Source organism: Moschus berezovskii, chromosome 18 (genome assembly GCF_049115385.1).
Source record: "Moschus berezovskii isolate FMDL1 chromosome 18, NW_MosBer_1.0, whole genome shotgun sequence".
Taxonomy (NCBI): Eukaryota; Metazoa; Chordata; class Mammalia; order Artiodactyla; family Moschidae; genus Moschus; species Moschus berezovskii.
In genome coordinates this window covers 69,086,202-69,208,097 of record NC_142477.1, presented here as the reverse complement: position 1 = coordinate 69,208,097, position 121,896 = coordinate 69,086,202, and the positions used below count along the sequence as shown (strand labels likewise).

Below are 121,896 nucleotides of genomic sequence, written 5' to 3'. Positions count from 1 at the left end.
GTACACTGAAACCAACCTACAAGTGTTCCCAATGGTCAAAGCGGAAAGAATTTGAGCAACAAAGTAATAACAGTATTAGATTATTATCCAAAGAATAAAACAAAAATCCATGAGTTTGTACTGATATAAATAATTAGATACATACATACATACTTTAAGGAGACGGGTCACATCTTCTTTAGAGAGGAATTCCAAATAACGCATGTAGGTACGTTCCCTTCAGGAGGTGAGGTTTAATTCCTTTCCTTTTTAGTGTGGGCTAGACTAATGACTCACTTCCAAAGAATGGAGTCTGGAAAGAGGAAATTAGTAATTTGACTACAGAGAAACTGGCTGATATCACTTTACCAGAGTGATCAAAGTTAACATTATTAGTGGTAAGTCATATTCATATCAAGTATCTGCTGATATGATGCAGTGAGAAGGACACTTTGTCTTTGTAGAAGTCTTCAAGAAAAACATTCACAACTCCAGTTCAGTAATGAGGAAACATTGGACAATTCAAAATTGAGAAGCATCAACTTCCTTTTCACTAGCTTCACAAATGAGATCAAATGGTTGCTGTGGAAGATTAGGAAAAATAAACAACGTAACAAAGCTAGTGGAGGTGATGAAATTCCAATTGAGCTATTTCAAATCCTGAAAGATGATGCTGTGAAAATGCTGCACTCAATATGCCAGCAAATTTGGAAAACTCAGCAGTGGCCACAGGACTGGAAAAGGTCAGTCTTCATTCCAATCCCAAAGAAAGGCAATGCCAAAGAATGCTCAAACTACCGCACAATCGCACTCATTTCACACGCTAGTAAAGTCATGCTCAAAATTCTCCAAGCCATGCTTCAGCAACATGTGAACCGTGAACTCCCAGTGTTCAAGCAGGTTTTAGAAAAGGCGGAGGCACCAGAGATCAAAATGCCAACATCCGATGGATCATGGAGAAAGCAAGAGAGTTACAGAAAACCATCTATTTCTGCTTCATTGACTATGCCAAAGCCTTTGACTGTGTGGATCACAATAAACTGTGGAACATTCTGAAAGAGATGGGAATACCAGACCACCTGACCTGCCTCTTGAGAAACCTGTATGCAGGTCAGGAAGCAAGAGTCAGAACTGTACATGGAACAACAGACTGGTTCTAAATAGGAAAAGGAGTACGTCAAGGTTGTATATTGTCACCCTTTTTATTTAACTTCTATGCAGAGGACATCATGAGGAACGCTGGGCTGGAAGAAGCACAAGCTGGAATCAAGATTGCCGGGAGAAATATCAATAACCTCAGATATGCAGATGACACTATCCTTATGGCAGAAAGTGAAGAGGAACTGAAGAGCCTCTTGATGAAAGTGAAAGAGGAGAGTGAAAAGGTTGGCTTGAAGCTCAACATTCAGAAAACTAAGATCATGGCATCTGGTCCCATCACTTCATGGGAAATAGATGGGGGCAGTGTCAGACTTTATTTTTTGGGGCTCCAAAATCACTGCAGATGCTGATTGCAGCCATGACATTAAAAGACGCTTGCTCCTTGGAAGGAAAGTTATGACCAACCTAGATAGCATATTAACAAGCAGAGACATTACTTTGCCAACCAAGGTCCATCTAGTCAAGGCTATGGTTTTTCCCGTGGTTATGTATGGATGTGAGAGTTGGACTGTGAAGAAAGCTGAGTGCCGAAGAATTGATGCTTTTGAGCTGTGGTGCTGGAGAAGACTCTTGAGAGTCCCTTGGACTGCAAGGAGATCCAACCAGTCCATTCTAGAGGAGATCAATCCTGGGTGTTCACTGGAAGGACTGATGCTAAAACTGAAGCTCCAATACTTTGGCCACCTCATGCGACAATTTGATTCACTGGAAAAGACTCTGATGCTGGGCGGGATTGGTGGCAGGAGGCGATGGGGACGACAGAGAATGAGATGGCTGGATGGCATCACCAGCTCGATGGACATGAGTTTGAGTGAACTCTGGGAGTTGGTGATGGACTGGGAGGGCTGGCGTGCTGTGGTTCATGGGGTCGCAAAGAGTCGGACACGACTGAGCGACTGAACTGAACTGGAAGTCACATTTTCTCACAATATGATGATCTAACTGGAACAGCCATTCCCATGGAGAAGCCAGTGCTGACCCAGTGCAGAAGCCTGGTGCAGCAAAAGGCCTGCGAGGTAGATGTTAATTTTTTCGTTGGGTGTGCCGGGGCACTTTAGGAGCTCCTGTCTTTATTGAGCTTCTGCAGTCTGGGATCATGAGAATCATTCTTTTGATTGAGGAAGCTATAAGACTTAACCAAATTAGATGATTGGGTACTGGCGGCATCCTGTTCCCTCATGAACCCTGAGTGATGGGCTGGCTGTCCCTATTTTGTTTCCTACCTCCACTCTATAGGCCAGGTTAGGAGAGAGGAGATGCTCTGCCCGCTGACAGTGTGTACATGTGGCTCCTGTCCCTGGGACTCTCTGTTGTGGCATAGCAAACCCTACCGTACATTAGGAACAAGTGACCATAAAGATAAATGACAACAGACCTTGGGACAATAAGTTTCTGAATCAGTCTTGGGACTATCTCTTTGTTAGTGACAGGGTCCCTAAAAATGAATGGCAGTATAGTGTTTTTGTTAAAAGCGTGGGCTCTGGAGCCAGAGGGACAAGTTCAAGTGTTTGAGTTTAAATCCTGGTTCCACTATGTATAACGTCAGTATTCTTCTCCGTGAACAGGAATAGCAAATCATCTGACTTTATAGACTGTCAAAAAAATGAAATAAGTTAATATACACAAAGCACTTAAACATTGTCCTCTTTCACTCAAATATTATTGAGCACCTACTTTTGTTTCAGCAATTGCTCAGGGCATTGCAGTCATTTGAGCAAACAAAATACACACGCAGAAGCCCCTGCTGTCTTGTGAACCTTACATGTTAACTAGTTAATTCTTGATGTCATAAGTTAACTTCAGGTTCCAAAGAATTCTCTAGGTCCTTTCTAACTCAAAGATCCCTAAACAAGCTGCACGTCATCACTAGGGAACCTGTGAGAAACGCACAACCTTAGGCCTCATCTAAACGTACTGACTCAGGGTCTTCATTTTAAAAGACTGTCAGGTGGTACGTATGCACTTTCACGTTTAAGATGCCTTTCTTAGATTGCAATCTCTGTACTTGGACTTAGGAAAACACTTCTTAAAGATTTTTTTTATACAAAAGGAAGAATTATTTTCATGTAAAAATGTCATGTTAATGGAGGTGAGCTTAAGGGCTGGAAATCTTACTTATACATACATGTTTTCTGTTCTTGGAAAATACTGTACCAATAGGTGAGTGTGTGCGTGCCCAGTCGTGTCCCTGGAATTTTCCAGGCAAGAATGCTGGAGTGGATTGTCACTTCCTACTCCAGTGGATCTTCCCCACCCAGGGATCGAACCCGTGTTTCTTGCATCTGCTGCATTGACAGGAGGGCTCAGTTGGTAAAGAATCCGCCTGCAATGCTGGAGACGTCCTGCAGCGCAGGAAACCCAGGTTCGATCCCTGAGTTGGGACCGTACCTGGAGAAGGAGATGGCAACCCACTCCAGTATTCTTGCCTGGGAAATTCCAGGGACAGAGAAGTCTGGTGGTCTACAGTCCATGGGGTCGCAGAGTCAGATAGGACTGAACAACTAAACAGCACCTGGGAAGCCAGGTTAATATAAGTCAAGGGCTCCACCTAGTGGTGCTTCTTTGAATTTATACATTGTTGGGTATTGTTTAGTGAAAGTGAAGTCGCTCAGTCGTGTCCGACTCTTTGCAACCCCATGGACTGTAGCCCACCAGGCTCCTCCCTACATGGGATTCTCCAAACAAGAGTACTGGAGTGGGTTGCCATTTCCTTCTCCAGGGGAATCTTCCCGATCCAGGGATCGAACCCGGGTCTCCCGCATTCCAGGCAGACGCTTTAACCTCGGATTTCAGGAAATAAAATTTGTTTTAAAAGAAGCTTAAAGAAAATGTGCATGCCTACAGTTGAAAAAAAGAATGAGGCTTAACTAAAACAGCAATGCTTGTAAAACCCTAGCAGACATGGAAGAAAAACCTGTGTACGTGCTAAGTCGCTTCAGTTGTGTCCAACTCTTTGAAGCCCTATGGACTGTAACCTGCCAGGCTCCTTTGTTTATGGGGATTCTCCAAGCAAGAGTACTGGAGTGGGTAGCCATGCCCTCCTCCAGGGGATCTTCCCAACCCAGAGATCAAACTTGCATCTTTTATTCTCCTGCATTGGCAGGCGGGTTCTTTACCACTAGCTCCACCTAGGTATAGATGCCTTCCTTTCCACCTATAAAGAGAGTGCCTTTAGGGAATTCCCTGGCTGTCAAGGGGTTAGGACTCTGCACTTTCACTGCTAAGGGCCCGATTTCAGTCCTTGATCAGGGAACTAAGATTCTGCAAGCCACGCAGCGTGGCCAAGAAAATAAAGAGTGCATCTTTGAACACAAGTTAAGTATTTCAAAGTCTAAGTTGTGATAAGGAAATACGTGTTAATCAGACATCTTATATAAACTTTTCTGTTTGGGAAAATGTAATGTCAAAATATAAAAACAAAGTATGTAGAGAAGTTTGTCAATAAAGATTCCAGATGGTAAATCTAGATATGTATAGACTAGGCCTTGTAGGAAGCATTGGATATCTTAGACATTTAACAACAAAAGCTCTCACGGAGATTTAGTCCCTAAGTATGTTGGACTAAAATGAACTTGAGCTAACACATCTATACCCTTACCATACACTTGTCTGATTTTATTATAAAAGATGAATTTTCTGAGAGTATGTAAGTAGGTAAGTCTTCTCTGGTACTATATAAAGTTATGTATTAAATACACATGAGTATACATTCATGTACCATTTAAAGAATAAAATGTCCCACTGCCCAATCTCTTCATGATTGCACCCTCAGTTCTTTTTTCAAGATGTAATCATCTTTATTTACACACTTAATTGCATCTCTATGTAGTTTTTAGTTTTGCCTTTTTCTGAATTTTATATTGATACAAATGGTTTTCTATAGATATTTTACTGCAACTGGCTTCTTTTGCTCAGAATTCTTTTAAGAACTCATCCATCCTGTGGGACATTTGAATTGTTCCTGTTTATTCTGTTATTACAATCCCAGTATAAAGAGTCTTGTGTTTTCTGACACACATATGAAGTTGTTTCAAGGTATACAGCTGGTAGTATAATGGCTTAGTCAAAATATACAAGTGCTCAACTTTATTGAGTAATGGCCAACCAGTTTCCAAAGTAGTTATGTTGCAGGAAAGGAGTCCCCTTCCAGGGCCGGAAACTGGGCTCTTGTCTAACACTCGGAAAAGAATTGTCTGAGGAGACACGTGCTGACAAAGCAAGAGATTTTATTGAGAAGGGCACCCGGGTGGACAGCAGTAGGGTAAGGGAACCCAGGAGAGCTGCTCTGACGCGTGGCTCGCAGTCTTGGGTTTTATGGTGATTGGATTAGTTTTCGGGTGGTCTTTGGCCAATCATTCTAATTCAGAGTCTTTCCTGGAGGTGCACGCATCGCTTAGCCAAGATGGATTCTAGCGAGAGGGATTCTGGGAAGTGGACGGACACACGGTGTCTCCTTTCGACCTTTCCCGAACTCTTCCGGTTGGTGGTGGCTTCTTAGTTCCCCTGTTCCTTATCAGGATCTCCTGTCATAAAACAACTCATGCAAATGGTTACTATGGTGCCTGGCCAGAGTGGGCGGTTTCAATCAGTGTGCTTCCCCTAACAAACAGTTATAGTAAATCAGCGTTTTAAGAGTTCCTGTTCCTCTATCATGCAACTTTATTAACAACTGGTATTTTCAATTTTTGTGAATTTAGTGGCTGTAATCTAGTTCATTTCCTTAGTTGGGAGTGTCCCTATAGACAGATGTCAGGAATATGTAGGGACCTTGTTTTATTCTTCGTTGTTTCATGAAATTTTTAAAAAAATTATAACAATATTACTGACAGAATCAAAAACTATATAAATGAATAAAAATAAATGAATGGCTAAAGATGGGTTAAATATTGTTCTTTACTTAAATGTGTAGTAAAGAAATATGACATTAATATGAATTAAAATGGATAACTGATGGATCAAGTGTATTATGCATTTTTGAGTAAGGACGGTATAGACATTGATAAGTAGTAGCCCATTATTGAGGAGAAGGCAATGGCAACCCACTCCAGTACTCTTGCCTGGACAATCACATGGACGGAGGAGCCTGGTGGGCTTCTGTCCATGGGGTTGCTAAGAGTCGGACATGACTGAGCGACTTCACTTTCACTTTTCACTTTCATGCATTGGAGAAGGAAATGGCAACCCACTCCAGTGTTCTTGCCTGGAGAATCCCAGGGACAGGGGAGCCTGGTGGGCTGCCGTCTATGGGGTTGCACAGAGTTGGACACAACTGAAGCGACTTAGCAGCAGCAAAGGATACCTAGTATCTTCATTTGTTTATGAGCTATCATATCAGTTAAGTATTTAGGGGATCATTTGTAGGTCAAAGAATGTATATATTTCTAATTTTGGTGTTTTTAAATTGTCCTTCATATTACACTGATTTACATTCCTGCTAGCAGAGTACATCATGCAAAATGCTGGGCTGGATGAAGCACAAGCTGGAATCAAGATTGCCAGGAAAAATATCAATAACCTCAGATATGCAGATGATACCGCCACCCTAACAGCAGAAAGTGAACTAAAGAGTCTCTTGATGAAAGTTAAAGAGGAGAGTGAAAAAGTTGGCTTAAAGCTCAACATTCAGAAAACAAAGATCATGGCATCTGGTCCCATCACTTAATGGCAAATAGATGGGGAAAGAATGGAAACAGTGATAGACTTTACTTTTTGGGCTCCAAAATCACTGCAAATGGTGACTGCAGCCATGAAATGAAAAGATGCTTGCTCCTTGGAAGAAAAGCTATGACCAACTTAGACAGCATATTGAAATGCAGAGACATTACTTTGCCAACAAAGGTCCGTCTAGTCAAAGCTATGGCTTTTCCAGTAGTCATGTAGGGATGTGAAAGTTGGACTATAAAGAAATCTGAGTGCCAAAGAATTGATGCTTTTGAACTGTGGTGTTGGAGAAGACTCCCGAGAGTCCCTTGGACTGCAAGGAGATCCAACCAGTCCATCCTAAAGGAAATCAGTCCTGAATATTCATTGGAAGGACTGATGCTGAAGCTGATACTCCAATACTTTGGCCACCTGATACAAAGAACTGACTCATTTGAAAAGAACCTGATGCTGGGAAAGGTTGAAGGTGGGATAAGAGGTCGACAGAGGATGAGATGGTTGGATGACATCACCGACTCAATCGACATGAGTTTAAGCAAGCTCTGGGAGTTGGTGATGGACAGGGAGACCTCGTGTGCTGCAATCCATGGGGTCGCAAAGTGTCGCAAAGAGTCAGACACGACTGAGCGACTGAACTGAACTGAGCAATGTATGAATTCCTGTTACCATGTTCCCTAGGTGTGTTGTAAGCCTTTCTGACTCTAGTCAATGTGAAAGCAATCTAAGGTTATATTTTCTGTGAACTCAATATTCTTTGCGTATTTTCTATTGTTTTCTGACTTGTAGGAACTCTTTAAGGAAATTAATCATTTTCTGTAAAAGGAGATGCATTTGGTGGCTTCCCTGGGGTGGCTCAGAGGTAAAGAATCCACCTGCCAGTGCAGGAGACCTGGGTTCACTCCCTGGGTCAGGAGGAGCCCCTGGAGAAGGAAATGGCAACCCACTCCAGTATTCTTGCCTGGGAAATTCCATGAACAGAGTGACTGAAGGGTTACAGTCCATGGGGTCGCAAAGAGTCAGACACAACTTAGTGACTAAAGAACAAGAACTTTTAGTATGAGGTTGAAGTAGGAATCTAACTTTTTTTAATGAATGCCTACCTGGTTTTCCAGCACTTGTCAAATAACCCTTCTTTTTCCACCCCCGTTACGTGCCATATCCTAGTTTCATGTGAAGCATTTAGGCATTTCTGGTCTTAGTTCTTTTAAGCCGCCTATACCTGAATCAGTTCGTTTTAATTCCTGTAGCCATAATTTAAAAAAAAAAACACACACACGTTTGGGACTGTCCCACCCTCATTACCTGTTTTTCACAATTTTTCTGCCTTCTCTTTTTCATATAAATTCTAAAATAACCTTGTCTAGTAACAAAAACTGTTGTTAGTCTTTGGGGATGTTTTAAATTTCAAATTTCAACACTACATGCTGGTAATCACTTAGGGGATCTATCAACTCTTGCCTGTTCACGCTTCAAAAGCTTCCACATTTCTTAAACGATCCAGATTTTAGAAAACAACAAAGCTATTTCACATGGCCTTGAGGAAAAAGGAAGCCTATGGTCTCTCAACCCTTCCAGAGGGAGGGAAGATAGCTCTCATTCTGATTCTTCTACAGCCATAAAAAAAATCTGCCAAAACAAATGACCTCCATGATGCTAAATCACATCAGAACATCAGGCTTCTATTGCTTTTTACTGAAGCCTTAAGACTTCATTGTTGGAGTTTCATGTTTAGTCCTTGCATCTTTCCTTTTTCCTGTTCTCAGATGACATTTATTCAATCTCATGGTTTAAAGCACATTTACACACTTTCAATTTTGTCTACAGCCAGGTTATCTCCCCTGAACTCAACTACCTACTCTTCTCTTTATAGATGGCTCAAACCAAATGTTAAGATAGTCCATATTTCAGTTAACATTTCCATCCCTCTAGCTGCTCAGGTCAAACCCAAAACCATAAGAGTCATCCTTAGTTTCTTTCCTCAAACCCATTTCTAGGATGTTTGCAAATCATGAATCCTTAGTCACTTAGCCGTATTCGACTCTTTGTGACCCTATGGACTATAGCCCTCTAGGCTCTTCTGTCCATGGGATTCTCCAGGCAAGAATACTGGAGTGGGTTGCCATTTCCTTCTCTAGGGGATCTTCCCGACCCAAGCATCAAACCTGGGTCTCCTGCATTACAGGCAGATTCTTTGGCATCTGAGCCACCAGGGAAGCCCATCTTTACCCTACAATGCTCCTTTAATTTTACTCAAGGGCAAAACCAACATACAAAACATTTTACTGTCTCAAGACATTTGTCCTTATTGTTACTTTTGTTAGGGGAAACACTTGACTGAAACCGCGCACCCTGGCCGGGCACCATAGTAACCATTTGCGTGAGTTATTTTACAACAGGAGGTGCTGGTAAGGAACACGGAACTAATAAGCCACAGAAGGAGATGCCACGTTCTTACCAACGTCCCACAATCCTTCTCGGCTGGGCAATGCACATGCCACTAGTTAGGACCCTGAGTCAGTGTGATTGGCCGGGCAAATCTGCAAACCATAAAACTATGAGCCACATGGCAGAGCAGTCCTCCTGGGTTCCCTTACCCTGCTGCTCTCCGCCCAAGTACCCCTTCCCAATAAAGTCTCTCTTACTTTGTCATGTCTCTCCAAAGACAATTCATTTCTGAATGTTAGATGTCTAAAAGCCCCCTTTTGGGCCCTGGAAGGGGTCCTACATCCTTCAGACTTTACCTGAGAGTTTACCCCAGACATCCATAGCTTTACTCCCAAGTTTTTGCTCAAATGACACCCCCTTCAGACCTTCCTCTGTTCACTCACCCCATTGAATTCTCCTCCACCATCACTTTCCATCTCACTGGCACCTGCCACCAGGCAACACGGACTCATTTGAAAAGACCCTGATGCTGGGAAAGATTGAAGGCGGGAGAAGGGGTTGACAGAAGATGAGATGGTTGGATGGCATCACCGACTGGACAGGAGTTTGAGTAGGCTCTGGGAGTTGGTGATGGACAGGGAGGCCTGGCGTGCTGCAGGTCAGTCGGACACGACTGAGCGACTGAAGTTACTTATTCACCTTGCTGTAATAGAACGTAAGCTCTGTAAGACTGTGTCTGTGACATAAGTCTCGGATATTTAGATATGTAATGTGAAAATGATCTTGTATATAAGATTTCCTAAAAACAAAATTATAAAATCATGCTATTTAAATCACAATTTACAGCACAGATGGTAACACTCACTGAAGTTGCTGAGTGTGAAAATTAGTAAAAGTTTCTATGAGAGAGACCTCCTTGTGACATGGAAATTCCGGAAAAGTTGCTGCAGATGTAAGCATTTAAGCATAGGGGCATTAATCTATCTCCAGGAGTGAAAAATGAGAAATAACTTCTGGAATGTCCAACAATAAGGTTGTGTAAATTATTTATAGAAGATGGTATAGCTATCATGCATATTCAGAGGCAAGTTCATTATTCATGTGTGCACACAAAGATCAAGTCATTGTATCACTGGGGAGTTGCATGAAATTCATTTAAAACTGTTCAGCTGTTTTTCTTAAAACTGTTTAATGAAGTTCTTCAAAAGGTCACATAAACTTGAAAAGGAATACTTTGTATAAAATTTCAATTGTCAGAACAAAATGGCTGTAATATGCATAGAAATGAATTACACTAATAACTGACACAAAATCTTAAAGGTTCTTAGTATAAGAATTTTCTGGTATTACTTTTCCCAATGATTTAGAAATTGGGTTGTATTTCTAAACTGTAATTTGCAAATTGTGTTGAACACTGGAGATCTATGAGGATGATTCAGCAGGTTCTTTTACATCAGGTCAGCACAAGACTGACGGCAGCTTCTGTGTTCACCAGAGCAGTAAGGAAGTCCAACCTCAGAGCTGTGAGGTTCACCTGCTACTTTCCCAATCATTCCTAAAGAATCCCATGTAATGCAAATGACTGGAATCAGGTTGATAACGAACTCATTAAAAGATAAAAAACACCCATCTGTAACAGTAAGTATAAAGTGAAAGCATCTTAAAAGTTGTACTTCAGTTTCATTACAATATTAAAGATTTACAAAAGATTTCTAGATTCAGGCACATTTTAAGATGTAGCAGCAAATCAGAATGATGAAAAACTTAAGGACTGGGCTGGTTTTATCTTCTTCCACAACCTCAGTCCTGGAATCTTTCCAGATGTTTTAGAACAGCTTGAGAGCCAGACGTCATTCCCTCCCCCTCTTCCCCAGCGTAAGTAAGGCATCTCAGTGTTTTCATTGACAGGTGACAGAAGGAAAAAAAAATCCCAAGTCTCATTTCTCTTAAGTTTTCTGGGTTGCACTAATCTAACCTCAGGCACTTTTGCTTGCTCTAAATCTTTAAAAAAAAAAAAAGCACTTGACAGTTATGTACACATTTCCTCTGAAATAATTATATTTTTAATTAATAACATGCAACTATAATAACGAGTCACAACCTTAGGAGGAAAACTACTGCTTTTGTAAACATTTCCAAAATTACAAGTCTTTTTCTGGAGGATGACCAGAAAGCATAAATAGGCCACACATTCATACACATTCATGCAATCTTTCCTTTTCAATGTTTTATTCATGACTTCACTGAGTTTTAATCTTTTTTATTTTTTTTGCAGAGCATCTTTTCTTCCTCCCCATTGGAAGCTGAACCTAGAATCAACTCTGTAGAAATACATCAATAATAGAAGTTAAATGTGGGGAAAATAGTTTTTTTTACTATACAACTAATACTCAATTTAAAAAAATAGATGGCGTCAAACAACAGTGTACTAAAGTGTAAGCTAAAAAAAGGCCCCTCAAAACAAAAAACAAGGAACACAAGACCTGTCTGGACCCAAAATGGGGGGGGGAAGTGGGGGAAGAAAGCTCATTTCCTGTCATTAAAAATCAGAGTGAAACATCTATAGTTAAACAACTTTATTAACATAGTCAAGCAGTGATTAACATTCACATCTATTATGTCACATCATACAAATGTAAATACAAAATTACTACAGTACAATATATATTCTCTGCATGATCCAAAATATTTGGTGGCCCCAAAAAACTCTCTTTAAAATTCAGCAGCTTATCAAAAATTAAAACCGTATTCTATTTAAAATGAAGATCTGTTAGCACAGAGTTTGACTTCAAGAAATATCAATTTAGTACAGTTTGAGAAGTTGCAGGAGGATATGTTTGAAGGACACATTCTAACATAGTGTGGCAGGTACAAGAAACATCAGATTTAAAGCTTTTAAGCATAACTCATACAACCTAAGTTGTCAGCAGAAAGATCCAGTTATTTATAACTAAAGCTATAACTACTAAATTATTGCACCCAATATTAACATGAATATTAAGTGTAAAACTGTTTTATAATATGAAGTCATTAACCACATTTAAACATCTTTCACAGATGATAATCTATTAAGTAAAATTACTTATACAGTATTGTCTTATTATTATCTCCAATCTTAATTTGGTTATATATCCACAGAGGAACAACAATGAGGCAATATGGGGAAAGAACAGCAGAACCCCTTTATGAGGCTGGTATTGGGAAGGAAATCAACACTGCCTTATAGGCTAACCATGTTATAGCAAGCTTTTAGGAAGATAATTGGACTTGCAAAATAGCTAATTGTGAAAAATACCAAGCCATCTTCAAGGGAATTCCATGGTAGATGAACAAAAATAGTAATAAAAGGGAAAAATCCTATTTTCCTAGTTAGTGATACAATGCTTGGCAAATAGTTTTGGTTTGACTTTAAAATGTACAAGAGGTGAAAAATACAATCACCACTTTAACTTCCCTCAAAATCATGCACACATTTAAAAAAAATAAAAACAATACATTCTGGGATATAAATCACAATAAACATGTATACCTTAAAATTAATAAGCATAATAATTAGGCATAAAGATAAAGAACCCCTCACATATACCAATGGGGGAAGATCTAAGTAAGACTGAAAAAATTAGTCACAAGTCACCTGCAAAGTGTACAAGTGAAAGAAAATTTTAAATAAAACTGAATTTTTAAGAGGCATTCGAAGTATCTCTATATTTAATACAGTATGACTAAGTACTAAGGAAGTATATAATGCATTTGCATGGTATTACTAGATAGTATTGTTAAACAGCTCTTTACTGATCTGACTTTTAGTCTAGATTTTAGGCCCTTAACCTGAAGACCATAGTTTGTGTCAAGATTTCAATGCCTGCATTGCAGTAACAGTACTAGTAGTGACAGTTAAGTTTTTCCCCCTTGTAATATTTGCAAAAATAATTCAATAAGCGAAGCTCCGTGTAGTTTAAAGGACTACTAAAGAAAAGATTTAAACTGCAGTTATGCATGATACACTCTTCTCTTGGGAAGAATGTTTTTGCACCGTTATCTGTTAATACATTCAATATGAATAATATAGATGAACTATATGGAGCAAAAAAACCTACTTTTTTCTTTATGGCAAAGGATTTAAGTTAAATTCAGACCAAAAGAATTAAGACATAATTAGTTTAGTTCTGGCATTTCAGCTATATGCAGGGTAATTTAATACACGACAGAAAATTTTCCACTCTACTATCTTAAAAAGAGTTTGGAGAAAAGGAGAACCAAACTGAATTCACTTTCAAGGTAAACCTGCATGTCAAAAGGGCTCGCCAGGAAGGACGTATACTGCCATGGTCTGCTAGACTAAGAATTAGAAAATCAGACTAAATGGAAAGATTCTTCATGAAATACACTAAAAAAAACAAAAACAAAGAATGTAAGTATGATGACCCTTTATAAGCATGTGTCACCAAAGAAAGAAGGATACAAGAGTATTCACCTGAGATAAAACTTGTATCTGAATATTTTATAACTGAGTAGACAAAGCATTTCAATAGAGGAAAGTCAGTTGAGATTATTTTAAAATATACATCTGATCCTATTTTACAATATATGCAATTTAAGCAATTCAGATCAATGAAAAAGTCTTAACAAAAAAAATCACAGTGTTTATCAATGTTAATTACAAAATGTATGCTACTTATTTTGTTTTTAAGATGTAATGGCTTGGTTAAGTGTTTTAAAATCTATTCTTCTGAAATCTAACTTGCGTCACAAAATCAAGTAGCAATAATGTAAAGCATCAGAACTGGCTCTTAAAGATTATTTACATGTTGATTATTTGGAAAATAACCAACCAAAAAATATAAAAAAGTGTGATTTTTTTTTACACAGTATGAAGTTATTAAAGAGATTAGACAATACAAAAGCAAAATTCTTTCCTGAATAAATGAATATCTGTGGCACTAAGTTCACTTACTAATGGACTGTAACATGAAACTGCCAAACATGCATTTAAACTATATTAAATACACTTTCTGTTTCCAACTTAGGTTGATCAGCAGCTTTTGTTCTGTTAGAATCCTTCAAAGAGAGAAGCTCAAACAGGAAAAAGAAGGCATATATAAAACAGTAAACACTGACCTCCTGAGGTTCCTACAACATAAAAATATTCAAGTAGAAAATCTACATCACTTAGCAGCGGCTATTTCTGTAGTTGAGCACACTAACAGCACTTTAGTGTGTAAGGAGCAGATGAAGTAAGCCGTGCTTGAAGCATGCCAAGAGGCAGAAACACTGGAATGTAACACAGACAAACTCACAATTTCATAGACATTCAGTCAACATTCAAAACTATTAAGACTACACCACAAGAATTAAGTTGCTTTATATATATATATTTATATATATCCCATGATGTATTAAGTTTTATCAGAATAAATGCTAAATCAGAGCTTACCTCAAAAGATAACTTAAACTTAAATGGCTTCTGCAAATTCCTATGTTATACTATGTATCTGAAATACAATTAGGAAGAAACTATAACCTCAAGGTGGGGGGGAAAAACCCCAAAGTCCAACCCCATCTCAGGTTGCAGTCTATGTATTTATATGTTGTATTTTTAAATTAAATTTCCTTTTAATTTAAAAACACACTGACTACAAAAAAGGGGCACGACTTGTTATATATCTAATTAGTAATTAATTTTTCCACTCAATAGGTAACAATAATGCGTTTCAGTCAATAATTGTCAATCACAGGTCCAGATAACTTTATTGAAGACTGTTTTTGTATGTTTTAAAAGAGTTCTTGAGAATTTTGTCTTTTCTCTCAATTTAAAATCTTTACTACTTATTCCTGAATATGAAAATATCTCCCATATTAAAAAGTTTTGGAGAACTACAGATCACTAGAAGTTGAGGATAAAACAGCTACCCTAATCAGGTTTTAAACACTAAATAGGAAGCACATCTTGAGCTCCCAATGAGGCAATGGTACTAAAAAGCAAAATGCTACATACCCTTTGGATCCAACTTATGATTAAAAACAACTGGACACTAAAAATACGATTTAATTTCAGGCTCTACAGACTGAAATTTGCAAAGCCAAAGTAGAGAAAAGAAGGTGAAAGAACATGTTAAAAAAAATACATACACACACACAACAAAAACCTTTCTGCATGCTACCATGCATTTGAATTTTTTTGAAACGGTATTTATAAATTCACACACATACAGCTCAAACTTCAGTGCAATGGCTGTATCATTCAACACCTTTAGAGGAATAGAACCATGCAAAGAGGAGCAACTGCTTACAAAAATGGTTATTCAGTATTTATTCTGCAATGCAAAGGTGACAAACTAAAATATAAAAAGGTTGTTATGGCTTAACATTTTTGTTGCAGATTAAATATGCAGCATTGAAAAATGGAAAGGTGTGGCTTCATCTCTGACCAGCAGAGTTAAAAAGAAAAATCTCTCCATTTTCCTTCATCATCATGGGATACACTGTTCAGGCAATCCAAATTAATAAAGACTTGCACTTCCATATGGACACAAGATCAAGTGTACCAGTTAGATTTTCACATTCACAGTATATAAGAAAATACACATGGAAGGAAAAGTAAAGGGTTAACTTAACAAGGATTTATTCACAGGAATACATGTAAGTAGAGAAAAATAACAGAAAAGCTAAACAAATGAAATGAAGAGGATCCAAACCAACTTTCACTCTGTAGCTTTTTACTTGCACCCCGTGTGCATGTTTCTAGGGCACAGAGGGCCACCAACATGCGCCAATACAGTGTAGGAACCCTGCATTACATCCATTAACTTAAACATATCTTTAAGATCATGCTTTGAACAAAAAAAAGAAAGCTTAGAAGGCAATATGTTGAGTGGGAATAAACATTGAAATATAGCAATCATGTCTTCAACTTCTACAATTGTCTTTATGTGCCAACTAACATTTATGCAGCCTCTTACAGATCTTTTACCATGTAATTTACGTTTTAGAGAAGTTTTGATAAAATCACTAGTAGTATATAACCATGCAGAAAGCACATCACACTGACAGCACAGAGGCAAAGATTTTGCACAGGTATATCAGCTTTCCACATTGTGCAGGTTACACACAATACAATACCAATCTTATTCCTAACAGGTCCTAAAAAGATTATTTCAAGGCCTAGCTGTAAACTACAGTACTTTATATCTATATTCTTAATAAAAATAAAATTCACAAATCTTAAAAAGGAATTTTAAATGCAGGGCTATATTGAATCGGTAAACTGCAACACAAACTGGCGCAACAGAGGTAACTGAATACCAATCTCACTCCATGTGATGCAAGCATGCTACTTCCCACTAATTTAAAGTACTTTCAATCACTATGAGCCAGAACGCATGCCTGAACCTTAAACTGCACTTTAAAAAGAACAATATCTTGGCCTAGAAATTAAATCTAATGATGTACAACCATCAAATTATATCCACTACGTTTATGTCTTAATGAAAAATCAAGATGCCAATCTTTAGTTCGATATGTCCAGCCCCATTTATTCCTCCCTCCCTGCCCACCCCACAAAGGTAAAAGGAGTGACTCATTTGGCATTTCACAGGGTGCTTCATTGTTTAAATTTGTTCTGTTTTATTTCCAACTTTTTGGGGTACCTTAAATTGTAACTTCCAAGAACCTGCTTCTACTATGGGTAGGCAAGCTGATTTTAACTCTATTAGCTTTCATTTGTGTAGTTCTTCATCAGCATGCAAAAAACAAGGCCCCATCATGTGGGAAATTTTATAAAACCTTTTAAATTAAAAAACCAAAAACAAAAAAAAGAACCCTTTACTGTTTCTAATCCCCATTCTTAGGTTTCCTTTATTGTGCGCTATAGAATTTTTCTTCTTTCTTATCCCTATGCATCATTTATATGGTTCTTGTTTTGGTACAATTCCCCATAATATTCCAGAATGTACTGTTTTGTGAGTAGATAGGTTTTTTTTTTTGCTTCTTCACATCCAGTGCAGAGTTGTAATTGGAGACAGATTTCCACCCACAAAGGCTCCAGATGTTAAAACGTTTCCCAACATCGACTTAATACAGTGACGGCAACACCTCCCTCCCGCCCCTCCCAGTAGGGTTGGGATTGTACTGTATTCCCTACTGGTTTACCCTTCCCCCCTGTAAAGGGTAACATTTTCCCTGGGTGCAGAGGCTCCCTCATAGTCTCCAAGACTGAAGGACCTGTAAGAAAACAAAACAATTTTATACTTAAAATTGTTTCTTTTGTAAGACCAGTGGAACATAAAATTAATCAAGTAACAATACATCTCTAAAGAACATGAAAAACTGGACAAATTGCCCAAGATCATGCTAGTCAGTAAAGCCATGTTGCTTCCTTCTCCTATGGCTCTCAACTGTCTCTTGCATCAGATACAGAAAGTGATCTGAGGCATAGAGAGGCGTGCAGCACTTTAAACAGACGAAATATGGCTTGTAGGATGATACGAGTCTGATTCTTAATCCCTATTTGTACAATGGATCTCAATGGAAGCTGTTATTTCTTGAATTAAAACATTATCACCCATATTTCTAATATTTATAAAAGAGCCAACTTAGTGTGTCAGGCAATATACTAAGTCCTGGCACCACATATAGCACAGTATTTAATCCTCAAAATAACCTAATGAGGGAACTAAGGCTAAAAATACCAGAATTGTTAGTTTGACTTAGGTCAGAAAAACTCAAAGAACAAGAGTCCAGGTGGATTTACCTCTTTACCACCCCAAATCAAAAATGAATCTTTCAATAAACAAACAAACAAAAACAGTGCTGGGCACAAGGTAGGGACTCAATAAAATATGAAGAATATTGAGTAAGTATTTTTACTGAGACCAAATTGAGTTCCAGTTCTACTTGGGTTTTCCCTAAAGCTCACAACACAGAAAGCTCTTGATATATAAAAGACTATATTTAAAACTAAAACCATCTCTACTCTGTCATTGAATGTTGGTGATCTCTTACAGGGCAAAAATTAAGAAAAGGGCAGGTTGAAATTTAACTTGCGTACCAACTTGGATTTCTTTCTAAGAGGATTCAAAGTGGAACCATGCATTTTATCTTGCTTTGCTGGTTCATAAATAAATAAATCTGTAGATGTCACGTAAGTCAATTTTAAGTCAAATGTAATATGAGACTCCTCTCAACCTCTGCGGAAAACAAACAGCTTTTATTTTATTCAGTAGTTCTAGATTGAAGTCCCAACTTAAGTTTTTCCATCCTGAAAAATCCCAAATTTCTTACAACTTACCCTAATTTTGGGACTGCAGCTTAAGTATATGAGATTAAACACCATAAAAAGCTGCAAGACGCTCTTTTAAGGGAAGCGGAAACTGGTCAGAGAAACGCCTCCAATTTTCATCTCCAACTTGATTTTTAAATCCATGAAGGATCTGCAAAAAGTAAATAGTCATTAAATAATCAGTAACAAAAGAGGAACTCATATCTGCATAGCTTCTGAAATCAAGCACTACTGATTATTCTAAAATTTTATTCTCAAACTTTGTTGAAATCTGTATCATTCCATGTTGTGCCCAAAAGCAGCTCATAGGATAGATATGCTGCACACTTTGCTTTGAGAAGGTTAGAATTCAGTTAAGTGTCCTAGAAAAAGAAGTACTAGTAACTCTGCCAAAATAGTAATGAAAAGCAAGCATAAAGGTATAGAATTCACCCAAGGGATTAAAATTTTTATGCTGTATTTTCAAATTGAAAATGTACAAAGCTTTGGGTTCATGGCTGCAACTACACAGTTCACTGCTGAGGGGTGACTAGAATTAACCCAAGCGGGCATTATGGAAACAGACAGCTTTAACCCTTGCTGTGGCCACTAAGCCTGGCTTTGCTCAACAGACCGTTTATCATACTCCAATCTTAGTCAGTCATTTTTGAAAATACGTGCTAGTTTGCATGGGCCTTCCTGGTGGCTCAGATGCTAAAGAATCTGCCTGCAATGCAAGAGACCAAGGTTTGATCCCTGGGTTGGGAAGATCCCCTGGAGAAGAGAATGGCAACCTACTCCAGTATTCCTGAAGAATTCCATGGACAGAGGAGCCTGGCAAGGCGACAGGTTGCAAAGGGTCGAACACAACCGGGCAACTAACAAACTACTTATTTAGTATAGTTGGGATAATGGGTCTACATGAATCAGTGGTACTGCTTGAGCAAACATTTTAAAAGTATGTGCTCTATTGATACAAAGTCACTATTGTATATCAAGAAAAGAAAGTCACCTTCTCTACCAAAACAAAGGTTACTTAGTCTACCAATACTGACTCAGAGAGTCTAAGTCTCATATGAAATAAAAACATAATTTACTTCCCAACTAGGACTGCGACAGTTATAAGATATGCATCATAAAGACTTTTTAGTTACCTTACAGAACATGTCTCTCAGATCATCTTTTGGATTAATCCATGATGCAACAGCATCACAAAAAAATATAAAATCCTGTAACAAGCAAGAAATACATCTTATATTGATACTATATTTGTCAAACACAACAAAAGACATATGTAAACCTCAGAATATATACCAAGAGAATCCTAGGTTAAAAAAAAAAATTAACAGCTATGATAAGGAATTGTAAGTGATTTATTAATGGTTGTCCTTAAGACTCCACCTTATCAAGGAATCTCTAACTCATACAGTTTATATTAGAATTTAGTGCCTTCCTGTATTTCATTTTAGATTACAGAACAAAACCCCAGTCTAGTAAATGTATAGCATCAGCAAAGACTGAAAGCATCAAATAAGCATCAGTTCAAAAAAACCTTCATTTATAGAATTAAAGAATTCTATAAATTCAGTAATTTTACAGTTTTGATTGGCTGAGAAATAATTTTAAGCTAATTAAATATACATCAAATAAATCCAATTTAAAGGATATGAAAATTAATAGGCCTAAGTTTCAACATCCATCTTCAGGCAGAAATGTAAATGAAATGACCATTAAGTTAGAACAAAAATTATGCAGTTAACAATAGCACCTAATCCAACTCAACTCAGACAAACAAAAAAACTCCCAATGCTCAGACAGTTATTTAAAAGACAATCAGGTTATTCTCACTAAAAGAACAAGATAAACCAAGATAACCCTTGAAATACTTAAGTACTTTTCAATCTCAACTATCTTACTGAAACAGTTCAACATACAAAATATTGCTGGTGGTGTGAGATATCGACTACTTCAAATTTTACTATTAAATTCAAAATATGCACATAAAACACATATTTAGGCAAATAAAATGCATGTGCCTAAAATCTATGGTTTATTCAAATTATGATTCCTATGTCTTCCCAGTATCGAAACCTGATGTTAAAAACTTAAATTATATAATCATGCAAAATTTGTAATTGGTAGTGATTTCATGACTATACACGTGTTACTTTCGTGTTCTTAAACGTTAATCCAAAAAGCAAAACAACAACCAAAAATCCCTATAGGAAAATGCTCCTTCTTAATATGGTATACACTACCTCTCAGATACCTCTAAAACATATTTAAAGCGACAGAAAGTTCCTAAGCTTTGGGAAAAAACCAAGAAACTCAAGGCCAGAAGGTTATTTCACTGCTAGTGAAATTAGCTAAAATATTTTATTTTCCAGTTCTACTTTGTGTACGTGGTTCAATGCCTATTTTCTACGCATCAATTAAAAAATGTTCAAAGGACCAATCTTTTAAAAGTGAAAGGTTTTCTTGAAAACCCTTCTTACACTTTCTTTTCCTTATTATTTGTATCTGCTGAGGAATACCTAAAGCCCACAGCCTGTATTTTGTTGATTTCATATATCTGGTGTCAATCAACAAGTTCCTTTACATTTTATGTGTAAGTTGAGAAACCTGTATACAGGTCAGGAAGCAACAGTTAGAACTGGACATGGAACAATCGACTGGTTCCAAATAGGAAAAGGAGTGCGTCAAGGCTGTATATTGTCACCTTGCTTATTTAACTTCTATGCAGAGTACATCATGAGGAACACTGGGCTGGAAGAAGCACAAGCTGGAATCAAGATTGCTGGGAGAAATATCAATAACCTCAGATATGCAGATGACACCACCCTTATGGCAGAAAGTGAAGAGGAACTCAAAAGCCTCTTGATGAAAGTGAAAGAGGAGAGTGAAAAGGTTGGCTTGAAGCTCAACATTCAGAAAACAAAGATCATGGCATCTGGTCCCATCACTTCATGGGAAATAGATGGAAAAACAGTGGAAACAGTGTCAGACTTTTATTTTTTTGGGCTCCAAAATCACTGCAGATGCTGATTGCAGCCAGGAAATTAAAAGACGCTTACTCCTTGGAAGGAAAGTTATGACCAACCTCGATAGTATATTAAAAAGCAGAGACATTACTTGGCCAACAAAGGTCCATCTAGTCAAGGCTATGGTTTTTCCTGTGGTCATGTATGGATGTGAGAGTTGGACTGTGAAGAAAGCTGATCGCCGAAAAATTGATGCTTTTGAACTGTGGTGTTGGAGAAGACTCTTGAGAGTCCCTTGTACCGCAAGGAGATCCAACCAGTCCATTCTAAGTGAGATCGATCCTGGGTGTTCATTGGAAGGACTGATGGCTAAAGCTGAAACTGCAATACTTTGGCCACCTCATGTTATGAGTTGACTCACTGGAAAAGACTCTGATGCTGGGAAAGGTTGGGGGCGGGAGGAGAAGGGGACGACAGAGAATGAGATGGCTGGATGGCATCACCGACTCTGTGGACATGAGTTTGAGTGAACTCCGGGAGTTGGTGATGGACAGGGAGGCCTGGCGTGCTGTGATTCATGGGGTCGCAGAGAGTCGGACACGACTGAGCGACTGAACTGAACTGAATCCAGAGGTTTGATCATATTCATGTTTGGTATTGTTGCCACATAATTCTTTAAATGCTAAAGATGTCTAAATATAATCTGAACTAGTATAGGAAACAAAGTAAGCATAATAAATCAAAGTTAAAGCAGTTATAATGGTTGACTCAGTACTCTATTTTATTTACTAAATAAGAGAAAGAGTATCCTACTATTTAATCATTCTCTTAAGTACAGAGAGCCTTAAACTCAGGAAATTTACATTCACTGCTTTAGGAAGCATTTGCAAAGTAAATAAATGAGATCTAAATGTGGATGAAAGAACCTTTGGCTTAATTCAAGTCAAGAATATAACTTTTATTCTTCTAATCTGTTATTATTATAAGCCACAACAGAAAAAAATTTAAAAAATAAAAATAGATATTATCAATTCAAGGTATTAGGAAATATACATTGAAAACACGTTTTCAGTATCTTCAGTAAAAATAGGTAATATTTTCATAATTATAGTTTAAAAATACCCCCCCTCCTTTAAAGTTTAATAATTCAGAACATTAAAAATTAAAACCTTATGAACATCTTACTTGGATTACTCCACTGGGATTCACACTGATCATGGTACAAATCCCACGAAATGCTGAATCCTTTTCCTCATTGTCCCTTATGTTTCTCAGAGAGGTGCACCTATTAAATTATAGAACTGAGTTTAGCATTTAAGTAAAAAGTAGGTTCAACTACAATTCTAATGGACAGTATTTAATGGAATAAGCACCAGAGTAGAGATAATGTTTATATTCAAAGAATTTTTATAAAGCTTAAGCTTCTCATACTATATTATGTTAGGCCCATCTAGTCTCAATACAGTGAAAACCTTCAAATTAACAATTCTTACCAACAGACTGCATCTAAGTAATAACAACTGATTTTAATCTCCCATTTACACTATTAATTAGCTTGAGCCAAGAGTAAATTATCAATTTTTAAAACTGTATTATTACTTGTATTCCATTAAACACTACTAAAAATGACTTGAATTGAAAGACTGTCAATTGAAAGAAGCAGAACATAGGATATACTGCCACAATAGAAACTATTACTATACAACTTATGGTGTAGATGTTTAATTTTTACATTAACAAGCAAATAAGATTTTTATACATAACAAATTTAAACATGTATTTCTTAATGCAATCCAAATTTTCAAATTAATTTTAAAAAGAAAACATAATGCAGAAACCTAAAATTTATAGAATTTGCATGCATCTTTATTTTACTGGTGGATATTTAAATGCTTTTTATGTATAATCAAGCTTTTTAACACAGCAAGCATGTGACAATCTTATCCCATGCATCAATTAGTCGTTAGCCACAACATAAAATAAATATACATGACGATGCTACCGAAAACCTCACAAACCCGATAGGACAAGATTAGTCACATGGTTGGCAATGATTAAGGATTGTGATTTTTGTAACCAACTGAAAATATATCTAAAAGTGAGATAGAAAGAGAAAGAAAGAGTGAAGAAAAATGAATTAAAAAAAAAAGATTGAATAATACACACCAGGGTCTTATAAACTGCTGTAGCATGGGGGCCACCTCTTGAGGACAAACGTAACCAAGACGACCAATTGTTATTGCTAAGGTAACGCAATCACGGTTATACACCACCAAACGCCAACCAAGACATGAGCAAATGAGGGGGAAGGAGAAAAAATAAAGAAAAAACAACAAATAACTCAGAAACAGAAACCAACAGAATTTGTGTATGATAATAAACATAAGATTTCACCAGTGCTGTTTATTACCACCCCCTATAATAAGGGGCAGCAACATATATGGCATACTCTTGGAAAAAGAAAAACAAAAGGAATTAAAAAAATTTTAAAGATTGAGAGAACACCAAAAACCATGATGAACTGCTTTTCTCGCTCAATCAAGTGTTTATTCTGTTAATAAAAATGATGAGCGGATTAGATAGATATAGATTCTTCCTTTAAAGTCAGTTAAAATTCCAGAGTTTAATAAGGAAATCTAGCCCCCCCTCCAAGAAATAATGGTAAATGTAAAATGATTACATTTCTGAATTGTCTGCTCAAACATATGTCTCAGAAGTTAAAACCTTTCTCACTTCTTCATACTACTTTTTTAAAAGTGATTTTTATTCTTTGCAATTATCTAGGAATTTAATCAAAATTTTGGTATATTTTTGGTTTGTTTGCCAACATTTCCAAAATAAGCCAGTGGACCATTTTTGGCCTGACATCAAAATCAACTATCAAATTTTAGGTGTTACGGTACATACTAAATAAATGGATTGGAAAATTGCTGTGCTATGGTAAAAATCCCATTCCAAAAAAACCTCTGATGGTAATAATAACAATTCTAATTTCAAGCCCTATTTGACAAAAAGAAAATTTAGTCCACTGTAATGGCATGTGATATGTGGACCAAAGGAACAAATATTTTGTCCTTGTTATGAAATGCACAGCACAAAATGATAGATAATAAAACACATGATTACATGCTGATATTTTATTTTAAAAAATCTGAAGTGGGAATCAATCAAATATAAATTCACCATCAAAATTCAGTTAAGTAGAGCTAAAACAAGTGCAACTCAGAACTGCATTCTGCAGTTCAAAGGTACATACATATAAATACATTTATACACAATGGGAAAAAAAATACAAACAGAAAACAAACCATGAGGTGCTTTAATGGTGTTCTCTCAAAAACTTACAGGTTAACCTTTCATAAAAAAAGGGTGGGGGGGGTAAAGAAAAATGTTTAAGGATTACTTGAAGCAAACTACACAGATAATACTAAAATCCAGCAGATTCATATGAAGCAAGAGAAAGAAAACCTATGTTCAAAAGACACAAACTATGCAACATTCTCATTAAACAGGCAAGTATGAACAATCCAATGAAACATGCGATAAAGCAGATGATGGTCCACTGAAAAAGTTCAGTGTAGGATATACTAATTAGAAAAAAAGCAAGTAACTGCAAACACTAAGGAATTGACTTTATGAAATATTAAGATAATGGTATTAATAATTAAGTTGCTAAATCTACAGATATTACCCACAGACAATTTTATTTTAATAATTAATCTCTCCTTTGGGTAAGGAATAAGAGAAACATTTTCTGCAGTCACTTGCGATAAGAGTAATCCAGTGAATCCCAAGTGTATTTCTTAATGGTACAAATTCAATCCATCAACTTGAAAGGCATTATCAACTACCTCTTGATTTACTTAGGGTAGATTCATACTTAGAATATGATCTTATAAATAAAGCCAATTTGTTCAAGGAACTATATAGCCAATCCACCAGCTGATATCCCACAAGAAACTTTAATATACATTACACTCAACATTTATTTGCAGTTATGCATTCACATTTAAAAATAACTAAGAAGTTTTTTAATGTTCAACAGTAATTTTATAATGGCAAGTGTTTCAAATCTGAATGTCATGTATAGGTACTGCATTCTAAAGAGATAAACACCTGACAAGATTTCATAACTATCCTACACATAGGTTTTTGTGCTTTTTAGCAGGAAAATCTAATTCACTTTAACATACAAACAGTACCCATACAGTCAAACAGCCATATAACTGTTTCATAATTAAAAGACTTCCTTCCATACCAATAATCACATTAGGATATAATAAACTTTCTACAATTAAAAACCATAAAATTAAAATACCTTTGAAGGTAAATTTATTTAGAAAAACTTATTTAAATCTTTGTCCAGTATTTTGGTAAGGCATTCATTGACTACGACTATACTGCTGGAACTGTCTTAGTATATGAAGAAAAAGACATGCCTGATTAAAAACAAAATTCATACTTTAAAAAATCATCAGCAAAAAGTCAGGCAGAACAAGAAGAAATCACCCTGCAATGTGTTCTATAGTATGGAAGGTATTCTTTAATATAAACATGCTCTCTATAAATGCAAAAGAGAAACAAGCCTTCTGAATAAAAATCCCACAAGATACTGCTCAAGTTCCCAATTTGAAGAAAAGTGTACAACAAAATACGTATGCCATTATTAACAGACTAACTATGACAATACAATCTATTTTGGGCTACGTCTTTACATATTAAAAAAAAATTCTCCCCAGCTAGCAGTTACTCTGAATTAATGAAAAATTCATACAGTTATCTGAGCTGGGGTCCATTTTAGGGAGTATTAAAACACTGTAGCAGAGGAAAAAGTGTTTTTTGGAAAGTTTCTGGAAACTGGCTATGGAATGAAGCTCAAACAGTTCATTTCATGACTGAGAATCCCAAACAGCCATTAATTAATAAGCTGGGTTTCTAAAGCTAGCTTTGCTTTGGTTTCTCTACGCATAACTTAAAATGACAAGGCAGACCGTTTTCTCTTCACCGTTAACAGTTCAGTCGTATGGTACCTGTGTTCTCTAACAACGTCTTTGGTGTGTTGGGTCTGTTAATGATTTCTACAAGCTGGTGCAACACCATAGGAATGTAAGGCTGCATCTCTATACCTAGATCATCCCCGAGAGAGAAAACAAAAAAAGAAACATTTCATTGTTAAAATATCAATGGAAAATATGTGGCCCCCTTTACTGAGATATGTTATATATTTATATAGGTAAAGTTCATTAGAAAAAGGCAATTACAAAAATATTAAGTTATCTAAAAATTTTTATGCTTGTAAACAGGGGTGGGGGGAATCTTACCCATTTGAATGGAGATCTCTCCAATTGCCCATGTGGCATTATTGCAGACTGAAATGAATTCGGGATTGAGGTTGGTTCCCAATATTGGCATGAAATCGGCTAGGAAAAAAAAAAAAAAAAAGCTCGTTTTGTGCTTTAAAGGGAATCTACCAGATGGAAACTGAAACCCAGGCAAAATATAACCTTTAAAAAAACAAAGTGTTGGCAATAAATATCTTAAGAAAATGTAGGAGGAAATATCTGGCCACTGAACTTTCATGTGAAATAGCCCCAGTTTGGTTTCATTTTAAGTATCATTAAAAAGAGTTGGTCAGAGTAATTTCTCTTGTTAAATATTTCACTTTAAAAGTGAAAATATGATACAACAGGACATTCTTTAAAGCTGTTTCTTCACACACAAAGAATTTTTTAAATCAATGATTTTGGCTTTTATAGTAACGTTTACTCTAATGTCAGATTGTGGTCTCTGAGTATCACCTTCCATTTAAAAGGAAAAACAGAATGTTAGGAGTTCATACTGACACTCAAATAACTAACACAAACACAAACTAAACTCTTGAAATATAATACAGGACTTGTGCAAGATGCTGGAAATCAATTCGTTCCTTTCAAAACAGGTAAACAAAGAGAAACAAACAAGTAATAATCCTGTCTCTTCTATATGATTTGTCAGTCAGTCACTCAGTCATGTTCAAATCTCTGTGACCCCATGGACTACAGCCTACCAGGCTCCTCTGTCCATAGGATTTTTAAGGCAAGAATGCTGGAGTGGATTGCCATTCCCTTCTCCAGAGGATCTTCCCCACACGAGGACTGAACCTGGGTCGCCTGCATTACAGGCAAATTCTTTACCATCTGAGCCACCTATGGGCAATGATTTATTGATATGTGAAATATCTCTACATATGTATTCTCTCTACTGAATGAAAAATTAGAATATCATTTTTTAATCCCTAATAAACCAGTTGATTTCACAATTTCTCAGTCTCAGCAATACTGATAATCTGGGTCAGATTATTCTATTATAGGGGGTTGTCTCATGTATTATAGGATATTTAGAAACATCCTTCGCCCCTACCCACCAGACACCAGTAACACCTCCCCTGTGTTACAGTGTCTCCAGATATTGCCAAACTGCTCTTGAGAAACACTAATCTAGAAAATAATCCACAGTTTGTAACACTAAAAACAGAGAACAACCAGACACTGTGTATCTCTTGAAGAAGGCACATGACCTATAAAGTCTTTAAAAAAAAAAAAAGAAAAAAGTCTTTTTGTACAAATTTAAACTCAAAAACTTCTACCAGGTGGAAAGTATCTGCAGAACAAGGTTTTCCATAAAACAATAATTAATCACAATTTCATTTAGAGTAGGGAGGCTTAAACTTGATGCCTTACTTTAATACATCATAATTAATGTTATTATTCAAGTTCAGAAACACATTACTGAAAAATACAACTGGCAATTGAGTGAAGGCCAAAAGATACAACCTTTTGGTTCTAAAAAAAGTTCGGTTCTGGGGGTTGTAGTATATCATAGTATGACTACAGTTAATAGTGTATATGTGTGTGTTCAGTCACGTCCAACTCTTCGTGACCCCGTGGACTGTAGGGCCACCAGGCTCCTCTGTCTATGAGATTTTCCTGGAAAGAATACTGGAGTGGGTTGCCATTTCCTTCTCCAGGGGATCTTCCCAACCCAGGGATAGAATCTATGTTTCCTACCTACATCCTCTGCATTGGCAAGTAAATTCCTTATCACTGAGCCACCTAGGAAGTTCACAGTTAACAATATTGTATTGTTTATTTGAAAGTTCCTAAGAAAGTAGATCTTAAAAGTTCTCATCCCACACACAAAAAAGTCTTGATATATGTCAATTACATCTTAAAAAAAACTGGAGGGGGGCCTCCGAAAGCACACTGTATCAAATGAAAAAAAAATTTAACATGAATATTTTTAAAAAAGATCAAATGATGGGATATAGAAATGAAGAAAATTAACCAAAACTTGATTTAATCTATGGTTCTGACAGCAATTCAGGTTACATTATTCAAGCAATTGTTTATTATCTTCACAAAAGGCTAAAACAAACACCATGCCACTAAAACAGGGGAAAAAAATTCATTTACTTCTAAGAAAATGGAAATTTCCTATAGTTTATGCTGGTTTATCATGAGAAAACTTGATTATTATTTCTGGGTACCTCTACCAAAAAAAGGCCATTCAAGAAGAATCTATGAACTAGCATACAGGACCAAGGTTCACAGGTGGGCATGTTCCTTACTCTAAAGCAACACTTTTCCAACTTTTCTTCAGCCACATGAACACCTAATGAGCCGCTGAAATGATGGTGAATTCAAGGAAACAAGAGAATAGGGGTTTCCAAACCACCTGCTTCAATCAGAGTAGATTTAACCAGTAAAATGTACATTAATACATGTCAGGATTTCATCAGACTTCAGTTTAATAATGAAAACCACAGCTGATGAAAAATAATGTTAAAAACCACATCACGGCAATAGAAAATATTCATACCTATACAAGGTTTAACATGCTGAAAGCAAGCTTTTGTCAGGTCACCTAGTAGGGCAAAGGAACTCTGTCGAACCTCTGGCATTTTATCCTGTGAGAAAGAAGCAGAAATTAATCCCAATGTGACACAGAGAACCAAAAGTTTCTATTCCTTTTAATTCAGTAAATCTCACCTGCATGCACTGATACATTAGTGTTAGAATGTTACTTCGTGCTACCAGCTGTTCAATGTTGCCTCCAAGTCCTTCAGCCAGGCCACTGAGTAAATCAAGGGCCACTATCATAAAATCTTTATCTGGAGCCTCATATTGATCTGGTTGAGCATTGTTCAGCTGAAATTACACACAATTTTTTGAAAACTTACTTTAAACCAATTACTGAGAAAGTTTATACATTATGCCTATCCTTAGAAAAATGTTTCTGATGCCAACAAGGGAGAGATATAAAAAACTTTTTTAAATACCATGGCTTGTGCAAGAGTCTTCTGCACTAGGTTTACACAACGCTGATATACAGGTTCACAGTACGGAAGGAAGCCAGACTGCAGAGCTGTGGCAACTGAAGACAGGCACTAGAAAGGATAAAGCAGATGTATGTAACATTTCCAGGTATAATTATGATTATGTTAAATGCTTGAAAGTGTACTCAATAAAATCCTGGGCATTTCTACTCTTCTGTAGTACAGCAGTTTTATCTTTTCAAACCTCTCTTTTGGATGCGGTTGTTGCTGCTAAGTTTACTAGCTGGTCAAGGAAGGTTTCCTCAGGAAAAAAACGTTAAGGTTTCTATAATGAACATTATCTTTCAGGAACAAATTTCAGTATTACGTATTCCTATTTTTTTCCCTCAAATATGAGAGATATACTTAACTTCCCATCTGGGTCAATAATGTGGGTAGATCTCAGAATGTGGGCACATTCTGAGCCTTGCCTGGAAGTAAATATATTTAGCTATAATTCTTATTCTGTTGGGCCCAGAATTACCCATTGCTCTTTGTCACAGAATTTTTTACTTTGCTGGGTAGGGACCATTCAAGCAGAAGTGGTGACCCCTGAAATAACAGGGGAGACTAGAATGACTGATCTGGCTCTATCAAAATCAATTCATCCAGATTTAAGTTACCACATTTGAGAGTGCGTTCAGCTATTTGAAAAGCATATAAACGGGGTGGGGAGCTGTTTTAAAAAAGTATTTAAATACATGAAAAACAAAACCTCAAACTATAGAGAAAAGGTATCAATGCTATTTCACATGTATATGAGTATGTATATGCATAAACAATCAGTTCAGTTCAGTCGCTCAGTCGTGTCCAACTCTTTGTGACCCCATGAATCACAGCACGCCAGGCCTCCCTGTCCATCACCAACTCCCGCAGTTCACTCAAATCCACCTCCATCGAGTTGGTGATGCCGTCCAGCCATCTCATCCTCCGTCGTCCCCTTCTTCTCCTGCCCCCAATCCCTCCCAGCATCAGAGTCTTTTCCAGTGAGTCAACTCGTCGCATGAGGTGGCCAAAGTATTGGAGCTTCAGCTTTAGCATCAGTCCTTCCAATGAACACCCAGGACTGATCTCCTATAGAATGGACTGGTTGGATCTCCTTGCAGTCCAAGGGACTCTCAAGAGTCTTCTCCAACACCACAGATCAAAAGCATCAATTCTTTGGCAATCGGCTTTCTTCACAGTCCAACTCTCACATCCATACGTGACCACTGGAAAAACCATAGCCTTGACTAGACGGACCTTGGTTGGCAAAGTAATGTCTCTGCTTTTTAATATGCTATCTAGGTTGGTCATAACTTTCCTTCCAAGGAGTAAGCGTCTTTTAATGTCATGGCTGCAATCACCATCCGAAGTGATTTTGGAGCCCCCAAAAATAAAGTCTGACACTGTTTCCACTGTTTCCCCATCTATTTCCCATGAAGTGATGGGACCAGATGCCATGATCTTTGTTTTCTGAATGTTGAGCTTCAACCCAACCTTTTCACTCTCCTCTTTCACTTTCATCAAGAGGCTTTTGAGTTCCTCTTCACTTTCTGCCATAAGGGTGGTGTCATCTGCATATCTGAGGTTATTTTCTCCCGGCAATCTTGATTCCAGCTTGTGCTTCTTCCAGCCCAGAGTAAGAATGTACATGATGTACTCTGCATGTAAGTTAAATAAGCAGGGTGACAACATACAACCTTGATGAACTCCTTTTCCTATTTGGAACCAGTCTGTTGTTCGATGTCCAGTTCTAACTGTTGCTTCCTGACCTGCATATAGGTTTCACAAGAGGCAGGTCAGGTGATCTGCCTATTCCCATCTCTTTCAGAATTTTCCACAGTTTGTTGTGATCCACACAGTCAAAGGCTTTGGCATAGTCAATGAAGCAGAAATAGATGTTTTTCTGGAACTCTCTTGCTTTCTCCATGATCCAGCAGATGTTGGTAATTCGATCTCTGGTTCCTCTGCCTTTTCTAAAACCAGCTTGAACATCTGGGAGTTCACGGTTCACATATTGCTGAAGCCTGGCTTGGAGAATTTTGAGCATGACTTTATTAGTGTGTGAGATGAGTGCAATTGTGCGGTAGTTTGAGCATTCTTTGGCATTGCCTTTCTTTGGGATTGGAATGAAGACTGACCTTTTCCAGTCCTGTGGCCACTGCTGAGTTTTCCAAATTTGCTGGCATATTGAGTGCAGCACTTTCACAGCACTTCAAATCTTTCAGGATTTGAAATAGCTCAACTGGAATTCCATTACTTCCACTAGCTTTGTTCGTAATGATGCTTTCTAAGGCCCACTTGACTTCACAATCCAAGATGTCTGGCTCTAGGTCAGTGATCACGCCATCGTGATCATCCTGGTCGTGAAGATCTTTTTTGTACAGTTCTTCTCTGTATTCTTGCCACCTCTTCTTAATATCCTCTGCTTCTGTTAGGTCCATACCATTTCTGTCCTTTATCGAGCCCATCTTTGCATGAAACATTCCTTTGGTATCTCTACTTTTCTTGAAGAGATTTCTAGTCTTTCCCACTCTATTGTTTTCCTCCATTTTTTTGCATTGATCGCTGAGGAAGGCTTTCTTATCTCTCCTTGCTCTTCTTTGGAACTCTGCATTCAGATGCTTATATCTTTCCTTTTCTCCTTTGCTTTTTGCTTCTCTTCTTTTCATAGCCATTTGTAAGGCATCCTCAGACAGCCATTTTGCTTTTTTGCATTTCTTTTCCATGGGGATGGTCTTGATCAAAGAATTAAGCTTATCAATTATGACATGGCTGTATGTCTACATAAAGAAATACAGTTAAGTAGAGACAGACATACACACACACACACACACCCTCACACACTTATATGGAAAGATCTCCAAAATAATTTACTATCAAGTACAACAGGTTAGAAAACATAAATTCAATAGTTTGTCACGGGCTTCCCTGGTGGCTCAGTGGTAAAGAATCCCCCTGCAATGCAAAGACAAGGTTCAATGCCTGGATCGGGAAGATCTCTTGGAGGAGGACATGGCAACCCACTCCAGTATTCTTGCCAGGAAAACCCCATACAGAAGTAAGAGGTACCTGGTGGGCTACCCTACAAGCGACTGCCAAATTGGACACGACGGAAGAGACTGAGCATACAGGTCAAGTTGCACGTCTATTCAGCATTTTAACAGAAACGGTTCAGAATGTAAATTAACACTTGAGAGTCCCTTGTACTGCAAGGAGATCCAACCAGTCTATTCTAAAGGAGATCAATCCTGGGTGTTCATTGGAAGGACTGATGCTAAAGTTGAAACTGCAATACTCTGGCCACCTCATGCGACGAGCTGACTCACTGGAAAAGACTCTGATGCTGGGAAAGGTTGGGGGTGGGAAGAGAAGGGGACGACCGAGAATGAGATGGCTGGATGGCATCACCGACTCTGCAGACATGAGTTTGAGTGAATTCCGGGAGTTGGTGATGGACAGGGAGGCCTGGCATGCTGTGATTCATGGGGTCGCGGAGAGTCGGACACGACTGAGCGACATAGTGATTATAGATCTGAACATGTGTTTTTTTGATGAAAAACAGGTTAACTAAATGTTGCCAGCTTAGTATACCTCTGGAGAAGGGGATGGCTACCCACTCTAGTATCCTTGCCTGGGGAATTTCATGGACAGAGGAGCCTGGCAGCCTACAGTCCATGGCGTTGCAGAGTCTGATGCAGCTGAGTGACTAACACACATACACACGGTCAATAGCATACCTCAAGTAAAGGGAAGAGATCTTTATCTTCATCCTTTAACATGTTCCATTTCTGGATCAGTGGAGGCATTAACATCTGGATATATTCCTAAATTACAATGATGAAAAACACAGAAAGCTCCACTATCATATGTAAACAAGTCCATACCGAGTCTATGAAAAATAGACTAAATTTAGAGTAAATGTATAAAATTTTTACAGAAAGAATTTTAAGACTTATTCTTTGAAGTTTTTAGTCCTATGACCTGTGATACGTAATATGACTTGCTGTTTAGGTTATAAATGACAGATAAATTTATTAAAGACATTTGTAGAAAAAGATTCATAATCATTTAAATGTTCTTACTAAGACTCCCTGCCATCAAATCAATAAACAGTCATCATGTAAACAGGAGCATACATTCCAAGTAGTCTAATCTAAGACATTAGGAAACCCCCTACCAAACAAAACCAAAACAACCATCAAAGCAAACCCAAAAACAAGTGTCCTGCACCAAGTGTTAAGCATAACCTATAAACACGGACTATTTCTTAAGATGTTTTACAGTGTAATCATAAACATGAAGTCTATTCTTTAGCAGGGAATTTCAAGCTATATTAAAATTCAAATATTACTTAAATCCCATTTAAACAAATCAGATTCATCCATTTCTTCTATTCTTAACTCTTAAACCCAGAGTATAAAACCTTTATCCCCTTTCCTTTTGTCACTCTAAAATGTGTTGGTATATTCATGTGATAAGCTGCTCTAATTTTCACACCTTGCATGTATTGTTTTTTTAAAAATATTATTTAATAGTAAGTACACTTGCTATCTTTTTCAGCCCTATATTCTTAAAGCAGCAAACACTAAGTGTTCACACGTTCCTAAACATTTTATTTTTCAAATATATGATACATTGAGTATAACTGTGCTTTATATTTGATTTTTCTCATAATGGTTCATCATAGATACTTACAGGTTTGTTTAAGTGATGTCCTACTGAGTCTGCTAAAGTTCCTATGGCATCATAAAGAATAAGCAAGTTCTTATGCTGGTATTTACTAAATGCAAAGACCAAGGTATCAAGTATATAAGCAAGGTAAGGAACAAGTTCTGTACAAGCCTCCTCTTCAAGGGTAGCAAAGGCACTATAATTTAAAAAGGGAGAGAGATTACTGTTGTGGAAAAGAAATAGTTCACAACAGAGACAAGAAATTAATTTCCTTCCCATTCCTTACCACTTATTTGAAAGAGACTGACACTTATGGGTATCTGCTTAACTACAATGGTAAAGTCGAAAACTGCTGGTTCATTCAACAATTTATTTGGTGTTTACTACTTATTTAGTGACTGAGGGCTGGGGACATAGCACCTAACAAAACAATGTCCCCTTTCTCAAGGAGTTTACATTTTACTGATGTTCCAGACTAATGACACCAGAATTAAGACTATTAAGACTTACATTACCATATGTAACATAGATAGCCAACGGGAATTCACTGTATGGTTCAGGAAACACAAATAGGGGCCCTGCATAAACCTAGACGGGTGGGATGGGGCAGGAGACGGGAAGGAGGTTCAAAAGGGAGGGGATATATGTATACCTATGGCTGATTCATGTTGAGGTTTGACGGAAAACAACAAAATTTTGTAAAGCAATTATCCTTCAATTAAAAAAAAAAACAAACCCAAAAAGACAACTCTCTAATCTTCATTTGCATACCAAGTGCCACAAAATGATAGAAGCATTTTTAACAGTGTGTTTGAGATGTCTGAGAACATAGCAGTATCATGGTCTCTCAAATGCTTCTCTTAGTGGGAGAAGGAATTAGGTGCTGGCAGCCACAAATTTTCAACTGAAGAATAAATTCCAATATATCTAATATACAGCATGGTGATGACAGTTAATACAGCATTGAGTACTTAGAAGTTGCTGAGTAGATCTTAAGCATTCTCACAAAAAAGAGTTACCTATGTCAATCCTGCTAAGTGTTCTACCATATTTACATGTATCAAATCAACATGTTGTATACTTTTAAGTATATGCAATTATGTTTGTCAATTTTTCCTCAGTAAAGTTTAAAATTTTTTCTCTAAGCCCTACACTATACATGAGAAAGAACAGTGCATTTGTTATTAGAAATTTGTTTACTTGTAGCTTATTTGTTAGGACAAATGCACAAGAAAGGAACAAACTCTAGGGTCTCAGGGCAATTACTTCAACTTATACCTAAATTCGTCTTGACTTTAAGGTGTATCTGGCCCTTCATTTGTAAAATTAAGGTTACAGTCTTCTGTCCTAGCCAGGCAGGAATTTCCTAAAATGATAGGCTTAAGTCATTTGTTAATTAAGTCTTGTTCATTAACAATGAACTGTATTTCTTTCATGGCACTTTTCACAAATTATATACCTTACTAGCCTATAAATTTTAAGATGGCAGAGACTGTACATGCAACATTTTATATATGTCTAACAATTAGTAAAAAACCTTGCTGAATGAAACACCTACCTACAAATATAATGTGTACCCTCCTTTCCCTTGAAAAAAAATTTGGTGCTATTAATCACCGAAGCTCCCTTGTTTAACTTTCTTTCATATCATTATGCATTAGAACTCTTTCAAATCTGGTAGAGTCTAACTACACTTAAACTTACTTTCCTCTCTTTCAGCAGCTATTTCTTCCTTATTAACAAAGTGAACAGTAGAAGCAATTCTACTTGAAAAATTAAGAACTATAATCATAATTGGCAAGCATTTTTAGAACATGAAGATTTATTCCAGAAAACTGAAATATTCATAGTAATGAAACTGCTGATCTGATGAACAGACAACCTCAAATGCAACTGACAAAAGTGGTTACTGGAGTTGAACCACTTGGGGCAGATGGGTGGTCACTGTGGGATTTCCTGAGGAATTATGGAGCTGACTGTAGACTAAAAAAGTCAATCCTGCTCAAACTTTTGTATTTCTCCAAGAATAGGACTCTTGCCACAACCACTGCAAATATCTGTGGGAATGAGGGTGAAAGATAACGCTAATGTTATAGTCAGTGAGGAAAAAAAAAATTTGAAGAAAATAGCAAATACAAATCTCTAGTTAAGAGTCTCACTTGGATTTGCAAAACCATCAGCTGGAAGATACGGATAACAAAAATCCCATTAATAATTTAATATCAACATTTCATCATAGGCTTGAAAATTTGTTTCTCCCTGAAATCCTCACACTCCTTCTCCCACCAAGAACAATTTGTTATGAATTTATCTTACCTGCAGGCAGCTTCTTGTACTCTCTTGTTGCTATCCAGGATACGTTTTAGCAGTTCTGTCATTAATGGCTTCAGGTACGTGTCTGGGGGCTGGCTGACTACCCAGTGTGCATAGCGGCTAAGAGTCCAGCACGTTATAGAACGCACAAGAGCCTTTTTATCAGAGAGGCACTGAATAAGGTGAGGAATGAGCTCAGGTAGGTATGGAATCATGCCTTGCATGCAACCTAGGGGAAAAAAACCCCAAATATTTCAGGAAGTGCTCAAATTTGGTTAAAATTATTTCAGTTGAATATTAAACTGATAGATGCATCAATGAAAAATATTCAATCATTTCTATTCTAATAAGTATATTTAATAATGTTTCAAAACTTTTAAATAGCTGAAATGAGAGCTAACTGCTCTTAAGTATCTTCTAGTAGGGTTTGTTGTTCAGTCACTCCCTCGTGTATGACTCTGTAACCCCATGGGCTGCAGCATGCCAGGCTTCCCTGTCTTCCTAGTAGGGATAGGAAAGCTCATTTTATTTCTGCTATAGAAATTATGCAAAATACTTCAATTTCTTACATATAGATATTTACAGCTAGGAAAGAATAATAATTCTTTCTAGGGTCAATGATACTTGATTTACGTTCTTTACACCTACATATGGAAGTTATTTTTCTAGCAACAGGGATGTTTCTGATATCAGAACCCTCTCATTCTGTTCTCTTGATTACAACAAAAGCACTTGCAAAATATCTGGTTGGGGTGGTAAGTCAGTCTATGGTTGTTTAATAATAATTAACTAGCTCAAAAGTAGAAACTCATTCTAAGATGGCTTTTAGACTCAAATATCCTTTTTAAGGTTAATGTGGATCACAGTCTTATCTTCCTCAACAGTCTTATCTTACTAGGAACACAAGTCAGTAAACAAAGTATGTGAATAGTTTCTGCTTAACTAGTCCTTAAAGTAGCCATGTCACATTAGCACCTATTGAGGACTTTACAGTTTTAAGTTTGACTTAGACTTACCTTCAGCAATTGCTCCTAAAACCAAGATGCCTGATTCTTTAACAACCCATTCATGATGAAAAAGTAATTCTTTCAAAAGGGGCAAAATATGTGGCAAAAGTTCATCACGATATACATTTGCAAGAACATCTAGGGCGGCTGCAGAACATTTTCCTAAGGAAATATTCAAAAAACGTTATATTAACTTCTACTATCAGTTATATATCTATAAATCGATCTATATGTAGATAAAATTTGTTGTAACACATTTTTACCTCTATAAAGTTTTAAAGAATTCAATTAAATAGGAGGTAATCACAAGAAAAAAAAACCTCTATTGACCAAAACACTTTATGACCAAGAATCAGAAAAATCATGAAAATATTTTATTTACATATGACTACCATTTTTAAAAAAAATAAAGCTGTTACACTGGCCAGAAATTACATTTTACTCATCAATAAGGATCTTAGTTAAACTGTATGGTAGTTCCACTCATATAAATATTACAGTGCCATAAAACAAAATGAAATCTTTAAGTACTAATAAAGAATGAGTTGCATGATGTGCAGAAGGAATCAGCAAAGTACACACAATCTGATTTCACTTCTGGAAAATCAGCTTCTCCAAAAAAGAAGATGCAGGCAGACCTCAGATCCTACAGGTTCAATTCTAGACCACTGCAATGAAGTGAGTCAAATCAAACTTTTTGTTTCCAAGTACATATAAAAGCTATGCTCAAGATATAGTGTTATTTATATAAACTGTGCAATAGTTTTATGTCTAAAAAAACCCACATATACACCTTAACTGATACACACTTTATAGCTAAAAAAATGCTAACCATTATCTGCAGTTTTAACATTGCTTCCTTGCTAAGCATAATCATTCCTAACTTTTTATTTAAAGGATGAGATATGCAACTCTTCCTTTCACTTAAACATTCAAGAGGACACTGCAAGGTTATTAACTGGTCTAATTTCAACAGTGTTGTGTCTCAGAGAACAGTGAGGCCCAAAGAGAGGGGGAAAGATGGAGAATGGCTTGTGGAGAGAGCAGTCAGAACACAGATAACATACATACAGTCCTCCAGCTTATGAGCATGGTTCATGGAGCCCCAAAACAATTATAACAGTTAACACCAAAGACCACTGATGATACACTGTCATAACAAATATAATAATAAAACAGTATGAAATATTCCAAGAATTACCAAAATGTGACAGAGACACAAAAGCAAGTAAATGCTATTGGAAAAATGGCACCAACAGACTTGATCAATGCAGGGTTGCTACAAGCTTCACTTTATAAAAAAATGCATTACCTATGAAGAATAAGAAAAACCATAGAAAATTCTTAAAGAGAAGGGAATACCAGACCACCTGACCTGCCTCCTGAGAAATCTGCATGCAGGTCAAGAAGCAACAGTTAGAACTGGACAGGAAACAACAGACTGGTTCCAAATTGGGAAAGGGGAATGTTAAGGCTGTATACTGTCACCCTGCTTATTTAACTTATATGCAGAGGATATCATGCAAAATGCTGGAATGGACGAAACACAAGCTGGAATCAAGATTGCTGGGAGAAATATCAATAACCTCAGATATGCAGACGACACCACCCTAACGGCAGAAAGCAAAAAAAGAACTAAAGAACCTTTTGATGAAAGTGAAAGAGGAGAGTGAAACATTCAGAAAACTAAGATCATGGTATCTGGTCCCATCACTTTATGGGAAATAGACGGGGAAACTGGAAACAATGACAAACTTTATTTTTGGGGGCTCCAAAATCACTGCAGATGGTGACTACAGCCATGATATGAAAAGATGCTTGCTCCTAGGAAGAAAAGTTATGACCAACCAAGATAGTATTAAAAAGGAGAGACATCACTTTGCTGACAAAGTCCATCTAGTCAAAGCTATGGTTTTTCCAGCAGTCATGTATGGATGTGCGAGCTGGACTATAAAGAAAGCTGAATGCTGAAGGATTGATGCTTTTGAACTGTGGTGTTGGAGAAGACTCTTGAGAGTCCCTTGGACTGCAAGGAGATCCAACTAGTCCATCCTAAAGGTGATCAGTCCTGAATATTCATTGGCAGGACTGATGCTGAAGCTGACACTCTTAATACTTTGGCCACCTGATGCCAAGAATTGACTCATTTGAAAAGACCCTGATGCTGGGAAAGACTGAAGGTGGGAGAAGGGGATGACAGGGGATGAGATGGTTACATGGCATTACTGACTCAATGGACATGAATTTTAGTCAACTCCAGGAGTTGGTGATGGACAGGGAAGCCTGGTGTGCTGCAGTCCATGGGGTCGCAGAGTCGGACACCAACTGAGCGACTGAACTGAACTGATGAAGTGTAAGAAAGCAAAATGTGCCAGACTAAGGTAAGCCCATACAGGTAAGCCTGTAGGTGTTTATGGAAAAACATACAGATGAATAAAAAAAGTGTCCCGCCTCCCTCCCCAATGCAACATACATTATTACTTTTGCAGTTACCTATATTAAATCTTGCGACGAGTTGACTCACTGGAAAAGACTCTGATGCTGGGAAAGGTTGGGAGCGGGAGGAGAAGGGGACGACAGAGAATGAGATGGCTGGATGGCATCACCAACTCTATGGAAATGAGTTTGAGTGAACTCTGCGAGTTGGTGATGGACAGGGAGGCCTGGAGTGCTGTGATTCATGGAGTCGCAGAGAGTAGGACACGACTGAGCGACTGAACTGACTGACTGACATTAAATCTTAATTCATCTTCCCCCTAACCTTACAATTGGTATACAACGGTAAATAATCTGTGATAGTAATGAAGACCCTGGGTTTTCTTGTTCTGTAACATATGGGTTCCAGAACTCCATGTGCCACCAGTACTAGCTATGCTAACCTTGGGCAAGTTTCTCTTTTTGCAGTATCTTTACCTTCCTAAGGCTATTGAAAAGATTAAACGTGATATGCATACAAAGCCCTTGGCCTAGGGCTGGGCACATTGGTCACTCTAAGGAACTGTTAGTTATAGGAAACTAAGTGGGAGTAATCAGCATTATTCCAAATGAATGACACAGTTCAGGACGATCATTCATGTCCTTAACCGTGCCATCAGTTATTAGAAATCTCAGTCTTCTGAATCACAGAGTGGTTCTTAACTGGTGGTGATTTTGTGTCCCAGGGACCATCTGGCAATATCTCAAGACGCTGCTGCTTACTGCAATCTTCTGTGTTCTCCCTCTAATCTGTGCTACTGCTATCTACTGGAGAGAGATCAGGGATTATGCTCAAAATCCTGTAATCTGGGAAATCCAAATTGTTGTGGGCAGGACAAGCCCACAACAAAGAATCAGTGGCCCAGAACATCCAATGTGCTGTGAACTACAGAAGATTTAAAAACCAGCACCCAAGCAAAACCGAAACACTGGTGTCAAGGTTCTCCCCAGAGTTATCTAATAAGGATGCAGCCCACAGCACAGGCTGAACAGATGATGTGGATTTGTAGCTAATGTTGAAAACAGAAATTTTAAAAAGCATATTTGGAAGTTTGGATGAGAAAGGGATTTACATTATCTTAAAAAAATGCATGATAATCAACCAATCCTCATGCAAATTATGACACACAAAAACAGGAAAAGCCATGGCCAATGTTCCTATTTCATATGTATTTTGTATCAAACACACACTTTGTATCCAACAAAAACATATACCCCTTTGAGATGTGGTACTGTGAGATTAAAGTCTTTTTAAGGAATATGATGACAAGCAAATGAAGAACAGACCCACGAGGAAGAAACAAAACAAATCTACAATAAGATCATTACTTCACATCCAGAAGAAGACACCCAAAAAGTACTGGCAAACATGTGGAGAACCTGTAGCCCTAAGACACTACTAGGGGGAAAGCAAACGGCAAAGTAACTGTGAAAAACAGTCTGGCAGTACCTCAAAATATTGACCATTGAAGTTTCCATGTGATCCAGTAATCCTATTCCTGGATATACACCCAAGAGAACTGAAAACTTAGGAGCACATATCAGACCTTACGTAACTGTCCATAGCATCACTGCTGACAGGAGCCAGAGGGGAAACAAAACGTCCGTCTGCCAATGAACAGACCCATCAGTCACAAAGACCGCTTCTTGTGTAATTCCACTTCTAGAAACTGTTCAGAACAGTTCAGAAAAAGGGAGTGACTATGAAGTATGTAGTTTCTCCTAGGGTGACAACAATGTTTTAAAATTTACTGAGGTGGTAGTGGCACAACTCTGTAAATACACTGAAAACTACTAAATTGTATTCTTTTGTATGGTTAAGTGAACTGTGTATGAGGGCATTTTAGGATGTGAGTTATTTCTCAACTGAACTGTTATCCAAGCAGGCGACTGTGCTTCTCTATGACTTACTTAGATTCCAGTCAGAAATCGTGTCATCATCATCAATTTCATCATCGTCGTCCTCCTCCTCTTCAATTCCATCTTCATCATGCTGCTGAGCCACTGTCCTTGATCGATGAAACCGTGGCCTTATATCTTGTTCACTATCAGGAATTGTTTCATCTTCTTCAACATCACCCTGTGTATTTTTTAAAAGGAAAATTCTGGTTATCTTCATATAAACTAATAGTATGTAATTGGGTAAAAGAATGAGAATATTCACAGATAGCATGACATGATTATGAAATATGGTTGATGCTTTAACAGTATGGGTTTGACCTGCAGGCCCACAGATAGCATGACATATGATTCTGAAATATGGCTGACGCTTGAACAGTATGGGCGTGAACTCCATGTCCAGTTCAAAGAGGATGCAGATTTCTCTCCAGTAAATGAAGTATTAGATGACTACATAATCTCTGGCTGGTTGAATTTGCAGATATGGAACCATGGACATGAAGGGCCAACTGTGATGTTATACAGGGATTTTTGATTGCACAGGAGGTCAGTGCTGCTAATATCCCATTGTTCAAGGGTCAGCTGTATACATCTTCTGCTTGCCCCTGACTAGAAAATAGCTCTTTGTGAAGGGGAGAAGAGGATATCACATAACCCATGCTAGATTATCAGGGATTCTGAACCACATAAGATGGTTTCTCAACATCTGGTATAATCTAGAGTATCTGAATCAAATTCAGAACATATTTAAGATTATTTTATAATGAACCCCAAACAGAATTAACAGGAAATTCTTGCTAACTCTACCAGGGTCACCATCTAGTTAGTTTCAATTAAGCTAGAATCTACTGCCAGTCAAATTCATTGTTTGCTTCTATCTTTGAACTCCATAGCATATTATATAACAGAAAGCCAAAATAGAGCCTACTCTAAATAAATGTCCTATTAGTCAAATTCAAAGATCTATAAGTCAGTGAAAATAAACATCCTTATTCATCAGGGAATAGTTTCCTTACCTTAAGTAGGATAATATCTATATCTGAATACTTCATGCCATTCACTAACACAGGGATCAACCTATAAAGATAGAAATTAATGAAACAAAGATCTAAAGATCTCAAGGTCTCAATAACCTCATGAATACTAATAATACCACCACTACTGTTGATACTGCCTTATACCATATTCTATGTCTGCCCTTCTCCAATGATGAGTACTCCCAATATGTATCTTAGGCCTTTTTTATATACTCATGCATAGAATCTACTGGATGGAATTTTAGAGTGGACAAGATAGCTTGTCAAGAGTGCTTAAAAATAAAAATAATTTTTTTTGGCAATTTCTCCCCTAAGAATTTATCCCGAATACATGAATGAACATTCCCAATTCTTAAAGACTGATATTCTGTGATGGAAGACTAAAAACAATGGAAACAATCTAAATGTTCATCACTAAAGGCATGGTTAAAAATAAATTACAACTGGGAATTTCCCAGCAGTCCAGTGGTTAGAACTCTGTACTTTCACTGTAGGGGCCGGGTTTTAATCCCTGGTTGGGGAACTAAGATCCTGTAAGGATCTTATTTTTGGATGCACACAGTCATAAACAAAGAAACAAATGATAGTGAAATTGGAAAAACAAAAAACCACAGGTACAAAATACATAAAAAGCTCATATCCATTTGTATTAAAAACAATGAGATTACTAGCCACAGCAATCAGATAAGAAAAAGAAATAAAGGATGCATTCCTATATACTAACAGCAAAAGATCAGAAAGAGAAATTAAGGAAATAATCCCATCTACCATTACATCAAAAAGAATAATACCCAAGAATACACCTACTCAAGGATGCAAAAGACCAGTACTCAGAAAACTATAAGATACTGATGAAAGAAATAAAAAAATGACACAGATGGAGAGTTATCCCATGTTCTCTGATTAGAAGAATCACTATTGTCAAAATGACTATACCACCTAAAGCTAACCACAGATTCACTGCAATCCCTATCAAATTACCAATTTTCCACAGAACTAAGAACAAATAATCTCACATTTGTATGAAAACGCAAAAAGACCCTGAAGAGCCAGAGCAATCTCGAGAAAGAAAACAAAGTTGGAGGAATCAGGCTCCCTGACTTCAGACTACACTACAATACTACAGTAATCAAATCAGTATGGTACTGGCACATAATTAGAAATATATTTCAGTCAGACAGGATAGTAAGTCCAGAGATAAACTCATGTATCTATGGTCACATAATCCATGACAAAGAAGATAAGAATATACAATGGAGAAAAGCATCTTCAATAAGTAGTGCCAGGAAAAGTGGACAGCTATGCACGTAAAAGAATGAAATTAAACACTTCCGAAAACCGTACACAAAAAGAAACTTAATATGGACTCAGTTCAGTTGCTCAGTCGTGTCCGACTCTTTGCGAAAGACCTAAATTTAAGACCAGACACTATAAAACTCATAGAGGAAAGCATAGGTAGAACACTCTGACATAAATTGCAGCATGATCTTTTTTGATCCACCTCCTAGAATAATGAAAATAACAAAAACAAACAAATGGGACCTAATTAAACTTCAAAATGCTTCTGTACAGCAAAGGAAACCATAAATAAAATGAAAAGACAACCCTCAGAATGGGAGAAAATATTTACAAACAAAGCACACAAGAAGGAATTAATGTCTAAAACACACAAATAGCTCGTGCAGCTCAAAGAAAAAAAAAAAAGACACAAACAACCCAATCCAAGTGGAAGATCTAAATAGACATTTCTCCAAAGACACACAGATGGCAAAAAGAAGCACACGAAAAGAAGCTCACCATAAAAAAACAACAAAAATAATGCCATTTGCAGCAACATGGACAGACCCAGAGATTGTCATACTGAGTGAAGTTAAGTCAGAGAGAGAGAAAGACAAACACATCGCTTATATGTGGGAAGAAAAAAAAAAAGGTACAAATGAACTGACAAAAGAGAAATAAAGTCACAGATGCAGAAAACAAACTATGGTCAAGGGTGGGGGCGGGGGGTGCTTGGTGTTGGGCAGGATAAATTGGGAGATTGGGATTGATTAAATAAATACAGTTTTATATAAAATGGGTTTCCCATGTGGCACAGTGGTAAAGAATTCACCAGCTAATTCAAGAGATACAAGAGATGTAGGTTTGATCCCTAAGTCAGAAACATCCCCTGGAGAAGGAAATGGCAACCAACTCTAGTATTCTTGTCTGGGAAATCCCACGGACAGAGGAGTCTGGTGGACTCCCTTCCCAGGGTCACAAAGAGTTGGATGAGACTGAGTATGAAGACAATATATAAAACAGGTGACTAATCAGAGCACAGGGAACTCTACTTAAAATTCTGTAATGGCCTATATGGGAAAAGAACCTAAAAATGAGTGGATATATGTGCATGTGTAACTGATTCACTTTGCTGCACATTTGAAGCTAATAGAACACTGTAAATCAACTAACCTCCAATAAAAAATTATTTAAAAAATAAGATTACCTATACAATTACTTATATACACAGACTAACTAGGAAAGCTACACAATAAACTGGTATCTTCAGAGGTGAGTGAGTAGAATAAAAAGGGACAATATCCACCTTCTGCTTTATTTCTAAATGGCTGATATTTTTACAATGAGCCTACATTCAGTATTTCTATTCCTTTTAATGAAAGAGATGATGGTGTTTAAAATATAAAAACAGAAAATTTGAAGGATTTTATTCAAAAGAAATAATGCAAAAAGGAAGAAAGAGTTCTATGGACAAGGTTATCATAGTCTTATAAAAGTTTAGAAATTTTACTTTTAATTTCTTAAGAGAACCATGATGTCTGTAAACATGGAATTTCAGGTATACTGAAATATTTATGACTAGCTAAAAAAATATGTATCAAAACATGTTAGGTAAAGGTCAAAATACTAACTTTAGTTCTACTTGCAGCTATGATGGTTTTCATCTTTGACAGGTTTCTTACACTTTGCTTTCTCACTGTTCAGCCACACACACTAAGATGAGTCTAGTGAGGATAAGAGGTGGGGGAACACTCTGGAAACACGCATCAAGGTCCACCAGCCTGCTGCTCCCAGATTCTATCTTTAATTGTTCTGGGTGGCATGAGGAAAGAATGAATAGGCAAAAAGAGATTCATACTCATATGAGTACCAGCTGTGGGCTTATTAATAAAGCAACTTCTTTATAACCTAGTGAGAAAGGTATAATGATGAGTAAGCTAAGGTTCAGGCTTCCTGGGTGGCTCAGTGGTAAAGAATCCACCTGCCAATGTAAGAGATGTGGTTTGATCCCTGGGTCGGGAAGATCCCTGGAGGAGGGCATGGCAACCCACTCCAGTATTCTTGCCTGGAGAAACCCATGGACAGAGGAGCCTGGTGGGCTACAGTCCATGGAGTTGCAAAAGAGTTGGAAACAGCTGAGTGAGTAAAGAATTGTTTCAGCTTTCTCCTGAAGCCTCATGTTTTAGAAAATAAGAAGAGAATTTTAATGCAATGTCATGGAAAGGCAATGATGTTAATACCAATAATGAATGTTTACTGAGTACTTAAGTATATACCAGGCACTGGGTTAATTGTTTTATATGGATCAATTCGTTAATAAGCCCCAGTAGATATCAATGTATTATATGTAAGAATAAAGGTGGGAAAAAACCAAAATAATTCTGGTGAAAAAAGACCTGTTCTACCAGATAACAAATGCTCAATAACCAAAAGAACATATTACTGGCTAAAAACAACAAAAACCACACAAATAGTCCAGAAACAAAACAATTTAATTCTAATCTTCGTTACATTAATGCTTTCTATGTGAAATAAGAGATCTCATTTTGATCTCATCTCATCAAAAAATCAGCTAAAATTGCTGATCTTTTAGCCTGCTACCAACTTACTGGTTGCTTAAAAAAATTTGGATTTTATTAGGGTAATGAAAGAGACCACCAATGTATAACTGCTCTTATCATCTCCTAATGTTAGAGCTAAGGTTTGCATTAATAAATTCTCTTCAGCTTTATAAGAATGTCTGTTTTTTATAAACTTTAAATTGTATCATCCAATAGTAAGAAACAAACATATCATAAAAGTGGCATCACAAATTAGAAGAATAAATTTCCTGGTGGGGTGGGGGGTAAGTGGAGGTAATCTATTTAGCATACCTTACACGTTACTCCCAAATAAATTCTAGATGGACTAGAATAAAATATAGGTGGAATTGTTTTCTTGGTAAGAACTGACTACATGAAAATGAGAACATCCGAGTATACTAAGTTCTGAAAAATATGTGGCTCCACTAATACAACATATTAAAACAAATGGTTATTTTTTTGCATATTAGATGGCTAAGATTAGAAAAACTGTAATTAATGGATGGCAAAAAATGTGACAAGATGAGACAGTGCTAGTGTATTATAAACTGGCATAACTTCACCAGAGAACACCATGATGGAACAGAACTTCAAAGTTTAGACTAATGACATGGAAAGGGCACAACTTACAGTAACTGACAAGGGCCAACCACAAAACAGTAAATCAAAATTTTAAGCACTAACTATAGATAGACGCCTTAGTCAAACTATCAAACTTATTTCTTTCCAAAACACTGAATATATGATATCTGGTATACAGTACTGGGCATCCCAGGTGGCTCAGGCTCAGTGATAAAGGATCAACCTGCCAATGCAGGAGATGTGGATTCAATCCCTTGGTGGGGAAGATCCCCTGAGGAGGAAATGGCAACCCACTCCAGAATTCTTGACTGGGAAATCCCAAGGACAGGGGACACTGGGGGGCTACAGTCCACCGAGTTGACCGAATATGCACACATGCATACAGTATTAACACAGAAAAAAACTCATTAAAAGACAACACACCAAAAATAGCAACTGATTACTTAAGGGGGTGGAAATTCAATGGAGTTTAAGTTTTCATGTAGAAAGTTTATGAGCCTATATTTTATTTTCAAAAGAATGTGAGCACTACTTTTAAACGTAATTGATTTTAATTTAACTGATTTCATATATATTTCATAAATCACTGCTATATAACTAAAAATAATAGTTTTACATCAAATTCAATTTATCTCAATACTGGAAAAATGTATTAAAAAAACTGACTTATTGGGTTAAAAATAGACTTAACAAAATGTTAACCAGAAACTCTTAGCAGAACTAGTAAGACCTTTGTAGGGGGGAAAAGAGTTCATAGTCAAAATTACTAGATTATAAAAAATTGCCATGGATTATTCAAAGTAAGTTATAATTCACAGCATAAACCACCCTCATGTAGTTTAGAAAACGAAAGGAATTGCTGCTTAAATAAATGTCTTTACTTATACCATCAGTAAAATTAATTAAGCTCAACTTCTTTAGAACTTCACTACTTGATGGCATAAATATGCAATCTAAAAATATGAAAATGAGGAATCACTCTTAACAAGACAGCACTGGTAAGAAGAAATACTTACTTGGGAAGATGCCTTATGAGTACATCTTTGCATATTGGCTGCTCAGCCAAAGTGAGCCAAAATTCGCAGGCTTCTAAAGCCACATTTTCATCTTGATCTTGGGTCCTCTGTAGCATGTACTGTAAACAAAAGAGCCTTAATATTAATCAGTTTAAAGCATACAATTAAACCTAATCCAATTTCAGCAAGTTAAGAGTCCTTTGCTGTCGACCTTACCCTTTATAGCAGTTCTCAATTTAGGGTTTGGATTTTTTTAAAAAAAAAAGCCTCCTAATCAATTTTAAAAAGTAGCCAAACTTAAGAACTACTGTTTTAGAATGTTGCCTAATATAAAGTGTCCAATTCATGTCTGTCTGCTTCTCAAAATAAACTCCACTAAGCCTTTCATAAAACGAATAATCTCTTAATAATATAACTACCCAAGCTGTCTCTTACAACTATCCCTTGAACCAACTAAAGGTAGGGGTGTCAACCCTTCAAGCAGTCCAATAATCCACATATATAGCCAACCTTCCATATATACAGTTCCTCATCTGCAGTTTCAGCCAATCTTGGGTTATGTAGTACTTTAGTGCATATTTAGTATAAAAAAAAAATCTGTGTATGAGTGGACCCATGCAGGGTCACCTATACATATTAATACTTCCAATATTTAAGAAGATATATACATATTATACAAGATTTTTTTTTAAAGAGAGACATTTGTCAACAGCAATTTTTAGCTGCCAACAAAATAGGTTTATCATGTCCTTTGAACATACCAAGCCAAATTCACTTAGTTGGAAGAACATACTATCTGATCTCCAAATCTCTCCTAACCTACCCTCCCTTAAAAAAAAACATGTCAAAACCAGAAAATTCCCTGGTGATCCAGTGGCTATGACTCAGTGCTCTCTCTGCTGGGGTCCTGGGTTTGAACTAAGATCCTGCAAGCCGTGCAGCCTGGTAAACCCCACCCCTCCATAAAAACCTTACATGCAAAAATAAAACAATCAAAGACATGAATTTCCAATGTACCTGGGGCTGAAACTGGGCTCAAGTGATGAATTCCTGAATGAAATATCTCATATTACAAAATATAGCAACACAACCACTGTGATAGGTCACCCCCTCCCATTCCTACTACAGTGTTGAACACTGCTGAATAAAGAATTGCAGCCTCACAAATTAGGTTCCCCAGGTGTCACATGACAAATGATAAAAACATTTTTCTTAATTTTCTGGTTAACTCCAAACTCACGAAATTTTCAACCAATGCCACCTGATTCTTCTAAGCACTTCAGAGAGAATAGATTTATCAGCAAAAATGTCATTTATTCCCATTTTGCTGCTACATATCCTTATCACTACATCTATTTTTCCTAATGTTTTAGAAAAGGAATTGCTGAACATCATGAATGCTATCCTTTCTCTAACAGGTGTTAGAGATGCCATCCTTCAAGTACAACTATGTCCAGTAATATGAAAATTGGGCATGACCCTTCTAGCAATAATGAGTATTGCCCAAAAAATTACACTCAATTAAAATGGACTGGAATGGGTGAATTTAACTCAGATGACCATTATATCTAATACTGTGGGCAGGAATCCCTTAGAAAAAATGGAGTAGCCATGATGGTCAACAAAAGAGTCCGAAATGCAGTACTTGGATGCAATCTTAAAAACGACAGAATGATTTCCGTTTGTTTCCAAGGCAAACCATTCAATATTACAGTAATCCAGGCCTATGCCCCAACCAGTAACGCTGAAGAAGCCGAAGTTGAATGGTTCTATGAAGACCTACAAGACCTTTTAGAACTAACACTCAAAAAAGATGTCCTTTTCATTAGAGGGGACTGGAATGCAAAAGTAGGAAGTCAAGAAACTCCTGGAGTAACAGGCAAATTTGGCCTTGGAGCACGGAATGAAGCAGGGCAAAGGCTAATAGAGGTTTGTCAAGAGAACACACTGGTCATAGCAAACACCCTCTTCCAACAACACAAGAGAAGACTCTACACATGGACATCACCAGATGGTCAACACCGAAATCAGATTGATTATATTCTTTGCAGCCAAAGATGGAGAAGCTCTATACAGTCAGCAAAAACAAGACCAGTAGCTGACTGTGGCTCAGATCATGAACTCCTTATTGCCAAATTCAGACTGAAATGGAAGAAAGTAGGGAAAACCACTAGACCATTCAGGTATGACCTAAATCAAATCCCTTATGATTATACAGTGGAAGTGAGAAATAGATTTAAGGGACTAGATCTGATAAGAGTGCCTGATGAACTCTGGACGGAGGTTTGTGACATTGTACAGGAGACAGGGACCAAGACCATCCCCATGGAAAAGAAATGCAAAAAAGCAAAATGGCTGTCTGAGGAGGCCTTACAAATAGCTGTGAAAAGAAGAGAAGCGAAAAGCAAATGAGAAAAGGAAAGATATAAGCATCTGAATGCAGAGTTCCAAAGAATAGCAAGGAGAGATAAGAAAGCCTTCCTCAGCGATCAATGCAAAGAAATAGAGGAAAACAACAGAATAGGAAAAACAAGAGATCTCTTCAAGAAAAGTAGAGATTCTAAGGGAACATTTCATGCAAAGATGGGCTCGATAAAGGACAGAAATGGTATGGACCTAACAGAAGCAGAAGATATTAAGAAGAGGTTGCAAGAATACACAAGAACTGTACAAAAAAGATCTTCACGACCAAGATAGTCACGATAACGTGATCACTGACCTAAAGCCAGACATCTTGGAATGTGAAGTCAAGTGGACCTTAGAAAGCATCACTACAAACAAAGCTAGTGGAGGTGATGGAATTCCAGATGAGCTATTTCAAATCTTGAAAGATGATGCTGTGAAAGTGCTACACTCAATATGCCAGCAAATTTGGAAAACTTAGCAGTGACCACAGGACTGGAAAAGGTCGGTCTTCATCCCAATCCCAAAGAAAGGCAATGCCAAAGAATGCTCAAACTACCGCACAATTGCACTCATCTCACACGCTAGTCAAGTCATGCTCAAAATTCTCCAAGCCAGGCTTCAGCAATATGTGAACCGTGAACTTCCACATGTTCAAGCAGGTTTTAGAAAAGGCAGAGGCACCAGAGATCAAAATGCCAACATCTGCTGGATCATGGAGAAAGCAAGAGAGTTCCAGAAAAACATCTATTTCTGCTTCATTGACTATGCCAAAGCCTTTGACTGTGTGGATCACAATAAACTGTGGAATATTCTGAAAGAGATGGGAATACCAGACCACCTGACCTGACTCTTAAGAAACCTGTATGCAGGTCAGGAAGCAACGGTCAGAACTGTACATGGAACAACAGACTGGTTCCAAATAGGAAAAGGAGTATGTCAAGGCTGTATATTGTCACCTTGCTTATTTAACTTCTATGCAGAGTACATCATGAGGAACGCTGAGCTGGAAGAAGCACAAGCTGGAATCAAGATTGCTGGGAGAAATATCAATAACCTCAGATATGCAGATGACACTACCCTTATGGCAGAAAGTGAAGAGGAACTCAAAAGCCTCTTGATGAAAGTGAAAGAGGCGAGTGAAAAAGTTGGCTTGAGGCTCAACATTCACTTCATGGGAAAGAGATGGAAAAACAGTGGAAACAGTGTCAGACTTTTATTTTTTGGGCTCCAAAATCACTGCAGATGCTGATTGCAGCCAGGAAATTAAAAGACGCTTACTCCTTGGAAGGAAAGTTATGACCAACCTTGATAGTATATTAAAAAGCAGAGACATTACTTTGCCAACCAAGGTCTGTCTAGTCAAGGCTATGGTTTTTCCCGTGGTCATGTATGGATGTGAGAGTTGGACTGTGAAGAAAGCTGATCGCCGAAGAATTGATGCTTTTGAACTGTGGTGTTGGAGAAGACTCTTGAGAGTCCCTTGGACTGCAAGGAGATCCAACCAGTCCATTCTAAAGGAGATCAATCCTGGGTGTTCATTGGAAGGACTGATGCTAAAGCTGAAACTGCAATACTTTGGCCACCTCATGCGACGAGTTGACTCACTGGAAAAGACTCTGATGCTGGGAAAGGTTGGAGGCGGGAGGAGAAGGGGACAACAGAGAATGAGATGGTGGATGGCATCACCGACTCTGTGGACATGAGTTTGAGTGAACTCCAGGAGTTGGTGATGGACAGGGAGGCCTGGTGTGCTGTGATTCATGGGGTCGCGGAGAGTTGGACACGACTGAGTGACTGAACTGAACAGTAAGTTATTATGTATTCTTTACTTTAATTATGGCTGATCAGTTATCAATGTAACTGATATCCTATCACATAAAAACTGAAAGAGAACCTTTTAAAATCTAAATGGTCTACTAGAAATCACTATAAGAGTTATATATTTTTGACTTACATATCTCACTGTTACCATAAATCAAAAGTTGATCAGATCAACTTACCAGTAACGTATAGAACACAAATTTTCATCTATTACAATTTGATTGGCCTAAGTCATATCTAGCAAATATAAATAATCTAAATATTTCCTAGTTACACTACAGTTAAAAGCTAACCACTCCTGTAAATTACTTTCCTCTCTATAACAACTTAAATCTCATGAAAGAAAAATCACCATAATTCTAATTTATAATTTTAAGGCAATCATAATCAATTTTTATAGATCCCCCCAAATGTGACAAATAAGAAAACAGTGATTTCACACTATATGTTTTGCGCCCAAGAATTTCCTTGAGGGGAAGAGAAGGAGAAAGTTTTTAAATTGCTTGTATTACCTCAACTATATTATGCATGTGAGGAAGGAGGCGATCCATCCGAACTTCAAGCAACATCACAAGTGCCCGGCATACATTTTTCCGTACCTCTGGTTCTTCATCACCAGCCAAGGCGAAGAGATTCTATTGCACAAGAAAAATTTTCTTCTCATTAAATATTCCAATATACTAGAAAGGTTTATACATAATATTATCTGCAAGGTGGTAATATTTAAAGAAACTCTAAGAAGATATAGCACAAATAACGGCTTATGAATTAATTGGCCCACAGTATTAGATTATTAAGACAAACACAGGAAGCTAACTGCCAAAAATTATGATTTCAGTAAATGATCTATAGCCATTCTTTCTGGAGAAGGCAATGGCAACCCACTCCAGTACTCTTGCCTGGAAAATCCCATGGACGGAGAAGCCTGGTACGCTGCAGTCCATGGGGTCGCTAAGAGCTGGGCACGACTGAGCGACTTCACTTTACTTTTGACTCTCATACATTGGAGAAGGAAATGGCAACCCACTCCAGTATTCTTGCCTGGAGAATCCCAGGGATGTGGTCGCACAGAGTTAGACACGACTGAAGTGACTTAGCAGCAGCAGCAGCCATTCTTTCAAACAAGAGTATGAGTGGTCGTGTTCTGAAGTAATTTTTAGTTTGCGAGAATAAAACCATGTCATTAGGACAGAGGAGCATTCATGCAGCTCACCCAGAAGTAAAGATAATTATTAAAATACAATCTGATTTACCCTTCAAAATTACTGTCAAGGGAGTATTCCTACCAACACTGATTCTTAACAGGTGCATTCTATAAAAGCATCAACAATTGGGACATATATACTGAGAGTTTCTAACAACTTAACCCTCAAATGTTGTTCACTAAGTCAAACTATTAAAAAATAATAAAGGTAGCAATCAATCTGATGCTATTCTCAACAAGTTTCTCTAAAAGAGAGAAAAAAAAAATCTGAACGGTTCTCAACTCCAAGATGTTATTACCACAGACTGAGAGAGAAATGCAGGTTAGACATCACATAACTTGGAAGCAAGTGGGGGATCTGAATTTGGTTTTCACAAAATTATGGGTAAGTCCACACTCAGTTCACTATACCAACAAGCCTTCACTAGAAGTTGCCTCTTGAAGAGGTTCAAGTGGAGCTTCGAGAAGACAAAACAGTAAGCCTTCTCTATCTCACTCCTGAGGTACTTTACACACACACACATTGAAAGCAACAAAAAAAAGAGCTAAAATAATTAAGTAAAATCCAATGTGTCCCACTATTTCTTCCCAGGACCACAGAAATGTCTCCAAATAGATGAATCTGAAATCTTATTACAAAGAAAGGGTAAGACAATAGAATAAATATCAAATGTGACAGTATGTTGCATTTTGAGAACTTTAATTTCTCCAAATCCTGGCTCTTCTGAGGCTTTCAAAACTCTGTAATTGCACTTTTAAGTTTACATAGTTGCAAACAGAACTGTTTTTCCAGCAGGTGCTGCTTATATACAATCTTTCATTAAATTTGATGCTGTCTTACACATGAATACCCAGCTTTATCAAAGTATGTTATAGCCATTTATTAGTGACCTATATACTTTTCATCAATCAACCCTGAGCATTCACTGGAAGAACTAATGCTGAAGCTCCAATACTTTGGCTACCTGATGTGAAAAAACTCACTGGAAAAACCCTGATGCTGAGGAAGACTGAGGGCATGAAAAACAGGAGTGACAGAGAACTGAATGGTTGGATGGCATCACTGACTCAATGAACATGAGTTTGAGCAAACTGCAAGAGACAGTGAAGGACAGAAAAACCTGGTGTGCTATAGTCCATGGAATCACAAAGAGCTGGACACAATTTTGTGACTGAACAACACTTCATCAGTACCATCAGACTCAGCAGGCATGACTTCAACCCCTGATAAAAACGTTGGTAATTGAAGAAAAGGATGAAGAACTGGGTGAACTTTACTGCATTATCAAGCAGCAAAGAAGTGTTAATGTGGTATTTAACACTAATGGAAAATAATTTTAAATGTCAGGAAATGTTCTTGTTCCACTTGCTAAGATGCTGGTGTATCCATCACTGTTCTCTTTAATAAGCTATGAAAGAACACTACTGAGTGGAAATACTATTGTAATTACAACAAAAACTACTACTGCTTCTAAAAAATAGCAGTAGCTAGCATGTGGAGTGCTTACTTTCCATCAGGCACTGTTTCATTTTAAGCAAATACCTTTGTAACAATCCAACAAAGTAGGTCTATTATTAGCTTTATTAAAAACTGAAAATACCAGTTAAAGGAGGTGCCCAAGGTTAACAGCTACTAAGTTGTGGAGCTGGGATCTGAACACAGGCAGTCTTACTCTCCAGACTTCTAATACTACCTATATTAGAAATAGTCCACTACCCTCTATCCCAAACTAGACTGAAACACCTTGAAGCATAAAATTTCTTTATGTATTGTTAGCACTAAGCACAGCAGGTACTCAGCAAAATGTATTTAAGATGCATAATTTTGTTTCAGTTTTCAAATGGCTTGAGGACTCTAATGGCTACTACTTGTAGTTGATTGGTTCAGTTCAGTTCAGTCGCTCAGTCGTTTTAAGGAAGAAGTTTGTCAATTTAAGTGATAAGGAAAAAGAGACAATTTCTCCTCAGTTCTTTCTGGTAATTTCCCAACAGGAATACCAGCAGTATGGTCTCTGGAGGATCTTTCGTTTTTTTTTAAAAGAACAGATGAAAAGGAATAAACTAATTAAATTTCATATGATGAAAATAAAAGTGAAATACTTAAGAAACTTTAATAACCCTTTCAAAATCGCTGTTACTGAGCAGAAGTTCTGAAAAGAAACTCCACCGCTTAGAGCTGAATGGCCTAAAAACTACATCTGTCGTCTTTCCGCTTTTATTAAAAAGTAACTTCACTTTATTAAAAAGTAAAGCACTAAGATGCGTCAATTTTTCTCCCAAACCTCTCATTTTACATTGAAAACCAATGGAAAAAATAGAAGTACTATCCTTTCAGTCTAAACCTTCAGATTCTTTATCAAATTAAATTTATTCTCTTAAGTTTATTAAGTTTAACCTCTTCATGTTCGTATCACAAATGAGCTTGGAGGCTTAATTTCCATATGCAATTTGAACAGTACACTGAAGCAGAGATTTTTATAATCAAGGTATCAAACAAACATATATCACAATGTTTATACAAGTAAAAAACTCAGTATGAGAGGAAAAGTAGGTTTTTTCCCAGTTAACGAGAATTATAAAGTTTAACTGTATCCAATTTTAATACTATCACAAGCAATTTAAATATTGCCAGTTCATAATTACAAATTATTACATTTATAAAATAAAACTATATGCAATTAACATTTTCCAACCTTCTCAAAAGTAAGGTGGGGGTGGGGGGTAGGAGGAAAATGTTACCTCAATAAAGGAATCAATGTGCAACATCAGAGCTTGAGTTCTACTGATGATAAACTGATTGACACATGCAACAGCATGAGACCTAGAAACAAAATTTAAAATATGTTCATTGAAGCTTTTTTCCATTTACAGAAGACTGGCAAGAATTTAAATATTCCTCCATAAAAATATTATGGTGTATGTATAGCCATATGCACATACACCATTAAGAAGACCGAGTCAAAATCCTCTACGTATTAACATACCCTTCACATTCTTTCTGTGGCAAGTGAAAAATGCAGGTTGTGGAACAATAACTTGTAAGGAAGTGTGTAAGTGTCTGAAAGGACATGTCCACTCTCAAGAGTGGGAGGTTGGGTGGGAACATAATGAGAATTTAGATTTAAAAACAATGGGTATGCATTCCTTTTGAAAGGGCTTCCCAGGTAGCTCAGTGGTAAAGAATCCACCTGCAACACAGGAGACGTAGGTTCGATCCCTGGGTTGGGACAATCTCCTGGTGGAGGGCATGGCAACCCACTCCAGTATTCTTGCCTGGAGAATCCCATGGACAGAGGAGCCTGGTGGGCTACAGTCCTTGGGGTCGCAAAGAGGTGGACATGACTTAGCGACTGAGCACGCATGCAATCACAAATGTAATGCAACATAAGGGAGTGGTCAGGTTTATATCAGAGTTTACAAACGAATTTAACACTGGCTATATAGATACCTTATTTTTGGACTACTGTGCTTGAAGAACTGTAAAAATTTGGGAATCATGATGTTGAGAGGACGATCTAAAACATCACTATCTAAAATCTCAGCAGAATCTTCACAAATTTTCTGAAGGGCGCCAAATGCTCCCTGTAAAAGACATTTCAATTATCAGAATTAAAAATGAGGCCATTTTAAAAGCAAATTGAGGAATATTAATTCGTATGGATTAATGTTCTCAGCCCACATAAAATCTGCATCATGAAATCCATATATTTAACTATCAATTTTAGGAAAAATTATACCACTGATTTAAAACCTTAATTTAAACATAATGGCACATTTTAATTTTAGCATTAAATGACTCAGAATTAGAATTTTGGTTGGCAGGGATTGTAAGTAATGTCATCTAATTAAAAAACAACTTCTGAAGATTTCTTGTCAATTCTAAATCAACACTAATTTTTCTCTTATTAAATACCGGTTTATTAAAATAATGTAAAACTCTACATTTATGTATAAGTCTATTTAACCACTGTTACTTCTTTTTGAAATTTAAAAAGAAACCTCAATTATCATAATTATTTACATATAAATCATTCACTGATAAAAACTGTATTCAACTGGCAATTTCCCTACAACCATTTTACAACCAAGTGGCTTATCTGGAGAGCTCCTGTATACAACATCTAGCCTATTAGTTACCTCAACCACCTAGATTATAGTTTACTCTGTTTATAATTATATCAGCAGTACCTTGGTGCTTATTCTCTACAGTACAGTTAACTCAATACTGGATGACAGTAGCTCCACAATTTCGTGATTATCAGTTTCAACTTTCTATTCTTGGAAAGTGCTTGTTTAAGATTTTGGTCTTTTATGCTGCTGTCTTTATACCAAAGAGCTATTTAAATTTTCATCAACTGTTACCCTACAGCTAAGTATTATTTTTCTTTTACTTTTCCTACTATCTTAGTGTATTTCCAAGGCATTACTAGAAAACATATATATGAGAATGCAAGCTTTTTTCCTTTTCTTTAAAGGAGGGAGAAGAGTGACTTTTTAAGACTTCTTTTGCTAACTTCCCCTCTCCCTGATCCTTCTCTTCCCCAAGTCAATTTGGCAATAAATGGTAACTCAAAAGGTCCACTTGCTTCCTTTACATTAGGTTATTTTTATACCTGCCCTGCCTCCAAGCCTTGCTCTTTTTTGAGGAGATTAAGTCACTGCCTTAAGAGGCAAAACACCTGAAATGATTTCCATTTGAAACACCGTTTTCACCCGCTAATGAGAGAGTCAGCTCAGGAGGTGAAAAACGACGGGAAACAAATCCATACAGACCCCTCTCATCTCCGCAAATGGAAAGGTCGCCACTGATCCGATCAGGGACAAACAACAAGAGATCATGATTTATAATTAAAACAATACTAGATACGCCTCAAGACTATCATACAAGAGGCACCAAACAACTTAGAGACGCTGAAAATGTACCCATGGTCTGGGAACTCAGTAAATTCAATTAAGTCCATCTTCGAAAAATACTACAACTGATTAAGCTTGACAATAGCTTTGCTGATGATACATATACACACCCAAGAATAGCTCTAAAATACAAAAACAGAAGATTTTTCTCTGTAGGAAGTAAAGAGGTTTCATAACCTAATGGTCTTTATGGAAAAGTAAGGTAAATGATCACTGATTAAAGGTAACTTTAGGTCTCTAAGTTTTGATGCTTTTTGTTTCAGAGGAATCCTTTTTTCTCAAGATTACTAAGACACAACATGACAAGAAAAATTTTATGTATGAAGCAAAAATCCTTACCTCACAAGTGTTGTAATCTTCAGAATCCAACAGGCTGCAGAGTTTTGGTAAGAGGTCAGGCCAATTCTGCAATTCTCCCTTGGAGGCTATAGTTGTAATCAAAATACCTTGAAAGAAAACATGTCTGTTTAGGACATGTGACTGACTGCATTATGTTATATATTGCCTCGTGGGCAACCACAAGCCAATGCCAAGTGCTTACATCATGTGCTTGCAGGTGGGTTCACGTGCACACACACACACGCACACACACTTAAATGTTCCAAATCATGGTAAAACTTGCAAATCATGTCAACAGTAATATTTATCAAGGATCCCTGCATCACCACAGTGTACCTGTGGAAAATCCCAGCAGAAATAGAGCCATTTCTAATCTTGTTTTCCAACACGTCACCTTCTTTTTAACAAGTATCTGTACAAAAGACAACTTGCACTTCTCCAGGTATACTTTTACTAATTAAAATTACTCCTATTTTATAAAAAATACATACGAAAGAGCAGAAAGAAAATACACCAAAATGTTATTAGCAACACTTACTACTGGGTGATGAATATGACTGTTAGATTAAAATAAAAACACATCAAAGAACTAAGGACAGCTCTCTGACTTAACCTAGCATCAAAGCCATGACCCATGGTAGAGAAAGTCAATGAGCCATCAGTCAAGAACATTCCTACATGCCCACTCTTTTGGCAACAATCCCTCTCCTGAAGACAGGTCATACACCCCTACAACAGTTCCTACTTATGGGGACCAAGGATGAATCACTGGCAAGGTGATCGTGGATTGTGGAGGCTTGAGTGACATAGGCTTACTGATCACATCACTCTGACTGAATTATTTCAACTGTGTTGTGTTAATTAGCTGTTAGTTAAGGAATATGCAAATACAGAAATATGTAACAAAAAAGTTTTGTGTCAGTGTTTTTCTCTGCCTTAGAAAATTTAATATTAGTTAACATAATGTAATATGCTTAGTGATTAGAGATCTTTCAGCACTGTAACTAAAGAGTATAAACTGATAGTAGGCAAATCATATGTACTTCAAATTATTAATCTGTAAAAGAAAAATTTTAGAAGAGAAAAAGTTCTCTCTTCATAGTTATTTTGAGAATTCAGTGATATGTACACAAAATGCAGAGCATATAATAATAATTATTATTACTGAACTACAAATTCTACTGTTTGTGTGCATAAATTCTCTTTGAGTTTTCCATTGTTAGTTTTGAGAAGGTTGCTCCCAATGGTAAAGAGCTAAAAAATGTAAAGAGTAAAGTTGTTCGCCAGGTTTTACTCCCCACTGAAAAAATTAAAACTATATGGTGAGGATCATTGTACTGACAGCATTTTAAAGATCAAGTTACTTTCTCGTAAGATCAAAAAGCAGCAAGACTAATAGTAAATCTGTTCTTTCTTGCCATGTATTCTTTCCCAAAGTCAAAATATAAAGAGTTGGGGGAACGAGAAAGTTCTGGCTCTGCCTAAAAGAAACCAAGTCATGTTTTAAAATAAGCAATAATAAAAATTAAACACAAGATAAAATTTGGTACTAACAGTGCTGACACTCACGACTTCTAGGACAGTATTAAAGAAGGTTTGCAGACTGACAAATTCAAATTAATCTGGCCCCATATAATTGCATCCACTCACAAAAAACATTCTAATGCTACCGTAGTTACAAAAAATGAAAAACTTGTAATTCTCAGTGGATTTAGCAAAGATAGGCATGAAAATGTGAGTACTCAGCAATACCCATTACAAACCAACCATACATTCTTTAACAACAGAAACAATTCTATGTCTATCTAATGGATTACCACACAGTCACTGAAATGTGGTCCTTCCAAATACACTTCCTTGGCAAGATTTCCAAAACGCACTGTTAAGATTAAAAAAAATTTAAGACTGGTATACACTCACCATCCTTTTTTTTTTAACCAGTGTCAAAAGTCTGGTAGAAAATCAGGCATACATGAGGGTCCATAAGAATAACATAGGGAGGGAGACCCTTTTCTCAAATTATAAACGCCCTCTACATATCTGAGTGTTAATAATGGCAATGTTTAATATTTGGAGGGAAGTTACAAAGAGCTTCTGTTTTGTAAGTAAGAGATAAATCAGGTACTTTTCAAACCCACCAAAATATACAAAAGCAGAGAACTTTTAACGAAAATGACTGATTCATTATGGAAGTTCTTAACTGAATCCCCTTTAACCAACCTGATTAACAGAAGCTCTCCAGGTCCCTGTGAACTATAGCTGCTGAAACCCCATGGCATATGAAGTCTACCCACTGGCGGGCTATTCCAAAGGACATGTCTGTTTCTGCTTCCGCCAGAGGATGTGTGTGCTTACCAACGGTCAGTCGTGTTGGTTCCCAAAACTACTTATTTCAGCTACTGTAATTAAGCATTTTAATACAGTATTTCATAAAATGACAGAAATTTGCTCTTCCACTGAAAACAAGTTGAAATACTCTAAAAAGACTCAAAATTGATGTTAATTAGGTGTATACAAGGCAAATATTAAAAACAAGGGGGGGATGGAGTAAAAACCAAAGGTCCTACACATAAATTGTCTTACAAAGAAGTTTTTCTTTATATGTAAAAGAAAGTGAAACTGGAAATTATACTCCATGTAGGACACAAGAAAGACAGTTAAAGAAAAAGAAAAAACAGTAATCCTACACTAATATCACTTTTTAACGCCCCATTTTAACCAACTTTTAAGTAACTACTAGTGAACCTGGTCTCATAGGATTAAGAGAACTTTCACCGGTAATCATTAACATTATATCAAAAGAAGCAATGAAAAATTTTCCCCATCACAATTCAACATGAACTGGATTGACAAAATTTCCTATGGAAATGATCAGTCATGTCAGAAACCAACCCAGTCACAAACAAGATAAGCAAAACTGTAACAGATCACTTACCAACAGTAGCTCTAATCAGAGGAGAGGAGTCACCAATATTGTTTAAACATTCACTCTTAATAAAGTCTGTTACACCATTTGGGAAGTTCTGAAAGTGTGCTTTCACATTATTCTTCAAAATGAGACCACTCAATGATCTTGTGGGTTCATCTGTAATAAAATAACAATACTACTGAGTTTTAAAGTAGTTTTCATTTCAAAATTTATCAAGAATGTTAACTTTTAAAACATATTAAAAAACTGATTGTAATATTTCATTAATCTGCTATAACCAGCGGGGAGAGATACTGTAAATGATTACAAAGGATTAGCTCCATGATTTACAGCTCAGGGTTTCTCAACCTCGGCATTATTGACACTCTGGGCTAGGTAATTCTTTCTTTAGGAGTGCTGTCCCGTGCACTGTAAGGTGTTTAGCAGAATCACTGACCAAAGATGCCAGTATCGCCTCTCCAAATTGTGACAATCAAAAACATTTCCAGATAATGTCAAATGTCTCCTTGGGCAATGAGAAGGGGATGGGCGGGGGAACACAACAAAACTGCACCTGGTTGAGAACCACTGATTTAATTTAAGTTTATATATGGCCAATGTACTCAAGCTTTATTGGAACCTGATACAAGCATCAAATTACAGATATGAAAGTATTAGTCACTAAAGATATCCTATTAAAAATTAAGTGGACAAAGAACATATGGGATCACCTTCACATACAAATAATTGCCGTTCATTTATATCATGTTTTTCACTTGCCTCAGAGCTAAAAAGAAAAGGGGGGAGAGGGTAAAACAATTTTTAAATTTCCAAAAGATTAAATAAAAAAGAATCTACGTAAAAGAAGTTTAATCCGTAGATGATATTAACAAATTCTGAAGAACCAATTTAATATTAGTAGAATATAACTGATGCTTTAAGAATCTGTATTATCACCAACAATATTAGCAATAGTCAACTTTTTCTCAATGCTCATTACATACCAAACACTGCTAAGTGCTTTCCAAGTAGTTTGCATTTAATCCTCACAACCTCATGAGACAATAATTAATTTATCTCCACTGCACAAACAAGGAAACTGAGGCCTTTGCCTAAATCACACAGAATAGACAACCAGTTGCAGAAGCCAAAGTATCAACCTGAGGCGTTTGTCTCCAGAGCCTATACTTGATGATGATATAATATCACCCTCCTTAAAGGGCTGGAAGACCTAAAGAGCTGGTATACTGAACACAGTATGCTATTTCAACACTACTGTTTTACGTACTTTATTAAAAAATAAAATAACCCAATGTGTTCCGTATGTTCCCAAAGTCTGACTGGTACTGAACTCAAGGGTACAGCATGGAGGGACAAAAAGACTGTGTTTCTTTGCAAATAAACCATTAGAGCCACCACAACAACATAGCCTATGAGCTTTTTATGTCACCCTCCAAAAATTTCTTCCTGGTTTCCATTACCACCGTTCAATCAGTAACTTAGAAACAAAAGCAATTCTAAATTCTCTTCAAAGTTTAAAACTTCCATAAAAGAATAGCCAGATATTTAACTTCCTCGAGCAATACATGTTTTTGTCTTGTTAGCCATCAATAATTCAGTTGTGTAATTTTATTTTAAATGGCATGTGTATTTACTTACAATGAACACACTATACCATTTTTATAACTATGATTACAAGATGGAGAGTTTTAAAAAAATCACAAGGTGAAAGGAGTTAAAATTAACTATGTTCTCTTTCTTAAAGACGCTTTTGCTGCTGCTGCTGCTAAGTCGCTTCAATCGTGTCCGACTCTGTGCGACCCCACAGACGGCAGCCCACCAGGCTCCCCCGTCCCTGGGATTCTCCAGGCAAGAACACTGGAGTGGGTTGCCATTTCCTTCTCAAACGCATGAAAGTGAAAAGTGAAAGTGAAGTCACTCAGTCGTGTCCGACTCTCCTTGACCCCATGGACTGCAGCCTACCAGGCTCCTCCGTCCATGGGATTTTCCAGGCAAGAGTACTGGAGTGGGTTGCCATTGCCTTCTCCAAAAGACGCCTTTACTAGGTCTCAATTCTCATCTGCAAAGTGAGGGAAGTAGATGAGCTGACCTCTAAGGTCTCCCCATATCTAAAATTTTACTGCAGGAAAAGCAAAAAGGTTCCTAAATAAATAAGCATATTGATTTAAAGACTTTACTTATGCTCCTTCTCTAATATAGATGGGTCACAATGCTAATTTTTTAAAACAGAAAACTAGATATAGCAACCCTGTGTCCCAAATAAATGAATAAATACAGGAAGAAATAGAAAATGTTACATAAAACCTTTACCAACATATCATGGTTTTATAATTCATAGATCTTCTGGAAGACAGTTATACACCAACCTCTCTTGCTGCTATCTGAATTGTAAGTTTGTCATTTGTCTGCTTTTAAAAATACTTCTGATGTATCCTCATATCCCAAGAAAGTGTTAAGAAAGAGTATAACATAACAATCTTAATATTCGGAATTTAAGATGAGGACAGGACAGAGAATAGTTGGCTTGGTGAAAATAAAATTTTCAAGTAAAATAGTATGTTTAGAAAATTCATTTACTAAATATAAAGTTCTTAGAGCATTATCTGATTACAACTTCTATGTGGGAAATATAAAATTTCTATATTATACATCACATTAATATGTATTATCAAACTAGGAATATTTAACTGCTGAATTTAAAGATATGTCAAAGGACTTTTTAGTTTTTTGGCAATTTAAATTTTGAAATTTCTAAAGTTTCTCTTACATGCTTCAATCACAAATTAAAATTCCTAAAATTGACTAGAAAATTTTAAAATAATTCAAAATAAATCACTATACACTGGCATGAAATATTAAAGTCTGAATAAATACTAGATTAGTGAGAAACTGCAATACTTTGGCCACCTCATGCGATGAGTTGACTCACTGGAAAAGAGTCTGATGCTGGGAAAGGTTGGGGGCAGGAGGAGAAGGGGACGACAGAGAATGAGATGGCTGGATGGCATCACCGAGTCTGTGGACATGAGTTTGAGTGAACTCCGGGAGTTGGTGATGGACAGGGAGGCCTGTTGTGCTGTGATTCATGGGGTCGCGGAGAGTCGGACACAACTGAGCGACTGAACTGAACTGAACTGAAGGTCATTAACCCGCTCACTAGTGCTTAAGAGTTGAAACCTTACATACGGTCTGGTAGTCTAACACAGGCATTTTGTAGATGAAAAAGAGATGAAATGAGTGTCAGAGTTTAAGACTTATTTCCCAACTCCAAGTATAGTGCTTTTACTAACTACAGAAGCACTAATGAAGCACCATGACTTCTGAAAGGCTAAGTATAGTGCTTTCATTTAGAAGCCAATCAGTTGCTCAAAAAATACCCAAGTGCATTCTGAGTGTCTGACAACATTCCAGGAAGGGAATAGTCAACTCTAAGAACACCTCTCACTACAATGTAAGCTCCATGAGGACAGAGATTCTTATTATTCTGTTCACTTTTATTGCTCTTGAACCAACAAACTGCCTGCCAAGGAGTGGTGCTCCATAAATATTCGTGTAATAAAGTCGAGAGAGAGAAATTCCATGTATAGGAAACAATCGAATGACCATGTCATTTAAAAATCAAATTAGTTTTCAACCTCTCTTATAGAAGTCATTTAAAATGGTTGCAGAATAGTTAATGAAAAGGTTTCATGTATACTGTTAGAAGTTTTAAAAAAGTTACAAGTCTATGAATAGAATGATTCTACTTTTTGTTAACAATTAAAATAGTACATGGCCATATAACTGAGGTACAGAATTAAGGGATTAACAATTATCTGGTATTGGGATTATATAGGACTTCGTTTTGGTTAAATCAACTTTCTATCATACAAATATGATCACACATATAGTAAGTTTTTAGTAAATCCTACATTCAATCTGTGTATTAAAACAATCAATCTCTCTCTGACATTCGTGTACAAGGACAGAAGCAAAATGCCTTTTCATTTGCAAAGAATGAGTGAATTTATTACAAAAACACCCAACTAACAACTGACTGCTCATCAAACATCCAAATGCTTTGAATGTTAGTGACACTTTCATTCCACATCTTTAAAGCAAGTGACTCCTACAAAATGAAATCCTTTGAAATGAGTAATTCTTCGTATATTTTAGTACATCTCAAAGACTTATTAAAAAAAATGTAAAAAACTTTTAAGTAGCTTTCAACACAAACCCTACTTACCTTCAGATTTTAATTTTGTAAGAACAAAAATCAGGTAGTTGTTAAAGTCTGGATATTGATTGAGTTGTTCCAGTTTCTAGAACAAACAGTAGTTAAGGAAACTTCTAAGGAAGGAATTCAGTATTTTTAATCTAAAATCAAGAATCTCTTTTTGATTTTTAGGCTTGCATTTTTTTTTCCAGTAAGAATAAAGTTATCTTATTAAAACCATCAATACACTATTCCAAGAACACACCAATGGCTGCGTTAAACCTCTTATGAGCTTTATGGCTGAAATATTAAATTATTTTACATCAATTATTTTCAATACAAATAAGTCAACTTCCACCTTCAGTACAAGTGCACATTGTATGAAAAAAAATTTTCAGAACCATTTCTTTGACTTATTTGAACTTAAAACTAAAAACAAATCTTAATCAGAAAGGTATTAAAGTATAAAACAATGACAAAAATGAAAACATTCCAAATGAACAAAAACAAGTCTTTCAGAGATCACTTACAGAAATTAACCTTATAAAAATGCCTTTTAAACACTTTTATTAGACTCTTTTTTCTTCAGAATTCAAGAAACTTAGATAAAATGCTATTTATGTACAAGTCTACATATCAAATCTTATTATATAATGCCACTATTATGAAATTACTGCACTGCAATAGATCTACAATTATCTCCCCTCCCCACCATCTACCATTACCAGTGACACACATATGCAGGTTTTCATCCTGCTGGCAGGCAACAATGACATAATGCTCTACTATGTCTTTCTTCATGCCCTTTTAAACCCTAATATGCTTTTTAATAGCACCTCTAATTGGGTTTTATTAGAATTTTCTCAGTACACCTAAATCTTTAAATTAAATCCACTACACAAACTCCAGGTACACCATATCAGCTATTTATCATACACTAGAATATTCTCAGTGTTCAGTGGCTGGAACATATATTAACTATCATCATACATTTCCCTAGAAGGTGTACTTTCTTTGACCAAAAAACCCTAGTGATTTCTTTTTTTAGTGAACAGCCAAGATTAACAGTATGCTGATATGCTAATAATTTTTCATAAATACTTCCTAATAAGGTTTACTTCCTTAGAACTTGAGCTATCTATCCATATTATTATAACGGTCTTCCTGAAAGTACTCAAGTTTATACAAAAACAGTAATTACATTCTTTCCTAAGGAAACAAAGAACAAGGTCATCATTAGGCACTTTGAAAATATAGAGCACTGTGTATTTTAAAAATACTATTAACCTTTATCTACTGAAACTTAAATTGTTCCTTATGCAGACAGAATACTATGCTCCAGGCATACAGAATGAACTGTAAATTTGATTCTTAGCCCACGCACAGTACGGAGCAAAGAGTACTTAATAAATAACGTACTAAAACAAGAAATTACGATATACAATGCTACAGAATAAATTACAATGTGGTTTGGGACTTGGCTAACTAAACTATCATACTAACACCTATAATTCATCAAAAATCAACTTCTATCATTTCTAAAGTTATGACAATACAAATTAAGACTGAGTAACAGCAATGTTTCAAATACAAGCTCCAATACACCCCAAACCGACTACTACTATTCCCTCAGTAGTAGCAGTATCTAGCAAAATGGCTTAAGAAAAAAAAGACCACCACCAAACCAAGTAGACCTAAATCATTAACACTTCCATTTAAAAATAAGCAGTATTAATTAACCAAAAGGCTACTTACTCGCCTATTCGAGTTTTTAACTTACAGCAATGCAGTACTTTTGAGAAACTTTATTTACCAGAGCTTCTCAAGTAATTCGATTTAACCCCAAATTTATAGTATTTTAAATTTAAGTAAGTCCAAACTACACCAAAAGAGCTTACCAAATTCCATACTAACCAATTTTCCCTGTTTATTAACAATAAAAATTAACAGGCATTTTTTGCACACAGGCTTAAGTTTTTAAACAATTAACTTCATCTTAAAATAAGTTATTTTATGATCGGGTGAATTTGTTTCCTTTATTAGATGCAGGAAGAGCTCTCCATTTGACCGCAGTTTAGGGCACTGCAGAGAGCACACACAGCAGAGGTTCTGGTTCTTCTGTTAAGCCTTCCTGCCTGTAAAGCCTTAGCAACAGGACCGCTACACCAGCAAACTCGGTTAAGACTTGGGTAATTGAGCAGACCATCTCGAGCCAAAGATTTCTCACTTGGGAGGCAGGGAGCTCGCAACAGGTGTTAGCCTGAGCAGCCCCGAGGTGAGTCTGGGAGCCCTCATTCCTAGGTCTCCGGCTCTTCAGGACTAGGGCCTGGAAGAAACCCCGGGCCCCACACCCAGGGAGTTCAAACCCCGCGCCGGCTCCACCCCACTCAGGCCGGCGAGCGCGGCGGCGCACGCAGCGCTCCCGCCCGGCCCCTCGCTGGGCCCGCCGCCCCCTCCGCGTCCGGCGCATTGTGTGGGCCTGCTCGCCGGGGGTCCGCGCCGGCACCCAGCCGCTCCGCCTTCTCAAGCGGCCCGCCGCGAGCGAGGACGTGGCGCCCCTCCGGCGCACATGTCGCGATCGCGGGCGGCGGCCGGGCGCCCCCGGCCTCTCGCGGCCGGAAGCCGCCGGGCCAGCCGGCGGCCCGGCTCGGGGCACGAGGGCCGCGTGCGCGAGGCGCCGGGCAGGGGCGGCGGCGGCGGCGGGCGGGCCGTGTTCGCGGGCGGGCGCGCGGAGGGCGGAGGGATCCGGGCGCTGGAGGGGGAGGGGCGGCGGAGCCTCCCGGCCGCCGAGAGCGGGCCCGGCGCGGGCAGAGCGGCGCGGGCGGCGGCGAGGCCTCGCAAAGGATACTTGTTGCACGGTTCTCTGGATGGTGGTGTCGGGGGACTGGGACTCCTTCAGCAGCTGCAGGATTTGCTGAAGCCCTTGCTCGTCAGGTTTCCACTCATACTCCATCTTGGTTTGCTGCAAATAAAGCCAGACACAGGAAGAGACGGAGCAAATGTTACTCCCCGTGCACAGGCCCGAGGGCTTCCCGAGCCGAGCACGCCCCGCTCCTCCCCGCCACAACGACCCTTGCGCTCCCCGGACGCCTCGGACCTGCCTGGGGCGCCCCGAAGGAAGTCTCGGACGGTGAAACCCGGGGGAACTGATCCTAGCAGCTCGGCCGCCAACGTCTGCTGCTGCCGCCGCGGCCGCTGAGCGCAAGGAGCCGACCAGACTGAGTCACCGCGAATTTGCAATCTGGCCCCTAGATCCGCTCACGGGAGCCCCCTGGGTCCTAGTGCCACGCAGTTTTCTCCAACCTAACCCAACTCTAGTTCCACCCAGATTATTACTGATTTAAGGGCTAATCTAAAAAAAGCAACCCCCCTGCGAGACACCTGGAGATCTGATTTGGGATTTTAATCATTTTAAATTAACATGGTTAATAATTAAGAATGACTGTTAATAGGGAAAAAAGCCTGCTAATTCCCCTGACGGCTCAACAATACTTAGAATAACAAATGTTTATATTTAAATTTGATATATAAAGTACTAAATACCAATATTTAGTCTAAAATATTAAAAATGGATAGCATCACAACTCACACTTGAATAAACACTACATGTTGCATCACAACTCACACTTGAATAAACACTACATGTTGCATTTACATTTGCAAAACGACTGAAAAAAATGCATTCTTTCATAAACTTCAACTTTTGAACTCTTTAAGTTAAACTCCACCTGAAATAACCACGTTCACAACTAATGACTTTGGGCTGAAGAAAAAACAAGAAAAAGAATGTAACTTTACAAATGGATAGTGTTTAATTCTATTAATGTGTTTTCACATATATTTTCTTATTTTATTATCACTCTGGCTGGAAGGGATATTATTTGCCCCCTGAGTGGTAACTATAGAGCAAAAAGATCAGAGGAAATTACAATAGTTAATTAGTTAAAACTGGGAGGAGAGTACAGGTTTCTTAAACTACTATGAGCTGCATCTACTATAATCAATGGAAACTATCCTATCAATGACAGTTTCTTTAAATGCTTAAACAGAAACAAAACTTAAGTATCCAGCATGAATTATTTGTAATTCAGCATGAATTTGCTGAAGGAGAGGCTTTTTCATAAGGATCTACTATGATACTCGATAGTTTGAAATCTAAGTTCCTTCCTAGTAGGAGTCTCTTCCTAGCTGGGGTAAAAAAAAAAAAAAATTACCTGACCTTACAGTTAGTTAAAAAAGAAATACTAACAATAGTAGTATTGTTTTTCTTTCTTAAAAAAAATCGTTCGCTCTCTCCTTCACTTTTATTTTTGCTTAATATCCTGTAACCTGGTTTTCTTTACCAAATTCTACCAACTTCCTCAATGACCCAACCCCCTAACCCCCAAACAAAAAAAGTGGTATCTGGACATAATATCTATTAATAATATTGTCATTTTTTAATTGGAGTCTTCATTCTGTGTGTTTATATATTTTATAATGATGAGACTGTTGTTTCGGGGACAATTCCATGTATCATTAAATATTTAAAGTATTTTTGAAAACAAAGAATTTCATTGTATTTCTGTGCCATAATTTTAAGAAACATTTCATTGATATGCATAATAACCTGTACAAATCATAAGCATACAAACTAGATGGATATTTATAAAGTGAATACACCTGATGTAACCAACATCTGCATCAAGGTACAGATCACTACTAACACCAAGGTTTCTCTTGCACCATTCTTGGGTCAGCAACTCACACTGTGAGCCCTATTATAATTTCTATCGTTAAAGACAACTCCCCCTTCCCTCCTGGCCTTTTTACTTCAAAAGTTTCAAAAACAATTACAAAAACAATATTACAACATATCAAACAACATGGTTGTACAAAAAGTTAATTTAAGTCCATCACTAAACTTACCACCCTAACAGAATCAGTTTTACCAGTTTGATACGAATCCATCTACACCTTTCTCTATTCTCAAACATATATATAGTTCTGGTTTGTATTTTAGGATCATGCCACATACTATATTATTAAACAACTCTACAACTTTTAAACACATAATATTGAATGGCCATCATTCCAGGCCACTACATATAGATTTAACTTTTCATTTTTCAATAGATGCACACTTGGGGAGAGTTCTGACAAAACATGGTCCACTGGAGAAGGGAATGGCAAACCACTCCTGTATTCTTGCCTTAAGAACTCCATGAACAGTATGAAAAGGCAAAAAAGATATGACACCAGATGAGTCCCCCAGGCCAGTAGGTGGTCCAATATGCTACTGGGGAAGAGTGAAGAAATAGCTTCAAAAAGAATGAAGAGGCTGGGCCAAAGTGGAAACGATACTCAGTTGTACATGTGTCTGGTGGTGAAAGTAAAGTCTGATGCTGTAAGGTCTGATGAAAGTCCGATGCTGTAAAGAACAATACTGAGTAGGAACCTGGAATGTTGGGTCCATGAATCAAGGTAAATTGGATGTGGTCAAGCAGGAGATGGCAAGAGTGAACATCAACATTTTACAAATCAGTGAACTAAAATGAACCAGAATGGGTGAATTTAACTCAGATGACCATTGTATCTACTACTGTGGGCAAGAATCCCTTAGAAGAAATGGGGTAGCCCTCATAGCCAAAGGAGTCTGAAATGCAGTACTTGGGTACAATCTCAAAAGCGACCGAATGAGCTGTTTCTTTCCAAGGCAAACCATTCACTATCACAGAAATCCAAGTCCATGTCCCAACCACTAATGCTGAAGAAGATGAAGTTGAATGGTTCTATGAAGACCTACAAGACCTTCTAGAACTAACACCAAAAAAAGAGGTCCTTCTCATTATAGGGGATTGGAGTGCAAAAGTAGGAAGTCAAGAGATACCTGGAGAAACAGGCAAGTTTGGCCTTGGAGTACAATATGAAGCAAGGCAAAGGCTAACAGAGTTTTGCCAAGAGGACACACTTGGTCATTGCAAACACCCTCTTCCAAAAACAGAAGACAACACTACACGTGGACATCACCAGATGGTCAATACTGAAATCAGATTGATTATATTCTTTGCAGCTGAAGATGGAGAAACGCCATGCAGTCAGCAAAAACAAGACCAGGAGCTGAATGTGGCTTGGATTATGAGCTCCTTATTGCAAAATTCAGGCTTAAACTGAAGAAAGTAGGGGAAACCACAAGGCCATTCAGGTATGACCTAAACATATCCCTTATGAGAAGACAGTAGAGGTGACGAATAGATTCAAGGGATGAGATCTGGTAGACAGAGTGTCTGAAGAACTATGGATGCAGGTTCCTAACACTGTACAGGAGGTGGTGGTCAAAACCATTCCAAAGAAAGAGAAATGCAGGAAGGCAAAGTGGTTGTCTGAGGAATCCTTACAAATAGTTGAAAAAAGAAGACAAGAGAAAAGCAAAGGAGAAAGGGAAAGGTATACCCAACTGAATGTAGAGTTCCAGAGAATGACAAGAAGAGATAAGAAAGCCTTCTTAAGTAAACAATGCAAAGAAATAGAGGAAAACAACAGAATGGGGAAGACAGAGATCTTTTCAAGAAACTTGGGAGATACCAAGGAGATACCATCTTTTCATGCAAAGATGGACACAATAAAGGACAGAAATAGAAGAACCTAACAGAAGCAGAAGAGATTAAGAAAAGGTGGGCAAGAATACACAAAAGAACTATATCCATGGTTATATGGATAACCATGTGGTGTGGTCACTCACCTAGAGCCAGACATCCTGGAGTGTTGAAGTCAAGTGTGCCTTAGAAAGCATTACTAAGAACAAAGCTAATGGAGGTAGTAGAATTTCTAATGAGCTATTTCAAATCCTAAAATATGATGCTGTTAAAGTGCTGCACTCAATGTCAGCAAATTTGAAAACTTAGTGGCCACAGGACTGGAAAAGGTCAGTTTTCAAAGAAGGGCCATGCCAAAGAATGTCCAAACTCCTGCACAATTGTGTTCAAGTCAGATGCTAACAAGGTAAAGTTTAAAATCATTCAAGCTAGGTTTCAACATTATGTGAACTAAAAACTTCCAGATGTACAACCTGGATTTAGAAAAGACAGAGGAACCAGAGATCATATCGCCAACGTCCATTGGATCATGGAAAAAGCAAAGGAATTTCAGAAAAACACGGACTTCTTCTTCATTAACTAAAGCCTTTGACTGTATGGATCACAACAAACTGTGGGAAATTCTTAAAGAGACAGGAATCCCAGACCACCTTACCTGCCTCCTGTGAAACCTGTATGTAAGTCAAGAAGCAATAATTAGAACTGGACATGGAACAATGAACTGGTTCAAAATTGGGAAAGGAGTTCAGTTCAGTTCAGTTCAGTCGCTCAGTCGTGTCCGACTCTCCGCGACCCCATGAATCACAGCACGCCAGGCCTCCCTGTCCATCACCAACTCCCGGAGTTCACTCAAACTCATGTCCACAGAGTCGGTGATGCCATCCAGCCATCTCTTTCTCCGTCGTCCCCTTCTCCTCCCGCCCCCAACCTTTCCCAGCATCAGAGTCTTTTCCAGTGAGTCAACTCGTCGCATGAGGTGGCCAAAGTATTGCAGCTTCAGCTTTAGCATCAGTCCTTCCAATGAACACCCAGGATTGATCTCCCTTAGAATGGACTGGTTGGATCTCCTGGCGGTACAAGGGACTCTCAAGAGTCTTCTCCAACACCACAGTTCAAAAGCATCAATTCTTCGGCGATCAGCTTTCTTCACAGTCCAACTCTCACATCCATACATGACCACGGGAAAAACCATAGCCTTGACCAGATGGACCTTTGTTGGCAAAGTAATGTCTCTGCTTTTCAATATGCTGTCACTTTGCTTATTTAACTTTTATGCAGAGTACATCATGAGAAATGCCAGGCTGGATGAAGCACAAGCTGGAATCAAGATTGCCGGGAAAAATATCAATAACTTCAGATATGCAGACAACACCACCATTATGCCAGGAAGTGAAGAGAAACTAATGAGTGTCTTGATAAAAGGTGAAAGAGGAGAGTGAAAAATCTGGCTTAAAACTCAACATTCAAAAAACAAAGATCATGGCATCCTGTCCCATCACTCATGGCAAACAAATGGGGAAAAAAATGGAAGCAGTGACAGACTTTATTTTCTTAGGCTCCAAAATCATTGTAGATGGTGACTGCAGCCATGAAACTAAGACTCTTGCTCTTTGGAAGAAAAGCTATGACCAACCTAGACAGCATATTAAAGAGCAGAGAAATCACACTGCTGACAAAGGTCCACAGAGTGAAAGCTACCTTCCCATGTGGTGCTAGTGGTAAAGAATCCACTTGTCAATGCAGGAGACATTAAGAGACGTGGGTTCAATCCCTGGGTCGGGAAGATCCCCTGGAGAAGAGAACAGCAACCCACTCCAGTATTTCTGTCTGGCAAATCCCAAGGACAGAGGAGCCTGGATGGCTACAGTCCACAGGGTCGCAAAGAGTCAGACACAACTCTTTCCAGTAGTCATGTACAGCTGTAAGAGGTGAACCATAAAGAAGGCTGAGCACTGAAGAGTTGATGCTTTCGAGTTGTGTTGCTGGAGAAGATTCCTGAGAGTCCCTTGGACTACAGATCAAACCTGTCAATCCTAAAGGAAATCAACCCTGAATATTCAGTGGAAGGACTGATGCTGAAGCCAATACTTTGGCCACCTGATGCTAAGAGCCAACTCGTTGGAGAAGACCCTGATGCCAGGAAAGATTGAAGGCAGGAGAAGAGGGTGACAGAATGAATTGGTTGGATGGCATCATCAACTCAATGGACATGAGTGTGAGCAAACCCTGGGAGATAGTGAAGGACAGGGAATCTTGGCATGCTGCAGTCCATTGGGTGGAAAAGAGTCAGACATGACTGAGTGACTCAACAGCAACAATAACAAAATATACATAACACAAAATTTAGCATTTTAACCATTTAAAGTGTACAGTTCAGTGGCATTACGTACATTTTCACTGTTGTGCAACCACTGCCATCTCTTTTTTTTTTTTGGTATTTTAACCACTGCCATCTCTGTCTCCAGGACTTACTACAGGAACAGTCATTAAAATTAGGAGAATAATACCTTAAGGTAGCCAGAGATATCTCAGGGTTATTTGGATAACATCTGAAGTACTTCAAGCTAAATGTGCACACCAGGATTATGAGGTAGAAATCATTTACTTAATCAGTGAACTACATCTATATAAATAGAACATCAAGCTTAATATTAAATTTTCTTAAAATAATTACTATTCTTTTTACATACTGAAGATTCAGAAATGTTTCAGAAATGGAATTAGTACTTCAAATTTTTCTCTTTTCAGTTCAGTTGCTCAGTCGTGTCCGACTCTTTGCGACCCCATGAATCACAGCACGCCAGGCCTCCCTGTCCATCACCAACTTCCAGAGTTCATCCAAACTCATGTGCATCGAGTTGGTGATGCCATCCAGCCATCTCATCCTCCGTTATCCCCTTCTCCTCCTGCCCCCAATCCCTCCCAGCATCAGGGTCTTTTCCAATGAGTCAACTCTTCACATGAGATGGCCAAAGTATTGGGAGTTTCAGCCTCAGCATCAGTCCTTCCAATGAACACCCAGGATTGATCTCCTTTAGAATGGACTGGCTGGATCTCCTTGCAGTCCAAGGGACTCACAAGAGTCTTCTCCAGCACCACAGTTCAAAAGCATCAATTCTTAGGATCAGCTTTCTTCACAGTCCAACTCTCACATCCATACATGACCACTGGAAAAAACCATAGCCTTGACTACACGGACCTCTGTTGGCAAAGTAGTATCTCTGCTTTTTAATATGCTATCTAGGTTGGTCATAACTTTACTTTCAAGGAGTAAGCATCTTTTAATTTCATGGCTGCAATCACCATCTGCAGTGATTTTGGAGCCAAAAAAAATAAAGTCTGACACTGTTTCCCCGTCTATTTTCCATGAAGTGATGGGACCAGATGCCATCATACTGATTGGTCCATGACGTTCAATGGTGAGTCCCCCCTCCCCCACAAATGGCATTTCAATAAAAACCAACAGTTATTTGAATTATCTATATAGAAGATGGCGCCAGAATAAAAAGTTTGCAAGAGGTAAGTAACTGTAAAATAACTGTAGTCTTCAGAAGACTAAAACTTACTTGAGTCCTAACTGTTAATAACTTGAATTTACATTAAAAACTTGAATTTACTAGAGTTGATGGGAGGTAAAGAAGTCAGACTAGTTGAAAAGTAAAAATATCTATTTTTTTCCCCCTGCTACAGGGGTTGTAAAATATAGTTTAAAGAGCAGACAGGAGGTCAGGACTCAACCAACCTAAATTTAAGCCCTAGTTCTTTCACTTAGTAGCTGTGAAAACCTGGGCAAGATAAATTAATCTCTCTGAGCATCAGTGTCCCAACTATAAAATGAGAATATACTGACTCTGCAATAGGGTTATAGGTACTTGTCTGGCATACAGTATGGTTTGAAATTTACATCAATGATTTTCTGCTGTCTGCAACATAAAAATCTAAATTATTCTTTTTCATGGAAGAAGCCCTTCATGATCTGGCCCATCACCTTCAAGGACAGCTTTATCTCTTACAATTCAACGTCCAACTTTTATGCTCCAGCAATACCAATTGTGCCTCTCCTACCTCTAAGTCTCTGAATAGGGAGGGATTGCCTCTCTGGAATGCCCTATTTATTTTTAATAATTTTAATTGTTTTTGGCTATGCTGGGTCTTCGTGGCTCCAGGGGCTTTTCTCTAGTTGTGGGGAGCAGGGGCTACTCTCCAGTCGCAGCCCGTGGGCTTCTCATTGTGGTGGCTTTTCTCGCTGTGGAGGACAGGCTCTACAGCGCCTGGGCTCAGCAGCTGCGGTTTCTGGGCTCTAGAGTGCAGGCGCGAGTCATGGCACACGCGCTTTCTTGCTCCACAGCATGTGGGATCTTCCCGGACCAGGAATCAAACCCGTTTCCTGCATTGGCCGGCAGATTTTTGTTTTTACCAGTGAGCTACCAGGGAAGCCCTGGAATGCCCGCTTTATATCTGACCATTTGGCAAACTCCATCTCACTCATCAGAGATATACTCATTTACTCAAATTTCCAAGTATTTACTGAGAGTCTTCCTTGGCACTATGATGGATATTGGATACTATTTCTTTTCTGTAACATTATTGTAGGACCTCTCCACAAGACTTAAGTACTGATTTTTTTTTTTTCATCACAGATCTATAATTTGTGGCTATTTCCATTTCACAAACAGCCATATTATAATTATTTCCAGGTCTACCTTAGCAACACATCATGTGTTCCTTGAGAGCAGTGACTATCTTTTTGCCCTTTTTGAATCACTATAGTAATTTATTAAGTATTTGCTGAATAAATACTCTTATTGTTAATTACTAAAATACTACTCTTGTCCATTAATTCAATTAATCTGAGCAACTACCATGTACTAAATTCAAACAAATATTTACTGAGCAGTCAGATGTTTCTACCTAATATGGAGAATCACTATGAATTTGATAAATGTTGCCATCAGTGACATGATTTCCCAAAATGGCAACCAATTCTTTGGTAGAGTTCCAATTCCTGGTGTAATCTTCCTTCAAATAATACAGTTGTTTTATTCCTGGAAAACTCAACATTTAATTAAAATCCTGCAAAAAACTCCATGTGCAAATGTGAAACTAAGGCTTTAGGCTCTGACAGCTATAACAGATTTTCTTCACATAGGTGATTCCCTAATGGAACATTCAGATGTCATTCAAGGCTCTAGACAATTCTTAAAGAGGAACATAAGCACTCCTCAGCTCCACCAGCTAAGTGATGGAGCCTGAGCTACTAGCCCGTCCCCCCAGACAGCAGCACTGCCTCAGTGAAGAATGAACACAGCAGGGGAGAGTACAAAGGACTGTGGGGACATTATGCCAAGAGGCCAGTCGGGGGTCAGGAAAGGGACTCCTTGAGGAAGTGACTTTTTACCTGAGATATAACAGGAATTAACAAAAGACTGTGAGAAAGTGAGATGAAGGCAGGGCTAGGAAGACTTCACAGACTGCTATGTAAGGAAGTTTGGACTTTATCCTAAGGCTAATAGAAAACTTGCGAAGACGGTTATAAACTCATAACCGCAAGTTATAAAAGATATGATCAAATAAAAATATAGAAAAGAACTACTCCTAGAAGTAGAAATGGGGAAGGACAGGGTCATCTTCTGCTGGCAGTATTATGTTAATTTCTACAATAAGCATAACATTTTTATAATAAAAATTAGTTTTTAAAAAACCCATCAGGCTGCAGTGTAGGAAAATCACTTGAGGGGCAGGAGTCACAGGAATACCTAACTGTCCAATTTGCATTTAAAATGGAGTTGTTTGCTAGAGGAAGGGCTGTCATGTTTCAGAAGGAGCCAAAATACTACCAAAAATTCTAGGATTTAAATATTAAAAATTTAAGCATATCTTATTATCTTGTCTATTATAGTGATAGCTAATATTTTCTTTGACTGCCAGGCAATGCCCTAAGAACTATGTAACTTATTTATTCCTCAGAAGTCTATACGATATTAACTACATTTTATAGATCAGTAAACTGAGGCACAGAGAAGTAACTTGCCCAAGGTTACTCAGCAAATGACAAGCCATGACTCAAATCCAACTAATCTGGTTCCAGAGTTCAGTCTCTAGGACCCTGATAAGACTGCCTTTTAAACAGAAACATCAATTTCTGTAACCTGGAAGCTAATAATAAAGAAAACCATTTGTATACTAAAGAACCATTTGGTATCTTTGGGCTTCCCTGGTGGCTCAGTGGGTAAAGAATTCGCCTGAAATGTAGGAGACCTGGGTTCAATCCCTGAGTTGAGAAGATCTCCTGCAGAAGGGAACAGCAACCCTCTCCAGTATTCTGGCTTGGAGAATTCCATGGACAGAGGAGCCTGGAGGCTTCAGTCCTTGGAGACTAAAGAACCATTTGATATCTTAGTAGTGAGGTGAAAGAGAAAAGTAAAAATCATATTTCACTATTGTAAAAATAGATCTAAAAAACCAGTATGTATATAGTATGAAAATAAAAATGAGATATTTTAATAGCACTTGAATAACAGACAGCTAGTGACTATATCGGAGAAGGCAATGGCAAGCCACTCCAGTACTCTTGCCTAGAAAATCCCATGGATGGAGGAGCCTGGTAGGCTGCAGTCCGTGGGGTTGCTAAGGGTCGGACACGACTGAGCGACTTCACTTTCACTTTTCACTTTCACACATTGGAGAAGGAAATGGCAACCCACTCCAGTGTTCTTGCCTGGAAAATCCCAGGGACGGGGGACCCTGGTGGGCTTCTGTCTATGGGGTCACACAGAGTCGGACACGACTGAAGTGACGCAGCAGCAGCAGCAAATGAGTTCAAAACATTCTAAGTCTAATCTTCATAACATCCCTTTCTTGTAAGTAGGTGGCAAGTATTATCTTCATTTGACAAGCAGATAAATCAAAATACAGCTTAAGTAATTTGCTGAATCATTTGCTGAATGTGAATCAGATCTTTCAAAATAAAATGTCTCTCATACTGGTTCTTTAAAAAAAAAAAAATACTATGAACAAGGAAGAAAAAAAATCAGATGCCTACAGAGCTAAAAAGATCATGCTATTTTTTAAGAAGTTATTTAATAAAACTTTTAGAAGCAATTGAACCAAATTTCAGGTATGAAGGAGACAAAGGAAAAGCCTAAAGGTAGCTGATTATTAAAACTTTTTTAAAATGAAGTTTTTTTTAATGTCAGAGATGAAATATATCAACAGTCTTGGTAAATAAAAGATATCAGTAGAACTAAAAGGTTCTTTAGGAGATTCTATAAAGTAATCAGAGATTAAGGATCAAAAAAGAAGAGAGGAAAAAAGCAAAAGCAACCACTGAAGCCAAGCTATTTGAGGAAATGAGCTCAACTAGATTAAAGGGCAGGGATCACAGCACATGGACCCTCGATGTTACATGGTGCTAGATACATAGTAGGTTTAAACAGTTCTTGACTTATTGATTAGGATCTTGTTCACCACTTGGAAGAATTATGCTAAAAGGTTAAAATTACAATCCTCTGACTTCACAATTTATTGTCATCTATGGATGTGAGAACTGGACTGTGAAGAAAGCTGATCGCTGAAGAATTGATGCTTTTGAACTGTGGTGTTGGAGAAGACTCTTGAGAGTCCCTTGGACTGTAAGGAGATCCAACCAGTTCATTCTAAAGGAGATCAATCCTGGGTGTTCACTGGAAGGACTGATGCTAAAGCTGAAACTCCAATACTTTGGCCACTTCATGCGACGAGTTGACTCACTGGAAAAGACTCTGATGCTGGGAGCGATTGGGGGTAGGAGGAGACGGGGACGACAGAGAATGAGATGGCTGGATGGCATCACCGACTCGATGGACATGAGTTTGAGTGAACTCCGGGAGTTGGTGATGGACAGGGAGGCCTGGCGTGCTGTGATTCATGGGGTCGCAAAGAGTTGGACATGACTGAGCGACTGAACTGAACTGCTGAAAGATTAACAGAAAAAAAAAGAAGAAATGGAATTTAAGTTTTATGGAAGATTTAAATAAATGTATTCTTAGAGTGCCCTTTCAGGAAGACCTCTGAAGATGACTAGACATGCAACTCAAGGGCTAAAGTTTACAAACAAACATTTTTTTAAAAAGACTAGTTTCAAAATGAGCAGGTGACAAGAAGGAAAACTTGATCTCAAAACTCACTCTAATCTACAATCAGTTACTTCTTATATATAGTTCAGTTTACTTAATATTCACAGTAGCACTATGAGGTAGATACTGACTCCACTTTATGTTAACTGAGGTTCAAAGAGGTTAAGTAGCTTGCCCAACCAGTATGGGGCAAACCAAAGTCTGGACTGTGTCTAGTAATAAGCAACCCTGTTATTATTTGTGGAGCACTTCTATGTGCCAGTAAATATACTAAATGATATAAATGCATGATCTCATTTAATTCCATGAGTAGGGATTACTATTTTACCCCCACTTTGTAGAAGAGTAACAGACTTCAGACAAGTTGAGTAATTTGTCCAAGGTCATAAAGATAGTAAAGAACAAAGGCAAGACTCAAGCTCAGATCCACCGAACTCCAGAGCCTGTGCACTGAACCATGCTGCCATATTATTCTCATTCTGCCACCTCATGAACATGTGACTAACCCTTAACAGAACTCTTGGGTCTAGAGTTCATAGGTAGGCTTATCTTTTTCTGTCTCTTTCATGAATGTTCAAGAACTCAAAAGCTCTGTTACTTAAGGGTCTCCTTTCTTTAAGTTCAGGTATGATAACTACACTTTGCTTTTCAGAATACAAACTTTTTATTATACAACAAAATAAAAGGCTGACAGGAGTAATACTTCCCATATATTTAACTTTCAGTTACATAATTTTCATCATTAAAACACCAATTCTCTGTTGATTTTTAAAACAAGATTTAACAATATCACAATTGGTCTCACTCTCCCTGTATGTAGTTATTTAAACCAGTGGTTCTCAGTCCTAAGTGCACATTATACTCATTGGGGGCTTAATAAAATATGATGCCTGCTCCCTATGATTCTACATAGGAGTGGGACCTAAGACCCAGGCACGGGTATGTTTAAATAACTCCCAGGTGGTACCAATATACAGCCAGTTGAGAATCATTAACTTAATAAATCTGCTCTTGGCAATTTTCATGAATTTCTAATCCTAATGAGCAGCAGCGTCCTAGCTGTACCATAAATTACAGAAAACAGAAAGAGGAAGCATGCAGACTGTACTGATTAATATGAAAATATTCCAACCACTAGAAAAATGTCTTTGATGAAAACCAAAACATAAGAACATACTGTTTAAAGTCACATCACAATTCCCACTGCTTGGGAAGGACTGTATGTGTTGGACGCTATGAAGGACAATGGTCATTCATTTCCTAATTTATTCAAGGAGTTTAGTAAGGAATTGCACTTAGGTTTTAAGAAACTGAAACTAACAGGGGGACAGAATAAGTTGTCATTATATAAATTAAATACGTTAAGTAAAGTATTAAGTGAAACATACTAGACAATTATGGTTCTTGACTGGTCAAATATCATTTAAATTCATATATCAAATCAACTTATCTGGCAAATAACGATCACATCTTTCTTCAGATGGCAATATTAAGACATTTATAAAAGTGAAAGAAAACCTTTCTAAATAATAAGCCCACACATTAAAATACAAATATACCAAATAAGTAAATTAGGTCCCTGGTTCTCTTCACATTGTATATTCATTAAATACAATAAATTTAATAAATATAAAATTCAATAAATTTTATTTTATTGAATTTACAATAAATATATTTATTAGGGATATTCCCATTGCTACATTCAACTGACTATGCTCAATGAACATGTTAACTGTACTCTAGCATGGTTTTTCAGAGAAGGCAATGGCAATCCACTCCAGTACTCTTGCCTGGAAAATCCCATGGATGGAGGAGCCTGGTAGGCTGCAGTCCACAGGGTCGCTACAAGTTGGACACCACTGAGCGACTTCACCTTCACTTTTCACTTTCACGCAGTGGAGAAGGAAATGGCAATCCACTCCAGTGTTCTTGCCTGGAGAATCCCAGGGACGGGGGAGCCTGGTGGGCTGCCATCTATGGGGTCGCACAGAGTCAGACACGACCAAAGTGACTTAGCAGCAGCAGCAGCATGGTTTTTATTTCCATGACATCAATTTAAGAAAACCATTCTTTTAACAACATGATTGTAAATTCTACTTCAGAATGCTGACTGATCATTGCCAACTGGTTCAGGTAAATAGACTGCTTAATAATTTTCAAAGTACTGTCATATTTTACCTCTAATTTTCAAAACTAAACTGAGTTTAGTGAGTTGAGGAAACAGTTTCAGTTATGTTAAGCAACTTGCCACAAATCAGCTGGTTAGTAAAGGCTAAGACTTGGGTTAGATGACTGAAAACTTCCCAAGCTTGGGGAGAGACATGAACATCCAAATCTCATATAGGTTAAATGTGAAAAGGGCTACATCAAGAATTTATAATTAAACTGTCAGAAGTCAAAAATAAATGGAGAATCCTGAAAGCAGCAAGAGAAAAGCAACTCTTAACATACAAGGGAGCCACCACAAGACAGCGAACAGATTTCTCAATGGAAACTTTGCAGGTTCAGAAAGAGTGGAATGACATATTCACAATATTGAGGGAGAAAAACACTTGTCAACCAAGAATATTATACCCAGAAAGCTCTCCTTCAGAAACGAAGGATAAAGATATGCCCAAACAAAAAAGCTGAGGGATTTTATTGCCACTAGAACAAGAAATGATAAAACAACATTCTTCAAGTTGTAAAGAATGCTTACTAAAGTAAATTAATTAATATCCTAAAAACATATAAATGTATAAAACTCACTAGTAATGATAAATATATTATGAAACACAGATTCACTGACATTTTAATGGTGGTATTTAATTTATTTACAACTCTAGTTTAAAAGTTTTTTTCAAAGTATTAAAAATAACCATAGCTACAATACTTTGATAGTGGTTAAGTAATATAAAAATATAGAAACTATAACATCAGTAATCTAAAATGTGATAGGGAGATATGTGGAAGTGTAAAGTTTCTGTATGCTTCTGTAGTTGTTATCTCTTTAAAATAGGATGTTATATTTATGTAAGCCTCATGGTTACCACAAAGGAAAAATCTATAGTAAATACACAAAAGATTATGATAAAGGATTCAAAGTATAACACTACAAAAAGTCATCAAACCACAAAGACAGCAAGATAGGAACAAACAATTTACAAAACAGCTAGAAACAATTATCAAAATGGCAACAGTACATCCTGACACATCAATAATTACCTTAAACATAAATAGGTTAATTATCCAATCAAAAGACAGAATGGTGGAGAAAAATTTCTAAAAATATTTTAAAAAGCACAAGAAACTTAGTTTATCTTTAAGGACACAAGTAGATTGAGAATGAGGAATGGAAAAAGATCCCTCAAGCAAATGGTAATCAAAAGAAAGTAGAAGTAGCTATACGTAGACAAATAAGACTTGAAATTAAAAATGGTCTAAAGAGACAAAAAAAGTTCATTATACTATCATAAAGGAATCAATCCATCAAAAAGATATAACAACTGTAAATATATAGTACCCACCATCAGAGCACCTAAATATATAAAGCATATAACCACAGAACTAAAAGAAGAAATAAACAGCAATACAGTAACAGCTGGAGACTTTAATGCTCCACTCTTAACAAAGGCCAGATCATCCACACAGATAAATAAGGAGACAGTGGAGCTGAAAAACACTATGGAGTAAATGGCCATGTGCTTAGGCACTCAGTTATGTCCGACTCTTTGAGGCCTCATGGACTATAGCCCACCAGGATCCTTTGTCCACGGGGCTTCTCCAGGCAGGAATACTGGAGTGGGTTGCCAAGCCCTCCTCCAGGGGATCGTCCCAACCCAGGGATCAAACCCAGGTCTCCAGCATTGCAGGCAGATTCTTTACTGTCTGAGCCACCATCGAGGCCCAAATGGCCATAATGGAATACACATCCTTCTCAAGTGCACATGAAACACTTTCCAGGTTAGACCATATGTCAGGCAACTAAGCAAGTCTCAACGAATTCAAGACAGAAGTTATATCAAATATCTTTTCTGATAACAATGGTATGAAACTACAAATCTACAACAGGGAGAAAGCTGGAAAATTCGCAAATACATAGAAATGAACACATTCCTAAACAACTAATGGATCAAAAAAGAAACTTAAAACTGAATAAAAATATATCTTCAGACAAAATGAAGTAAAAACACAATACACAAAATTTTATGAGATGCAGCAAAAGCAGCTCTAAGAGGTAAGTTTACAGCCAAAACCACATACATCAAGAAGAAAATAAAGATATCAAATAAAAAACCTTACCCTATGCCACAAGATACTAGAAAAAGAACAAACTAACTCCCCGTTTAGCAGAAGGGAATTTAAAAAATTAAAGCAGAAAAAAAGGAAGCAGTGAAAAACAAAATAATAAAAAAATTACCAAATCAAGAGTTGGTTCTTTGAAAAGATAAACAAAATTGACAAAAAACTTTAACTAGCCTAAACAAAGGAGAACTTAAAATTATAAATGAAAGAGAAGACATTATAACTGATACCACAGAAATACAGGGTCCCAAGAGACTATCATCTGTTGCTCAGTCGCTTAGTCGTGTTGGACTCTTTGCAACCCCATGGACTGCAGTATGCCAGACTTCCCTGTCCTTCACCATTTCCCAGAGCTTGCTCAAACTCAGGTCCATTGAATCGTGATGCCATCCAACCATCTTGCCCTCTGTTGTCACCTTCTCCTCCTTCCTTCAATCTTTCCCAACATAAAGAGACATTTTTAATGAAGTCACTTCTTCCCATCCGATGGCCAAAGTATTGCAGCTTCAGCATCAGTCCTTCCAATGAATATTCAGGACTGATTTTCTTTGGGATGGACTGGTTGCATCTCCTTGCAGTCCAAGGGATTCTCAAGAGTCTTCTCTAACACCACAGTTCAAAAGCATCAATTCTTCAGCTCTCAGCCTTTATTGTCCAACTCTCACATCCATACATGACTTCTCAAAAAAACACTACTTTGACAAGATGGACCTATGTTGACAAAGTAATGTCTCTGTTTTTTAATAAGCAGAGGTTTGTCATAGATTTTCTTCCAAGGAACAAGCGTCTTAATTTCAAGGCTGCAGTCACCAACTGCAGTGATTTTGGAGCCCAAGAAAATAAAGTCTCTCACTGTTTTCATTATTTCCCCATCTATTTGTCATGAAGAGATGGGACCGGATGCCATGATCTTCATTTTCTGCATGTTGAATTTTAAGCCAGCTTTTTCACTATCCTCTTTCACCTTCATCAAGAGGTTCTTTAGTTCATCTTTGCTTTCTGCCATAAGGGTGATGTCATCTGCATATCTGAGGTTATTGATATTTTTCCCGGTAATCTTGATTCCAGCTTGTGCTTCCTCCAGCCCAGCATTTCTCATGATGTACTCTGTGTATAAGTTAAATAAGCAGGGCGACAATATACAGTCTTGACGTACTCCTTTCCCAATTTGGAACCAGTCTATTGTTCCATGACCGTTTCTGACTGTTACTTCTTGACCTGCATACAGGTTTCACAGCAAGCAGGTAAAGTGGTCTGGTATACCAGTCTCTTTAAGAATTTTCCAGTTTGTTGCAATGCACACAGTCAAAGGTTTTAGCATAATCAGTGAAGCAGAAATAGATGTTTTTCTGGAATTCTCTTGCTTTTTCTATGATCCAACAGATGCTGGCATTCTGTTTACTCTATTTAAAAAGATGGTAAAAGGGGTATGATGCATTTTCTGGTTCCCCTGCCTTTTCTAACTCCAACTTGAACATCTGGAAGTTCTCAGTTCACATAATGTTGAAGCCTAGCTTGAAGAATTTTCAGCATTACTTGGCTAGCGTGTGAGATGAGTGCAACTGTGCAGTAGTTTGAACATTTTTGGCATTGCCTTTCTTTGGGTTGGGATTAGAATGAAAACTGACCTTTTCCTGTCCTGTGGCCACTGCTGAGTTTTCAAAATTTGCTGGCATATTGAATATAGCATTTTCACAGCATTTTCTTTCAGGATTTGAAATAGCTCAACTGGAATTCCATCACTTCCACTAGTTTTGTTCGCAGTGATGCTTCCTAAGGCTCATTTGACTTTGCATTCCAAGATGTCTGGCTCTAGGTGAGTGATCACACCATCATGGTTATCTGGGTCATGAAGATCTTTTTTATATAGTTCTTCTGTGTAATCTTGGCACCTCTTCTTAATATCTTCTGCTTCTGTTAGGTTCATGTTTCTGTCCTTTATTGTGCCCATCTTTGCATGAAATGTTCCCTCGGTATCTCTAATTTTCTTGAAGAGATCTCTAATCATTCCCTTTCTATTATTTTCCTCTCTCTCTTTGCATTATTCACTTAGGAAGCCTTCTTATCTCTCTCTGCTATATTCTGGAACTCTGCATTCATATGGGTTTATCGTTCCTTTTCTCCGTTGCCTTTCACTTCTCTTCCTTTCTCAGTTATACATTTGTAAGGCCTCCTCAGACAACCACTTTTCCTTCTTGCATTTATTTTTCTTGAGGATGGCTTTGATCATTGCCTCCTGTACAATGTTACGAACCCCCATCCATAATTCTTCGGGCACTCGATCAGATCTAATCCCTTGAATCTATTTGTCACTTCCACTGTATAATCATAAGGGATTTGATTTAGGTCACACCTGAATGGCTAGTGGTTTGCCTCCTTACTTCAATTTAAGTCTGAATTTGGCAATAAGGAGTTCATGATCTGAGCCACAGTCAGCTCCCGGTCTTGTTTTTTGGCTGTATAGAGCTTTTCCATCTTTGTTTGCAAAGAATATAATCAATCTGACTTCAGTATTGATCATCTGGTGATGTCCATGTGTAGAGTCATCTCTTGTGCTGTTGAAAGAGGGTGCTTGCAATGACCAGAGACTACCATTATACACAAATAAATTGGACAAACTAGAAAAAATACATAAATTATCAGAAACATATATGATGTACCAAACTGAATCATGAAGAAATAGAAAATCTGAACAGATCAATAACGAGTAAGCTGACTGAATCAGATAGAATCCTAACAAAGACCAGATCAAGATCAGATGTTTTCACGGAGGAATTTTACCAAACATTAAAAGAAGAATTAATATTAATTCGGGGGAAGGCAATGGCAAGCCACTCCAGTACTATTCCTAGAAAATCCCATGGATAGAGGAGCCTGGTAGGCTGCAGTCCGTGGGGTGGCTAAGGGTTGGACACGACTGAGCGACTTCACTTTCACTTTTCACTTTCACACACTGGAGAAGGAAATGGCAACCCACTCCAGTGTTCTTGCCTGGAGAATCCCAGGGATGGCGGAGCCTGGTGGGCTTCCGTCTATGGGGTCACACAGAGTCGGACACGACTGAAGTGACTTAGCAGCAGCAGCAATATTAATTCTCTTACGAAAAATGAAGAGGAAAGAACACTTCCAAATGCAATTTATGAGGTCAGCATTTCCTTGATAGGAAAACCAGGTAAGAACACTAGAATAACACTACAAGCCAACATCTCTGATGGATACAGGAAAAAAAATCTCAACAAATTACTAGCAAACCAAATTCAACAGCACTTTGAAAATATCATATGTCATAATCAAGTGAGATTAATCCCTGGGATGAAAGGATGATTCAACACACACAAATCACTTGATTTGATATATCACATTAACAAAATGAAAGATATGAATAATGATGTCAACGGAGGCAGAAAAAACACACAGAATTCAGTATCCAGTATCTATTAATGATAAAAACTTTCAACAAACTTGATATAGAAGAAACATACCTCAACATAAAAAAAGGCCATATATGACAAACTCACAGGTAGCATTATACTCAATAATGAAAGATTGAAAACTTTTTTTGTAAGATCAGGAATAAGATAAGAGTGCCCATTCTCAAAACTCCAATTCAACGGAATACTAGAGCAAACATGCAAGAAAAAAAGTAGTAAAAGGCATCCAAATTAGAAAAGAAGAAGTAAATTTGTCTCTGTTTGCTGATGACGTGATAATACACATGGAAAATTATAAAGATTTTATCAAAAAACTAATAAATGAATTCTGTAATGTTACAGGATAAAAAAAATCAACATGCAAAAACCAATGCACTTCTATAAACTAACAACAAATTGTCTGAAAAAAATATCCAGTTCCATTTATAATACCATCATAGAGGATAATAAAATACTTAGGAATAAATTCAACGAAGGAGACCAAAGTCTGTACACTGAAAACTATAAGATACTGATGAAAGAAACTGAAGAAGAAACAAACAGAAAGATATACCATGTTCATAGACTGGAAGAATATTATGAAAGTGTCCATATTACCCAAAGCCCTCCAGAGATAATGCAATCTCTTTTGAGATTCCAATGTCTTTTTTCTTCACAGAAATAGAAAAAAAATCCTAAAATTCTTATGGAACCACAGAAGACCCTAATTAGCCAAGGCAATCCTACAAAAAAATAATAAAGCTAGAGGCATAACACTTCTTGGTTTCAAACTGTACTACAGAGCAAAAGAAATCAAAACAGTACCAGCATAAAAACAGACATATAGACCAATGGAACCGAATTGAGAGCCCTGAAATAAACCCATGCATATACAGTCAATAATACTTGACAAAGGAGCCAAGAATACTCAGTGGGGAAAAGATAGTGTCTTCAATAAATGGTGCTGGGAAAACTAGATGTTAGTCTCTCAGTTGTGTCCAACTCTTTGCGACCCCATTAACTGTAGCCCACCACGCTCCTCTATCCATGGAGCTCTCCAGGCAAGAATACTGGAGCAGGTAGCCATTCCCTTCTCCAGAGGATCTTCCCGACCCAGAGATCGAACCTGGGTCTCCTGCATTGCAGGTAGATTCTTTTTGTATAAGCCACCAGAGAAGACCTAGGGAGAAAACTGGATATTCACATGTGAAAGAACGAAACTGGACCACAAAAATAAACTCAAAATGGATTAAAGTAACATTACTCTACACTGCTAGATTATTTGCTTGATGGTTTATGTGTGGACATATATGCAAGATGGAGATAAATCGGTATGTGCCCTAGCAAGACTATGGTAACCCTTGGTAAAATTCTGGCATTGAATGATTAAAATATACCAGCACCAGGCAAGCTACTGACTACAATCTATACTTATTATATTTAAAAACATGGTAAAAAAGGGTATGATGCAAATAACCACATATTTTCCTACATAACACATCTGAAATTATAAAGTAAAAAAAAATATATGATTCAGTATTTCAGAATCTAGTTTATAAAGGGAGACACATCTATATAGTTGATTGGGAGCTAAGCTCATAGTTCTTTGAAAAACAAGATAGCACACGGGACATCCACTACAGATCATTTCAGTGATTACAGGTATATTGTTTTGTTACAGTTAAGATTCCTCCTGAAGTTCTCAAGTGAGAGGGCCCTATGAGTTTCTCATTCATGCCCCAAACTATCTTTGATTGTTAAAGTGTAATGGGTTGATTCAGTATTTCATATTTTTAAGCATAAACAAAAAAAGGAACATAGCACAGTGTTCCCTGGCCAAGGCTGAACTGGTAAAAGGGTCAGAGCAGTTTAGACAGTAAAACAGAAAGGTAACAAATGGTAAGTAGCCTATAGGTTGGTTATTATTAGCTTTAATCTAATCTTTCCTTCATTCATTGAAATCTCACTCATAATAGGGGCATATATTATTCAGATTTCAGCTGTGGGAAGACACAGCAGAAAAAACTTATGAAAGGAAATCAATTTTTATAATTTTAGTGCCTGAGCTGAATATTGTTCTACACTATTTTTGTTGCTAAGCAAGAGGATAGAGGCAAAGCATGGGATCCAGAATCATACATACAATCTCAGTTCTCCCAACTGTCTTTTTTAGGAAAGTAGCTTTACTTTGAGTCACAGTTTAGTCATCTGTGAAATGGGGTTGAAGAGAAGATTAATTGAGAATGTAAAATGATGCAACAGTAGGTATTTAATGATCATTCCCGTCACACTTCACTCCCCATTAAAATTATCATTAAAAAAACAGATTTAATGAGGATAGTTTATATCATCAGATAGAATTAAGACAAAGACTACTTAACTATATTTGTATGAGCAAAGAATATATAAGAAAATGGGCTGTTTGACTCATTATTTAAATGAGGTGATATTCTGAAGAAATAGAAAAATCAAAAGAAAAATATTGGAGGAATAGAGGAACAAAGAAAAGAACTAGAAATCAAGTGGTGAGTATTAAATCAGATATAAACGTATTATAATCGGTTTGTAAAAATTTCACAAGAGTGAAAACTAAGTAGGTGATTAAAGGCAGTCTTTGTGGTATGTAAGAAGACAGGAAAAGAGTATCACAAAGTAAATTCTAGAGATAATCCACAATGGAAAAACGGCAGGCAATAATGCTGTATTATCCATGGTATATACCAGTAATTGTTCAGTATGATAAACAACAGCACATACTCTGTGTGTTTGTTTTATTACCATGACAAAGAAACAACAAGCCTCAATCAAGATTGAGACATTAAAAAATTAATGAATATAAAACCTAGAATAAAATGTGTGATAGCAAGGAAATCTGAGATTAGACATATAAAAGATAACATTCATCTCTTATACGTACTAAGAAAGTGTTTATTTTTAAGAATATACTCTTAAAACTGAACCCTGGATTAAAAAGCTTATTGTTGTCTTATAAACATCAGCCAAATAAATATCATGTCATCATTCATCCCCCTCATCCCACGAAATTGAAATTTATCACTTTAAACTTTAACTGTAACTAGAAAACAGATCTTCCAACATCTTATCTTCAAAATGAAAACAGCAATAAACAGTATCTAACTTGTTTTTTTTTTTTAATGGAGAAATCAAGACCCAGAAATCAACATTACAAATTAATTAAGGAAAATAATTTGATTTCTATTTTTTAAAACAGTAACATTCAGGAAAGAAATGGAGAAACAGACAGAGAACAGACCTATGGACATGGGAGGAGGGGAGGTGAGATGTACGGAGACAGTAACGTGGAAATTTACAATACCATATAAAAAACAGACAGCCACTGGGAACTTGCTGTGTGACTTAGGGAATGCAAGCAGGGGCTCTGCGACAGGCTGAAGGGAGGGGTGGGGAGGGAGGTGGAAGGGAGGTTTGGGAGGGAGGGGACATGGGTGTACCTATGGCCGATTCTTGTTGATGTGTGACAGAAACCACACAATTCTGTGAAGCAATTACCCTTCAATTAAAAAATTTTAAAAAACATAGCAACAACGTCTGGTTCTACATTATTAGGCTCTTTTCTCTCTGTTTTTGCACAGTGCACTGATCTTCTGATAATTATCAGTAAACGCAAAGGTCCTCCTAAAGGAAAGAGACGACTGCCACCCGCGTCTAACCAGCGGTTCTAATGGCACAGCGGACTCTCTGTGACCGCATTTCCTAAATGCAGCTGCTTATACCAGGACTGGGCGCTCAGCTGCCAATATGATGAATCCCAGCACAAAAAGGTAAAGCAAGTCAGTCGGATTTCTCAGATATACACACAGGAAGTGTGTGTACTCAGTCGTGTTTGACTCTCTGCGACCCCACTGACTGAGTCTGCCAGGCTTCTATGTCCATGGAATTTTCCAGGCATGAATACTGGAGTAGTATTGCCATTTCCTACTCCAAGGGGATCTTCCTGACCAGGGATCAAACCCGCTTCTCTTGTGTCTCCTGCATTGGCAGGCAGATTCTTTACCACTGAGCCACCTGGGAAGCCCTGATTAAACAAGAACTACTTTAGGATCATTTCGCATTTACCAGTTCTCAAAGCAGAAGCTAAAAGGTCATAACGTGGTAGGCAAGTAGCCACGATTCAATTCCACATGCAAGAGAGTTATAAAGGGGCAGGAACTGCAAGCAAATGCAGAGGAGAATGGACCAGCACGGAGAGAGGCAAGGAAGTGCCGAGCAAGATTACAGGGCCTACCAGTGAGAGCACCTGCTGCTGGGAACTGCCGTGTGTCCAGATGGCTTCCTACTTCCACAAATGACTGAAAAATAAACCTCTCCCCTTCACTTAAGACAATCTGAAATCAGCACTTAATCAGAAGAGAAATAGTAAATAACAATTTAAAAATATAATCACGTAATTATATACACACACACACACATATACATGTAAATATAAAGTAACAAACTATTCCCAAAACGTATTTGCTTTAGGTGGAAGGAACTGAACAAAAATTTTTAGGGGAGTTTTCTTGGAAGTGTAGGGCTCAGAACTAATGAAGGCTGATGACTATCACGGAAATCAGTCTCCTCAGACTGAACACCAGGGTAAATTTGATAGCTGGCACAGAAGTCTCTGAGAGGTACTGAGTATAATGAATATACCCAGATGTGCAGTGAGAAAACCGGATAGGAAAAACAGAAAAGCCAAGAACAAAGTCAGCTGCCAGTTCAGGTCCTTACCCACCTACTGCTATCCCTCCTCTCCTTTCTCTTGCCTTTTCCAAATTTTATTACTTCGGTCCTGAGCGTTGGCCATCACTGCCCCTGCTGCCATCAAGAGGGAAAAAATGCCTCAAATTCATTTTATTAACATTTATACTAATGGGATATACAGACACAGTAGCAATTTACCCTCACTCTGATGCCAGATTTCAGGTAATACTTACTTCCCAAGACTCAGTCCACATCTCAAAGGCTCTAAAACATCTCTTATCATGAATTTCCAGGAAGTACCGCTATTTACAAATATGGAGGATACACATATGCTTTATTTGAACAAATAGAAAAAAGAGAGTTCCTAGCACATTACAAAGCAAGACAAAGTGAGATGATCTAAACGATCCAACAAAACAGTAATATAGTCAGTCCTCTCTGTAAGTTCCACATGCCGGATATGGAGGGCCAACTGTTTTACACCATTTTAAACAAGAGATTTGAATGTTATGCATTTTGGTAACCATGGGGGTTCCTGGAACCAATCCCCTGAAGATACCAAGGGACAACTATACATTACTTACTTATCTGGAAGACTAATTTAGAACCAACAGATAACACGAAAGAAAAATTCACAAGAGGAAATACAACAGTAAACAAACATGGGAAAATGTTGACATTTACTACAATAAAGTACATAATGCAGTAATGTTTTAGACTAATTAGCAAATACAATTTTATGACAATAACATTCTATGCTGCTGAAGATATGATGAATCAACTGTAACAAATTACGGATGGTAGTATAAAATAATCCAACCTACTAGGAATCAACTCAGTAATCTATATCAAGAGCCACTATCCATTTTTATGCCCTTTGTCCTCATATTTCTGAGGCTGTATTCTAACAATCTTAATTTATAAAAGAAAGCACTATTCTCAAAAGATTTTATCCCAGTAGTATTTCTAATACAAGAATAAATATGAGTAACTAACACAATACTTATCTGAAGATGGTCAATTTCTGTAATGACATGGAAAATCTTTATGATTAGAAAATGAAAAAAAAAATGACACAAAGTTGTATGTAGAGAATACTTCACAAGGAAATCCCTGGCACTCCAGTGCCAAAGGCCTTAAGTGCAGCCAAAAAAAAAACCAGAATACAAATATGTAAAAGACATGTATAAGAAAAAAACAATTATTAAATGAAAAAGACTGGAAGGAAACAATAAAAAAGCTCGTGGTGCATTAGGATGTTATGATTATGAGTCCTCTTTTCTTTAAAAATTTTTCAATATTGTGGTTATGTTACCTTTAAAATGAAAATAAATAATAAACAGCTCTAACAATATAATTAAGTCATAAACAGGGCAAGGCAAAAGACCCCAGAGAATGTAACAATATTATGGTATGAGGCTTGCTACCCACAATTGTGACATAATTGTCAAAAATTTACATTATACCATTTTCCTGATTTTTGAGAAGGTGTAAAATATAGCTTAAAAAGTTTTTTGTGAAAATTCTTAAAGGTTAAGGTAATTAAAAGGGTAACTTTTAATTACAGAAAAGTGATGCACTTACAGCAATTGTTTCCCAGATCATGCCATTAAAATGAACAGACACAATGATATGAAAATAATACTGAAAAAGAAAGTATCTTTTACAGTACTGGGAAAAAATTAACTCAACCTTTGGAAAGCAAAAGAACTGTACAAAAAATTATACTAGAAAACTTAAGTGAAAACTGTTTATTTAAGATTAAAAAACTGTTATATGATCCCACAGACCTAGTTTCAGAGAAAGGCCATCCTGAAAATTAGAGAACAGATGTCTTACTTTTACTGAGATAATGGGAATTATTTATAGATTCCATATTTGTGATTAGTTTTTTATCATGATTTTAATATCTTATAGGTAGCTCAGAGGTTAAACCGTTTGCCTGCAATGCAGGAGACCAGGATTCGATCCCTGGGTCAGGAAGATCCCCTGGAGAAGGAAATGGCAACCCACTCCAGTATTCTTGCCTGGAGAATCCCGTGGAAGGAGGAGCCTCGTAGGCTATAGTCAACGGGGTTGCAAAGACGGATACGACTCAGCTACTTCATTTTCACTTTCATACATATGGAGATAATTTTTAACAAATTAATGTTAAGGTTTTAAATGCAAAGACACACACAGTAAGCCTAAACTAAAATATAAAATAAGAACACCAAAATTCTTTAATATAAAAAAATTTTCAAGCATCTCTCAAGTTCCTAATTTTTAAAAACACCAATGCATAATTTTGTAAATATCATTTAAGAAAAATATCAATAAATAACTCAGTTAAACTGTATGCTAAACTAGAAAGAAGAAAGTCCCACAAAAATGTAAATGCCAAAAGCAAATTAAAATGAATTTTACCTTAGAAAAGAGGATCTATAATTCTTCTATGACAGTTCTTGAAACTTCTATACCAGTGAGTTCTATTGATCTTCTCAACAATTATGACTACAAATATTTGGGTTTGACATACACATACTACTATATAAGATAGTTAAGAAGAACCTACTGTATAGAACAGGGAATTCCATTCAATACTCTTTAATGACCTATATGGGAACAGAATCTAAAAATGAGTAGATATAATACGTCTATGTACAACTGACTTACCTTGCTATACAGCAAAAACTAAGCCAACACTGTAAATTAACTATACTCCAGTTTAAAAGAACAGAAAAAATTTTAAATATTTTAAATAAAATTAAGACCTTTTGAAAAACAGTAAATGAAAATTGTTCACTTAAGATAAAAAAGATTATGTTGTACTCATCAACAGATTCTTAATATATTTTTCTCCTTAAGGAAGCTAATGTAGTAAGATGGGGTGGAAAAAATGCTTACAAATTATAACTTGACACTAATGGTATAGTTCTGTGTCTAGTCTATGAGATAGATAACATCTATGATCAGACACTTAAAATTGATAGACATAGGAATCTGATGAATTACCTTCAGAGTACACACTATTTCTATTACACTAATCTGATCCTTAGAAAAATAAATTCATTTATTATAAAACAAATTTTTCCTCAATCGTTTTCCTGGAGTAGGGCTGGGGACATAGAAAGTAAAATCTTTGTCTTAAGTCATATAATATTTCAATTTTAAGAAAAAATGGTCATAAGTCACTAATCCATATTATTTCCAGTTAATGAAATAAATAGTCTTCATTCAACTCATTATACATTCTTACAGCAGTAACACGCATGTTCTAGAAAGAAGAAACTCCAGAAATCAAATCAATAAGCAAACATGTGTTCAGCACTTATATATGTTGGATTTTTTATCTGGAAACTACAAATACAATAAAAGCCTGGAAAGAGAGATGAACTAGGAAATTCCTAAGATTTCTTTATATTACTCAATTCAACAACTCAGTATGTGGCTACACAGTTGAACTTGATCCCATAGCATTTGAGATGGACAGGAGTTTTTATTTCTCAAATAAATAATAATTTCCAGATAATAATTTGATCTGAAATCACAGTTTTGCCTGAGTTGCTGAGCAATTTAAATTCTACTAGAATCTCACTGGAGTGTGAAGGTGTAGATTCTGTTTAACAAACAAAAATGTCTGCTGCGTACCTGATCAGCAAGTAACAATACCAACACAAAAGCCTCTAGCCCACTGGGATATAAGGGTAAAACAAACGTAGGCTTTTTATTAGAGATTTTTCCTTTTTAATGACTCAATTTTTAAACATTTTTACTGGTTCTTAAGGTTCCCCAACAAATTCCTACATTGAATCTGAAACTACTGTATCACTCTCTTGATTCTGAGCTTACTATCTATGCTAAAACAAGACTCCAGAAAAATCTCCTACCTTTACAGTTTCTCCACTGTTTCATCCTTGACGTATGGTGGGGGTGGATGGGAAGGATAAAATTTGGGGAAGCAAAACGGACACTTCAGCTCCCAGCCAGTGTAATTTCACCAGGCATTAAGACAACCTGCCTGGGTCTTCAAGTCCTCTGTGCCATGACAAGCCAAAATAACATCAGTGAAAAAGGCGTGTCAGAGATCTGGGGATTTTGTCTCAGTTCTTCTCTGCACAAAGAACTGGCGGGCAATCTTGTATAGGTCAATTACACTTGTTTGGTTCACTCCCTTTCTTACAAAGCAATTAAAGACCATGCTCCTTTTCAGCCTCTAGAAGTTAAAACATTTAGTAAAGAATGAATCTGGTCATATTCTACATAGCAAAGCCAGCCTTACTTTACACTTGCTACTAAAATTCTCCAAGTCTTCACAGAAACTTGTATTCAACTCAGTTGTACTTCTCAGTTCAGTTCAGTTCAGTCGCTCAGTCGTGTCCGACTCTTCGCGACCCCATGAATCACAGCACGCCAGGCCTCCCTGTCCATCACCAACTCCCGGAGTTCACTCAGACTCATGTCCATCGAGTTGGTGATGCCATCCAGCCATCTCATCCTCTGTCGTCCCCTTCTCCTCCTGCCCCCAATCCCTCCCAGCATCAGAGTCTTTTCCAGTGAGTCAACTCGTCGCATGAGGTGGCCAAAGTATTGCAGTTTCAGCTTTAGCATCAGTCCTTCCAATGAACACCCAGGATTGATCTCCTCTAGAATGGACTGGTTGGATCTCCTTGCAGTCCAAGGGACTCTCAAGAGTCTTCTCCAGCACCACAGTTCAAAAGCATCGATTCTTCGGCGATCAGCTTTCTTCACAGTCCAACTCTCATATCCATACATGACCACGGGAAAAACCATAGCCTTGACTAGACGGACCTTGGTTGGCAAAGTAATGTCTCTGCTTTTTAATATGCTATCTAGGTTGGTCATAACTTTCCTTCCAAGGAGTAAGCGTCTTTTAATTTCATGGCTGCAATCAGCATCCGCTGTGATTTTGGAGCCTAAAAAAATTAAGTCTGACACTGTTTCCAGTGTTTTCCCATCTATTTCCCATGAAGTGATGGGACCAGATGCCATGATCCTTATTTTCTGAATGTTGGGCTTCAAGCCAACCTTTTCACTCTCCTCTATCACTTTCATCAAGAGGCTTTTGAGTTCCTCTTCACTTTCTGCCATAAGGGTGGTGTCATCTGCATATCTGAGGTTATTGATATTTCTCCCAGCAATCTTGATTCCAGCTTGTGCTTCTTCCAGCCCAGCGTTCCTCATAACATAATCTGCATATGAGTTAAATAAGCAGGTTGACAATATACAACCTTGACGTACTCCTTTTCCTATTTGGAATCAGTCTGTTGTTCCATGTCCAGGTCTGACTGTTGCTTCCTGACCTGCATACAGGGTCCTCAAGAGGCAGGTCAGGTGGTCTGGTATTCCCATCTCTTTCAGAATTTTCCACAGTTTATTATGATCCACACAGTCAAAGGCTTTTGCATAGTCAATGAAGCAGAAATAGATGTTTTTCTGGAACTCTCTTGCTTTCTCCATGATCCAGCAGATGTTGGCAATTTGATCTCTGGTGCCTCTGCCTTTTCTAAAACCTGCTTGAATATCTGGGAGTTCACAGTTCACATATTGCTGAAGCCTGGCTTGGAGAATTTTGAGCCTAACTTTACTAGCCTGTGAGATGAGTGCAACTGTGCAGTAGTTAGAGCATTCTTTGGCATTGCCTTTCTTTGGGATTGGAATGAAGACTGACCTTTTCCAGGCCTGTGGCCACTGCTGAGTTTTCCAAATTTGCTGGCATATTGAGTGCAGCACTTTCACAGCATCATCTTTCAAGATTTGAAGTTGTACTTCTGGGACTGCTAAATTACTTGAGTGAGAATTTCATGTCATGTGATTCTTTCAGCAAATACCTGGGCTCCTGTGAACTGACTGCACCAGGCTTAGGTCAGTTCTTACCGAATTCATTCTTTAGTTGAAAATGTTATGTACAAAAATTTTCATCATAACTTGGATTTCTACCCAATAGAAGTCTTTGCCTATTATATCCTCAAAACTGTGTAACAAAAAACTGTATAAAACACTTTTGAGCTAAGAATCCAATGTAGTGTTCTAATTCCTACTCATTGGATCACCTATATTTTAATGATTCACGGTTTAAAGCTCTTTTCCTAAATTAATTCTCCTAATATTTTTTAAAAAAGGTTTGATAAGCAGTATTTTATGAGCCAAAACATATGTCAGGACTCTCCAGTTCATACCCATATATATTGCCAATTAAAACTTTACCACAAAAAGAATTAACTCAAGTACTTTACCTGTCTAAACAATCAGCAATAGTAACTCAAAAAAGTGCCTGGTAAAATTTGGCATCCCAGGTGACTCAGTGGTAAATAATCTGCCTGCCAATTCAGGAGACGTGGGTTTGATTCCTGGGTCAGGAAGATCCCCTGGAGGACGAAATGGCAACCCACTCCAGCATTCTTGACTGGAAATTCCATTAATAGAGGAGTGTGGAGGGCTACAGTCCATGGGCTGCAAAGAGTTGTACATGACAGAGCATGCACGCACATGCTGGTAAAATTTACATATAAAGCTCAAAGATCTTCACTTTTCTTTCCTTGTTTCCTTCTGTCCTGATGCTCATCAAGGTGACATTACACTCTGATCCACCACTGCTAAGAGTTATAAACTAGATCTAGAAATTTAAAATCACATTTTTGATGTAAGAATCTTTGTCTCTCATTTCTATATTTGACTTATTTGCCCACGTCAAATGAGGAATTTCAGACTTTTCCATGCACTACATGGGAGGCACTGCTGTATACAGCTTAAGAGTACAAACCCTGTTGTTCCTTAGCTTGACTTTGCATTCTTGCTCTGCCACTTATTAGTCACGGAAAGAATAATTAACCTATGATCTACAAAATGAGATAATTAATAGTACTTCTACCTCATGGGGCTATTATGAGGAAAAATGGCTAAGTTCCATTAAAAAAACTCTTTGTCTAAAAAGATGACAACAAAAAGTAATATAAAACCCTAGACTGGATCGTGTACTGCAGGAAAAAAAGTGTTATAAAGGATGTTACCAGAACAAGTGACAAAGTTGTAATACAGACTGTAAAACACTAAATTTCCTGAAGTTGATGACTATATGTGGTTTCAGAAGAGAATATCCTGCGGCTCTTAAGAAGTACATATTAAGGTATTAAAGGGTAGAGGAGCAAGATGTATGCAATCTACTAAAAAAAATAATTTTATGTGGCACTGGCTGGAAGAATGTGGCAAAATGTTACAAATGGGTGGATGCAGGTAAAGGGTATATGAGAGGTCTCCCAATTACTCCCATAACTTTTCTCTAAGTTTAAAATTATCTAAAAATATCTTTAAAAACAACCTTTGACTCCATTTATCCACTCTTTCCAATTAATGCTTGATTATTCCCTTCCATTCACAGAAACATCTTGAAAGTTGGGTACAATCACCCTGTTTCCCCAGCCCACCCCCCAAATATATTCCATGAGACTGAGATTTCCTTGTTGCCGAACCAAATGGTTTCTTCTTGGCCTCATCTTAATTTCTTCACAGTGCTGAAAACAGGCAATGATTCTTTCACCTCTTAGCCTGTGGCAATATATCTCCTTTGGTTTTCATTTTACCTTGCTGACCCCCCCCCACTCCTAAATATCTCCTATCTACATAATCTATCCAGTTTGTACCAATGAATAGCCCTTTGAATTGCAGACTCAAGTATCTAACATCTTGTAAGACATATTTACTTGTTTATTAAAATGGATATCTCAAACTTTGCTGGCTAAAACAGAACTTGATTTTCTTCTTCATCTCACACGAATTTGTTCCTCCTCCAGTTGCCTATTATTAGTAAATGCTACTAGTGTTCATCCAGTTGTTCACGCCAAAATACCAAGGTGTCATCCTTGATTTCCCTTATATTCTACACTTAAACCATCAGTCAGTTCTGTTGAAATATACTCTTAAAATATACCTTTAAAATATACTCTGAATCTGACCACTTTTCACCTTTACTGTCTACCATAGTCCAAAAACCATTTTCTACAAAAGTAGTCCAGTATAATTGGCTACCCAGACTTCCCTCTTGTTCACTTCCAGTTCCATTTTTTGAGATGAAGCAGCAAAAATGATCAAGTTAAAGTTGCAATTATCTCTCCATCAAAACTGTCTAATGGTTTCTCTTCACAATTAGAAATAAAACCTCATATTCTTAGCATGGGCTTCCCTGGTGGCTCAGCTGGTAAAGAATCCGCCTGCAGTGTGGGAGACCTGGGTTCAACCCCTGAGTTGGAAAGATCCCCTGGAGAAGGGAAAGGCTACCCACTCCAGTATTCTGGCCTGGAGAATTCCATGGACAGTCCATGGGGTCACAAAGAGTTGTACATGACTGAGCGACTTTCACTGTATTCTTAACCATAGCCTACAAAATTGTTCCTAATGTGGGATTCTGTCTCTCTCTGAACTAATCTAGCAGACTATCCCCATTTCCCATTATGCTCCACACCAGTTTTCTTATAGTTTCCTGATGTTACACTTTTTCCTACTTAAGTCTTACTTTTGCTTGCTCTATCTTCAAATATTGATACTGCTCGCTTCTCAGACTGCCTTTCTTAAATGTCATATTTGGCCAGCAAGGTTTTCTTCCCTCTCTACCTGCTTCCTCTCTATTTCTTCTCACTGCTTTAGTCAGTACCTATTTTTTCCCCTTTCTTTTCATTAGAAGAATCTTTAAATGAAAAATTGGTATCTGCTGCTTCTCACTGTATTAAAGTAAACAATACAGATAAAATTCAAGTTCCCCTCAAGTACCTCTCCTAATCCTGGTCTCTTCCCCAAAGGTACTTTAATATTCATTTGATGCTGTATCCTTACAGAGCTGTTTTGGGGGCATTTAAATACATATCTTTATGTCAAAATAAAATGAATTTTACTTCGGTTCTATAAAAATTCATCTAAAATATGCCTTAGCTTTCCTACTCATTATATTTAGCTCTGGTTTGGTGGTGGTTTAATCGCTAAGTCATGTCCAACTCTTGCGACCCCCAACCCTGCCAGGCTCCTCTGTCCATGGGAATTCTCCAGACAAGAATATTGGAATGGGTTGCCATTTCAATTTTATACCATTACAAGCAATTCACTCTTTTAACAAATATTTACTGTCTATATTCTAGGCACTGTTTTTATTGCAAATAGAGCAATAAAGAAAACAAAGATCTTTGCCCTCTTGGAGTTTACATTCATGTAAGAAGAGAAAGACAATAAACTGAATATTTAGTGCTAACCTTTCTGTAAAGGACTAGAAAGTAAGTTTTCTGCACTTTGCAGACCATGTTCAGGCCAAATACTAAGAATACATCTGTTATATAGTCTTTCTGTTTTACAATTCTTAAAAAAATGTAAAAACCATTCTTAGCTCATAGGCTGTACAAAAACAGGCCACAGGGCAATGGAGATAGAGCCTCCTGACCCCTAACTGTGTATGTGGTATGCACAAAATAAAAAAGAATCCTGGATAAGGGGGATAAGGGGTTAGGATGCAGTATTAAACAGTGTTCAGAGAATGTGAGAGCTGAGAAAGGCCAGTGGGTAAGGAGGGAAAGTGGCAGTGGGAAATGAGGTCAGGGAGGTAAGGGGAAAGGGAAGTGGGTTGGGTAGATTATGTAGAGCCTTGTAAGTTATTAAGGACTAGATTTTCTGAGCCAAAGGGGGAACCACAGTGCTTTGAATGGAGAAGTCACAGAGACTGTATTAATCATAAAAGGTTTGCTCTGGCTAGTATACTGAAGGAAGACTGCTGGCAGGAGGGTAGGATAGAACAGGGAGACCAGATAGAATCCTGCGTAAGTAATCCAAAAAGATATGATGGTTGTAGTTTGGACCACGATAAGAGTAGTGAAGAGGGTGAAGCATGGTAAAATTCTGGATATATTTTGATGATATAGGGAAAAAAAGGTTGTCTTGATGGAATGGATGTGTCAAAGAAAGAGCAAAGTCAAGAACAACTCCAGTATTTTAGTGTGGAGAAGCAAACAGCAACCCACTCTGGTATTCCTGCCTGGAAAATTCCATGGACAGAGGAGCCTGGTGGGCTACAGTCCATAGGGTTAAAAAGAGCCAGACACGACTGAGTGACTGAGCACATATGGCATTTAGATGGTATTTAAGGCCATGAGACTGAATGAGATGACCAACGGAGTGAGTATGTGTGAAACTCAAAAAAACAAGGCCTGAGCTCTGGGGCTCTCCAACATTAAGTCTGTGTAAAGAAGGGCAAAGGAGAATTACAAGAAGCCAGCACTAAGGTAGGAGATAACCAGGGGTGTGAGTTATCCTGCAAAGCAAAGAAGAAAGTGTTTCAAGATTAAGAGAAATAGCTCTGTCAAAGGTTGCTGATAGGTCAAGTAAAATGAACAGACTCAATAACATATGGCATTTGGCCACATGGAAGTTACTGGAGAAACTAAGTAATTGTTTCAGCTCAGAATGGTGCAAAGGCCTGATTGGAATGGGTTTGACAGAGTATGGGAGGAGAAAACGGCAACAGCAAATATAGACAACACTTTCAGGGAATAATGCCGCAAAAGGAAACCAAAAATATGGGGAAACAGGTGGTGAAGAATGGATCAAATTTTTTTAACATAGTAGAAATATGTGGAAGGACAGAAGCTGAAGCAATTCCTTGAGCAGATGATAGAGGAGAAAGGATGGGATCTAACACAAAAGCAGACACAAGAACACAGAACAGCTCATCTAAGATAACAGCATGTATTGACACAGACGATCGCAGTCCATGGGGTGGTGGAAGTGTGTGGAAGTTTGCTGACTGCTCCAGTTTTCTTAACAAAATAGGAAGCCAGGTAATGAACTGAAAATGAGGATGGGAAAGACATATCAGAGTTTTGAAGAAAAGAAGATACAAAATAGTTATTGAGAAAAGTGGGAAAGTGAACAGACTAGGAAAATACAGTATAATCAACAGGCAGCTTAACAATTCACACGAGGCATGTCGCCATGTGTGGCTGTGTTTTCTTCTGGCCATACTAAGATACCTAGGGGCAGGTGCAAAGAAAGCAGAGAGCTGGTATTAACCAGTGTGTGGTTCTACTAAACAAGCGAAGAGCAAGGGAGTCATCCAAAGGAGTGATTATCCGTGGAATTTAAACTGAGTAAGAAAGGAAGTTAAAACATCAAGAGGGTGAGTGGCAGGGACACAGTAATAGGATCAACAAACTGGCGATTCCACTGGGGTAAAGAGAAAGTCGGGGCAGAGATACTAACTAGAAGGAGTGAACTACTAGATAGAAAGTATGGTCAAAGAGTAGAAAACATGAAATCGTAACCATAGAGCGACTGCAGTTACTGACAATGCGAGAGGGAACCACTCTGGGAATGAGTGACTGAGATAAGACAGAGCAGAAAGGAGCACTGGAGGAAAAATCAGGGACACTTATTCGAATTTCAATATGAAGACTGAGTGGTACTGAAGAGGGGGGCACAGGCCTGGAGCAAAAATAAGAGAGAAATGAGGAGGAATGACCTTATGTTAGCAGTTGACAGCCATCATAAAGGGAAACAGTCACACAATCAGAGGACATAATCCAAAACTACGGATTTTTAGGCAGAAGGGAGGGAGAACAGTAGCTTTTTCGAGCTTTGGGTTTTGCAGATGAAGGCACAGTAGAAGAATATGAAGAGCTGGGATGGGGGTTAAAAAAGAAAAAAAAGGAGCCAAATATAGACCTTTTAATGATTGAGAGTAGAGGAGATAAAAGGTGACCTGAAAGCCTGGAGGTTCTGTGGCTACTGACAAAGACTTCCTTGAATATACATGATTCCTGATATACCCATGTGTTTCTCTAAGAAACAGAAACTGCTCAAGTTGAAAAAGTTTTTATTTGAAAATTAAAATGGCTGTACTGATTTATTCAATGTTTGAGTTTCCCCACAACCTTATCAGTACATTCTAGCAAAATACATTCTACATTCTTATCACTTTTCCCAATCTGATGGGTAAAAAAAAATTTCACTGTTTTACTTTGCATTTCCCTATTGGTGGGGTAGAGCATTACTTTCATGATCATTGGCTAGCTGTATTTATTTGTCTATGAATTTGCCCATTTAAAAAATTGAATCCTTTTATTAGTTTAGAGCACCTAAAAATAACCTATTTTTCTGTTCTTAATGAATCACACAAATCAACACTGCAAATTTCTTGTTTTAGATCTTTCAATGGCTCATGCTAGGGCAATACAAGGTTCAGTAGGTATCTCCTCCTGAAATCCTTCTACTATATACTAGAGATTCTACTTCAGTTCAGTCACTCAGTCGTGTCCGACTCTTTGTGAGACTGTAGCACGCCAGGCTTCCCTGTCTATCACCAACTCCTGGAGCTTGCTCAAATTCATGTCCATCAAGTGGGTGATGCCATCCAACCATCTCATCCTCTGTTGTCCCTGTCTCCTCCTTAAAGCCTACCAATCAAATCTAGTCACACCCCTTGGTTTCCATATTGTCTATGGTTGATTTTGCACTACAGTGGCTAAGTTTGGTTTGTCTACAAAGCAGAAACTATTTACAGGGTCTCATCAGATTTATATCACAAAAGCTTTACCTACACTTCATTGCACTTTTTAAATTTACATCTCTCTCTCTACAGTAGGATCTAAATCTCTTGAGAAAAAGGGACGATCTCAGCATTAAAAATGCTCATTAAATGCATAAAGGGCACATGAAGTCCTCCACAACTTGGCATCTTTCCATCATTTTCCTACGTGCCAGCTAAAATAAACTATATTTTTACTTCATTAAGTAATTTTTAAAAACATTATTTCTAGTGGAAGTATAATGATCAGTGTTTTGTATTCATTTAATTACAATCTTGATGGATACCACCTATTCCTAATTATTTATTTGCACCTATTTTATACACTTACAATCTGGTGAAGTATTTCTCTACCCTAATTCCTTCCCTAGTAAAGACAAAAGCAATGGAATCTTGACCTTTCTGGGATCAATCTTTTCACCTGTAGTGGTTACTTTGGTATCTGAGGTTTCAGGGACTTCACCAATAATTATTTCACTAATGGCTTCAGAGTGCTTCAAAGTCAATTACAAAATGCAACTAAAAAAATTTTTTTTTGCTTTAGTTTTCAGTATAAAATTATTCTCAGACACCTTGTTGATACTCTTACTCTCCTTAACATTTTTTTTTTCTATTATGACTTCAGTTGACACTTTGCCAGGGATTTCAGTAAACATGTTTTTCAATTGAGTTATTTAATGGGCCTTTGTCATTTCTCTTAACCCCCATATTTGATGGATTTGTTTTCTCCTCCTCTAAGAGGTCTTTACTAAGAGCATTTCACCCACAAATGCTTGCAATCATTTTAGAAACCAGCTTTATATGCTCCTTACCAATTTACATCTCATCCTGGTAAGGAGTTGTCTTTTTTTTCCTTTTTAAAGTAAACCTGGATAGTTAAACCTTATCTGTTTTAAAACTTTGCAAGTCATTCATTCATTACTTCCAGCTCAGTTTACTATCTTCAAAATGTGGTCTATGCAGTTTCCCTGGTGGCTCAGCGGTAAAGAATCCGCCTGTCAATGCAGGAAACATGGGTTCTATCCCTGGTCCAGGAAGATCCCACATGCCAGAGCAACTAAGCCCTGAGTTCCACAACTACTGAGATTGTGCTCCAGAGCCCTGGAACCGCAGCCACTGAAGTCTGCATGCCCTAGAGCCCATGTTCTGCAACAAAAGGAGCCACTGCAATGAGAAGCCCGCACACCACCAAGTACAGAGCAGCCTCCACTCCCTGCAACCAGAGAAAAGCCCGAGAAGCACTGAAGACTGAGAGCAGCCAAAAATAAATAAGTAAATTTTAAAAAATGTGGTCTATGATCTATAGTTAATAGATTCACTGTTTGAGTGAACTATAAAACACATTTTAAGATTCTGCATTCATTCAATGTATACATATATTTATTATAAGATTCTGAATATGTGTGTCACATAAAACTTTACAATAAAAGAATATGCATTTCATAATCATGCAGATCTAGATTCAGATTCAGCCAAGAACACTCTTGAGTCTCTGGGCAAACTACTTACCTACTGATACTTCAGTTCTCCCATAAGTAAAATGGAAGTAACCATCATGTGTAAGGCAACAGGTGGCTAGGATAATGAGCGTAATGTATGTAAAAGTAATAATGTATGCTGAATGCCTATAAATGATGACTATCGTATTACATCATTATACAATAGAAAAAAAATGTTAATTCACTCTCTATTCCCTTTCAGCTCAGGCAAAAGGGCAATAAATGCTGTGCTCCTCAATTTAATTCCATTATTAAATTCCCTTAAATAAAAGCAGTTTGGCAATATGAACTGAGTTTTTGAATGTTCATATACACTGACCCAATATTTTCACTTTGGGAAATCTATTTTAATGAAATAATCTAAAACACAGAAATTGTTTTACGTATAAGGATGTTCATTGTAGTGTTTATTATAACTGCAAAAATATAATAAAAGAAACTTGCTAACTGTCCAACAGCAAAATGTTTAATTATGAGAAATTCATAAAAACATCATGTGGTCATTTAAAAAGATACTGACAAAATAATTTCATAGCATGTCAGAATGTTCAAGGTGCTAGGTGAAAAAAGCAAAATTATTAATATAAAAGTCTCAACTGTATAAAAATCAAATAAACTGAGAAAAAATACTGGAAGGAAATGTATCAAAGGGCTTAATTATCTCATGGTCCTGATATCTGTGATTATTATTTTATGGTTGCTTTCTATAGCTTTCTAAAACACCAATGACCATGTCAAAGATGATGATAATAACAGTTATTATTTATGAAGTGTTTACTACATGCCAGGCCCAGTTCTAAGAACTTAGTGTATTACACTGAAAAGACTTGCTTTGTTTTAAATTTTCTACCATTAAAAAGACATATGTTGATTCAAATCTTGTAGTCTTTCAGACATCAGATTTCCTTCAGCTTTCCTTCAATTCTGAGTTCAAATATTTGCTCAGCTATCAGGTGCCATTTTGGAATAAGATGTAGCCACCATTCCTGTATTGGTTCTATCTACTGCAGAAAATTCTAAGACAAATCTGCACCCTAATTTTCTGTTCCAGTATGTCATTTAACCATTAAGACTCTGGAACTCTTAACATTATTACACAGTACTTCAAATAATTCTAGTAAGGAGGTCTTGAAATAAGCAAACGTGGCTTCTGAAAATTCTTTCCCACTCTAACACCCAACTGTGTGTGCATGCTAAGTTGCTCCAGTCACATCCTGACTCTTTGGGACCCTATGGATTTAGCCTGTCTATGGCATGTTCCAGGAAAGAATAGTGGAGTAGATTGCCATGCCCTCCTCGAGGGGATCTTCCTGACCCAGGGACTGAACCTGAGTCTCCTGAGGTTCCTGCATTGCAGGCAGATTCTTTACCACTGAGCCACCGAGGAAGCCCAACACCCATCTATAGAACTACAAATCTACAGTTACCACTTCTGCAAACCTCTGTCTTCCATTGTAAACTCCTCACCCTCTACAATCCAGGAGACCTTTCTTACCTGCCAGCACTCACCAGAGAGCTATCATGCTGCTGCTGCTAAGTCACTTCAGTCGTGTCCGACTCTGTGTGACCCCATAGACAGAAGCCCACCAGGCTCCCCCGTCCCTGGGATTCTCCAGGCAAGAACACTGGAGTGGGTTGCCATTTCCTTCTCCAATGTGTGAAAGTGGAAAGTGAAAAGTGAAAGTGAAGTCGCTCAGTCGTGTCCGACCCTTAGCGACCCCACGGACTGCAGCCTACCAGGCTCCTCCATCCATGGGATTTTCTAGGCAATAGTACTGGAGTGGCTTGCCATTGCCTTCTCCGGAGAGCTATCATAGCACTGGCTGAATGGAACCAACTAAGAAAGATTTTCAACACCTGGGGAACTTAGCTGTCTCTGATCCTACCTTTCTAAAGGTGGAATTATTCTACACTGTTTTTAAAAACTCCTCACTTTGATTTTCTCAGCTTTTTCACCCTTTGTTTTTTAGGAACAAGATCTCTTTGGCACCAATATGTATTCAAATATCAATTTTAGGAAAAACTTCATAATCTATATCCTGGGCAAAACAAATAACTCCCACTTATTGCTGTGTTCTTCTCTGCAGTTTACATTTGATAAATTTATTTAATTATATATGTCACTTGGTTTGACTTCCTTTATAACCAAATTCCTTTTCTTAAAAACAGTGTCTGCAGTAATCCAACCTGGTCAACTGTAAGCAATTCTTCTAAACATAATACATTTATATTTCAATGCAGTTCATTTATAAGATTTAGAAAGAAACAGTTCATGAGATGGCTTTAACATTATATAAAAAAACTAGTCATAAAAACAATGGATACAAGAAGTTTTGATAACGGAAAGATTTACAACTGGAATCATATATATTTTTACCAAAATCTAATCCTGCTCACAATATATAATAATAATAAGCTATACAACTTTAAAATATTTCAAGATACTTCTGTTGGGGGGAATTCAGTAATTCCCTGAATATCTAGGATGAAAATGTAATAACATCAAGCCTGATCTGGTAGGGGCCTCTTTCAGGTAAAAGAAAATGGATCACTAGTAGTTCATTAGGCTCCCATTAAATTAGGTGAACTGCCAAACTGTTACGCATTTATGCATTGCATACACTGCAGAGTAAAAAACAAATCTGCACCTTCAAGCTAGTATTTCTCTTTTGCAGTTGCAAGTTTTCAACTTGGCAGTCATTCTCTAAGAAGAATAGGTGCAGGAGAGGGTAAAAAATGGAAAACAGAATTGATTTATAAAAACGGAATCCTCCCCTGATTAAGTATAACTTATTTACCATTCTAATATGAAAGCTTTGACAAAACAGAGAAACTTAAAACCAAATGTAACTTTTGTTATCCTAAAAACGAGCATGTCAGGACAGCCATTTTACAGTCTTGCATTTTCAAATACCTACTACACAATACAACTTGTATTTAAAAAAAAAATCTTTCCTTTAGGTAACAAAACAAAACACCATTTATATACTCATTGAAGTTACAAGCTTCAAGGCAGGATCGCTACTGAGCTTCTTAACACAACTGTCAAAATCAATTTGTGGACAGTCTCCAACTTTAATTTTCTATATTTTTATCTGTGGAAGAACGGAACTGATTAGTGATGGTTAAGGTAACGCGCTTAAAACTATGCAATCCTTGTAAAATCCAGTTGATTCTTAAAATCTGAAAACAAGTTAACAAGCGATTGCTTTCAAAAGGAAGAAAACCATTCCCCAAACAGGTTGCTGGTGGCGTGGGTGCGCTTCTCAGCAGCAGTTCCCTGGGGCGTGTTCGCGTGGGAGAAGTACAGAACGGCAGAAGTGCAAAAAAAAACACAGACCCACGCAAAACCCGTACAGTTACGAACATTAAAATTGAGTAAACACGTCGTGAAACCACGAGTCCCCAAGGGGAAAAAAGCCGCCTGCAGACAGCCATCAGCCGTCGGAGTGTGGAGGCGGTGGTGCGTGCGGGCCCGGGACGCCCGAGCAGAGGGGCCGGGCGGGGACAAAGGGCGGGCCTCCGGGGCAGCGCCCGACGGGGCCCAGAACCCGCGGGGAGCGGCCGTCCCGGGCAGCGGCGGCGGCCCCCAGGGCCCTCAGACGCCGCGGTTCAGTCAGCCCCCTGAGGCGCAGGCCTTCTTCCTGCGTCCCCTCAGGCGCCACGGGCCCTACCTCGGACACCTGAAGAGCCGCCGCCCGCCCCGCGTCCGGATCCGCAGGGACGCCCGGGCCGGCAGCTGTTGGGCTCAGAACCGCGCCGCCGCCGCCGCCGGGCTCCAAACGGCCAGGCTGGCACCGATGAGGCGGCGGCGCGTCTCCCCGCGGCCGGCAGGCAGCTGGCCAACAGCTCGCCTCGGTTCCCGCCCGCCAGTCAGGGGCCGCGCACCCTCACGCCACCTACCCGGTCCCACACCATCCCAGAGGCCTCCGGCGCTCGGGCCCTCTGCCGAAGCGGCGCTGCCTCCCGTCCGGGGCCTGAAATGGCTGCGGAACAAAGAGAATCTGGGCTCCGGCGAGCGCCGGTCCGATTGGCCGGGGGGCGGGGCCCGCCGCGGGAACGTTCGGCGGCGGTCGCCTTGGCAACGGCGCCGGGGCTGGGAAAACCGCGGCTGGGGGACTGCCGGGCCTAAGGACCTGCGCCCGGTGGCGCGTGGCAGCGGTTGCTACGCCCGCGCTGCAGCCTCGGGCCTCGGGCCGCCGCCGTGCTCCAGCTCGCGCCTCCTGCGGCCGGCCGAGCCTGTGGTTCAGGGAGGAGCCGCTGCCGACGCTGCTCTGCCCTGTGAGGCCTCGGCCAAAATGGCCCTGCCTCTGAGCTAGACGGCCCTTCCCGGGGACCAGCTCCAAAGTGACAGCCCTGCCCCGGGAGCCTATTTAATACCGAACGTGCCGCGTATTCCACAATAATACAGTTACATTGCCGCTGGTAAAAGGCAGAAGTGTCTTCAGTGCATAGATAGGGTGGACGCTTGTCCGCGAGTATTACAGGATAGCTTCTGAGGTATGCTGTGTCTGACATATCGACTGCTATGCAGGTGAAATTAAATGCTTTCTAAAATTAGGTTTTACGTCTTCAGGCGTGTATTCATATAAAAGTGTCGTTTCTTGCTGTTAGAAATAACAGGTTCTCCTCTCCGTAACAGGCCGTCATGAGAAATTAAAATGTCTTCTATTTTCTGAACAGAAAAATATTTATACTTTATATAAATGAGTATATAAAGGTAGACGTTTTATATACTCATTTGTAATAATGGTAGTGAATCGATAAATAGTTCCCTTCCCCATATTATTCTTACATATAAATTTACTATATGTGAATATTTTAAATATGCATAGCTAGATCATTATTTCCTAAGGTGAGGATGCCGCTGATAATATTCTTCCTCATGTGGTCAATGTGTGTAAAAATACCAGCAGTTTTGACTATCTCCTACTTGCAAATGCAGTATACATTATGTTTTGAAAATGTGTGGTGGTTGTTGCCTTCCAGGTATATTCCAGATAAAATTGTAGTACCAATACTAGAAAGTGTTTTTCATACTCAGACATCTTATTTGTTAATAAACTTGTTAATTTTCATTTGCAAGAACAATCATTTTATGAAAGAATGTTTATTTAATTTAGACTGTGAGTATAAGAGGAGATTTTCTATCACTAGGAAATTGAACATAGCAGAAAAAATATTTTAAACAACTAAAATATTTATAATTATTATGAACATTTTCTAATGGTAATTCAATAGCAGTTGCATGCAGTAGTGTGAAGCAAAAAGAGACCCCTGGAAGAGGAATAGATTACCAAGAAAAAAAAATCTTAATGTCAGCCTTCCTCACTGGTAGTTCAGTATATCTGCAGCGATATTTATCCAAAATATGTGTATTTATCCAAATAACAAACATTATATTTCTGCCTTTGAGAAGTCCTGTCATGGAATAGGGAGCCTTGTTCTGTACAAATCAGGATGTGTGTGGTACTTGTATGTTACTTTACTAAAGAAAAATAACAGAAATACTTTTAAAATGTGTAGGATCAGCAAATAATGACAGGTGTAAAGATATATTGATTAAGCAATTACTAAGGAATTTGCCTGACTAATAGTTTGGAAATAGTTGAATTGGAAAGAAGTAAAGTATTATTTAAAGTATGTGAGAAGATTTGAAGTGTTTTGAAATTGAGACTAGGCAAATTAAATATCCGTTCTTTTATAAAATGTAAATGAAAATGAATTAAAATTTTAATATAAAATAGTTCTCTATTGGATATAGAGATATTTAGACATGTAGGCTTTTAATTTTTGTCCTTTAGGTTAAATTAAAAATATGTGTTTTAAACGGTAAATCTTCTTATCATTAACAAGGATTTATTAACACAACTTATTTTATTTTAAATTTCCTGTTATTTTTTCCTCTTGGCACAATTAGCCAAATGAAGTAGCATCTAATCCAGGGGTATTTCCTCTTTACACCCAAATACAATACAACAATGCTCATGTGATAAACTTTTAAGAATTGTTGGTATTTTTAATGACATATACTGAAATTAAAAACAGTAGATAAATTTTGAGTTTAACTTAAGAACCATTACAGATATCATATTTTAAATTTCTGTATTAAAATTTATTTCTTAGGTAAAAACATGACCAAGATAAAATCAAGGCATGATAGAAGTTACAAAATAGCATTAAGGGAGAAAACATACCTATAAGCTTTCACCTTGGAAAGAAAAGATGCTTACTCTGTAGGTTGTAGCACTGTCAAAACAAGCATGAATCTCAGAAGCAGAGGCTCTGTATGCACTTACAGACACTTTCAGTGTGGTCCTTCTGAGCAGTCACTTTGTCTTAAACAGGATTAAATAAGATAAAGTATATTAGGAGCTCATTAGCAGAGTGCCTGACAGATAGTTGGAGGGCTATAAAAGATAGTATTATTAGGTATTAACATATAAAAGAGCAGATGTTTGAGAAGGAAGAATGGTTATTGAAAAGATAATAGGTCTGGAAATCCAGAAATTGTTAAATATTTTTAATAGTCAATTATTAGTGAGTATATAGAAACTCAGATAACTGAAACTATCTATTAGATACAGGGAAGCTTCTAAAATAGAAAACTTCCGAGAAATGCTTTCATTTTACACTTCTGGAAAGTTGTGGATTCTCACTAGATCCTTTAACACTAGGTAGTTTAAGGGATTGCCTTCCATTGCAATATGTTCAGATTGGCAATAAGGTAAAAACATTTAAAAAGTAATTATATAGAGGAATTTAATTCAAATGTTGGAAAAGGACAGTTGTGTTCAATATTCAGATATTTGTAAATAATGTATAAGCATTTCTCACTTAAAGCAAACCCAATTTATAGTTTGAATGTACAGAAGAGATATACAAGGGAATTATTATTAACTGGGAAGAGATTAACTTCAAAGTTCCTTTAACTATTAATATCTCCTAGTGATTAAAATATGATTCTATTTATAAAAATGTCTACTTAGACTTCTGCTTCTGGGAAGATGGAGTAGACCTACTTTTTGCTCTTCTCACAAAGTCCAGCTGAAATCCTTGAACATTACACACAAAACAAGCATACATTTTACACATAAAGCATTACACATATGTTACACATAAAACATCCATGAAAGAGAGAGAACAGACCAGCTAAGGTCCTGGAAACCCAAGGAATACAAAAATTAGTTACCTGAGTTTTCTTTTTGCCTCATAGGTCCCAGACTTGAAACTGAAGAAGCTGGCTACTTAGAAGTGTCTATGGTGCAGACCAAGAAAGACCCAAGAAAATATTCCTCTCTTTAGCCGAAGGACCAGTAAAGGGGCAGTATAGCAGACAGAAAACATTTAGACAATAAATGCTCTGCTGCTGCTGCTAATTCACTTCAGTCGTGTCTGGCTCTGTGCAACCCCATAGACGGCAGCCCACCAGGCTCCCCCGTCCCTGGGATTCTCCAGGCAAGAACACTGGAGTGGGTTGCCATTTCCTTCTCCAGTGCATGAAAAGTGAAAAGTGAAAGTGAAGTTGCTCAGTCATGTCCGACTCTTAGCGACCCCATGGACTGCAGCCTACCAGGCTCCTCCATCCATGGGATTTTCCAGGTAAGAGTACTGGACTGGGGTGCCATTGCCTTCTCTGAATAAATGTTCTACTCCAGACAAAAACTATGAAAAAAATATGACTGCTGTCCCCTAATTCATGCTAGCAAAGGTCTGGTGGACAGCCTAGACTTTCAACTTCCCCTCGCCTCTTCTGGTGTCAGAGAAAGTTAAATAGGGAGTTAGGACATTCATCCCACTAACCAGTAATGGGAAGCCTCCTATCTTGGGTGTCGATGGAGGCCAATTAGGGAACTTAGACTTCTTCCCCAACCTGGCAATAATGAGGTGGTGCCTGCTCTCCTTCTCCACTTCTACTTGGAATGCTGTGTCAAAAAAAGCCAGCTAAAATAAAAGATTTAAATAAGATCTAAAATCTCATAGTACAATATCCTCAATATCTAGATTTCACCTGAAAATCAATGATCATTTAATGAACTAGGAAGATTTCAAACTGTATATAAAAAAGACAATAAATGATAAAACCAAGATGAGAGGGTTCTTAGAATATCTGACAAAGATTTTAAAGCAGACAGAGAAATCTGAGAAATGCTTCTCTGAACAGCTGCAAAAACACTTGAGACAGAAAAAGAAAATCTTCAGCAAATAATTGGAGATATTAAAAAGAACCAATGGAAACTTTAGAACTAAAAATTTAATAATTAACTAGATCATGGCATCTGGTCCCATGATTTCATGGCAAATAGAAGGGGAAAGGGTGGAAACAGTGCCCGATTTCTTCTTGTGCTCTAAAATCACTGCGGATGGTGACTGCCGTCATGAAATTAGAAGATGATTGCTTCTTGGAAGGAAAGCTATGACAAATCTAGACAGAGTATTAAAGAGCAAAGACGTCACTTTGCCAACAAAGGTCTATATAGTCAAGGCTATGGTCTTTCCAGTAGACATGTATGGATGTGAGAGTTGGACCATGAAGAAGGCAGAGTGCTGAAGAATTAATGCTTTTGAACTGTGGTGTTGAGAGTCCCTTGGACTTCAAGGAGATCAAACCAGTCAATGCTAAAGGAAATCAACCCTGAATACTCATTGGAAGGACTGATTCTGAAGCTGAAGCTCCAATACTTTGGCCACCTGATGCAAACAGCTGACTCATTGGAAAAGATCCCAATGCTCGGAAAGATTGAATGAAGGCAGAAGGAGAAGAGGGTATCAGAGAATGAGATGGTTGGATGGCATCACCAATATTATGGACATGAACTTGGGGAAACTGGGAGGTGGTGAGGAACAGCAAGGCCTGGCATACTGCAGTCTGTGGGGTCACAGAGAGTCAGATGTGACTTGGTGACTGAACAGCATCGACAGAAAACTAGGTGGATGGGTTTAACAACACAATGGAGGAGTACAAGGAAAGAATCAGTGAACCTGTAGATAGATAAATAGAAATTATCCAATTTAACAATAGAAAGAAAATAGATTTTTTAAAAAAAATGAGCAGAGTTTCATGGAGTTATGTGACTAACTAAAGATCTAACATTCATGTCATCCAGGTCCTAGAAAAAGAAAAGAAAGAAGATGGGCCTAAAAATACTCAAATAATGGCTGAAAACTTCTGAAATTTGACAAAAGACATAAATCTATAGCATATTTTCAATGAAGGTCCCCAAACAGCTAAATGAGGGAAAGAGTGTTTTCAACAAATAGTGCTGGGACAACTGAGTATCCATACGCAAAAGGGTAAAATTGGACCCCTACCTTGTACCATTTACAAAATTTAACTCAGAATGGATCATAGAACTAAATTTAAGAGCTAAAACTATAAAATTCTTGGAACAGAACATGGAAGTAGATATTTGTACCTTGTGTTAGGAAAAGACTTCTGAGATATGACACCAAAAGCACAAGCAACAAAAGAAAATCCTAGATAAATTGGACTTCAATAAAATTTAAAACTGTGTTTCAAAGGATACCATAAAGAAGTGAAAAGGCTACCCATAGAATGGGAAAAAGATATTTGCAAGTCACATATCTGATAGACTTTTTATAGAATAAAGAACTCATATTTCAATAATATAAAGATGAATAATCTAGTTTAAAATAGGTAAAAGATCTGTATAGGCATCTCTCCAAATAAGACACATAGATTGCCAATAAGCATTTGAAAAGATGCTCAGTCTCATTAGTAATTCTTCAGTTGCCCACGTGGGCAACTGGGCAAACTAGACTCTTTGTGACCCCATGGACTGTAGCATGCCAGACCTCCCTGTCCCTCACCATCTCCCAAAGTTTGCCCAAGTTCATGTCCATTGCTTTGGTGATACCATCCAGCCATCTCATCTTCTGACAGCCAACTCATTGGAAAAGACCCTGAAGCTGGGAAAGATTGAAGACAGAAGGAGAAGAAGGCAACAGAGGCCTCTGATGCCCTCTTCTGCCTTCAATTTTTCACAGCTTCGGGACTTTTCCAGTGAGTTGTCTGTTTGCATCAGATGACCGAAATACTGGAGCTTCAGCTTCAGCATCAGTCCTTCCAACGAGTATTCAGGATTGATTTCCCTTAAGATTGACTGGTTTGATCTCCTTACTGTCTAAGGAGTCTTCTCCAACACCACAGTTTGAAGACACCAATTCTTTGGCGCTCTGCCTTCCTTACAGTCCAGCTCTCACAATGGGATGTGACCACTGGGAAGACCATAGCCTTGACTATATGGACGTTTGTCAGCAGAGTAATGTCTCTGCTTTTCAACACACTGTCTAGGTTTGTTATCACTTTCCTGTCAAGAAGCAATTGTTTTCTGATTTTATGGCCACAGTTACCATCCTCAGTGATTTTAGAGCTCAAGAAAAGGAAATCTGTCACTACTTCCACCTTTTCCCCTTCTATTTGGCATGAAGTAATGGGACCAGATGCCATGGTCTTAGTTTTTTTTAATATTTAATTTTAAGCTGGCTCCTCCTTCACCCTCATCAAGAGGCTCTTTAGTTCCTTTTCACTTTCTGCCATTAGAGTGGTATCATATGCATATCCCTTATGTCAGAAAGCGAAGAAGAACTAAAGAGCCTCTTGATGAAAGTCAAAGAGGAGAGTGAAAAAGTTGGCTTAAAGCTCAACATTCAGAAAACTAAGATCATGGCATCCGGTCCCATCACTTCATGGCAAATAGACGGGAAACAGTGGAAACAGTGGCTGACTTTATTTTTGGGGACTCCAAAATCACTGCAGATGGTGATTGCAGCCATGAAATTAAAAGATGCTTATTCCTTGAAAGTTATGACCAAGCTAGAGAGCATATTAAAAAGCAGAGACATTGCTTTGTCAACAAAGGTCCGTCTAGTCAAGGCTATGGTTTTTCCAGTAGTCATGTATGGATGTGAGAGTTGGACTATTAAAAAAGCTGAGCGCCAAATAATTGATGCTTTTGAACTGTGGTGTTGGAGAAGACTCTTGAGAGTCCCTTGGACTGCAAGGAGATCCAACCAGTCCACCCCAAAGATCAGTCCTGGGTGTTCGTTGGAAAGACTGATGTTGAAGCTGAAACTCCAATACTTTGGCCACCTCATGCGAAGAACTGACTGGAAAGACCCTGATGCTGGGAAAGATTGAGGGCAGGAGGAGAAGGGGACGACAGAGGATAAGATGGTTGGATGGCATCACCAACTCAATGAACATGGGTTTGGGTGAATTCCAGGAATTGGTGATGGACAGGGAGGCCTGGCATGCTGCGGTTCATGGGGTCGCAAAGAGTCAGACACGAAGGTGATGTTTCTCCCACCTATCTTATTTCCACCTTGTAATTCATCCACCTGGTATTTCTCATGATATGCTCAGTGTATAGGTTAAATAAGCAGAGTGACAGCAGACAGCCTTGTTGTAATCCTTTCTCAATCCTGAACCAGTTGTTCCATACAGGGTTCTAACTGTTGCTTCTTGACCCACATGCAGGTTTCTCAGGAGACAGGTAAGATGGTCTGGTATTCCTTTCTCTTTAAGAAGTTTTCAGTTTGTTATGATCCACACAGTCAAAGACTTTAGCATAGTCGATGAAACAGATGGATATTTTTCTGGGATTCCCTTGCTTTCTTTATGATCCATCAAATGTTGGCAATTTGATCTCTGGTTCCTCTGCCTTTTCTAAAACCAGTCTGGACATCTGAAAGTTCTTGGTTTGCATAATACTGAAGCCTAGTGTGCAAGATTTTAAGCATGACCTTACTAGCATGGGAGATGAGTGTAATTGTCTAATGATTAGAACATTCTTTAGTACCAAATTTCTTGGGAATTGGGATGAGGATTGATCTTTTCCAGTCCTGTGGCCACTGTTGGGTCTTCCAGATTTGTTGACATATTGAGTGCAACACTTTGACAGCATCATCCTTTAGGGTTTTGAATAGCTCTATTGGCATTCCATCATATCCACTAGCTTTATTGACAGCAGCGCTTCCTAGGGTCCACTTGACTTCACACTCCAGAATGTCTGGTTCTGGGTAACTGAATAGTTGTCCAGTTCATTAAGATCTTTTTTGTACAGTTCTTCTGTGTATTCTTTCCATCTCTTCTTGATTTCTTCTGTGTCTGCTAGGTCTCTACTGTTTCTGTCCTTTATTGTGCCCATCTTTGGGTGAAATGTTCCCTTGATATTTCCAATTTTCTTGAAGAGATCTCTAGTCTTAGCTATTAGGGAAATGCAAATCAAAACAACGAGATACCACTCCACATGTACTAAGATAGCCATAGTAAGAAGCATAGATAATAATAAGTACTGACAAGGATGTGGGGAAGGAGGCGGGGATGTAAAATGCTAATACTGCTTTGTGAAACAGTTTGGTATTTCTTCAGAGTTCCATATCTTCCAGAAATTCCATTCCTAATGGAAATGAAAACATGTCTCCACAAAATGTGTGCACAAATATTCGTAGTAGCATTATTTGTATTCAAATGTCCATCAATTGATTGATGAATAAACAAAATTGGTATATCCATACAATGGGATATTAATTAGTATTAAAAAATGAATAAAGTATTAATACATGCTACGATTTGAGTGAACCTTGAAAACATTTTGCTAAATGAAAGAGAGCAGTACTGGGGACTGTATATTGTATAATCAGATTTATATGAAATATCTAGAATAGGCAAATTTACAGAGACTAAGTAGATTAGGAGTTTCCAAAGATTGGAGGAGAAATCGAGAGTGACTACTGATAGGTATCAGGTTTCTTTGGAGAGGATGAAAGCAGTCTAAAATTAGATAGTAGAGGTTATACAACCTCATGAATATACTATAAAACACTTTATGGTAAACTTTAAGAGGGGAAATTTCATGATATATAAATTATGTGTCAGTAAAGCTGTTATTTAAAAAAATAAAAATGAAATCCAAATAAGATTAATCAAAAAGAAAATCCATGTCAGGACATATAGTTCAACTCCTAAAAATGTAAAGGAGAAAACTGAAAGCTTAGGGAACAAGAAATGACACCTTACCTAAAACATAATATGAATGACAGTGAATTTCACACCACAAACTATGGAGGCTGAAAGGAAATAATACTGTTTTTCAAGTGTTGAAAGAACTATCAACCCAGAATCCTATATTCAGCAACAATACCTCTTTAAGGAATGAAGGAAAAATCACAATATTATCAGATGAAGGAAAATTAAGAGATCTTGTCACTAAGAGACTTTTTTCTAAAAGAATGGTTAAGGGAAGACTCTAAACAGGATGGAAAGTATAAAAGTAGGAACATAGGATCATTGGTAAGAAAGAAGAACAGGTTAAACAAAAATATAGGTAAATGTAATAGATTTCCTTTCTTCTTGAGTTTTCTAAATTTTATTTGGTGGCTGAAGCAAACATTATAACATTGTCTGATGTCATTCTGAATGTAGTTTGAGGAAATATTTAGGATAGTTGTATCATTAATGGAAAGGTAAAGAAACATAAAGGGAAATACGGTTTCTATACTTCATATGTTTCTGAGTAAACTGGTGCTGTCATTTTACCAGTTCAAGTGAAGTGTAGAAACCTTATATATAGAAACATATATATGCATTTCTAATTATACTCATATATATGTGCATATATGGGGCTTCCCTGATGGCTCAGATGGTAAAGAATCTGCCTGCGGTGCAGAAGACCTGTATTTGATTCCTGGATAGGGAAGATCCCCTGGAGAAGGCAATGGCAACTCACTTCAGCATTCTTGCCTGGGAAATCCAATGGACAGAGGAACCTAGTGGGCTGCAGTCCCTGGGGTTGCAAAGAGTCAGACAGGATTGAGTGGCTAATACACTTTCTTTCATATATATATGTAATTTAAATAAATATATGTGTATATAATGTAATACCTAAAGCAACCAGTAAATAAGCTATATAAAGAGATACACGAAGAAACATTAAATCTGTGAGCGATTGAACTGAACTGATACGGAATTCAAGAAATGAGTAACCCACAGGAAAACAGGGAAAGTTAATAATAATAATGATAATAACAGACAGAAAACAAGAAATAAAATGACAGCCCTAACATATCAATTACATTAAACATAAATGTATTTTGATTGGCAGGAGTGGATTAAAATCATGACCCAAGTATGTTTATAAGAAACTCACTTCAAATATGATACAAGTAGGTTTAAAATAAAAAGAAATAATAAAAAACAGAAATCACTGAAACTGAACACAGAAAAACAATAAGGAAAATCAATGAAACAAAATGCATCTTGGGGGAAAAATATCAATACAA

General features: G+C 37.7%; 1 protein-coding gene across 3 annotated transcripts; it reads right to left on the bottom strand.

Annotated features, from left to right (window-relative positions):
* Window positions 1–11,747: 11,747 nt before the first annotated feature.
* On the bottom strand, window positions 11,748–111,630 carry TNPO1 (transportin 1). 3 transcript variants are annotated; one of them, XM_055421879.2, is made up of 25 exons: window positions 111,496–111,630; window positions 69,278–69,391; window positions 66,460–66,535; window positions 62,241–62,390; window positions 59,306–59,412; window positions 57,501–57,634; window positions 56,792–56,873; window positions 53,361–53,483; window positions 48,622–48,740; window positions 43,143–43,203; window positions 42,139–42,307; window positions 37,762–37,914; window positions 36,749–36,974; window positions 34,457–34,628; window positions 33,499–33,585; window positions 29,741–29,848; window positions 29,451–29,609; window positions 29,281–29,368; window positions 26,745–26,843; window positions 26,454–26,549; window positions 23,590–23,665; window positions 22,609–22,708; window positions 19,597–19,671; window positions 18,473–18,614; window positions 11,748–17,406 (listed from the first exon to the last, which is right to left on the bottom strand). In XM_055421879.2, exons 1-24 carry the CDS (start codon window positions 111,508–111,510, stop codon window positions 18,507–18,509), a joined length of 2,697 nt encoding a protein of 898 aa, XP_055277854.1. In that variant the 5' UTR covers window positions 111,511–111,630; the 3' UTR covers window positions 11,748–17,406; window positions 18,473–18,506. The 3 variants fall into 3 exon arrangements, with proteins under 3 accessions (XP_055277854.1, XP_055277855.1, XP_055277856.1); XM_055421880.2 differs by lacking the exon at window positions 111,496–111,630 and adding an exon at window positions 69,527–69,973; XM_055421881.2 differs by lacking the exon at window positions 111,496–111,630 and adding an exon at window positions 69,531–69,657.
* Window positions 111,631–121,896: the final 10,266 nt, after the last annotated feature.

Excerpts from the sequence above, each read along its gene's own strand:
- TNPO1 (XM_055421879.2), bottom strand. Across the intron at positions 42,308-43,142 it reads TAGATATTATCCTACTTAAG|GGTGATGTTGAAGAAGATGA; the intron begins GTAAGGAAACTA and ends AAAAATACACAG. Across the intron at positions 19,672-22,608 it reads ATCCCAGTGGAGTAATCCAA|GATTTTATATTTTTTTGTGA; the intron begins GTAAGATGTTCA and ends TGCTTGTTACAG.